At 44.7% G+C, this 114392-nt stretch overlaps 3 protein-coding genes across 4 annotated transcripts; 2 read left to right on the top strand and 1 right to left on the bottom strand.

The window, feature by feature from the left end:
- Positions 1 to 13489: 13489 nt before the first annotated feature.
- hnrnpl (heterogeneous nuclear ribonucleoprotein L) lies at positions 13490 to 44452 on the top strand. The gene is made up of 14 exons (XM_083640996.1): positions 13490 to 13583; positions 14061 to 14182; positions 17478 to 17715; positions 20327 to 20414; positions 20604 to 20698; positions 21059 to 21131; positions 25108 to 25143; positions 26602 to 26670; positions 26770 to 27017; positions 30175 to 30296; positions 30389 to 30590; positions 35013 to 35070; positions 40027 to 40122; positions 44087 to 44452. Exons 1-14 carry the CDS (start codon positions 13500 to 13502, stop codon positions 44143 to 44145), a joined length of 1590 nt encoding a protein of 529 aa, XP_083497122.1. The 5' UTR covers positions 13490 to 13499; the 3' UTR covers positions 44146 to 44452.
- Positions 44453 to 46880: 2428 nt separating this feature from the next.
- Positions 46881 to 55427, top strand: LOC310782427 (interferon regulatory factor 2-binding protein 1-like). 2 transcript variants are annotated; one of them, XM_083643087.1, is made up of 2 exons: positions 46881 to 48889; positions 53245 to 55427. In XM_083643087.1, the coding sequence occupies exon 1, from the start codon at positions 47083 to 47085 to the stop codon at positions 48862 to 48864; it is 1782 nt and encodes a 593-aa protein (XP_083499213.1). In that variant the 5' UTR covers positions 46881 to 47082; the 3' UTR covers positions 48865 to 48889; positions 53245 to 55427. The 2 variants fall into 2 exon arrangements, with proteins under 2 accessions (XP_083499213.1, XP_083499212.1); XM_083643086.1 differs by having other exon boundaries at positions 46881 to 48897.
- On the bottom strand, positions 53404 to 76398 carry micu2 (mitochondrial calcium uptake 2; the record flags this gene model as incomplete). Its single annotated transcript, XM_083645872.1, has 12 exons — positions 53404 to 56393; positions 61149 to 61306; positions 61416 to 61524; positions 62389 to 62560; positions 69996 to 70093; positions 70298 to 70351; positions 71945 to 72027; positions 72486 to 72533; positions 72675 to 72750; positions 72855 to 72886; positions 75626 to 75755; positions 76195 to 76398. 12 exons carry the CDS (start codon positions 76396 to 76398, stop codon positions 56292 to 56294), a joined length of 1266 nt encoding a protein of 421 aa, XP_083501998.1. The 3' UTR covers positions 53404 to 56291.
- Positions 76399 to 114392: the final 37994 nt, after the last annotated feature.

Here is a 114392-nt window from a genome sequence, read left to right as displayed (position 1 = left end):
AACCGCCAATCAAATCTAAAGAAGAAGAAGAAGGCGCCAACATGATTTTGTGAGAGTGCACTAACAGTGTTTGCTTGGCATTGAGAGGCTGCAGGCGACAGAAGGACACAGGACGCAGGCGACACAGATCCGGACCACCCTCTCACCATCACAGAGGATGAAGTGCGCCGGTCGTTCTTGCGTATCAACCCACGCAAGGCGGTTGGCCCGGACGGCATCCCAGGGCGAGTCCTCAAGGCCTGCGCCCACCAGCTGGCAGGCGTATTCACAGACATCTTCAACCAGTCCCTCTCCCTCCGGCAAGTTCCCTCCTGCTTCAAAGCAGCGACAATCATCCCATTCCCAAACAGCAGAAAGTGACCAGCCTCAACGACTGGCGCCCTATAGTCCTCACGCCCATAGCCAGCAAGTGCTTCGAAAAGCTGGTTATATCACAGATCCGCCCCACACTCCCCCCGGACCACGACCTGCTACAATTTGCATACCGCCCCAACAGGAGCACAGCGGATGCAGTAGCACACGTGCTCCACACCGCCCTCTCCCACCTGGAGGGGAAGGACACCTATGTGAGAATGCTGTTCGTGGACTACAGCTCAGCATTCAACACCATAGTACCCTCCAGGCTGGTAAGCAAGCTCAAGGATCTGGGACTAAACACAGCAATGTCTGACTGGATCCTGGACTTCCTGACAGACCGCCGCCAGGTGGTGAGAGTGGGCAACCTCACCTCCTCCCCACTGACCATCAGCCTAGGAGCGCCCCAGGGGTGCGTCTCCAGCCCCTTCTGGTACGACCTCTACACCTACGACTGCGTGGCGACTCAATCTTCGAACACCATCGTGAAGTTTGCAGACGACACAGCAGTCGTGGGGCTGATCTCCAAGAGCGACGACACGGCCTACAGCAAGGAGGTGGGGGCCCTGGAACAATGGTGCCAGGACAACCACCTTTCTCTGAACGTCTCCAAGACCAAGGAGATCATTGTAGACTACAGGAGGGGGGGGGGGTGCACACCCCCCAATCACCATCAACGGCACAGTGGTGGAAAGGGTGGACAGCTTCAAGTACCTGGGAGTCAACATCCACCAGGACCTGACATGGGCCAGCCACACCGCCACTGTTGTCAAAAAGGCCCAACAGCGACTACACGGACTCAGGCACCTGAAGAAATTTGGGCTAAGGCCACAAATCCTTAGGGACTTCTACAGAGGCACCATTGAAAGCCTGCTGACTGGCTGCTTCACCACCTGGTACGGGAACTGTACCACCATGGACCGCAGGGCGCTAAGAAGAGTGAGGCGCGCGGCCCAGCACGTAACAGGATGTGAGCTGCCAGAACTGGAGGAACTGTATAATCAGCGGTGCCTCAGGAGGTCCCTGAAGATCATCAAAGACACAAACCACCCCCACAACAGCCTGTTCTCCCTGTTACCCTCAGGGAGGAGATACAGGGTCCCAAGAGCACGCACAAATCGCTTGAGGGACAGTTTCTTCCCGCAGGCCACGAGACTCCTTAACATACACAAATAGTGTAGTAGCTGTACTGTACCATACTGTAGCTGCTACCATTACGTATGTCTAATGTTTAATTGTATGTTTAATTAGGTATATGCTATTTGCACCTGTACAAACAGAACGTCAACTATGTTTAAGTATGTCTAAAGTATGCACATGCCATGTGCACCTATGTGCAGTGAATATGCCACTGTCTCTGACTTGTCTTATCACTCTACTGCCTTATTGCTTGTTGTGTCTCTTGTTGTTTTCCTGCACCCATATGCCCTGTTATTTTTTGTACTATGTTGTAAATGGAGTCCACAGCACAAGAATTTCACACGTGATACTTGTACTACGGAGTGACAATAAAAAAAAATCTTGAATCTTGAAGTTATGAAACAAGCCATAGTGAAGATACAATTATTAAAGGTAAGGTTATCGTTGTGTCTGATGAAGAGCTTTGCTCGAAACGTCACTTTTTTGGGTGTTTAAATAAATGCGAGCTTTTTATTCATTTTTTACTTGTTCACCTTTGAGCTCGGCACCTGCCCAACCTGGTTTTTGGATGTGCGTGTATTCTCTCTCAGCACTGCTGGGGACCGGACAGAGTGCATTGCTGAATTTCGGGATGAGTTTGGTCACACCCCAAAAAGTGCAGAAAACGCAGAAATGTTTCTATTTTACGTACCAACTCTGCTTCCTGTTAGCAGACAACAACCGCTACTCTGCAACTCTACAACTGCCCACTCACAGGCACGTAATGTGGCTGTATCTGCTGCAGCTCTCGGCATAGGTAGCTGACATGACAGACATGCTTCACAGCGACTCAGCTGTTCACTGATCCTCGGAAATCTCAGCACTGTCTGCAAACAAATTGCTATGTGAATTGAAGTACGTCTCTTAACGGTAGCACTCAAACAATTAAACATTAAGAGTTAACTCAACCACCCCCCACCCCCCCTTCCCCCATTTGGAATGGCGTTGCCACCAAATGGCCACCCGTGCTGCTGGCTATGGTGTGGCCATATCTTCTAACTTATTGCCCATATTTTTGTCATGCAGATACCTTTGCCAGCAAAGTAGCTGCCACTCAGGACCAGTACGCCGATGCATCTATTGGCAATGTGACAGGAAGCAATGCCGTCAATGTGTTCCTGGGCATCGGAGTGGCCTGGTCCGTGGCGGCCATATACCATGAGGTCAAAGGTGAGGTGTTCCGCGTGGACCCCGGCTCGCTGGCCTTCTCCGTCACACTCTACACCATCTTCGCCTTCTTCACCATGGGACTACTGATGGTGCGCCGGAGGAAGTCCGTGGGCGGCGAACTGGGAGGCCCCAAAACCGCCAGAGTACTCACTACCATCGCTCTGGTCGGCCTCTGGTTCCTCTACATCATGTTCTCCAGCCTGGAGGCCTATTGCCATATACGGGGCTTCTGAGAGAGGCGGGCTTTGGTGGAACACTCACACATAACCAGGGCAACAGTCACCTGGACAGCACTCGAAGACATATCTTCACTTGACAACTGTTGCCATGGTTCACGAACAACACCTGACTCATGTAAACAAACCACACAAGTGCAAATCTGTATGACACACATCCGCTTGAGGAAGTTCTCGTCAGTAGAATTGATTGTGACATTACCGATCATTTTTGCTTACAGGGAATGGATGAAGGAGGGCAAATGGCCGCCAGTCACTGGCTTCTGCTTGATACAGGCTTGATGCTTGAGTGTCCATAACCTGAATTTCAAGTTTGCTCTCGTTTCTCGTCATGCTTTACAGGGGCTTGTGAACCTTGGACAGAGAGCTGGTCTTGGCAGACAATGGCTGCCTGTCCTACCTACTGAATAATCGAATCAATGACAGCAGCTTTTACACAGATGAACTACATCAACTGAGCACAGTTTAGTTACAATCTACAGTTTGGGAGATAAGCTGCTGTTGTGTAATATCTCTCACTGGAAAATTGTATATGTCTCTGTTGAGTTATGGTGACAACAGGCTTTAGTAGAATGTAGTGCTCCTACTGGATTTGAACTCACTCTTAGTCTTCATAGTAGTAATGATGATGAAACACATGACCCAAGACTGGGCCCAAGATTGAAGCATGTTAATGACAAACAATTACGGTACACAGGCAATGGATTTCCAATCAGCCGTGGCATGAAAAAAAAAAAAAAGTATCTAATATCTGCCATTTAGAGTGACTGTGTGAAAAGCAATGATTCATTCACCCTCTAAGTCTTATCCATTTATTTATTAATTGTGTAATTTAATGTCTTTGTAATTTAATGTATATGAGCTGACACGGACAAAAATTATATTGTAATTTATTTTAAGTTGTCATAATTACAATGGAATTTTAACTGAGTGAGTCTCCACTTGATCCATTATCCAGACCGCTTGGTATGGTCTTAGCTCTTGATTAGTGCTATGTTCCCTTTTTCTTTTTTTCAAAGACAGCTTCTAGATGCTTGTGAGTGAGTTCTGAGAGAAGCATATAGACTTTTTTTTTAATGAGGAAACAAGTGATCTGTGTTCTGGTAAAGGGCCCTCTCTGCCTATTCATGCTCTAAATACCTGTGTGCCATAATCAATAAAAGACCGATTTTAGCTCTACACACAACCAATGGAATCAAAACACTACTGACACTACTACTGCAGCTGGACTACGGGGGGAAACTCCATGGCATGCAGGTGCAGTCAGCATCATGGAGAATATCTTAGCTACAGTAGTTGATAGATAGTTGTGTGACTTAAAATATTGGTCAAACTTGAGTTTAAGTAGAGTCCGCACTCTGGTGAATGCTGCTCCCAAAGATTTGGGGGCAAATGAAACGTCACACGCTTGTGCTGGTAAACTGAATCAATCTTTGTTGGTGCCTACTGTCTATTTGACAGTGAATGTTTGGGAGAAACGTCACACGCTTGTGCTGGTAAACTGAATACATCTTTGGGAGCAGCATTTACCAGAGTGCGGACTCTACTTCTTCTTATCTTCGCTTGCACTTCGGTCCTGCACCTGGTCTTCACTTTTTATTGTTGGATGTGCGTGCCTTTTTTTTTTTTTTTACCTTTTTTCAAACATGAGTTTAAGACACATTCTAGAACACCTGAACATGAGCTTCCAAACAGCATTCACGTATATTATCTTTCACTAGATATTCGTGTGACTGGTGACCAGATATTCTATTTTTCCCAGGACGCTCCCATATTACAGCAAATTTTCGGGTATCACAATTTACACTGATAACATTATTTGACCTGCATTTTAGACAAGCTGACTTTTCAAACTATTTTTGAACTACAAGTCTCAACTTCTCTGTTCAGCATTCCTGCATAGTCTATATGTACTTCACACAGAAGCATCGCCAATCTCCTAATATTTTTTATATCTCTGTGAACTCGGTTCATAGTACATTTGTAACACCTGAACAACAGTTTCATCAGAGCTAGGTCTGCATGGCAACACTGATTCAATGATGTCACCTTTCATGTGTTCATGTAGCCTAATACTTATATCAGTTATTATGAGATAGAAGTGGAACACTGTGTAATTCAGACTTCTTTTTTTAAAGTCCTGACAATTTCCATTTTTATCTGAAAAACGTGCTGGGTTTAGTTATGAATATGGTGAAGCTGTTTTTCATATGTATGGTTTTTGCCTCTATCCATCATGCATATGTTTTTCCAGCAATACCAAATGCCTGGATACTCTCAGAACTGCTGTGATGAGGATGGGCTTCCTTCCAGAGGAAAGGTATTCTTCCTGAGGAAATCCAACATCTCATAACCAGACTACTTGGTTCATTTTTATAGATCATTAAACCAAAGCATCCTTAGTAGTGGGGCTCAATATATGAGACCAGTCGTTCATTTTGTGATAAAGGCACCACATTTTGCAGATGTGTTTATAGATATACTCTGAACAAAACTGGATATTGGTCCATCACAAATTTGCCCCCTGGTGGCCGTGGCAGGCATTTTTCAAAATGGCGACCAGCAGTTTGTCAACATTTCCTATCCCATTGGACCCACATGCAATACCAGACATAATATAGATCCTAGTAAGCCTGAGAACCAAATAAAAATACTCAATCAAAATTATATGGACTTTTACAAAGTAATTGGTCACTTCATTATATGATGTGTGTACATTATAGGCCTAGTGCGGCTATTGTTCATTTAGTGATAAAAGTGCCAAATCTGGCACAGAAATAGCTTAATATATGTAGAAGACATCTGGATATTGATTTATATAATATACAGTGTAGTCCAACAGTTCCATCTTCAATTGTCCCACCCTGGGTATTTACAAGTCCATTAGTAGATTTAAGTATAGCCTAATCCAAGCATGCACATCCCGGTACAAAGTTATATTGATCATCACTTTATAGATAAGTTGATGTTATTTACAGATGGTTCAAAAGATCCTGAGACTGGAGGGACAAGAGCGGCAGTCTTTATCCCACAGTATAAGGTAGAGATTAAGAAAAGGACAACAGATCATTTGTCAGTTTACACAGTGGAGCTCCTAGCTATTTTAACAGCTTTGCAATGGACGGTAGACAATAGGAAGAATAGTGCAGTAATTGCCTCTGACAGCTGGGCAGCACTTTTCTAGTATTAGTTCTTTGAAGTCATGCAGACAAGATATTGTTTTTATGATTCACCACCTTATAGGCTATATGAACTGTATAAAATGGTTATGACTGTTGGCTTTGTTTGGGTTCCTGCCCATGTAGGGGTAGAGGGAAATGACTCCGTCCGATGTGGACATATTAGCAAAGCAATCACTTAAGTTGGAAACAATAGATATGGATGTTCCAATGAGTCAAGCGGAAGGAAAGTCAATCATTAAAACATATATGCAGAAAGTATGGCAAGAGCACTGGGATTTAAATGAAACAGGTAGGCATCTGTATAATATTCAGAAGAAGGTTGGAGTAGGAAGTAGGCTGGGCAGGAACCAGAAGGAAGAGACAGTCATGACCCGTCTCAGAATAGGACACACTGGATTGAATAATACACTTAATAAAATAGGAAAACACCCAACTGGCATGTGTGCACATTACAACAATCTGGAAACTGTTCAGCATGTGTTGCTGGTGTGTGAGAGCTGTGAGGAGGAGAGGAGGTATACTGAAATCAGCATTACAGAAAGCTAAGCTAAACTTCACTGTAGGGACATTACTAGGAAAAGCAGTAAGAGGAATATACAATCAGTTAATAAAGTACTTGAAAGAAACTGGGTTAGTCGATAGGATTTAGATACCTTTTTTCTAATCTTTTCTTTTTATATTTTCTGTCAATCTAACGTTTCACACTTCAGTCCGGTAGGTGGCGATAATGCACGTCTAAGCTGGTTGCCAACCGCCAATCAAATCTAAAGAAGAAGAAGGCGCCAACATGATTTTGTGAGAGTGCACTAACAGTGTTTGCTTGGCATTGAGAGGCTGCAGGCGACAGAAGGACACAGGACGCAGGCGACACAGATCCGGACCACCCTCTCACCATCACAGAGGATGAAGTGCGCCGGTCGTTCTTGCGTATCAACCCACGCAAGGCGGTTGGCCCGGACGGCATCCCAGGGCGAGTCCTCAAGGCCTGCGCCCACCAGCTGGCAGGCGTATTCACAGACATCTTCAACCAGTCCCTCTCCCTCCGGCAAGTTCCCTCCTGCTTCAAAGCAGCGACAATCATCCCATTCCCAAACAGCAGAAAGTGACCAGCCTCAACGACTGGCGCCCTATAGTCCTCACGCCCATAGCCAGCAAGTGCTTCGAAAAGCTGGTTATATCACAGATCCGCCCCACACTCCCCCCGGACCACGACCCGCTACAATTTGCATACCGCCCCAACAGGAGCACAGCGGATGCAGTAGCACACGTGCTCCACACCGCCCTCTCCCACCTGGAGGGGAAGGACACCTATGTGAGAATGCTGTTCGTGGACTACAGCTCAGCATTCAACACCATAGTACCCTCCAGGCTGGTAAGCAAGCTCAAGGATCTGGGACTAAACACAGCAATGTCTGACTGGATCCTGGACTTCCTGACAGACCGCCGCCAGGTGGTGAGAGTGGGCAACCTCACCTCCTCCCCACTGACCATCAGCATAGGAGCGCCCCAGGGGTGCGTCTCCAGCCCCTTCTGGTACGACCTCTACACCCACGACTGCGTGGCGACTCAATCTTCGAACACCATCGTGAAGTTTGCAGACGACACAGCAGTCGTGGGGCTGATCTCCAAGAGCGACGACACGGCCTACAGCAAGGAGGTGGGGGCCCTGGAACAATGGTGCCAGGACAACCACCTTTCTCTGAACGTCTCCAAGACCAAGGAGATCATTGTAGACTACAGGAGGGGGGGGGGGGGGCGCACACCCCCCAATCACCATCAACGGCACAGTGGTGGAAAGGGTGGACAGCTTCAAGTACCTGGGAGTCAACATCCACCAGGACCTGACATGGGCCAGCCACACCGCCACTGTTGTCAAAAAGGCCCAACAGCGACTACACGGACTCAGGCACCTGAAGAAATTTGGGCTAAGGCCACAAATCCTTAGGGACTTCTACAGAGGCACCATTGAAAGCCTGCTGACTGGCTGCTTCACCACCTGGTACGGGAACTGTACCACCATGGACCGCAGGGCGCTAAGAAGAGTGAGGCGCGCGGCCCAGCACGTAACAGGATGTGAGCTGCCAGAACTGGAGGAACTGTATAATCAGCGGTGCCTCAGGAGGTCCCTGAAGATCATCAAAGACACAAACCACCCCCACAACAGCCTGTTCTCCCTGTTACCCTCAGGGAGGAGATACAGGGTCCCAAGAGCACGCACAAATCGCTTGAGGGACAGTTTCTTCCCGCAGGCCACGAGACTCCTTAACATACACAAATAGTGTAGTAGCTGTACTTGTTGCTTGTTGTGTCTCTTGTTGTTTTCCTGCACCCATATGCCCTGTTATTTTTTGTACTATGTTGTAAATGGAGTCCACAGCACAAGAATTTCACACGTGATACTTGTACTACGGAGTGACAATAAAAAAAAATCTTGAATCTTGAAGTTATGAAACAAGCCATAGTGAAGATACAATTATTAAAGGTAAGGTTATCGTTGTGTCTGATGAAGATGAAGAGCTTTGCTCGAAACGTCACTTTTTTGGGTGTTTAAATAAAAAACACAAACTAGGAGCCCTTGCAGTGTGCAAGCTTTTTATTCATTTTTTACTTGTTCACCTTTGAGCTCGGCACCTGCCCAACCTGGTTTTTGGATGTGCGTGTATTCTCTCTGATAAGGTTATCGAGTCCACCAACAAGCTACCAGTTAGGCTACCAGCTACCAACAAGCACTCACTTTCCTCCCACCTGTTGCTCCAGGGAACTACAAGTGTGGTAACTGCTAACAATGCAACTTCACTAGAAATACCAATAAATTATATCACCCACACACAGGCAAAGCCTTCAATATTAAGGGCATCATTTCATGTAAAACCAGTAATGTGATCTACATGCTCAAATGCCCCTGCGGCCGTACATAGGTAAAACCTCTAGGCCTCTGAAGAACAGAATCTCAGAACATAGAAGCAATATCAGAAACCATGATCCCAAGAGCCCTGTTGCTAACCACTTCAATCATATGCACCATACCGTTGCCTCTCTCAGTTATACTGGGATTGAGCATGTGCAACTCCCACGGAGGGGGGGTGACATTAATAATCTTCTTTTAAGACGCAAACTCTTTTGGATCTACACTCTGGATACTCTGGCACCCAGGGGCCTCAATGAGGAGATGGACATTTGTCCTTTCTTATAACTATTTTTGTGTGTTGCATTTGAATGGTCTCTCTCATTCTCATTTTAACTTCATGTAGCCTACTGGTGGTCCTTGTTTGCTAAGTTTACACCGAGTTTAAGATAGAGGCGCCTCTCTAGCGTTCCCATACTGTATGACGGCCCACTAGCCTGATGGTGGTGTTGGGCTACACTATTGAGTGTTTTTCCTCTATTATTGTATGTAGGCCTACATCACATATATTTCCTTCACATATGCAGATTACTTCATCAGGAACTAGTACCACTTAAAGTAGCCTACTCACCAGCAATATCAGGCTATCTTGGGGTTAATTGTTGAGTTGCAATGGGAATCAAATACTGTAACATAATCATGATGTGTGTGTGTGTGTGTGTGTGTGTGTGTGTGTGGGGGGGGGGGGGGGGGGGGGGGGGGTGGCTTCCATTGTCCAAGCTTTGTCAGAGGGGAGGCCCACAGACTTTGAAAACCCCTGGTAGCCTATAGTGAATCAAAATCAGAATCAGAATAACTTTATTGATCCCCGGGGTGAAATTGACTCACTATACAGTTGTTCGCACTCACATATCGTCGCCTTGCTAAACTAATGGCCTAAGTCACTTTTTTACGAAAATGATATTTTTGCCTAAGTCAGCTCTTCAGGATGCTCCCCACCTCTGGTAAAACGGCCAACATCCTAATTGAAAAGAAAATGCTGTTTTTACCTCAATAATCTAATGGCCTAAATCAATTGTGTGGCTAAATCAATCTAACTGTGACTTAGGCCATTTTATTTTTGCCTAAGTCACAAGACAATGCGACTTAGGCCATTTTACAAGCTTTTAAAATGGCATCTGCATCAAGGAAAAAGAAATACTTCAACATAAAGGAAGCTCTTTGTATGTACAAACTGCTAGTGGGTTGGTTACGGGTGTAGCCTCAGCAAGTGGGACACCGATTAGAATGAAGAGGGCCAGAGGAACATATGCCAAGGGTGTTTATTTAAAGCAGATCCCTTGATGCTGATGTACAGGCAGATGTACAGGCAGATGCAGATGTACAAGCAGATGCAGATATACAAGCAGATGATTTAGGCTTCAAATAATGCATCTGTACATGGCAATCAATAGGGAAGAACGAAAGCAGCCTCCTCCACTGCTGTCTGGAGCACACACTGTCAGTCCAGAATTAGGTGCAGGTGTGCTTAGGGGAGGGTAAATGGCTGGAGGTGAGGGAGTGATGGGTTATGGGAATTGGAGTCCGAGAGTCACTTTTGTAGAGCCGCCCCCATATTCACTAGTGAATATGTATACTAAGAAAAGTGACTAGAGGCAGAGGAATTGAAGGTAAGGAGAGTAAATGAGGCAAACCGTTCGGCTGTCATGGCCGCCCCATAGCAGGGTGAAATGGGGCAAGCTGCATGGCCGGTGGAAAAAGAGCCAAGACGGCCGGAGGCAGGGTTGAAGGGGCCATCTGGTCCGGAGGGCATCCAGGAGGCAGAGCAGACAGGTTGAGCAACCCCGGATGATGTCCCAGACACTGACGCCACAGACAGGACCTTTCCGGAGGCCGACCTGGATGCTGGTGACGCCGGCAGGTATACTCAGGGGGCCGGCCCAGATATTGTCGACTCCGACTGGACTGTTCTGGAGGGTGGCGCCGAGGGATGGGAGCCACTGAAGATTGGCGCCGAGGGATGGGCGCCAAGGGAGCAGATGGAGGTGCGGGGGCCACCAGAGCAGGGGGTGCAGGGGGCACCGGGACTGTAGCTGGGGGGGCCACCAGGACTGACGGTGCGGGGGGCACCGGGACTGGCAGTGCGAGGGGCACTGGGACTGGCAGTGCGGGGGGCACTAGGACTGGAGCCAGGGGGGGCACCGGGACTGGCGGTGCGGGGGGCACCGGAACTGGCAGTGCAGGGGGCACCGGAACTGGCAGTGCGGGGGGCACTGGGACTGGTGGTGCAGGAGGCACCGGGACTGGCAGTGCGGGGGGCACTGGGACTGGTGGTGCGGGGGGCACTGGGACTGGAGCCAGGGGGACCACCGGGACTGGCGGTGCGGGGGGCACTGGAACTGGCAGTGCGGGGGGCACTGGGACTGGCGGTGCGGGAGGCACCTGGACTGGTGATGCGGGGAGCACCGGGACTGGCGATGCGGAGGGCACCAGGACTGGCAGTGTGGGGGGCACCAGGACTGGCGCCAGGGGGCCCACCAGGGCTGGCGGTGCGGGGGGCACCGGGACTGGCGATGCGGGGAGCACCGGGACTGGCGATGCGGAGGGCACCAGGACTGGCAGTGTGGGGGGCACCAGGACTGGCGCCAGGGGGCCCACCAGGGCTGGCGGTGCGGGGGGCACCGGGACTGGCGATGCGGGGAGCACCGGGACTGGCGGTGCGGAGGGCACCAGGACTGGCAGTGCGGGGGCTGGGTGAGGCACAGGGAGCGCCTGGGCTGGGTGAGGCACAGGGAGCGCCTGGACTGGGTGAGGCACAGGGAGCGCCTGGGCTGGGTGAGGCACAGGGAGCGCTTTCCTTGAGTACAAGCATCCCTCTACCGCATCAAGCCTCCTCAAGAGGTGTCTCAAATAGTCCATGGTGTCTCGTGCAGGTTGACCATGCTGCCGCTCAGGTGTAGGCCCAACTACATGGGGATGGTATCGTTGTGGGGGAGGGGGGTGCGATGGTGGATGATATCCCCACAACTGAAGGTATGGAGGTGCCCTTCTTCCCCCTACTGGCTGCTGGTTCCTCTGGTCCATTCCCACTTGCTGAGGCCCATCCGGGCTCAAAGGACCATGTACATGCAGCTGGATAGAACGCTCATCCATAGGGACTTGAGACTTGACTTGGACTTGCCCCTCAAAGACTTGACTTGGACTTTCCCCTCAAAGACTTGACTTGGACTTGCCCCTCAAAGACTTGAGACTTGACTTGGACTTGCAAAAAATTGTGATACTTGTGAGCAGTGAAATTGTTTGAAATGTTAAAGGGTTAGTTAAAACCCAGCAAAGAGCTGGAGGAAGAAGTGAGGAGAGGCACATGCCTCCTCAGTGTTTGATTTAATTGACATTTGTTTGATTTAAGAAGGATTTAAGTTTAAATTACAATTTGTTAAGAGTGACCCAGCAAAGAAGAGCTGGAGGAACAAGTGAGGCACATGCCTCCTCAGTGTTTGATTTAACTGACATTGTTTGATTTAAGAAGGATTTAAGTTTAAGTTTAAATTACAATTTGTTAAGAGTGACCCAGTAAAGATGAGTTTGCTTTATTAAATGAAAGTCAAACTGCCCTCTGTCTCCTGAGTCTCTATCTATGTGCTCCACTAGCGTTTTAAACTGTTTGTGGTCACAGAAGTGGGAATAAAAGATGTGCATTGTTTTGCCTAAGTCAGGTTTAAAATTGCCTAAGATGCAACGGCATGTTCATAAATTGGCCTAAGTCATTTAATCCACTTATGCAACATGATTTAACATACAGCGTTATTTGTATGTTAATAGTCATATATTTTCATAACCTTTTTGTGTGAAATGATTAAGGAATATCATATACTCTCTATTTGGTTCAGTTTTTTGTGTCTCCTGAAAAACTTGAAAATATGACTTAGGCCATTAGTTTAGCAAGGCGACGATATGGAAATTTATAGCCTAAACAAGTGTGGTCCTTGCAGATCAAATATTTGCTTACTATAGGCTAAGTGACAGAAGTTACATTTAAAATACACAGGTTCTACCCCGCAAAAACCTTTCTTAAAAGATATAAACGGGACATTGAGTCTGAATGCTCTTTTTGTAAAAATTCAGGTGAAAATGTCTAACGATCTGTTTTGGAATTCTTACCACATACACAAGTGTAAATTCAATGGTTCTAAAACCATTCTTTCCTGTATTTAAGGATCTCAGTGAATAATAAGAATATAGAGACCATCAAATATTCAAAGAACTCTGAAGCATGCACAACCTTTATTGTGACCTCTCAAACTGGACCAGTTGGTGATTTGGATTGTTGAACTGCTTTACTTACTTACTTATTTATTTATTTGTTTGTTTGTTTGTTTGTTTGTTCATTTATTTATTCATTTATTTGCCTGTTTCCTGAGCCATGCATTGGAGAATGGAGATTTGTCTTTGTGTGTCTATGTTTTGTATAGTCTAGTAGTGTTGTAAAAAAAAATACAAATAAAATTAGTCGGGCACCAGGAAGGGGACAACATGGCTGCCGCTGCGGGCCGCTACTACGGAGAGGGTGGCAGAGCAACCAAAAGACAGAAAACCGAGGACGGAGGGATGACAACGGTGAGAGATTTACTGTCTGCCCTTAGCAGTTAGAAGTTATAGTTAAGAATTCAGATAGTCCTTATTTCCCTTAGATAGGAAATTAGGTTGACATCGCGGGGCTAAGTTAGCCATGTTTGGTAGCTAACCGCTAGCTAGCGCCTAGCTTACCAGTCTGGTGTACGTTAACGTTAGCTAACCAAAGAGATAACGTTAGTTAACAAGTAACAGCTAAGTTAACATGACATAAGCTAAACAGATTAATTCTTGCGTTAACGTTGGCAAGGTGTTTCATAATGTTGCCTAACGTACAAATTGTAATGTTGTTAGCTTAACTTAAGAATTCAGCTAGCAAAACTAGCTCGATTTGTTGCCCTGGCTAACTAATGTTAATGCTAACTAGTTAACGCTAGCTAACGTTATATTATAGCTAACTGCTGCAGTTATGGAGTTTCAATGGTGTAAATAATGTGAGCGTTTTGTCTGTCCCGCGTGCAGGAGGGGTATGATGGGGACCCTCATAAAACGCTCCCCTCCCCAGTGGTGCACATCAGGGGCCTGGTTGACGGCATCATGGAGGCTGACCTGGTGGAGGCCCTGCAGGAGTTTGGGGCTATTAGGTAATAATACCGCACTGGACCACGCAATTTTCCCTAAACACATGGGATTCATGGCCCATCCTTTATCGCAAAAATAACTGGGATGTGGAGGGTAAATTACATCACATCAGTTCCACCCGTGGACCCACTTAACATTTATGGGGAAGTGTGGGGGGCAGTAGTGTAAACACATTGCGTCGCTGTCCGTACTACCCACACTTCCTGAATGGTATTGCATTAAGGACTTTTTGATATAAAATACATAACAGTGGCTTACCTTTTATGCAACAAGTTGGAAACGGCAACATCTTGTTGCAGCCCTAGGTGGCACACTCCCAAGCAAGTGGTATCTAAATTCAGGCATGGTTAAGGGACACTAAGATTTTGTTACTGATGGCTTTTAAGCAGTTATGTGATCCATATTGTGTATCAACCAAGCATGCACATAAGCCAGTCCCGCTTGCTTGGTATTAGGGGTGGGCGATATGGCCCTAAAATAATAATATGGTATTTATGAGATAACAATATTCTTGATGATATGACATAATACTGTTTTTTTTATTGATTTCAAGAATGTACAATTGCAACGAAATAAGTGTTATAGTCAGCATAAACGTAAATTTTTCTTCAAATATTCAAACATGCCTTCAAATATTATTGTGGTTTTTTGTATATCGTCACTGTCGGGCCAGGACCTCGAATGTCACTTTTTTCACTTTTTTATTTTTTGTCATGAATCAATGCCATTGGTCACCCTTCACGTCTCTGTGTGGTTTTTAACAAATGCAACCAATGGAAAAGCATTAAAACGAGCTTGTGAGTAAATCTCGTAACGCCATTCGCCCTCAATCTGTCAGTCAAACCTCGAAATTCCCCCCCTACCTCCGTGTGTACCCCCCCACGCAGGACAATAAACCCAGAAAAGACACACGGCAGACGCGCTGTGTATTTCTCATATCGTTTTGACTAATCCTGGCTTCCTCTGACGTTAATATATCAATCAAATGTTTTCCAGTTATTCCTAGGCTGCAAACTTGTTTTAACATGCAAATCGGAGTGCTTTCTGACAAGAATAAAGTAACGTTAATGTTGCGTTATGTCAGACTATTTCTCACCCCATGCGAAAGCCCCCATTCGGCCATGAGAGCGAGGAGGGCTGCTGCTGCTGCTACGCGCGCCCCGCGGCCTGGAGCTTGGGGGCTCGTGCAGGAGTATGCGACTCTCTCCCGCTTGACTGGCCGTGAGAAAGCGCTTCCAAGTCGGACTGATAATATAAACAACATCATTTGAGCTTATCCAGGTAAGATATTTATAAAGTAATGACACATTCAGCGGGAAACTAACTATAATTAAGACATGTGCCAACTTGGACGACATTTGGTCCAGTAGTTTAAGAGCAAACAGGTTTTTTTTACTTCCTGAAAAGTGTCTGTTTTGGAAATTCGAGGTCCTGGCCCGACAGCGGCGATATGCTTTATTTTTTTTACGTTATACCATTACGCAGCATAACATTAATCAGTGACATCATTATTGACCAAAATCATCTTATGACATCACTGATGATGTCATAGGCACTGATGTCATAGGCAATCGTGATGAGCGCCCGCACCAGCGCCTTTCTGAAGCCACTGCTGACTGAGTTAACGTTATTGTCAAACTCCTTCCCCAAGATTAAAAGAGACTCGCGACACTGATTTGCTCCCAATGTTTTGTTTAATTTTGCATTTTAAAAGACAACGTTTCGAGCCGATGCAGGCTCTTCGTCAGGTCAGGCAGCAAACTCCTTCCCCACACACTGTCCACTGGGACCACCGCTCCCCGGCGCACCCCCAGCGCCCAACTGACAGGAATACGCCTAGCGGACACACGCACAGTTTATTTTTGATGAGAAATGAATGATTGCGAGTCCAGAACACAGTAAAATCATTGTCAAAACTTTATTTAAAAAAGGACACAAAAAAAGACGTGTAAACTGTTATTGATTTTTCTAAATGGATACACGGATAATAAATCATATCCATGTAGTCGTGTACACGGTGACATCCCTAGTCTAGATCTACGCGCACATCGTCATGTGGATCTGGCAGCATGAACTGCACGGGTGTCAAGTCAGTCAGAATGTACAAGTACGTCATCTGCTTTGGTGCTTTCAAAATAAAACGTGTGTTGTAGCTTAACCTTCATATTTATTTTGAGTAATGCGTTACAGCCACAGTTTCACACCATAATGAGTCACAATGAGTATTTTGATACATGGTTTGCTGCTTCGTTCGTTGAAATACCTTTTTCTCCAACGTGCATCAATAAGCTATTTACTTTTGTTTAAGTAACATTATTTTGAAAGTTTTAACCGGAAGTTTCCCAGCTCATCCCGAAAATGGTGGCTGGAGATATGCTCCCCAAGGAGACAGATGCACGCTTCTTCATAGTCCGATAAAACTCATTCAAAACTTTGCACTAGTTTACTGACCACACTGTCGTTTCCCATAACCTTAGGCACTAGAAATGTGGAGAAATAATTACTTTTTGGGAGACAATCGCTTCATGGTGATCACTATTTAGCTGCAGCTGTAACGTTAATCACACTGGTCAGTGGTCAGTTTTCACTTTTTGGCAGAACACCGGACCTTGTAATCCCTGGATTTACGTTAGTGTAACAGTGATCATAAAGTAAAATGGATGATACTGGACAATGGACATGTATTGGAAATGAGCCTTCGCTTGTTTCACAAAACTATTGTCTGCTCGAACGACTAATGGCTAATGCCATCCATCCAACCATCGGAGATACTGTCGGAGGTAGGCTTTAGACGTTAGCTTATAGCGTCACCTAATATCACAGTCAGCCCCTCTCCTCACAAAAAATGCTCCAGGTAGTGCTTTTTCCATGCAAAAATGCAAACGTTGTGTGAACAGCCCCATACACAGCAGATTACCTGCTCCGTCATTACCATAGTAATCACACAGACCCCCCCCCCCCCCCCCCATGCGCGCGAGTACACGATTACTCGTTCATAATAGGAGAGTACTCGAGTATTTAAATTGCTTTAAATGCCCATCCCTACTGCGTATGCGAGCTGCAGGGCGGGCGTAGCGATGGGAATCGAGTGCGCGAGATGCCTAGTTGCATCAAAAAGGCGGAATATTGACATTGTCACAATATCACAAATCAATATGATTTTTAAAAAACTTAAATATGAATATGAATTGTAACAATATATCGTTAATGATATGATATGATATGGCACACCCCTACTTGGTGTATGGATCCTGTAAAATTGCAGTGACAGTGATGTTCCTTTTAATGTATGTACAGCTTTGTGGTCATGATGCCCAAGAAGCGCCAGGCCCTGGTGGAGTATGAGGACATGAGTAGCTCCAGTAATGCTGTCACCTACGCAGCAGAGAACCAGGTTTACATTGCGGGCCACCCTGCCTTCATCAATTACTCAACCAGCCAGAAGATCTCCCGTCCCGGAGACCCAGACGACACCCGCAGTGTCAACAGTGTGCTGCTGCTCACCATCATGAACCCCATCTATCCTATCACCACGGTAACATGACCACAGACACAAGTCTACTGTACAGTGGGAGGTTAGAGTCATACATTATGCAAATGTGCACCGAACTGGGTTAATTGCTGTAGGGCAGTGGTTGTCAACGTGGCATCCGGGGACCAGCAGGGGGTTCTAGGGGGTCCCCAGCAAATTGATGAATTGTTAAACTTCAGCATTATTTCTATCTACAAGATGACAACACAATTAGAGAATGTAGAAGAATAATTTGGTCATAGTTTCACTGTTATCTGTTATTTTCACTGTATCTACAATAAAGTTAGTAATGGAATTCTGGACAAAATCATATCTAACAATACAAATATTCTCAGTTTTGGGTCGGAGAGACAAAATTGTATCAATTGGTCCAATTGGCCCGTATTTGTACTAAGTTAGCGGTCCTTGATATGAAAAAGGTTGAAAATCATTGCTGTAGGATGACAAATTCAGGCTGGATCATATACATTAAAGTCCCATTCAGCAACTTTTCCAAGTTTTGCTATTGGAGAAACTGCGCCCTCTGGGTGCAATAGTATCTGTATCGATATCGCTGTTCAAAGTCAACAAAACACAGCGTCAGAAAGCTTTATTATGTACATGTTGTGACATCGGGTACTCACCACGTGATGAAATAATATTCCATAGTTACGTGAAACGTCATTTTCGTAGCAAATCCGCACCGAGTTACTTCCTTGTTTTCCTGAACACAGCACTTCCGCTGTACACGGCGCATGCGCGAATGCTGCCTCCGGGAAGCATGCACAAAAATGCTTAGTCCCAGGAGAGGCCTTTGGAGGGCGGTGTGTGACCAATAGAGGTGACATTTTCCCTCTTACAAGTCACTGTACTATCTTCAATCAATGACTAAAAAGCTGTTATATTAACACATTCACTGCCAGCAGTTTTTTTTTTACTGTAGGTAGCTTCTGCCAAGTTTTTTTTTTTAGGATTCTGGCTCATCTTTCAAGAGCCGAGGATTATTTTCTGCTAAGATTTTGTGAACACAAAATATCTCAAAAGAACTAATAGAATGTGTGCTTTCTCTGTCTAAAAGAGTTAGTTTGTAGAGTTAGTAGTTATGTAGGCATTAGCAGTTGAATACAGCATGGTTTCAGCATCTGAAAATTTAAGCTGAGATAAATGGCTTTTTGTGAAATTCGATAGAACAGTCACTTTAACCATTTATTTTTGGCGTAAGACGTCAGACATCTAAACAATAGTTTTGAACAGTAATTTCCTCCATAGCAGCAGGAAACCCCCCTCTCCTTCAAACTCCTCCCTCCGTGTGTGTTCTCCTCCTCCCTCCGTGGCTGCAGCGGTACAAGCGAGGCTCTGCCTGTCTGTGCTGCCTGGCTTCTGGCGGCCACTCTTTGGGCGAGTCTGCATGGGGCTCGTTCGTTTCGGTTGTGAGCTCAGCTGGAATGAAGCTGCATGCGATTGTGGGCTTTCTGCCGGTGTTTCAAAGTGTGTTGCACCCATAATCTATTATGCAAATTTGCAATCCCCCACCGCCAGCGCGAAAGCGAAAGCGTTTTCGCCAATCCATTTTACAGTATGAGAATGGTTTCCTCGCGCGTTCCCCTGCAGTTTTGGCTCGGCTTTTTCTAGTCTGGAGAGCACTGTCGCCACTTAGTGGGTCGGTGGAATGGGTTGTACATGTTCGGTGGCTCCCATATTTTTATAGGAGACGTGGGTCCCACCGTCAATTTTTTTTTTTTTTTTTTTTTGACGAGTTGACTCAACGGCAGTCAACCGTTGGATTTCTTTTGACGAGTCAACTCGTCGACGGCAGTGAACGTGTTAAGGTGAAAAAGTTACTGATTGGGGCTTTAATTTCATCCTCTAATAACTAAAGTTGCCATGTTTTGGAATCGTCTGGGTCTGAAATGCCGCTTCCTTGACTTGCCGTGCCAGTCATTTTGTAGTTCAGCTTTGGAAAACTTTCCACACCGTCGAGGGCGGGCAAAAAGAAAAAGAAAAAACGACGAAACCCATAATGCATTTCACCTCCGCCACATCTATTTCAGCGAATCACGATGCATTTAATCGGTCACATGTCTTGAAACAACGATCTACGTCAGCAGCCGGGCTTAAAGGGAAAACAAGACGCTGCTGCAGGTCTTAAAGGGATATACACGCAAATGCTGCATCAGGTATCAATGGGTTAAAGCCTGGTTGTCACAAAATTCCACGGCACACCTGGACTTGCCTCGGGGCACGCTATTTGGGAACCACTGCATTAAAGTACATCAGAATCAGCTTTATTGGCCAAAGTATTGCAAACATACAAGGAAGTTGACTCTGTTCATCATCCCCCCAAGCTTATTATGAACCATAAAAAAGCAGAGACATGGTGGTGATGGCATTAACTTAGGGACACTTGTTTTGACGTGTATTCATTTGCAGAAGCACAGTTGGCTTCATGAGGGGGGTGTGGGGAGGATTAGGCCATTTATTTATATATTTATAGAACACATTTGCAGAAGCACAGTTGGCTTCATGAGGGGGGGTGTGGGGAGGATTAGGCCATTTATTTTTTACAAACTGCTGAAAAATACTGTTTGATTAGAGTTACTTGGTCTGCAAAAGCCTTATCAATTTACTTCAACAGGATGTGCTCTACACCATCTGCAACAACTGTGGGCCTGTACAGAGGATCGTCATCTTCAGGAAGAATGGTGTTCAGGCCATGGTCGAATATCCTTTTCCCAGAGCAAGCATTACCTGTTTGACTTATTTCCTTGTCAGTTTGGACGTGTTGTATATGTTGCTGTACACAAATCTCTTACTGTGAAAGTGTGTTTGGGCCTTCAGAAATCTTGAAGAAGAGCGTTGAATCCTCAGTTCTTTGCCATGTAATCAAACTTCTCCTTGACTCGCTGCCACATTTGACACGGTCCAAAGTGCCCAGAGGGCCAAAGCCTCTCTGAACGGGGCAGACATCTACTCTGGCTGCTGCACCCTGAAGATCGAATATGCAAAGGTGAGTGCATGGCAATAGAGAGGCAAAGTGACCGCCTACTTCCTGCTTCAGCCTGTACCAGAGATTTTCATCCGCCATTTATTTTCCCATAGACATTTCGTTAAATGCTTATAAAAAATAGTTTTACTGGTTCAAACCAAACGGTTCAGCTAACGCTATAATCGGGAGAGACCATAGAACATTTCACTCGGACCAAAACTTAAAATAAATGGCGGAAGAAAATCTCTGGTACAGTGCTGAAGCAGGAAGTGACGTTTCACTTAGGCTCTCTATATGTCACCTTTTTGTGTGTGTTGATGATGAAGACACATGAGTGAGGAGAGCGCTTGTGTCATTTTGGTGATGTGTTCCTCTCCATAGCCAGCACGCCTGAATGTGTTCAAGAACGACCAAGACACATGGGACTACGCAAACCCCACCCTGAGCGGCCAAGGTAACATGCGGCCCCCCCCTCCCCCCCCCTTGTTTTCTTCTTCTCCTCCGCTCATGCCACTGTATGGGATGCTTAGGGTCCCCTGCCTCCTGGGGTATTGCCTTTGATCAAACCATACAGCACGCTGCCCCTCCTGGTCTCCAGGGGCAGTACTCCTGTGACGCTCTCACAGTCTGTGTAAATGCAGCACGCTGCCCCCTCCTGGTCTTCAGAGGCAGTACTCCTGTGACGCTCTCACGGTCTTTGTGCATTTTCTTGCCACACAGCAGGCACAAAGTAAGGGCACGAGGAGCAACCTCAAGGGCAGCCAACCTTAATTACAAGCGCATGCATGTTTCAGTCGGCAGCCTGTGAACGTCACGGTCTGAGTAGCGTTATGCAGTCTCCACCATTCCGCACATCGGTTCACACTCCCTGTAGAGCATGCCACAGTCGCACAACCTCACGTTCCTGCCTATTGGAGTCCAGTCAGCACCTTTCACCATTTTCTTTCAAATGCCTCTGCACAACATATTGGAGATTTTGTCATAGCATCCAGTAGGGATTCCGCTGAGTATCTGACTTGTGAAGCCACTAGGTAAGCTTCTGGCGCGGTGAAGACTAGACACACAAACACACAAAATGTGTCAATGTAAAATGTAGAAGACAGAGCTCGCTTGCTTGTTTAGCATTCAAACCTAAATGTATTGGTGACAATGAAAGCCACACTGGTCAACTTTGGCATTAGCAAGTTGTTAGCGAGTAGGCTCATGTTTTTACTTTTGGTATGAAGATGGGTCCCCCCCCCCCTAGGTTCTGTCTCTTATTGTTTAACATGGTGGATTTCACAGTTTTGCTGCTGGTTTAAGACCTAATTGTTACATTAGACTGAATTTCTTTACTTTAGCCGTGTGGTGGCAACTATGATCCCCCCCCCCCAGACAGTGTAAACATGTGTAATTGTTGTGTAATAGTTTCTCTGGTATACAGCCACAACATGCACAGTTGCACACTATAAGCTTTATCCAGGTGTAGAACATCTCATCTCATTATAAGCTTTATCCAGGTGTAGAACATCTCATCCTCCAAGAGATTTCTTGGTATTCCAAAGTCTTGGCTGCTTTGCGAGCAAGAGGTCCTCCTTGTGCCCTCACTGTGCAGACTCATACAGGCTCACCTCAACTCCTAAGCTGACACATGCTACCAAAGCCACAGCGGCTTCTACAGCTAGAACAGCGCCACCCACAGCCACAACTAACGTAACGCCGCTCTGTGGCACACATCGGACACAGTGGGGCGACAGACACCGGACTCACACAAGCTCAACTCTCAGTTCCTCCATATCCCAAGTCCACCATCAACCCTATCTCCTCCACCTGACATGGGAATCCATTTTACTCTTGTGGTGGACAGTAGCCGGCCGCCACGTTTGAGCACATGATGGCCAATACGAGCAGACACCCCCCCCCCCGCATATCCACCACAGACTGATCTCGTTACATTGATAAGCATCTGCCACCATGCTCTTTACAAGTACAGCACATCTCCAGAGGCCGGAGGATTCACCTTTTTCCTTTTTCTTTTTGACACAACACATTGATGATGAGGGCACCTCCCAGGCCTTGGGACGTGACTACCATAACACAACCAGGGAGCAACAGAGGACACACACTCAGCCTGACCAGGGAACAGATGACACCACATACCGGGGCAGTAAACAAAATCAGAGGCGCCACACTCGCTCATCTCTTGACCCGGGCGTATGGGCTTCCCTTTGCTATCACTCTCCCTTCCTGTGCCGAAACACAACATGACAACACACCGAGGCAGAGTATCCACGGCAACACACAGAGCTGAATCGCCATGACAACAGCACATCATCACCGGCACGCAGATATTCCCAGACGACTTATTGCCAAGCACTAGACGGCCATTTGTACATGAGAAGAAACGAGCACGGGGGGGCGGGGCCAACGAAGACACAAGCATCAAACACCCATCCAGCATACAAGCACAGAGGCAAACAGATTACAAAACCTTTCCCAAAGCTCTCTCTACATTTATGGACTCTGGTGCTCTGTCCCCCCCCCTACTCTACTTCCCCCGCTCTCATTTCTCCTTCTCTCTGTGCTATTCTTGTGTTGTTTCTGCGATGTTTCATTTTCCCATTATCATGCACTGGCCCATAGTGATGCCTTTAACGCCTCCCGTGTGATGCAGGTTTGGCTCAGTGTGTCTGTGGACAGACAGCCGGGTCTCAAACGGTGCAAATATCCTGCTTTGCGCTCAGAGCACGGTAAGCTGGAAATCAGCCTCTCATAAAGCAACACTCAAAACAAACCGGTGGCAGCAAGGCAAAACCAAGCAGCACGGACGTGTGGATGTACTTTCTCTGGTGGTGGGGATGGATGGATGCATTGGAAGGAAGGAAGGCAGGAAGGAAGGATGGAAAGAAAGGAGGAGGAGGAGTGAAGCATGAGTTGAGGCTGGAGTCACAGGGTTGGCAGGTAACGTCCCTGCTGAAGAGCGCCCCCTACCTCCCCACTGTGTCCTGTGCTCCGTGTGTGGTGCTGTAAGTACTTGTACAGACTGTCTTGATGGTTGAGTTTCTGTCCAATTAAAAGACTTGGCTGCTGTTGTCTATAAGTGTCAAGCCATCATGCAAATATGAAACATACTATTATATGATTAAAGTCCCTATTTAAACAAGGTCTGCAATTACTCCGCTGTTTCAAAAACAAATTGTGTTGCGATGACCTCTGGTGTTTTGCGATGGAGTGCAACAGATTGGCTCCTGATTCTCTTGGCAACTTGGACTTCTAGAACAGTGGTTTTCAAAGTTTTTGCGCCAGAGGCTGGAGGCACACCAAAGGGCAAGACCAAATCTCACCTAATATATCTGTGCAAAATAGCCCCTATAACACCTGTTTTCACTCTTATCACTCAACATTTTTATTTACTAAATGCCAAGTAAAATTTGACAAACAACTAAATTAATTCATAAAATATTAACAAAATAATCCAGAAATTAATTAAAAATTACTACATGAAAGCAGCAACACACCCACCTGTTGTATAGTTTTAGGCTGTATTTGCAATAATAATGTATGGTTGTCACAAAATCCCAAAGCAGACCTGGACTTACCTCAAGGCACACCATTTGGGAACCAGTGTTCTAGAAGCTTATACCACGTATTCGGTTGCCAGCCTAGTACTAAGGCACCCCAGGGAATGAGCGGGGTCAATCAATATTTGAGAAATTTGTACTTTTAAATAACATAGTTCTAAAAGGGGTTGGGTCTTTCCAACTTGAAGCAACTTAAGAGTCAATTTTACAGACCTGGATTTTGTTCCACAATTTTTTTCTTTTCCTTTTTACATAAGAAAAAGCGGAGGTTGTCACGCTTTGTTGGTGAAACACGAGGAGATTCATGAGATGACCACATGATTTCTTTGTTTAGCATCTTATTTAAAAGTAAAAATCAACCCAAGATTGACAAGGATTTTGTTTCTGTTCATTTTTGTTGAATCCATATTTGTAACGGCTTCCATGGCATATGGGTTTTGGAAATCACACTTGTACTCTCAGGCTCAAAGGCACAATCACAGATGTTCTGTGTTCATGAGGGCTTATGCCAGCATCTTTTTATAAAGATGTTTTTCCAACTAAAGTCTATTTACAATTTAGGTTGGTTTTTCCCTCCAGACTGTTAACTATAGTCCAAAGAATTTTTGTCTTTTCACCTCTGATGTTATCCTCTTGATCTTATCCTGGTTTGTATTAACTTTGTCTAGATCTTGTAGTTGTCAATAAAACGTGCTTAGACTGTTTTCAGGTGCTATGCATATAATAGTGTTGATGCTTATTCTATTCTTTGCGATCTTCTAAGGTTTTTCTAGATTTTAAAGGAATGTGTTTACCATATACGTAATTGTGGCCAAACTTTTTCAATGTTAATTTGGACTTTGACGTGTGTGTATGTGTGTACCTGCACAGATGCTGATGGTGAAGGCAATTGGAACAATTCACAAGGTGTGTGTGTATTAGGATGACCGATATGGGAGGTTACATTTAGAAAATGTTATGTTTTAAAATCTTAGAAAATCATTGTAAAAAAAAAATCTCCATTATGTTACATGTCTTGGATAACAAAAATAGAACTTGCAGACTTCTTTTTTTTTTTTAAACACTTAACGTCAGACCCCTCTCTTGCATGTTATTCACAACCTTGTCACTTAGCTCTTAGGAACTGTCCGATATTTACGTGGGGTGGGTAAAATATGATATATCATTTTAGAAAAAAAATCAACCGCCCTTCCTGAAAGTTATGATTTTCTCTCTGCCCTCCCCCTGCACCTGTAAAAAAAAAAAAAGATCTGCCCTCCCCCACCCACAAGTTCATCCTTTTATAATTTTATACACAACTTAGTTTGAAATAAAACGTCAATATTAACTTTTTATCACCCGACCGTTGTATCTAGTGAGATAGTGAGAGCCATCAGATTGAAATTGTATTCCTCCTATGCACAACAAGGGCAACATGTTTCATGTGATTTGAGTTATAGAAAATATAGCCTATGCACGGCAGATATTGATTTGGTTCCTTCCTGTTATGATTTAATGAGCAACGTGCGGCGGCGGCCCTACTGTACGTACATGGACAGATATCACCGCTCATATAGTGCCATTTTAATCCATTTAATGTCAATCAGAAGATACAGGTGAAATAGGCTTTACCTGATGATATTGATAGATTGTTGACGTTTATCTTTACTGTGGCTCCTCCATTAGGTGACTGAAAGCATTTAGCCTACACAAAATTATGAATGAATTCCGAAATTCTTCAAAGGCCTATATTATATGCGCAGAAATGAATGTAGGCTATGTGCGCCCGTCACCAGTAATGTTTTCATATATCATCACATCATTTGGTCGTGTGGTCAGTTATAGTTGACTAATGTAGCTATAATGTAAACTTGTCACCGTGGTTACATAACCTTTGAAAACGATCCACAATCTTAGCTGTGCATCTGCACGCTTGCTCGCATCATAGGTGCGCTCCGGTATAACAAATAGCGCTACACCTCTGTGAATACGAGAAAGGAGCTGAGAGGAGTAAGCTGGTGGATGGATGCAGAGTCAGGCAAGTGTCTCTTGGGCTGCAACCCGAAGTTTGACCAAGGGAGAAAACATTTGCGTGGGGAGCGGGTGGATATAAAACATAGGCTATAGCGAAACACAATGCAAACTAATGCAAAACAGAAAAGAAAAAACGTTATGCCCTCCCCCTTCTAACTCAAAACAAAATACCACCTTGCCCACCACTCAAAATAAAATCAAAATGCCCTCCCCCCCCCCCCCCCTTTTTTTTTTACCCCCCACCACCCCACCTAAATATCGAACAGTCCCTTAGTAGCCCGTGTGAGGTACCTATTTGGTGCCTTAAGTGAGGAAGCTGTTTGATTGGCAACTTTCATCTCATGGTTTTAGATCCCAATGCCAATCCCAACAAGCGCCAGAGGCAGCCTGCTCTCTTGGGAGACCACCCACCAGATTATGGTAAATATCTAGGAAAGAATTTGACATTTAGAGGAATGAGTCACGTTCTAGCACTATATACCTACTCAACAATATCTGTTTTTTCCCCTCATAAATAAGGTGGCCCTCAAGGAGGTTATCACAGCTATAACGATGAGAGCTACGGGGCCCCCCCTCCTCACCGCATGGGGCCACCAGGTGGGCGTGGTCGTGGTAGCCAACGCTACGGCCCTGGATATGGTGGTCCTCCCCCAGAATATGGCCCTCACGCTGACTCCCCTGTTCTTATGGTGTATGGCCTTGAGCACCCCAAGATCAATGCTGACAGGGTCTTCAACGTCTTCTGCCTCTATGGCAATGTAGAGCGGGTGAGTTCAGAGGAATGTCCGGTATCGGGCTCTGTATTCAAAAAGCAGTAAGGTGGCTATTACTCATTACTTATTTAAAAACAGTTTATTTACTACTCCCTGTGATCATTCATGTGTTACAGTATTCATTGCATTGCTCTGCAAACATCTTTCATTCAATAAAATCACATGTACATACAGTAAGTATTCGCAGCCTTTGCTATGACACTCAACATTGAGCTCAGCTGCATCCCATTTCCAGTGGTCATCCTTGAGATGTTTCTACAACTTGATTGGTGTCCACCTGTGGTAAATTCAAATGATTGGACATGATTTGGAAAGGCACACACCTGTCTATATAAGGTCCCACATTTGACAGTGCATGTCAGAACAGAACACAAACCAAGCCATTAAGTCAAAGGAATTGTCTGTAGACCTCCGAGACAGGCTTTTATCGAGGCACAGATCTGGGGACGGGTACAGAAAAATGTCTGCAGCATTGAAGGTCCCAATGAGCACAGTGGTCTCCATCATTTGTAAATGGAAGAAGTTTGGAACCACCAGGACTCTTCCTAGAGCTGGCCGCCCGACCAAACTGAGCAATCGGGGGAGAAGGGCCTTGGTCAGGGAGGTGACCAAGAACCCGATGGTCACTCTGACAGAGCTCCAGCGTTCCTCTGTGGAGATGGGAGAACCTTCCAGAAGGACAACTATCTCCACCAATCAGGCCTTTATGGTAGACTGGCCAGACAGAAGCCACTCCTCAGTAAAAGGCACATGACATCCCGCTTGGAGTTTGCCAAAAGGCACCTAAAAGACTCTCAGACCAAGAGAAACAAAATTCTCTGGTCTGATGAAACCAAGATTGAACTCTTTGGCCTGAATGCCAAGCGTCATGTCTGGAGGAAACCAGGCACCGCTCATCACATGGCCAATACATCCCTACAGTGAAGCATGGTGGTGGCAGCATTCTGCTGTGGGGATGTTTTTCAGCGGCAGGAACTGGGAGTCGAGTCAGAATTGAGGGAAAGATGAATGCAGCAATGTACAGAGAGATCCTTGATGAAAAGCTGCTCCAGAACGCTCTGGACCTCAAACTGGGGCGACGGTTCACCTTCCAACAGGACAACGACCCTAAGCACACAGCAAAGATAACAAAGGAGTGGCTTCGGGACTCGTCTGTGAATGTTCTTGAGTGGCCCAGCTAGAGCCCAGACTTAAACCTGATTGTAGATCTCTGGAGAGATCTGAAAATGGCTGTGAACCGACACTCCCCGTCCAACCTGATGGAGCTTGAGAGGATCTGCAAAGAAGAATGGGAGAAACTGCCCAAAAATAGGTGTGCCAAGCTTGTAGCATCATACTCAAGAAGACTTGAGGCTGTAATTGCTGCCAAAGGTGCTTCAACAAAGTATTGAGCAAAGGCTGTGAATACTTATGTACATGTTATATTTTCGTTTTTTATTTTTAATAAATTTGCAAAAATAAAAATACAAACTTTTTCACTTTGTCATTATGGGGTATTGTGTGGAGAATTTTTAGATAAAAAATTAATTTAAAGGTCTCATTCCGCGGAAAAGCTGTTTTTACTTCTAAATGCATATATGCTGTTGTCGTCCCTCCCTGTAATGAGTGCTCAGAACTGTCAGAGTTGGATTTCTCCCTATCCAGCTCTCTCCTGCTGTCTCCTTCAAGCCACGCCCCCTTACACTCCGTTCTCCCAGAGGGGTAGGTGTTACGTCACAACGCGACTTTAGCATACTGCGCGCGATCTCTCTCACACAAACTATCTGCGTCATTTTGTCTATTCTTTGCAATAGCAAGCTGTTTCAGCGCGAGATTCATCATGACCTGTTGGTCTGTCTTAACCATTTCAGCCCAGAATGTTTCAACAATCTGGGGCAGTACAATCAAGGTTTAGCCACAAAATTAACACTTCTAGCTGGAGCGATGCCAACTCTACGTGATCCAGCAACTGCGGAGGTGCATTCGGTAAGTCTAGGCATTTTGAGATGTCCTGTTTAGCGTAGCAACTGTTAAGTTAGCGATAGCTCGTTGCTAACGTTAGTTGTGGACACAACCTTGCGTGCTGGTCCACGGACGCTAATCTGATTGCCCGCTGGGAGCCTGGGGCGGGCTCTCCCCCAGCGGCCAATGGGAACTGTTTGTTCTATTATAGAAACACCATTCCTGGGAAGCGACGAGATAAGGAAGTGAGAACAGCGTCAGAACGAACCGGTTTGCTACATTTTCGACAAATTAATCCAGAATCATGTTTTATGGACCAGAGACACACGTTTTTAAGAGGTTACAGCTGCACGAATTGGGACCTTTAATCCATTTTGGAATAAGGCTGTACCATAACAAAATGTGGGAAAAGTGAAGCGCTGTGAATACTTTCCGGATACACTGTAGATGGCTGGATATAGTTTTTTCATATTTCAACACAAATATATTTGTGGTACATGTACTGACAAACGTAATGACTCATACTTTTTGATCATTGTTGTTTTTTAATGTTATTACTGAAATTTCAATCAGGGTTCCCACGGGTCCTTGAAGGTTTGTGAATTTGACAAATAAAAATCAAGGCATTAAAAGTCTTTGAAAATAGACATGGGTCATTGAAAGGTCTTGAATTTAAGGTTTTTCCTGCACAGAGAAAGTTACCTGTCAAATTTCACTCTGCATTCAGCTCTCAGTAAGTGAAAACTAAATGTTTTCTAACAGGTGGATTTCTGTCATTTGCAAGAATTGCAACTAACGGCACAGTTGAGAAGTGTTCAAGCCTCTCTTTTTAATTGTCTGAGCTGCTGCTAGTTTTCATTATAAAAATTCTCAGTGTTGTAAGAGTAATTAACATTGATCCATGTCTCAAACTATGCCGTGTTGGGTCCTTGAATTTGGGGAATTGGGCCTTGAAAGTCCTTGAATTTGATGTTGAAGAAGGGGTGGGAACCCTGTTAAATATTAATACGTAAACACTGTGTCACTGGGAAAAGTTACTTATTACTGTAACAATTTGCCACCGACACTGTCTGGAGTTTACAGGCAGCCCGTCATCAACAAAGATTTCAGGCCGTTTGTTTCTAGTAAGCTGGATGGTGTTCTGAGTCTGACCCCATGTTTCTTTGTTTCTAGTCAGCTGGATGTTCTGACCCCATGTTTCTTCCTTCAGGTCAAGTTCATGAAGAGTAAGCCCGGGGCTGCCATGGTGGAGATGGGTGACTGTTACTCCGTGGACAGGGCCATCACCCACCTCAACAACAACTTCCTTTTTGAACAGAAACTCAACGTTTGGTAAGAGCTGGTCTCTAAACATACAAACTGACCAGCGTTAACCTGTAAAATGAGTGTGCAAGCCAGATGTACACACCTGTCTTTCCTCGCAGTGTGTCCAAGCAGCAGGCCATCATGCCGGGCCAGTGCTATGAGTTGGAGGATGGCAGCAGCAGCTTCAAGGATTTCCACGGCTCCCGCAACAACCGCTTCACCTCCGCAGAGCAGGCGGCCAAGAACCGCATCCAGCACCCCAGTAATGTCCTGCATTTCTTCAACGGCCAGCCCGACATCTCCGAAGAACTCTTCCACCAGGTAGGAACCATTAAAAAAATGGTGCTCCGGTGTGGTTTTTATGCCTCCGCCCGGTGATAGCCAAGGGCCGGAGGCATTATGGTTTTGGCTCGTACGTCTGTCCGTCTGATTCTCGTTAACGCGATGTCTCAGGAACGCCTTGACGGAATTTCATCAAATTTGCCTCAAATGTCCATTTGGACTCGAGGATGAACTGATGTGATTTTGGTCATCAAAAGTCAAAGTTCAAGGTCACTGTGACCTCACGAACGCCATTCTCTAGTTCGTTAATGCGATATCTCAGCAACGCCTTGATAGAATTTCTTCGAATTTGGCTCAAACATCCACTTGGACTCAAGGATGAACTGATTACATTTTGGTGGTCAAAGGTCAAGGTCACTGTCTGTGACCTCATGAACGCCATCCTCTAGCTCGTTAACTCAATATCTCAGTAACGCCTTGACGGAATTTCTTCACATTTGGCTCAAACATCAGTATGGACAGCCATGGATGTCGACTGCTCACTTGTTGGCAGAGGCATATATTTGCGGTGCGGTCGTTCTAGTTTTCTCTAAAGGTGAGAATTTGAATACATTTATTCTGAAACAGAGTATCCGCGGGGTCTTGAAAAATCTTGAAAGTTGGGAATTCAATTTAGGGAAAATCAAGACCCTTAAAGTATTGAATTTCAATACTTTTTTCAGAAAAGTCTTAAGTAAATTTCAAATTCAAGACCCTTTAAATGTGTTTAAATATGTTATTTTTCGATGTGAATAGCATATATGTCCAAAGATTTTGATAAAAGTTTACGTGAAGTAATTTATTTTGATCCTCACAACAGCGCACATGTTTTGTTTATCAAGTCATTCTCCGCCTCCCCACCGCTCCCCACAGTATCATCTTGAGAGAAAGTGCCCGGGTCGCTTGACAGAGTGCATTTACGCGGCCCCTCCTCCCGGCTACACGAGCAATCAGTGTAGCTGTGAGTGATCATCACTGACTGATTGCCAAGAAGTCATCAACTGTGTACAACCGTGCGTAGGCTATTGTTGCAATTCAACGTGATAATGGCTGCTGAACGAGAAGAACCCGAGAACCCCCAGAACTTCTCCTCCGTCGAAAAATACAAATATAATATTGTGGGAATATTTTGGGTAAAAGCACAGATGGCCAGGGAGAATTAAACATGCGGGAACGCCATCCTTATTTGCCAAATTCAAGGTACGTTAAAACTATACTATCAACGGTTAAAACGTTGTCTTTCATACATTGTATCGGACACAGAATATTTCCACCTGCAGCAGGATTAATGTCAGCTAAACACTTTCATAGGCTAACATGGCTAACGCTAATTAGCACCAGCTATCTTTGCGCTATCTAACGTTAACGATACTTGACTGAGCAAATAATGTCATGTGTAGGCCAGCATGTCGTTATCAAAACGTATTGCGGTGTGTGTGTGGGGGGGGGGGGGGGGGGGGGGCGCTCACCAGCACACGAGCACACGGACAGAGGCTGTGTGTGTGCATCAACATTGAAACTATGATGCCACAGGTCTCTTTCTGAGGAATTGTAGTATTGTATCAGTGACAGTTGATCAGTGTTTCTCACGCCACAATAGAGTTTGACTGCCACATATATTCATTTCAATTCAACCTCTTCATTTTGCTCTCAGAGTGCACCAGATTGATGCATCTTACTTTAAAATGTACACAATTTTCTTTCAAGAGGGTCTAGGGTCTATCCACCATGATCTCTCCAAATCCTCAGGGAAACACTGTTGTGTGCATGTGTGGGTGTGTGAGTGAGTGAGCGAGCATGTTATTGTTATAAATATACTTTTTTTTTTTGTTTAAATAAACCTTGCCTTTGGGTTAGTCACGCAATTTATTCTCTTGAGCTTTATCCCTTCCCAGCCTATCTGAATCATGTTGTATTGATACAGTGCATAGAAGTTATGGCAAACTAAGACCGTTTAGTTTTGCAATCTCAAACTCAAAATATATAGTAATTGTGTTAGTTGAAGGTGTGTCGTTGATGTAATCGGTGAGAGAGAGTTTGGCTATACGCACATCGTCGATGTGCACATCGATCAGTTGATGTAATCGGTTACAGCTCGAAGTGGCGATGGGGTCTTGAAATTTATTGGAAGGGTCTTGAAAAAAGTCTTGAATTTAACTTCAGGATTGCTGCATATACCCTGTGAAAGTAAATTGCGGTATTTCCGTTGCTAGTTTGTTGCTGTCTTGAAAGTCCAAAAACAGGCTCACCGCTGTGTGTAAATGGTAAATGGCCTGCATTTATATAGCGCTTTTATCCAAAGCGCTTTACAATCAGTAGGTACATTCACCCATTCATACACCGATGGCATGCAGGCTACCACGCAGGGTGCTGGCACACCATCAGGAGCAAGTTGGGGTTCAGTATCTTGCCCAAGGACACTTCGACATGCATACTAGAAGAAGCGGGAATTGAACCACCGACCTCTTTTATCCAAAGCGATTAGTGGACGACCCGCTCTACCTCCTGAGCTACAGCCGACCGTGTGTGTCTGCCTGTGTGAGCCCCTCCCACAGACGGGTAGGCAGAGAGAGAAGCAGAGACAGAAGCAACTAGAGCTGCCGAAAATAATCGATTCAGAGATGCATCGCGATGCTTAATAGGACGATTCTGAATCGATTAACAAATATCAAAAATCGATTATTTAAATTTTTTTATTTTTTATTTTTTATTTTTTTATTTTTTTATAATCAAATAAAATAGAATGTAAGTACATGCAGTTGTTTATTTTAATTATGGATCATAATACAATGCAATTCCAAATGCACTTTTATTTTAAAAGTAGCCACACAGTGAGAAAAAAGAAAGTGAGAAAAAATAAATCATGTATTGCGGAAAAAGTGATGTATCGATTTAAGATGCATCGTATAATCTAATCGAATCGTAGACTTGTATAATCGAATCGTGAGATCAGTGAAGATGCACAGCTCTAGAAGCAACGCGTCAAAGTGACATTAAAACCGGTTTTCTTCTTATGTAAATTATCACACACATGTAAACACAATGGGCAATTATCAAGGTAGGAGCGAGAACGGTAAGACGGTGTATTTGCAAAAGGCTGCGCTCAGCTCACGCGTTCACCAAAATATGAGCTTGTTCAATGAATGGCGCTCTTTTAGCCCGTTCATGCACAACACTCTCCCAAACATTGCCTAAAGTGCCATAAGGCTGAATGGCCACACCACTGCAAGGTATTTGTGCTTGTATGAGTCTGGACAGACATGGATGTAGCCTGCTGACTTGTTGGTGGAGGCATACAACCGTGATGCAGTATTTCTAGTTGTTTGTAAGGTGTATGTAAAGTAGGGGTGTCGCGGTACGTGTATTCGTCCCGTGTAAGTCACGGTATGGGCGTCACGGTTCGGTGCCTGAAGCGACACGATGAATACTTGAATCCAGAAGGTGGTGGTAAAGCGCTAAATGCTGTTTGAACGCCATAAACGCCACAGAAGAAGACACACCAAAACAACACAAGGGCCATAGAAATCCGCGTTCACTGAATGGAACGTTTTGTGGAGAGGAAACATTACCGGGGGTCGCTCCAGCGTGTTTACAAGCCGTAGCTTCCATGCTACTTCACAAAACCACAACAATATTGAAGTGTCCAGCTGCCCCCCCTTTACCATCGTCAAAAAAGCGAGTGCAGAGCAGTATCCTAATGACTTTTATGACTCAGGCGATAAGCTGTTTTGCAAAGTCTGTCAACATCAAGCCAATGAGATAAGCTTGCTAATGTAACGTTACGTAGCCGCGACGTGCAACTATAAAGGACTTTCCTTTAGTCCTTTATAGTTGCGCGTCGCGGCTAAACGTTACATAACACTGACAAAGCTGTTGTAAACAAGCAACTTGCATTGCGTGAGATGACAAGCAAGATGCGGTGAGGAAGAGGGGATGACTCCTTGTCATGTTCCAATAATCATCCATTATGATGACCGAACGTAATCATTATGGTAAACAAAACTCTCATCCAATAACGTTAGCCTACTTGGGAAAGTGAAAGGGGGAGGGGTGGGTGTGAGTATTAGGCCACTCCACATGCACTCTGTTTACAAACTTGTGTACAATAAAGACTTAAAGTGGGGGGAAATGCCTTTGCCCTGTCAAACAGCTGGAATACAGACATCTGAGAGGGAGGCGCACCCCACACTTAAAATGAGCGTAAAAAGCAAAACACAGAATTCAGAACAATTCAAAGGGAAAAAAACTTAATTTTGGATTTGTTGCCTTTTTCTCCGTTGTACCGTATTCGTACTGAACCGTGACCCCGAAACCGAGGTACGTACCGAACCGTGACTTTTGTGTACCGTGACACCCCTAATGTAAAGTGTATGTTCTCTGCAATGTTTTGAGACTTTCAGTGACACTGTTCTCTCCCTTCAGGTCTGCGACGAATTGGGAATTAAGACCCCCTCCAGTGTGAAACTTTTCACTGGAAAGAGTAAGTAATATGACACAGACCCGTTTTGTGTAATTGTACTTCCATATCATTTTTGATGACTGATATTATCAATGTTAATAATGGCCAAAAAGTAAGCCATAAAGTAACTTAAGTTGTCATGTTAAGTCATGAAAGTCATGTGTGGCATAAATACCATACAGGTAGGGCTGGGCAATATATCGTTATTATATCGATATTGTGATATGAGATTAGATGTCGTCTTAGATTTTGAATATCGTGATATGGCATAAGTGTTGTCTTCTGGTTAAGGCTGCATTACAGTAAAGTGATGTAACTTTCTGAACTAACTTGTTACTGTACTTAAGTAGGATTAAGTAGGGTATGTTTTTACATTTACTCCCTACATTTTAACACAAATATCTGTACTTTCTACTCCTTACATTTTCAAATCAGGCTAGTTACTTTAGTTTTAATGCATGACAGACAAAAATGATGTAACGCTGTCTGTCTCTCTCGTCTCGCACTCTCCAACACACAATTCAGTCCCTTCATAATGCCTTCCGTTTGAGACGCAGCGTACACACACATCGACTGTGTGTACGCTGCGTCTCAAATCGCTGATGGACATTCTAAACCAGGGGTCTCAAACTCAAATGACCTGGGGGCCGCTGAGTGTCCAGTCTTGTCACAAGGGGGCCACTTCATGTATTTAAAAAAAAAGAGAGAAAAATGCAACCGTTCAAATTCTCAACATTAACAATTTATTCATTTATTTGAGGGACAATCTATTTTTTACATTAACAATTTATTTGTTTATTTGAGGGACTTTGTTTTCTTTTTTTAGGGACAATGCACATTACTAAATTAGGCAGTGTTAATTTTCAACTGTCCCTTGGAACTCCAGCTAGAATTAGAACTGATCATAAATGTCACTTGACAGCTCAGTAATCCGCTCTGCCACTGTGTTGGCTGAAAGGCTGATGTTGCTTAAGTGACTTTTTTTTCTGGACAGATGATATAACATATAACAGAAGTGGAGTATTGGCCAGAATGACATGAACATTTGGAAACTTATTCAGCGGGTATCTTGCATGTTGCGTTCAGGTGCATTGTAAAATAAATAAATAAAATGCAATTCCATCGCGGGCCACACAGGGGGCGCCGGCGGGCCATGAGTTTGAGACCCCTGTTCTAAACAGTGACATCATCAATGATTTATGACATCACACAATGTTCAACAGTTACAGTATATAAAGAGCCATTTGGAGCCATCCTACACAAGGATAACCCAGTAAAAACCCAGTGGCAAAGACAGTCGGTGTGTTACAGTGACAGAGCTGAAGGAATGTTTGCTCGAGCAGTGCATGACGACTTGCAGCTCCACAATGCCGCCTGGAGAAGAGACCTGGACACACTGCTGCAGGAAGAGCGCTTCAGAAGGCAGATCAATGAGTGCTCTGCTGTTTATGCCAGCACCCCTCTGGGGCACACAGCCAGGAAGGGTTTATGCTGCCTGTGTGGCCTACCTGATCACTCATAGGGCTTTCACACCGGCTGGGCTCCGTGCCGGTTCCAGTTCCAGAACCCTAATCTGAACTGACCGGCGAGTTCACACCGAAAAAATAATTGGTTCGGAACCTGAAAAGTTGGTTCTCAGCGGAACCAAAAAATAGTTGGTTTTCCTTGGGAACCGTGACATCATCAGTGGGTGTGTCTCATTCTAGGCTGTGAAAACGAGCAGGAAGGAGAAGAAGGCAGTGACGACACAGAGAAAAATAATTTGCAGTGGTCTCCTGAGGAAACCAAATGTTTAGTGGCGATTTGGGCATCTACCGAATCTCAAGAAAAGCTAGAAAGCAGTACAAGAAAGAGCAAGTCATATGCCGAACTTGCAGAAGAGAGGGCCAAGGCTGGGTTCACTCGAACGCCAGACCAAATAATTAATAAACTTAAAAAAAAAAAAAAAAACTGAAGAAGGACTACCGAATAATGTCCTCCCACTTTGGTTCCGCTTAAACTGGTGTGAACACGGGCTGGTTTGCCAAAAAGCACCAAGGTTCTGAGACTCCAGAACGGGGCCAGAGCCAGAACCAGAACCGTGTCTGTCTGAAAGCGCTATCAGGGAGCCCAGGTAGACTTAGCTGATGTCATGTTGCACACGCCTCTCTACTTGGCCGTGGACAACGGTCATCTGGACTGCGTCCGGATCCTCCTGGAAGCCAGGGCCTACCTCAACGGAAGGGACCCATACACAGACATCCCGGTCATCTCTGCTGCCGAGGCGGGAAGGCTGGAGATACTGCAGGAACTTATCAGGTTCGGTGCTGCTGTTGAAATGGACAGCGATCACCTCATGAAGAAGTCTCTACATCGCTGCCACCACCTGGACTGCTTCTGCCTGCTGCTCCAGGCGGCTGGCATTCGGACCCATGACGTGGCTTCTTGGCTGCTGAAGGAGGTGCTGCGTAACAGGTGCCAGGCGGCCTTCGTCCAGCTGCTCCTGGACCGCGGCCCTGACTCAGCCCTGGTGACCTTGGAGCAGGCACAGCTGGAGAAGAGGGAGGACCCTGAGGCCCTCAGGGTCATTTTGGAAGCCAAGAGATGTCCTCGCAGTCTGGCCCACGTGTGTCGGGTCCGGATCCACCAAGCACTGGGCACACATCGCCTGAACCAAGTCCACTCCCTACCATTAAGCCTTTGTTCACACTAGGCGTTTAACTGAAGCAGAGCTGAAGTGGCGCTTAACAGAAGAAGTGTCACGCTAAACCGGTCACACAAGAAGCACTCTTTTCCTCAGCGCCTCGCTCGGCACGCCTTGCCCCCGTCCACAACTTGCTTTACAACTTTACTTCATGCCTGTCCCGCACCCTAGAATTGAGTACGTGCGAAAATTCTCTTTATTTTAATGACGTGAGGTTGTTAGCTTTGCACAGAAACAGTCGGTAGAAATACTTTTTAATTTTATACTTAACTTGCCTGTATTTTTTTTTTTACTTTTCCTTGAAACAAGTTGAATGAGTACATTTTCCTTTTTTTTTTACTACACAACTGTACTTTTCTCATCTCTGCTTAGGCATTATATCCACATTACTGATGATGATCAAAAATCTCATGATGTAAATATTTTTTGAAAGCATCAATGGGCTACATGCACAACTCCACTACTTCCTGAAATTAGTACAGCTTCTTTATTTCCTGTCATCACTATTGGATGAACTGATTAATGTCAGGTGTGCTGCAGTCAGGCACGTGCACACATAGACTTGAAAGGGGGCTTGAGCCCCTGCCTTTTTTTCAGTCTGTAAAAAGTGCAATTTTTTTTTTTTTTTTAAATTATAATACATTTTTCATTTTCATTCCAACAACACATGGACAAAACAAACAGCTCAGACACATGAAAAAATAAAAAGTGCCCTTTCCTGACCATGAATGCATTTCTATTGGTGCTTTGTATGGAAATTGCCCTTTCCATGCCGTCGCTGAAGGCAGCATTCAAAGAGAAATGCCTTTTCCGAGCTCTCTTGGCCTTGAATGCACCATTTGTAATAGGCCTCTGCATGGAGCAGTGTTTTTCTAAACCGCCCCTGAAGGCACCAACCCAAAAATGAACCCAAAAATGAATGAATAAATAAATACATAAATAAATAAATAAACCACCCAATAAATAAATAACCAAAATATAGGGAACAAATGCAGAATTGTTGCTCTTGAAAATATTTTTTACTTTACACTATTGGAAAGGGATGTTGTGTTGTTGAATCAGCCAAAAATAAAAAAAATTCTAATACACCTTATCTAAATCTTCTGTCTTGCTTTTTAGAATTATGGTTAAATGCATGGTATATTACAAGCCTCACTCAGTATCGTTCAATGTTTCTGCCTGTGTTGCTATCTGTTGTAGTACAACAACCTAAAGGGAGAAAAGGAGCAAATAAATATTGATGCTTAAATGATTTCACAACAGTATTGCAACAGCATGCAACTTTTATATACTAATATTATTCAGTTATGGAGTTATTTTTCCGTGACAAGTCTCATCCTAAAATGAGACTTGGTTAAAATCGGAATATTTAAAATGAGTTATACCCCTAAATTGGCCTTCAAATTGCCTCAAATTTCCACCGCCGCCCTCCGGACGGCGGCTGTACTGCCCTTTTATGAATTTGAGCCCCTGCCCCTCTAATGTTCTCTGCACGTCCCTGTGCAGTCACAACAATGATCAGGCACACCTGATTAATCAGTTCATCCAATAGTGTAGGACAGGAAATAAAGAAGCTGTACTAATTTCAGGAAGTAAAGAAGTTGTGCATGTAGCCAATAGTCATCCCTACAATATTGATATGGAGGTATTTGGTCAAAAAAAATATTGTGATATTTGATTTTGTCCATATCACCCATACCAGCCATACAATCAGTTTCTCCCCACATAATTTGTGAGCAGTTCATGAATGAGAAAATAGTTTAATCCCTGACCAATTCCGCACAGAAGGCATAAGGTGGTGCACAGTAGCCAAGGCCTTTTTCTTTGATCTTCTGCTTGTTGCCAGTTGGCAACATAATGGCACATTTGGCTTCAGGCGGTTCCAGATGCAAGCCAATCAAAATGCAACCCAATACTTCTTTCTAAATACAATGTATATTTCTCAACCAAATATCTTTAAAAGGGGAATCCCATTGATTGTTGGTGTGCATGGAGCTGTTTGAGAGAGGGAAAGCATCGAGTGTATAGCTTTGTGCCTTATCAGTAAACAATGTAGTCCATATGTATGCTCTATACTGTGCTGCATTATGTAGACCAAATCACGGTTGGAAGAAAGGTAATGTTTCTCAATTCACTTGAAAGGAATTGCATTAAATAGAATCAGGTTTGGCGGATGTCGTCATTATGGCTGGACATGGTAAATAGTTAATTGGTTCAGTTCAGGTGTGTTAGCATACAATCTGAAGTATAATCTGGTGTAGTAATCTAATCTCTAGCCTTGTGTGCTGCGATAGGTGAGCGGAGCTCGTCCGGCCTGCTGGAGTGGGAGTCCATCAACGATGCCATGGAAGGCCTGGCCTTGATGAACCATTTCCAGATGAAAAACCCTAGTAAGTCCTCCTCATGCTACGGCCAATAATTGTGTTTTAGTCGTCCAGCATATGATTAAAAAAATCCCCAAAAGACTTTTATTGTTCCTGGATTCTAGTTTTTATACTTGGAAACATTTCATAGTCCAATATCTATGCCTGTGATCATGACTTGTTTGACTAATCTCTTCTCTACTACTACAATTGGAGGGCCTGTGGTGGCGTGGCGCACAATTGCTCAACTTCCATTGTGACATCATTAGTGAGGTCATAAATCCCTCTCTCACCCCATTGTGATATCATCTGTGATGTCATAAATCGCCCGCAGGCGTCGGGCAAGATTGCGCAGTGGCCGAGCTGCGTATAGCACGCGTAGTGGGTGATTTCCATAACTGCACCCATGGCGTATCATCTCCACTCAATATCATCTTTATTAACACGTTCACTGCCAATGACGTATTAATACGTCAAAAATAATCCAATGGTTGACTGCCAATGACGTATTAACACATTGACTGCCAGCCCTTTTTTCAATGCTGTAGGTAGGTTCTGCCAGGTTTTTTTTTGAGGATTCTGGCTCATTTTACAAGAGCCGAGGATTATTTTCTGTTAAGACTTCGTGAACACCAATCATCTAAAAAGAACTAATAGAATGTGTGCTTTCTCTGTCTAAAAGAGTTAGTTTGTAGAGTTAGTAGTTATGTAGATATTAGCCGTTGAGTACAGCATGGTTTCAGAGATTTTCAGAGAGTTTTGAGATAAATGGATTTTTAGAACCACCTCACGTGCCTGTGATTATGGGTGCCCTTGGGCAAGTCTGTATACTGTATTGTGTGTGTGTGTGTGTGTGTGTGTGTGTGTGTGTGTGTGTCTCCAAACTCCTCCCTCCGTCTGTGCTGCTGCTGCTGGCTCCGCGGCCGCTCTCGGGCAGTCTGGATTACTGTAAAACGGGCTCGTTCGTTTCTTGAGGTGTCGGCTGAGAGCTTTGAAGAAGCTTTTGCGATTCTGGTCTTATTTATGCTCAAAGGTACTCGAGTGTGTGTGTGTGTGTGTGTGTGTGAAATCGAAAGCGTTTTCGCCCAGCTATTTCCTTGAGAATGGCTTTCTCCCGCGGACCCGCGGCTGTTTTTGCTCGGCTTTGTCTCTGTCTGGAGAGCACTGTCGCCACTTAGCTGGTCGGTAAAATAGATTATACACATTCTCTTCCTCCAATATTGGTATAGGAGACGTAAAAGGGGTTGATCGATGTCCCACCGTCAAAAAAAAAAAAATGTTTATGTAAGCCGAGATATCTCGTCTTTGGCACTCAACGGTTGGATCCTGTAAGCCGAGATATCTCGTCATTGGCACTCAACGTGTTAATACGTCAAAAAAATGATTATTTTTTTTTTGACCGTGGGATGTGCATCTAACCCTTTTACATCTCTTATATAATTATTGGAGCCACCGAACGTTTACAACCCATTCCACCGACCCACTAAGTGGCAACAGTGCTCTCCTGACTAGAGGAAGGCAAGCAAAAAGCAGCCATTCTCATGAAAATGGATGGGGGAAAACGCTTTCGTTTTTGCGCTGATTGCTGGCGATGCGGGATTGCAAATTTGCATAATAGATTACAGGTGGAACACACTTTGAAACACGCAGCATAAATATGACCAGAATCGCAAAAGCTTCTCTCAACCAAAACTCCAAGAAGCGAGCGAGTCCATCCAGACTTCCTCAAACAGCGGCCGCGTAGACAGGCAGCAGCAGCAGCAAAGCAGTGAGACTGGTGACAAGCTTGTGACGGCCGCTGCAGCCAAGAAGAACGCCCACGGAGGGAGGAGTTGGAAGCAGAGGGGGGTTTCCTGCTGTTATGGAGGAAATTACTGTTCAAAACTATTGTTTAGATGTCTGACGTCTTACTGATGCCAAAAATGAATGGTTAAAGTGACTGTTCTATCGAATTTCACAAAAAGCCGTTTATCTCTGAATAATTTTTCTGACGCTGAAACCATGCTGTATTCAACTGCTAATGCTTACATAACTACTAACTCTACAAACTAACTCTTTTAGACAGAGAAAGCACACATTCTATTAGTTCTTTTGAGATATTGTGTGTTCACAAAATCTTAGCAGAAAAGAATCCTCGGGTCTTGAAAGATGAGCCAGAATCCTCAAAAAACCCCTCTGGCAGAAGCTAACTACAGTAAAAAAAAAACGTCTGGCAGTGAATGTGTTAATATAATTGGGCATAAGTTGGCGCGGCACACAATTGCTTAAATGTGATGTCACTCAAGGCAGATATGCCATGAGGGATGTCACTCACGCAACTGTGATGTCATTAGTGATGTCCCTTGAGCAGTTGCCCAACTGTTATGTCACATGGGCAGTTGTGATTTCATAAGTGATGTCACTCGACCAACTGTGATGTCATAATTGATGTCACTCGAGCAACTGTGATGCCATAAGTGATGTCACTCAAGCAGTTGTGATGCCATAAATTCTTCCAGGCTGAGGTTATAAGTAGTACCAGGCCGGCATAAGTTTAAGAGTTATTATCAGACTTTTAAAGATTCCTCAACTGTGCATGCTCACAACGGGAGAGCAGGAGAGTTGTGATGTCACTCGAGCAATTAAATGCAGTTGTGCAATCGTCCGCCGCATAGGCCAATAGAGCAGGTGATGAGTGTGGGCGATTTCCATAACTGTACCCTTGGCCCATCATCTCCAGAGACCCCACCCTACTAATCAATTTCTAGTTTAAATAAATCCTGCAATCCTATGACATCATTTGATTATATTGGTAGCTGAAAGAAATTTGTATGACTCAATAAGACTGACTTCTACCTTTTGGTTTAAACCCCTTATGACCATATCATTCTGAAGGAATGGAAGTCCCCCTCTTCACCTTCTTTTCAGTTGTGGTTAACTGACATGATCTCTGTTATACAGAGGGGGGGGGGGGGGGGGAGTAGCTCACGGCGCTCCGATCTAACTGATTCACTGCCCTATCAAAATACGAATTCCTTTGTTTTAAGTACCACTTTTTCAGTTATTTTTTTTAGTCACTGCTGTGTTAGTCTCAACGCCAGCCAGACCCATGAGAGTTCTTACGCTGATACACTACGTTACTGCATGCTGCAGATCTCTCTCTGGGTCTGATACACTACTGCCGTTTTCCCACATGCGTACCGGAAAATTACCTGTAAGTCAATATCGGACATTTCCCTTCACACCTCTCCTCTCGCATATGGGAATCTAGCAGCGAATTTGCCTGTATGTTGGGGGGCGGGGCGGCACTGCAGAGCGGGTGGGGAGTGACGTGTCGGCAAAACTCTGAATGGTGAAATAAGTTTGCTTGTTTATCCGTTCACCTGCGTCGCGTTGAAGCACAGATCTCTCTCTGGGTCTGATACACTACATTACTGCATGCTGCAGATCTTTCTCTGGGTCTGATACACTACATTACTGCATGCTGCAGATCTCTCTCTGGGTCTGGGACACTTTACCTCAGCCGGCTGGTTATGGGAGGGAACCGTTCACTTGGCCAGTGATTGGCCAGTGGTGGATTCAGTCATCCCCAATGAGTAAGGACTTTGAGATCAGACGACACAGGAGGCGCAGCCCATTTTTCGAACCACTCTCTCATCGGTGCTACGACCTGTCACTCATTCAATTTCAACCCGCCTTCCAAAACCAGCAGTGGCTGTGAAGTGTCACAGACTCACTTATTTTGAGTCTGGGGAGAGACTACTGCTGTGTAGGATGTTTCATTTTTGAAAGCAGTAACAAATGCTGAACTAATGACTAATCTGAAATGAATGGAGAATATATAGTCTATGGGAGAAATGCACTAATCCCCCCACAACTCCTATTTGTTTTGTTTTGCTTGAATACAGTTCATGAACCCAGATTTGTCTGTTTTCCACATAACCAAAAACAGAGTCATTGCTGGTATCATGTTTTATTTCATTAGATTGATGTCTTTTTCTCTCTTTCTCAGGTGGGCCTTACCCTTACACACTGAAGCTGTGTTTCTCAACCGCACACCATGCCAACTAAACCATGCTCTACCCTCCACGTATTTGTAAAGTTCTGTGTTCTCGCATAGTGTATATTGCAGTTATGTTGTCACTTCCTGTTCGAATATTCAGTCAATATTGACAAAAAGTAGGATTGATGTTCTCTAGAGCCTTTAACTTATAGATTTCGTATGATTTACATTTACATTTGCTTTCAGTTTATTTTTTTTTAATCAAGATTCAATAATTAGATTTCACTCAGAACCCCCCACTTATCTGAAATAATTACATTTCCATGTAAACTCTGTCCTTTTTTTCTTTTTTAAATAAAGGGAATGGTAACCTACCTACAAATTTGTTTTATTTTTGTATGTAACCACAGTGGTGCTGCTCTTCCGATGTAGTTCGTATTATGCAGTTTCTTCACTCTTGACAGGGAAACATGTCTGTAAAAAAGAAAAGGGGTGAGTTATTACAGAGACAGTAAGATTTTTCTGAACTATAGCTACTACCACCATCACATTTCTCACTGTGCTTGGTAAGTTGTTGAGTTGCCATCCAGCTGTTTGATACCTGGACTCGAGAAGTTGCATGCTGCAAAGAAGAAAAATGTGGAGATGGACGTCATCTGGAAGGAGATCAGTCGACAGTCGTCCTCTCACCGTTTCACTTTGCCTTACTAAAAGAAACATTTTTGTTTGGAATGACTCTCACTAAAAGTTCTCAGTTTAGATGCACCCATACCACGATGTAGAAAAGCCCTCTGATTCAGCTATGGCCATGTAAAGCATAATTCTTAGTCACAGTACTGAGACGCTATAGCGCTGTGGTTTGTGTAGGCTACTTGGAAGTGCTATATCTCATCTATAAACCTGATAAATGTCCCCCACGTTGAGCTTTTTATTTGCTTAAATATTCACACTCAGATTTATGTTAATTTTGTGGCAAGAGGTAGAGACACATACCTAGCTTTCCATTCTGTGGGTTTGATTTATAGTCTGTCTATGGTTTGGCAGGTCTTTTTTTTAGATGTATATCCTGTTGTCAATCTGGCTTTAGCCTGCTGCCTGAGTTACTTGTGAAAGCTTTTCACATCAGTAGCAGGAGATCTCTGCATGTGGAGTATTTAGCTTTGAGCTTTGTCAATTGAATACAGGTTAAATAAAGAAAGATTACATTGACATATTTGCGACTGGATCCTACATATTTCAGGGTTCCAGGGTGTCCTTGAAATCATCGAAAGTTTGGGAATTTGAAGAAAAAAATCAAGGCAGTTTTTTTAAATAGACATGGGTCATTGAAAGTGCTTAAAGGAACACCGCCCATTTTCAACCAGCTTTGTATCATTAGAACATCAGTAGTATATCAGAAAACTAAACGGTTTTGAAGTCATTTAATTTGACAGTTGAGTGTTAAAGGTCCCATTCCGTGCAAAAGCTGTTTTTACTTGTAAATGCATATATACTGCTGTCAGCCCTCTCTGTAATGACAAGCTCAGAACTGTCACAGTTGGATTTGTCCCTATCCAGCTTCCCCCTGCAGTCTCCTCCAAGCCACACCCCCAAACGCTTTGCCCAGAGGGGAATTGGGACGTCACGAGCTTCCTCACGCATACTGCGCGGGTCTCTCTCACACAAGCTACCTGCACCATTTTGTCTATAGCCACAAAATTAACACTTCTAGCTGGAGCGACGGCAACTGTACGTGATCCAGCAACTGCGGAGGTGCATTCGGTAAGTCTAGGCATTTTGAGATGCCCTCTTTAGCGTAGCAACGTTAAGTTAACGATAGCGTTAGTTGTGGATACAACCTAGCGTGCTGGTCCACAGACGCTAATCTGATTGGCCGCTGGGAGCCTGGGGCGGGCTCTCCCTCAGCGGCCAATGGGAACTGTTAGTTCTGAATATATTATAGAAACAGGATTCTTGGGACGAGGAAGGGACAACTCCGTCACGACAAACGGGGTTGCTATATTTTCGACAAATTAATCCAGAATCATGTTTTATGGACCAGAGACACACGTTTTTAAGAGGTTACAGCTGCACGAATTGGGTCCTTTAAAGTGTGGACCAGTGACATCACTGGTCCACACTAACTCAAATTAATAACTCATTAACTCAAATCAACTCTCAATAACTGTCAAACTAGATGAATGATGAATAGTTTGACAGTTATTGAGAGTTGATTTGAGTTAATGAGTTATTAATTTGAGTTAGTGTGATGTCACTGGTCCACACTTTAACACTCAATAACTGTCAAATTAAATGACAGACTTCAAAACCGTTTACAGTTTTCTGATATACTACTGATGTTCTAATGATACAAAGCTGGTTGAAAATGGGCGGAGTGTTCCTTTAAATTGAGTTATTATTCAGTATGCTCCGCCTTTATGGCTCCGATTGGATGGATATCCTAACAGACGTGAGGAAGGCTCCACATACCTCGAATAAGCTAAAGTTCCTTGAATTTTCTCTGAATGTGGGACCTTGAAGAATTTGATGTTGAAGTTGTGGGGGGAACCTTGATATTTGTTTTGCACCTTCGGCACTTTTTAAAAATGTATTCTCGAAGCTACATCCCTCATTAAATAACTAACAGCATTCTTATTATGATTATTATTACCACCATAACATTCGTGCAAAAAAATAAAAATGAACTGGCGGGAAAATGATTTTCCTCTGCAACACTACAACTCCCACAATGCCCTGGGTCCCTGGCGCGTAGGTGTTTCCGGTGTCTTATAACATTTTACTTCCTTCCACACAGACCGACACGAACAAACCGAGAAAGAAGACGTCGCTAACTTTTAAACGCTGCAGTCAAGCGTCGCATTTTCCTCTCCTCCTTTGTTTAATCCCGCTCGGAAAATCCCGGGCATGTGGCGAACGGTGTCTGAATATTGAAGGATTGTTGAAAAAACGAAGACCTTAACGCGTAGGCCTCCCGAAGAAAGTTTGGTCGAGGGCCTGTAAACAACATGTCCTCCGCCTCGCAGGCTTCCTCCAGACGGCAATGGTGCTACCTCTGCGATCTGCCCAAGATGCCGTGGGCCATGCTGTGGGAGTTCAGCGAGGCCGTGTGCCGCGGCTGCGTCAACTACGACGGCGCGGACAGGATAGAGCTCCTCATTGAAACTGCCAGACAACTGAAGAGCACCCACGGCGTTTTAGACGGCAGGTCTCCTGGTCCACAGCAAGGCAAGCCCAGCTCGGGTGGACCCATGGAAGTAGGGCGGCAGCATGCAGAACGTCTAGACAGGGGGAGGGGGGAGTATGGGGTCTCATCTCGCCTCCCCAACGGTCTGCACAGAGCTGAAGATGTGGCCATATCAGAGGGCAGCCGACAGAGTCCAAACACTCGCCGGGCCATGGCCGGGGCAGTTCCTGCTCTACATGGGACTATACCCCATGCCTTGTTGGCCCAGGGATTGGTAGGGCCCCCTCATGGCCTTTTAGCCCCATTGTCAGGCTCCAGGACTGGGGCCCCACCTATTGCTGTCTCAGCTGGCCCCATCATGGGCGATGCTGGCAGAAGACAGGCTGTGTCTCTGGGTGTGGGAGGAGCCAGCACCTCTACATTGGTGGGTCTAGATGCTGGAGTGTGGAGGAACAGTGAGGTGATGGCTGAGCTGGCGGAGAGTGCCCGCAGCCGGGCCGAAGGCTGGCCCAACCGCCCCAAGGGGGTCCGGGACGTGCTCATGACCCTGAGCGGCTGTGTGCCGTTCAACGTGCGCTTCAGGAAAGACCACAACCTGATGGGTCGCGTTCTAGCTTTCGACGCGAGCACAACCCCTGAATTTGAGCTGAAGGTGTTTGTGGAGTATCCCAGCGGCTCTGGAATGGTCTTCTCAGGGATCCCGGACCTGGTCAGGCAGATGTTCCGCGACTCGGCCAAAGACGCGGGCAAAGCCGTGAACTCTGGGCTGCGCTACGTGGAATACGAGAAGCGGCAAGGCACAGGGGACTGGCGCGGGCTCACGGAGCTGCTGAACGACAACGTGCGTTTGTTTAAGGAGCCTCCCATCCCAGAGGTGCTACCGCAGCCGTACCCAGACGCAGGGATGCCCATGGCAGCTGCCGGCCGCCCCGTACCTCCAAAGAGCACGGTGCGGCGACGCAAGGCCTCCCCGGGGTCAGAGAACGGGGAGAGCGACGGGAGGCCTGACCACCCGGCTAGGGAGCCGTGGCCCCGAGGTGCTTACCCAGGTATGGAGCCCCTGCCCGGCATGGCTGCTCCCCAGGAGGGGCCCCCTCGTTTGCACAGCCAGCCCTCGCCCATCTCTGCCCTCATGGGAGTCGCCGACAGCCTGAGCTCCAGCCAGATGGCCAGGGACAGCCCCAGCATGTCTGTGGCCCACTCCTCCGCAGCCGGGCGTCCCACCAGCGGCAGCCCCTCCATGGCCTCCTCCTCAGTCTCCCAGGCGGCCATGGGGCAGGGTTCGAGCGCGGTGGGGCCTAACAGTGCCGGGGAGTCCACGAGTGGCGCCCAGGGCACCCTGCTCTGCTGCACCCTCTGCAGAGAGCGTCTGGAGGACACTCACTTCGTCCAGTGTCCCTCTGTCCCACACCACAAGTTCTGCTTCCCCTGCACCCGAGGCTCCATCCGCAGCCAAGGCCCAGGAGGGGAGGTGTACTGCCCCAGCGGAGAGCGCTGTCCCCTGGCCGGGTCCACCGTGCCGTGGGCCTTCATGCAGGGAGAGATCTCCACCATCCTGTCTGGAGACGGGGACGTGACGGTAAAGAAGGAGAACGACCCCTGACCTCTCAGTCCTGCTGTGGTGAATGGTAAGATGGTGAGGAAACATGCATTTTCTCTATATCACACACCCACACCTTTCATTTACAGGTGATGCCAAGGATGCGGGATACAGCTGTTCTGAAAAAGTAGGCAGTCTGTGAAATGAGCTTTCGTGTGTCAGGCAACTTTACTTTGAGGCAATTATCAGCTGTCTCAGATTCAGAAAAACTACATACATCTTTTCCCCCATAACAGATTCAACTAAGTACTAACTTTTACTATATTGCTGCCCAGTTAGGTTTACAAAGCACCAGCAGCATAATCGAGCTCTGGACTCGAGCACCAATATCCTATAGAGATTTAGCGGTCACTTTACTTGGCCTGAAATGATCTTGATGCAAAATACATAGAATCTTTAAATCTTCATTCTCCTGCTATAAAACATTGAAATAACATGAAAGATTTTTCTCCCTACCAATTTTTCTTTTCTTTTTCCATACTGTGCAATTGGAATATATACCTGGGAGAACAATCTGGTTAAGTATTTTCAGTTCCATCATGAAACTCAATAGCAGGAGCATGGCCATTTAAATCTGATTGGATGACTCGATTCTGTGTACTCCATACTGCAGTGCAAACTTCAAATAGTGCAGAATTTTCATAGAGATGCGGTGAAGTGTGTGTGTGTGAGGGGGGGGGGGTGGCAAAGAACCTGACAATAAGATGTCAAGATCACCAGTTTTGGAAGCTAGTTATGGCAATACATCATGGTGGTATAATACATTATAAGCAATACATCATGGTGGTATAATACATTATAAGCAATACATCATGGTGGTATAATACATTATAAGCAATACATCATGGTGGTATAATTAAGCAATATAGCATGAGAGCAAGTGTGTTGTGGTGAATATATCCCGCTGATAAGCTGTTATCCCACTCGGCCGATAACAGCTTATCAGCGGGATATATTCCACAACACCACGCAGCTCGAGTGCTATATTGCTTTTATAAAACGGTTTCCAAGTATAATAATATAATAATAATAATACTATAAGTCCGACTGGCATGGTATTCTGATAGAGTCAGTTGAAACACTACTGTAAGGCGGGACCGCAAGAACGTGCGGGTGATTTGATTGGATCGTTCTGGAGACTGAAGTTGACATTGGCCAATCCTGGTGCTTGCTGAGAAGCTGAGAGCTTTCTGGAAAGCCGACAGGCAGCTTGAGCGCAGCGCTGCATCCTCAGCGCTTGCTGAGAAGCTGAGTGCTTTCTGCAAAGCCCGACACCAACTAACGTTACGGGGTTAAATGCGGGGTTAAATGCAGGGTTAACAGCCTTTTTTTTGCAAAGAAGACATTAGCCCGCGTCTATTCTTGTACAAAACATAATTTTCTGCAAAGTATTAGTAAAGTTATAAGCAAAGATCGATTCACAAGGATCTGACAGCTGTCTCCGCCATTTGTTTTTTCTACATTGTCATTTGAGGTAACCAAAGCCTTTCAGTAAGAGAGTTGCCATGGCAACTCATAACCCATGGCCATGGGTTATTGGAGTGGGTTACGGGATTTATACAATGTCTGTGAACCAATCAGATTGCTTGATTTGAGAGAGCTGTTTTATAATACATTATAACCAAATACATCATGGTGGTATAATACATTATAAGCAATACATCATGGTGGTATAATACATTATAACCAAATACATCATGGTGGTATAATACATTATAAGCAATACATCATGGTGGTATAATACATTATAAGCAATACATCATGGTGGTATAATACATTATAAGCAATACATCATGGTGGTATAATTAAGCAATATAGCATGAGAGCCAGTGTGTTGTGCCAAATATATCCCCCTGATCAGCTGTTATCCCACGAGGCCGCAGGCCGAGTGGGATAACTGCTGAGCAGGGGGATATATTCCACAACACACGCAGCTCGAGTGCTATATTGCTTTTATAAAACGGTTTCCAAGTATGATAATATAATAATAATAATAATACTATAAGTCCGACTCCGACTGGCATGTCATTCTGAGAGTCAGTTGAAACACTACTGTAAGGCGGGACCGCAAGAACATGCGGGTGATTTGATTGGATCGTTCTGGAGACTGAAGTTGACATTGGCCAATCCTGGCGCTTGCTGAGTAGCTGAGAGCTTTCTGGAAACCCCGACAGGCAGCTCGAGCGCAGCGTTGCATCCTCAGCGCTTGCTGAGAAGCTGAATGCTTTCTGCAAAGCCCGACACCAACTAACGTTACGGGGTTAAATGCGGGGTTAACAGCCTTTCTTTTGCAAAGAAGACATTAGCCCGCATCTATTCTTGTACAAAACATCATTTTCTGCAAAGTATTAGTAAAGTTATAAGCGAAGATCGATTCACAAGGATCTGACAGCTGTCTCCACCATTTTTTTTTCTACGTTGTCATTTGAGGTAAGCCTTATTATTACTCTCTTAGTAAGAGAGTTGCCATGGCAACCAATAACCCATGGCCATGGGTTATTGAACTCGGTTACTGGAATTATACAATGGCTGTGAACCAATCAAATTGCTTGATTTGAGAGAGCCGTTTTATAATACATTATAAGCAATACATCATGGTGGTATAATACATTATAAGCAACACAGGCTTGTGCGTACATTGAAAACATGCAAATGCACCTCTTGGTGGCAGCACACCATTAGGGTACAAAGCCAAGGTAGCTCAATGTCATCATGGCTGAAATGCTGCTGAGGTTACAAGCCAACATATTTTATTGTCCTTATATCCTTGAGTGACATAAACAAACATGATCTCTGATGATATTAGCTCATATGGTTGTCAGGTGCTTTGTGTGTGTGTGTGTGTGTGTGTGTGTGTGTGTGGTGGTGGTGGTGGTGGGGGGGGGGGGGCAAAGTGATAACATTGTAATTTAAAGCTCCCACGTAGTGCATACTTTTCTTCTCCAATACGCGTTTACCGTTCACATGAACACAAACAATACTTGGATTGCAGTGAAACAGTACATACATAGCCTTCGCACTATTTAATTGAGCAAAATTGGCTGTTGCTCCCCTGTAATGTGAAAATCCACCCAAAACACATCATTCCTGATTTCCTGTTTTTGGACAGGTTAGTCAGGATTTGTGCACAACATGATCAACCCTCTCATCATCAAACTCAGAAAACAAAGATTGGGCCTGTTGTTGTGGCATCAAGTGAAGTGAGACCTCTAATAGTTGCTCTATTGGCGACGATTTGGAGCTCAGGTATTGGCAAAAAAAATGGGGGAAGGAGAGCGGCTTTGAGTTTCAAAAATGTAATGTACACAGACCAGCAACAATCCATGTAGTGGGGAGGGCGGGGCAAAAGTCAGTTATGGCATAGCTACAATAAGGCATGCGGTTCGGCCGGTAAAAGAGAACGGAAGGCTCCTGATCCACATTACAGTAAAAGAGAAGTTATAAGCCACACATAAAACTATTAACAGTACGGTATACAAAACAATTAAGTAAAATTAAATTGACTTAAAAACCAACTGTTGCTGCCACTAGACTTGGCTGGCATAACGCACACCCTTATTTTCTTTTCATCAGCCTCACATCGTCGTATAAAGTAGGATTTTCATGACATGAGTCAATAATTTAAAACTATCCTAACAATGTACCAAATGCATCATTCTGTTGTAGTTGACTCTTTGATTTAGACCACATCCTGTATGCTCCAGAACCTCAATTAACCAGTGGTGGTGAATTGTCGTTGTCACACAACAAAGTGTTGTATGGTTTTTATTTGTGGACATGTTGGCCCCAGAGAGAGCACAGAGAGTACATAGCACAGGGCTGGGCAATTATTTTTCATGGGGGGCCACATGAGAAACCCAGATTGTTGCCGGGGGCCGAACAAATATTGTCATGCCGTAAGCCATGGATGGGTAACTTTGATGATAGAGAGGGCCACAAAAAATGTCCTCGCTACCAGGTTTTGCTGAGGGCCGAACGGCGCCAGCGCGAACAATTTGGTGCATTTGAAGCCAGGTTTAGAGGAATAACTCATTTTAAATGAATATGTAATATGTAATATGTAATTTTATTCAGTCATCATAAATAACAAAATCACAGTATAAACAAAATCAAATCAACCAGAGACTGAACAATCCCACACAGGTGGCGCCCGCGAGCCGTATTTTGCCCATGTGTGACATAGCACATGATGGAGATGAGCATCTAATTATCAATCGCAATTATGACCTAAATAACCCACTTGACCTTAGAAACATGTTTGATCATCGTTCAGTTGTGGGGAGGGAGTATTTTATAGCTTCAGTCTCAGTAGCCCATACTGTTTTTGTAATGTAAAAAGAAAAGTGCAAGTAATCCTTATATTTCTGTCTTCTTTGTCCACAGTGGATCAAACAACACTTTGAAAGCACTTCCCTCATCTCTCACCCAGAGGTCCAGTGTGCCTGAGCTGCAGTGAGAGCCCAGGATAACCACCAACCTAAAAGGACAGCTACAGAAACACCCGTTTTCAAAAAGACACAAGACTGACTTTTGAAGAGAGAGAGACCCATGTCTGTCTGTTAGGGCTTGGCTCACTTTCCGAAGTGTTGGCTGGTACATTAAGAGCCATTCGTGAGTCATGCAGTCAGAAGTCTCTCTCCTTTGTCCAATGCAACAAGAGGCTTTTCACAAGGCCTTGTTTTAAAAGCCCAGGATGGAAAGCACAGGTGTGTTTTTAAGAATGACAATCTGTTTTTGTTTCATTTGTGTTTCTATAATATAAGTTGCATACTGTGCTCTACAAATGAATGACACCTATATTGATAGTACATGGTGTGACAGAATCATACAATTATTCGAACTAAAAAAAACAAATGAATGTCCAAAATATGGCAAAACCATTAGGTCCTTAAAGCCAGGGTTTGAAAAATGTAATCAACACGTCTCCTTAGGTATGCTCCTTTATTACATAATATTGTATGTCAAAAATGTGAATTTACTTTCAATGGCTATGTAATTTCTATTTTTGATACAATACAAATTTATATGTATTTGTTTATAGTAAGTGATAAGAAGACCAAAGATGGCTTCATACTCTATGTAATTTTATTGTATTGTAGCGGTGTATGCTGTATTCACTGATAACCTTGGCATCGGTCACTAATTTCTTCATCTATCACAGAAGTAAGCTTGTTTTTGTCTAATATTTACTTTTTGAATTCTATATATGGTAAGATAATTAGCACCACAATCTTCAATGGTTAACCCACATACTCATGTGATCTTAATAGGTCAACTCTATAATAAATTACAGAATAGTTATTGTAGTTATGGCTGTCTTTATTTTGCTGTAACAGAATGGAATATTGATTATTTCAACTCCAAAAGCATGTTACACACAAAATAGGTTTGTAAAAAAATTTATTCCAAAAAATCATGAACTCCAAACAACTTGCAGCCATGCTATATAGAGTACCGCAGGGATGATGTTTTTTTGTAGGCTTAACCAGAAATCGCCGCCATTTTGGTTCGTCAGGAGAAAAGTCTATGGGGTTTTAGAATGGGGATTTCACTTCAATGCATCCATTAAAGGAACACTCCGCCCATTTTCAACCAGCTTTGTATCATTAGAACATCAGTAGTATATCAGAAAACTGTAAACGGTTTTGAAGTCGGTCATTTAATTTGACAGTTATTGAGTGTTAAAGTGTGGACCAGTGACATCACTGGTCCACACTTTAACACACTAACTCAAATTAATAACTCATTAACTCAAATCAACTCTCAATAACTGTCAAACTAGATGAATGATGAATAGTTTGACAGTTATTGAGAGTTGATTTGAGTTAATCAGTTATTAATTTGAGTTAGTGTGGACCAGTGATGTCACTGGTCCACACTTTAACACTCAATAACTGTCAAATTAAATGACAGACTTCAAAACCGTTTACAGTTTTCTGATATACTACTGATGTTCTAATGATACAAAGCTGGTTGAAAATGGGCGGAGTGTTCCTTTAAGGTCTGTGGTCAAAAGTGTATGGGAGCACGGATTTGGGATCAGCAGGATAATCTTCACGAATGTTAATTATTTGCCTTTTGAAGCATTTTCTAAAAATCTTAACGTAATTACTTACCTTCCAAAACAAGTCAAGTTAGTCACGTTTGTGAAGATTATCCTGCTGAACCCAAATTTGCGCTCCCATAAACTGTTAACCACATACCTTATTTTATGCATTTAACTGAAATCCCCATTCTAAAACCCCAATCACTTATCCCCTGACGAAGTATACTTAAGGACTCATTCCTGCAGTGTTCTATATACACAGATATTGCAATTCTCCACAAATCTCTGCCCCATACCACAGTTAAACCAGTTTTGTCAACGCACTGCATGTGAGTAACAAAAAGTGTGCATAGTGCAAACTGAAGCAGAAAGTGATGAGCCATTCTTAATATAAAATGCATGACTTGATCAAACACAAAGGCCAGCACACCACACCAAGCAATGTTCAGCTCTAAACAATATATGTAAACACAAAAACCCATACCATTATATTTCAGCACAACATCCTAATCCCACAAATGTGTGGTGCTCTGCAAAAAACCCTTCACATGGTGGGAATTTGACATTTAAATTTTTTGACTTTCCATAAATTAGAAACACCCCTATATATAACTTTTGGAATGACTGCGATAGCGCTCAGATCAAAAGTTATGAGTATTTTAGTCTTATGTGTCTTAAAAGTAAAAAGTGAGATTTTTTTTTTAAACATTCCACAACATATTTCTACAGTGGCATTCCACCAAAACCATAAAAATAAATACTTTACATTTTGTTTTATGAAAATAATTATTCACCATGATGTACTACGGAGACTAAAGTAAACAAATCTCTCAAAATACCAGAAAAACTCAACTCTCAAACTTTCAACATTTCAACTATGTGAAGCAGCGACATGTGAAGGGTTTCTACAGGCCACTACACATGTTGATCTGTAAACAAACGTATAATGTAAATCTTCTGCTTGCATTTGTAGGCCCATATGAAATCAGTTAAATTTTTTCCAAATTCCTTTTTTACATTTTTTTTTATGACGTGACTCAGACTTCAACATGTTTCTCCGACTGAAAACAAAGTTGTGAGGTGACGTAAGGGTCCCACACAAAACCAACACCCTGATCGAAAACGGAATTACTTCTCTATTTTCCAATTATGAAATCATTTAGGTTACTACAATAATTAAGCCTACTTTTGATTTTGATGGTTAGGCCTACTTTGATCAATTTCAGCCAAATTATGGAAAATTCTGTAAAATTCCACGTTTTACAGTGTATTCCATTTTTATTACCAAATTTCGTGATTCCAGATTTTCTGCATTGCGGAAATCATATGACCCCAATTGATAATTGAATACCAAGCTGCCGGCATCCCCAAACCCCACGCTGCCTCACAAGGGGCTGCCGCTGTCCCGCAGGGCCTCTTGAGCTCCCTTCAGGGTCTCCCGCTTCACACACTTCCAGTAGCCGGAGATGCCGTGCTGAGGCTGCACCTGAGGGAGGACAGCACAGCATTTATCATGTCCCACACCTGAGGGAGGACAGCACAGCATTTATCATGTCCCACAGCACTGAGGCTGCACCTGAGGGAGGACAGCACAGCATGTATCATGTCCCACAGCACTGAGGCTGCACCTGAGGGAGGACAGCACAGCATGTATCATGTCCCACAGCACTGAGGCTGCACCTGAGGGAGGACAGCACCACAGGTGGGAAGTCTAATCAGAGAGCAATCCCCCCCCCCACTCTGATTTCCCCCCATTTTCTCCCTAATTGTATTGGCCAATTTCCCCCTGCTGCTCCACCCTCTGCCGGTCTGGGGAGAGCCATAGACTAGCACTTCCTCCGACACATGCACAGTTGCCAGCTGCTTTTTTTCACCTGACAGCAGGGAGCTTCACCAGCAGGACATAGCATGTGGGAGGATCACGCTATTCCCACCAGTTCCTGGACCAGGACACATGCCCTCAATCTGGCTTCCCACCCGCAGACACAGCCAACTGCATGGACGCCCGACCAAGCCGGAGGTAACACGGGGCGTGACCCTCGTGTTGATAGGCAGGGAATCTACCGCTACACTCCCCAGACGTCCTAATCAGAGAGCAATCTTAAAAGTGTACCGCTCAGAAAAGTACCTGTGCTTAGGATTTTGGACTGTCTGTCCAAATGTTGGCACACTGGAATGGAAGTGGTCTGTATAAAAAAATTGTTTTTAAAACCTGATATGGCTGAAATTCACTTAAAAAAATCAACCTCATAGTCATGTCGTTTAACATCCAAAGTGATAAGAATTAAGGAGTGTATTTACTGTACAGATAGCGGCATACACTGCAAATGTCTTAACAAGTAATTTAATTGAGTCTTCAAATCTTATTCCTAAAATACCGTAAGTACGATAATTTCACATTTCCATGGCAAAACAACCTGTTGAAAGAATTCTCTTGAAGTGACATGATGATACTACAGACAGCAGATATATGGATATGGAAGAAGATATGTAAATTGCATTGGAAGCAAGTGATTATTATATATATATTATAAATTATATATTATATTATATATATATATATATATATATATACACACACACACACACACACACACAGTGAATGTCTCTGAAGAGGTTATATCTGACCCCAGTATCTCTGTGAGATAAACTGTGAATATCTGTGAAGTAGATCATCAACTCCCTCTAACGAATGCCCGAGGTCACCTCATGAGGGCGCAACAACAAAGACAACAACGACACTGCACTGAGTTAAAACTCCAAGGGAAACTTGCATGTCTCCCTGCAGATCACTCTGCTTCTCATGCAGTGTTTAAAAGTGTCGCTCTGGATGAGAGCATTATCATCTTCACTCTAAAAGCAAGACTGCAGGTTTTACCAACCAAGCTCAATCTTTCCATCTGGCTTCCTGACAGTCGTGCTCCTCACTGTATACATCATGGTGATGAACAGATAACTGAAACCATGGCTCACATCTTAAATGGTTGCCATGCATACAAAGGGCTTTACATATGTAGGCATGACAGATTAGTGGATCTGATATCAAAAGATATCTTCTATTTTCGGGTCTTCAATGCCGCTTTTTAAACATTCTATTGTGAAGCCGTGCATGTTCAGTCTGTGTAGTGACGATTCAGATGTGTTCTCGAATATTCCAGCTAACACTCATGTTGTTGTTTTCAATGAAAATCGTGGAGAGGTGTTTGTTCTAGAGGTTGGCTGTACCTTTGACCACAGCCTAGAGGAGGCCTTTCTAACCAAGATGATGAAATAACAACAGCTAGAACAGACCATTTCACAGCTGGGCTACAGGTGTAAACTTCTAGTTTTCATATTTGGTAGCCTAGGTCATGTCCATAAGCTGGTTGTGAGAGGCCTTCAGATGGCTGGTCTCCCAAAGAGAAGGGCCGAGCAGTTAGCGAGATATTGTTCAATATCTACTATTATCGGCAGCCGCTCAATATGGAGGCGGCGCTGCTTTTTGTACCCATGAAGTGGATACTGACCACTATCTTGCATTACAGTATAACTGTATATACTGTGTGTTTCTTATGTGTATGCATTATTGTGGTTGCCGTCTGGGCACTCATGTAACTGACTGACTCCCAGCATTTGACTGCACTATTACTGTTTATGTCCTTTGCATACTTGTATTTATGTGGACATAAATAAATATTTCAAATGTGTGTATACACTAGGGGTGTCGCGGTACGTGTAGTCGTCCAGTGAATTCATGGTATGGGCGTCACGGTTCGGTGCGTGAAACGACACGACGAATACATTGAATCCAGAAGGTTTTAGTAAAGCACCTAAATGCTGTTTGAATGCCATAAACGCCACAGAAGAAGACACCAAAACAACACAAGGGCCATAGAAATCCGCGTTCACTGAATGGAACGTTTTGTGGAGAGGAAACATTACCAGGGGTCGCTCCAGCGTGTTTACAAGCCGTAGCTTCCATGCTACTTCACAAAACCACAAAAACATTGAAGCGTCCAGCTGCTCCCCCTTTACCGCCGTCAAAAGAGCGAGTGCAGAGCAGTATCCTAATGACTTTTATGACTCAGGCGATAAGCTGTTTTGCAAATTCTGCCAACATCAAGCCATTGAGGTAAGCTTGCTAATGTAATGTTACATAGCCGCGATGCGCAATCCTTTATAGTTGTGCGTTGCGGCTAAACGTTACATAACACTGACAAAGCTGTTAACTTGTAAACAAGCAAATTACATCGCGTGAGATGACAAGCAAGATGCGGTGAGGAAGAGGGGATCATCCATTATGATGACCGAACGTAATCATTATGGTAAACAAAACTCGCATCCACTAACGTTAGCCTACTTACTTTGGAAAGTGAAACCCACCCCGCTGTCTGACAACTACAGTGGGGGAGGGGTGGGTGGGAGTAAGGCTACTCCACATGCACTCTGTTTACAAACGTGTGTACAATAACGATTTAAAGTGGGGGGAAATGCCTTTGCCCTGTCAAACAGCTGGAATACAGACATCTGAGAGGGAAGTGCACCTCACACTTTGAAAATCGCTGCTCTAGAGTAAAACCTTTTTGTGTGGATTGCCTAGATCTTATTAAATTAAATGTATTAATTCCCACTTATTAGACACTATTTCTGATGGTAAAATGAGCGTAAAAAGCAAAACACAGTCTTAACACATTCACTGCCAGCCGTTTTTTTTTAAACTGTAGGTAGCTTCTGCCAGAGGTTTTTTTTTAGGATTCTGGCTCATCTTTCAAGAGCCGAGGATTCTTTTCTGCTAAGATTTTGTGAACACAAAATATCTCAAAAGAACTAATAGAATGTGTGCTTTCTCTGTCTAAAAGAGTTAGTTTGTAGAGTTAGTAGTTATGTAGATATTAGCCGTTGAGTACAGCATGGTTTCAGCGTCTGAGACTGAAAGCTGAGATAATCGCAGTTTTGTGAAATTCAATCAAACAGGCAGAACAGTCACTTTAACCATTTATTTTTGGCATCAGTGAGACATCAGACATCTAAACAATATAGTTCTGAACCCCCTCTCCTTCAAACTCCTCCCTCCGTGGGCGTGTCTCTGGTGGCTTTCAGCAGCGTTTGTCACAAGCGAGTTTTCTGCTGCTGCTGCTGCTGCTGCTGCTGCTGCTGCTGCTGCTGCTGCCGCTGCTGCCGCTGCTGCCGCTGCGAGTTCGAGCAGCCTCCCTCCCTGGCGGCCCCCTCGTCGGCGAGTCTGGATGGGGCTGCTCGTTTCTTGGGTTTTCGGTTGAGAGCTTTGATGAAGCTTTGTGCGATTCTAGGCTTTATGCTGCGTGTTTCAAAGTGTGTTTTGCACCCAGTCTATTTTTGGAACCCCCCACCGTTGTGCGCCCGTGTGCACCAGCGCGAAAGCGTTTTCGCCTACAGTATGAGAATGAGGCTTGTTCGTTTTCGGTTGTGAGCTCAGCTGGAATGAAGCTGCTTGTGATTCCTTTCTGCTGGTGTTTCAAAGGTGTTTCAAAGTGTGTTGCACCCATAATCTATTATGCAAATTTGCAATCCCCCACCACCAGCTCCCAAGCGCGAAAGCGAAAGCGTTTTCGCCAATCCATTTTCATGAGAATGGCTTCCTCACACTGCTTTTTGCTTGGTCGCCACTTAGTGGGTCGGTGGAATGGGTTGTACACGTTCGGTGGCTCCAATATTTATATAAGAGATGTAAAAGGGTTAGATCAACGTCCCACCGTCAATTTTTTTTTTTTTTTTTTTTGACGTATCAACACGTCATTGGCAGTCAACCGTTGGATTTTTTTTGACGTATCAACACATCAATGGCAGTGAACGTGTTAAGAAAAATTCAAAAATGAAAAGAAAAAAAAAAAGAATTTGGGATTTGTTGCTTTTTCTCTCCGTTGTACCGTATTCGCACCGAACCGTGACCCCAAAACCGAGGTACGTACCGAACCGTGACTTTTGTGTATGTGTGTATATATATACACATATATACACACATATATATGTATACAGTATATATATGTATATATATATATATATATATATGTGTGTATATACATACACATATAAATATATATGTGTATGTATATAAATATATATATATATATATATATATACACACACACACACATGCATACATACATACACACGACTCAATAGTAGATTAAATGTCTTGTTAGGATGGACATGTTTGGCAGCGTAAGATACACTTCTACTACAACAAAAACACAATATCAAGCTCTTCCAACACGGATGGCCTCACCTTCAGACCTCGCCGTACTCTGTCTTCCATCACGCCCAGGAACTCCTTGTGGCTCAGGCAGCTGTCTCCATCCAGGTCGAAGATTTTAAACACAGTGTCCAGCACGTTCTCGGACAGATCGTGGCCTGTGGCGATCCTCACAGCTCGCTTAAACTGGGCTGCATGTAGCAGAAGGAGAGAGTCTGAGCATGTACATTGTGTTGAGCGGACTAGCCAAATGTTTTCATCCTGTCTAGCCAACATGAATGTGGTTAAGAGAAGCCTCACCCATTCCGATGGGACGGTTGGACTCACTGATCATTTTCACAGAAAAGGCAAAATCCTCCAGATTGTTGGTGAAGAGGCAGAAGGCTTTGAACTCGTCAAATGTGATGCTCTACGAGAGAGAATGTGTCACTCTTATGATTTTTGTTTCAGCTGATGCACAATATTGGATCTTTGGCTGATATTTTCCAACTCTTTTGGCCGATAGTGATATATGCGCACATTTTTCCACACCGAATCTCAGAGAACATAAAGGCTCTCCTGTAGTGGAATTAACACATTATTATGCCTATTATTATTGTGATGGCCTACTGGCAGATGCAGACATAAATACAATGCTTTTCAAAAATGTACACATTCACTGGGCAAAATAAGAAAACGACTTGGTAAATGGCCTGCATTTATATAGCGCTTTTATCCAAAGCGCTTTACAATCAGTAGGTAGTCTACATTCACCCATTCATACACCGATGGCGGCAGGCTGCCACGCAGGGTGCCTACACACCATCGGGAGCAAGGAGGGTTAAGTGTCTTGCCCAAGGACACAGCGACAGCAGCTGGGAGGGAGCGGGGATCGAACCGCCAACCCTTGCGTCATTGGCCGACCCGCTCTACCTCCTGAGCTAAAGCCGCCCGACTTCAACTTAGCTCAAGCATCGATCATTTGGGCATAATTAAAGTGTCATTTTTTCTGCCTGTCATATCGGCAGAAATGTTCGTTTCGGACTGATGCAGATATTTTATTTGAAAGCCTTATTGGCTGATGCCAATATCATCGTGCATCCCTAGGTGGAGGACATGTGACACAGTCTGAAATATGGATTCCAACTGACAATGCCACAAGACACACGTCAACTTAGAGAGCCACCAAGGTGCACAACACTGACTTGTAAATATACTGCTTAGATCAAGTCGAATACATCATTAATTGGTTTTGCCCGTCTTCAAGTCCAATAGCACACTCCGTTCTGTGTACCTGACCAGGGGGGATCCTCTTCCTCATGTTTTCCCAGTAGGCCTCATTGTCTTCCTCGTTGGTGTAGTGCAGCAGCCACTCGGCAAAGTCTTCCCTGCGCATGGTGTCCATCCCCTTAGAGAACTGCAGGAACTCCATCTCCTGGACCTCCGCCTGTAGGTCCTCCATGAACCTGCAGCACACAGACGCTTTACTGAAAATCCACGAGTGGATTCGTTAAACGTAACAAGTGGTATCCAACAGTTTGAATGTTCGCATCTCAGTGACACAACCCATCCAGGCAGTGGCGTAACATCATTGCCATGGGCCCCGGTGCAATTATATTGTTATAGAAAATATGGACTCACTCATTATTTTTTCGTCAGGCAGATTGTTAGCCGTCCGTATGGTGTGTCAGGACCCCCGAAGGGTAAACAAAAGGGCCGGCTACGCTACGTGAAGGGATATTCCTCCTCTCTTGCTCCAACTCCATATATGGTCAATGATGTCACCAGAACCTCACAGGAGACTCCGCTGAAGGTTGGAAAGAGCACGCGTTTGTATTTTCCCATATGATGACACCAATCCACTGAATCCAGTCAACTAAACTTAAAGCTATAGCATTTGTTAGCCTAGTAAGCTACATGAGGACTGCATAATACAGCATGGAAGTTTATTTGGAGTTGGACTGCAGCAGAAACCGTAAGTATGTTACGTCTCCCCAAAGCGAGACTCGCTCTTCATGGGCCCTTGACAGCTCTGCACCGCACCGCCGATCCTTACGCCAGTGCATCCAGGCTTTGCTTCACAGAGCACTTTGAAGGCAGCAATATATAAAGTTAAGCTTTTTGCTTGTTTGTTTGTTTTTTCATTTTCAGGAGCAATAGCAACCCTCAAGGTTCCTACACATTTTCCATTTCAAAATTACATACTTTTCCAGACTTCTCTGTCAGACCATATTTGACATCTGAGTATACAAGGACATCACTTTGTGTTGAAAAGTGCTGGGTACATGTCCCCATTGTAAATTACACCTATGGCCACACCACGATTTGATGAGGTTTTTGGTTTTAGCCTGTGAAACCGTGGACTTTGAAGAACTTCTCAAGTGAAGACTGAAAACTGAAAAGCTCTGACAGAAATGACTTGACCTCCTGAGACCCAGTGGCTCAACAGAGTTTGACAGCCTCAGTCAGTAGAGTTTTCAAAGTGGGACACCCAGACGAAAGACTGAAAAGCCCTGAGAAAATCGGTCTTAAGAAGTGCGACCCAGTGGCTCAGAGAGTTGGATTGCTGTCCAGCAGTATTGAGGCTGGGGGTTCAAGTCTCAAATCAGTTTTGAGGTCGTGGGTTCGAGGCGAGCCTCAGTCAGTTTTGAAGAGCGACAGCCAGAGGAAAGCGAGAAAAGCGCACAGAGAAGAGCTGTGAGAGCAAAGGGAAGCTGGTGGTGCGATGGAGTTTTCGACCACATAGAGACGCGGTGGCCAGTTCGATTCCCGCTCCACCACCACTACGTGGAGCTAGGGGGTGGGCTGTGGTCAAAAGTTTATGGGAGTGCAAATTTGGGTTCAGTAGGATAATCTTCACAAATGTTAATCACTTTTATGCCTTTTGAAGCATTTTCTAAAAATTGCGTTTTGAAAAAACACATTTACATTGCAAAAGTCATCAAAGTTAGTCACGTTTGTGAAGATTATCCTGCTGAACCCAAATTGGCGTTCCCATAAACTTTTGTTAACCACAGACCTTATTTTATGCATTTAAGTGAAATCCCCATTCTAAAACCCCATAGACTTTTCCTCTTACGAACTCGGAAGTAGATTTCCGGACTCATTCCTGTAGCGCTCTATTGATATCAGTGTTCAAACTACTGATGATAAAGATGTATCACTGCTGGCATCTTGTGCACTTCCGCATTGGCTTCAGTTTTGACAGACAGAGCTACCCCCTTGTATGTAACACATTTATGTGTGATGAATGGTTTACACTTTAGATTAGGGGATGCAGAAAGCCTTGTAAATTAATTGTAAATGATTTACACATAATTTATAACAGGTGAGAACATTTGTGAAGCCAGAGTCTGATGCAGGGATTGAACTAACAACCTTCTGCACCACATCCATTTGTTTATCTGGGTGAGCTACAGCCCACTTCCTCTGGCATAGAGCTGGGCAATATTATTGAATCATATCTCGGTATTTTTAACCTAGATTTTTAGGATATAAAACACATCTGTATTATCTACAAGTGGGCTAAATGTTCAGTTGTAAGGCAAAGCCACATGTGAGATATAGGGCTGGGCGATACAGACAAAAGCAAATATCACAATTCTTTTTTTACCAAATACCTTGATATCGATACTGCAACAATATTGTAGGGATGACTATTGGTGCTTTCACAAAAATATTTATGAGATTTTTCATAAATAATCATCAGTAATGTGGATATACTTACTAAGTGGGTAAAGGCAAAGACCAAGGAAATTATTTTTGATTTCCGCAAAAGCGGCTCAGTGCCCCCCTCTCTGGTCATTTGCGACCAGCCCGTCGACAGTTTGAAATTTCTGGGCACCACCATATGCCGCTCCCTGAAATGGGAAGTCAACACTAGTAACATTGTGAGCAAAGCCCACCAGAGGCTTCACTTTCTGAGGCAGCTCAGGAAGTTTGGTGTGTCTGGGGAGGCGATGGCTCACTTCTACAGAGCCACTGTGGAGTGTGTCCTCACCTTCTCAGTCACAGTGTGGTACGGCAACACTACCGCCCTTGAGAGGAAACGGTTGGAAAGGGTGGTACGCATAGCGTCCAAAATCACCGGCCACGACCTTCCATCCGTTTCCTCCATCTATGCCACACGCAAGATGCAGAGGGTGATCGCCGACCCCTCCCACCCTGCTAGCTCTCTCTTTAAACTCATGCCCTCAGGTAGGAGGCTTCAGTCTCTGAGGTGCAGGACCTCCCGTCTCAGGAACAGCACTTATCCCGAGGCGGTTCGCCTCCTGAACTCTGACCCTCTTTGCATTCGCACCTTAAATCGCACCTTAAATCCTAAGGCTTGAATTGAACTTGAATTGCACTTTATAGGCAGCTCGAAACTGCTTTTATGAACAAATGCTGCTTGTAATACTGTGCACTTTATTTATCTATTTCAGCCTCTCTCATATTTTATGTAGTTTTTTTCCACTTTTTTTATTCTCTTCTGTGTCTGAATCTGTGATTTGTTATGTCTGTTTTTTAGAGCTGCACTAAAACAAATTCCAATCAACTCTGTTGACATGGCATTAAAGTATTGAATCTTGAAATAATAGAACAGCTAGAACAGTTTGTTCAGAAAATGCCTTCACTTTACTGTAACGCAGCCTTTAAAAGCAGGAAAGAAAACCAGATCACGATAACGATATGATATCAATATATTGCCCCTCCCTTTCCAGGCACAATTCCCTCAAATTCTAGGACTTCACACGGCGTAGCTTTTGACGCGGATCAAGGTTAATTACGGTTATCACACAGAGAATGTTTATAATGAGAACTAGCAGGCTTTACAGAAGCTCACAGACAACCATTAACAAGACAGGCGCTTAAATGTGTGAACACTTCCCGTTCTACGCAACCAGAGAGCGTCAGCGTCTACAAATATATACGTAGCCACCGTGACAGCGTCTACAAATATATACGTAGCCACCGTGACAGCGTATACAAATATATACGTAGCCACCGTGACAGCGTCTACAAATATATACGTAGCCACCGTGACAGCGTCTACAAATATATACGTAGCCACCGTGACAGCGTCTACAAATATATACGTAGCCACCGTGACAGCGTCTACAAATATATACGTAGCCACCGTGACAGCGTATACAAATATATACGTAGCCACCGTGACAGCGTATACAAATATATACGTAGCCACCGTGACGTATACAAATATATACTGTTGGAGAAAATGAGAAAATATAAGTTCCATGGTAATTTCCTAATCAATAAGCTAATAATTGCATACGCATAATTATGCTATGAGTTACCATGACATGACATCTCACACATATAGATTCACCCATGGCAGAGGACTTCTCCTTTTGCTGAGACCTTGGTCAGTGCATCGTGTTCCATAACAACTGATAACTCTCTCAGTCAGACTGCACGACGCACACACATTTCCAAAGTGGACGGAGAATAAGGCCGTTTCACACAGATGCGGTGCGGAATGCGTCGCGAAATGCGATGCGAAATTTCGTACGGATTTTCCGCATTGCAAACTATACACACAGGTCCGGGTGCGAATTATTCGCATTCCCACGTTCATTTTCCGTCTGCGGAAAAACAGTGAGCAGAGACCACAATGGAGTCAAGCAGTAGTAGTAGCAGTGATGATGACCTGCTCCTCATTTTGCTGAGAAAACAAACGAGAAAGAGGAAAATAAGGTTCTGGGTTCACCCAATTTGAGAGAGGCGCACAGAACATGGCGAGTTTCATCAGCTGGTCCAGGAGCTGCGCCTGTATCACAGTCGCTTCAGGCAGTATTTCAGAATGGGAGTTGAGCAATTTGAGGCTCTGTTGGGGATGATAGCCCCTCACATAATGAGGAAACACACAAACTACCGCAAACCTATCGACCCTGAACAACGACTGGCAGTGTGTTTGAGGTGAGCATTTTCATGTAATTTATTTTGTTTACCGTCTTTTGCTTTTAAAAAAATCACGATATATGAGGGATCAGTGTTTGTAAACAAACGAGGAAACTGGGGGGGACGTTCACGCTAGGAAGGCTATAGATAGCCTGTAACGTTACAGTAGGCTATGAACACAAATTAAATCATCACCATGCCAAACAGCAGCGCAGCTCCATACTACAATGTGACGTCAGTTGTAAATAAAGGATTTCATTGGTCAAACGTATCTTGCCGCATCCGAAAATCCGCGGAAGTCAAAGTCCGTCCGGAAAAATAAACCCCCGCACGAATGTTCCGCTTTGGTGTGCAAGGTTCGATTGCAACTCATTAAAACATTTTGTTGCAAATCTCCGTGCCGAATATTCGCGCGAATATCCGCACCAGTGTGAAACGGCTAAGGTTACTTTTTTTATCCCGTTTGAATTGTGCCACGGGGTTCCAATGCTAATTTTGTCAATTTAAAACGTCACTTTGCATGTCAAGAGAGTCGCAGTTTGTCGCCAAACTGTTGCACTAGAAGTTATAAATCAGAAAGACTACCGTAAATTCCGGACTATAAGCCGCACCGGTGTATAAGCCGCACCTGCAAAGTTGACTATTTTTTTCTTATATAAGCCGCACCGGACTATAAGCCGCGGGTGTTTTAATGTTGTTGTTTTTTTTTTTTATTGTGTTTTAATGTTTAATTACCATATGTAAGGGTTCATGCACAGAGGGGATTGTCGGGAAAGAGATGGCTGTTTGAGGAAGCTCCCATTTATTAACATTTCAACAAAACAACATAACACAACACCACCTGTGTTGTTTTTTACAGTGCACACAGTGTCATACAGTGTCATACAGTGTGGTGAAAAGAGGGCAAGAGAGGAAATTAAAACTTATTATAGTTATATAGGATTTATAGTTAGAAAGAGTGCTAAAAAAGAGTTTTTTTTTTTTTTTTTTTGAAAAAATCCATAGATAAGCCGCACCGTTATATAAGCCGCAGGGGCCAAAAAAGGCCAAAAAACGGGAAAAAAGGTGCGGCTTATAGTCCGGAATTTACGGTACATAGACTGTCGCCTAAAGGTCCTTGCACATAGAGTCCGTTTTTTCGTCCGAAATTGACGCACGAAAAAAATAAAAATACGACCTCATTTGTGTCAATCATCATTGACACACCGAGTCCGACAATTACATCCGTCATATAAGTTTTCGGACGAGGTTCGATTTTCTGCGTTTTTCCGCATCCATGAAATCGTTTTGACAGGTGTTTGACCACCCAGAGCTGCAGTAGTGTTGCTATTCACAATGAAAAATGGCATCTGAGAAGTTAATTCAGTTCGTCTCCCAGCACAAAGCATTTTATGACAAAGCAGGAATACAGAGATTCGGAATTAAAAGACAGAATGTGCCGGGTGATTGCAGACCAGCTTGGAATGCGGGACGCGGTGTGTGTGTGTGTGTGTGTGTGTGTGTGTATGGGGAAGGGGGGGGGGGGGGGGGGAGAGAGACAGAGAGCCACACTACACACTGCCAGTTGTGGATCAATAGGATCGCGGTAGTTTTCTTTTCGTTGCGAATCTTCGCAACGAATATTGGATAATTAACGCATCGGACTCAGTGGGCAAGTTATCTGTGCGTGACGTTTTTTTCCCGGATAACGGATTAAAAAGACGCAGCGAACAATTCGGACTCTGTGTGCAAGGACCTTAAGTGACGTCACTTTCTCTACCGGCAAAGCTGAAGACCGGCGATATGCCACAAGCTTCCACGAGCTATGTAGTTTTTATACGAAAGTAACCCCTACGTTTCAGTTTGACGACAAACTGTGACTTTCTTGACATGCAAAGTTATGTTTTAAATTGACAAAATTAGCGTTGGCACCCCGGGGCACAATTCAAATGGGATCAAAAAAGTAACCTTATTCTCCGTCCACCGCCATTCATATTTTCTGCAGCCCTGGTGCGTGATTTCTAACCCCACATAGGATAAGCAATAACCACGCCCTGTGGCGCCGGGATTGGCCAGGAGCATTGAAGCTTGGGACTAAAGCACCTGGGGTTTTTCATCTTTTAAAATAAAGATGTTTAAAAAAAAACTATTGCTTGTTACATTTTCAGTGCTGTACCTTTTCTCTGGGTAAGAATTGAGCTTGAAATTAACGATATGATACATTATATTATATGAGCTATGAACGTGAACACAACACCGTTTATATTATTGCATGTTTTTGTAGATTGTGTAGATTACAATTATTATACTTATTATTATTATTATTACTATGGTAAGGAAGGTAGGTGACCATAATTCAATACTTTCAATGTCCGCTCTCGAAATCGCTGTCCGTTCTCAAGAGCTATTCAGTTGGTTCATGAAATCGCTGGGCTGCGTGCCCTCCAGTGCTGCTCCTGGCCAATCCCGGCGCCACAGGGCGTGGTTATTGCTTATCCTATGTGGGGTTAGAAATCACGCAGCGCTGGTACAGGGAGAAAGCAGGAAGTGACTTATTTTTGGAGCCATTGGAGTCGCCCCTTGCTGGCCATTAGAAAGAATGCAATTTCCGCATTGGCTTCATTTTTTCAGAACAGGAGGTTATTAAAAAAAGAGGATTAGGGCCACATGTGAAAACATTATTTGAGTTCAGAGTTTAAGTCAGCATTCTGAGTTTAAAGTCAGAATGCTGAGAATAAAACCAGAATTATGAGGGGGGGGGCGGGATTCAGAAATCTGAGATTAAAGTCAGAATGTATGTAATCACTGATCTCGCTCGAGCCTGTCATCAGTGACTGATGTCATCTGATTTTTTTTTTATGTCATCGGGGTGGCGTCCTGCATCTGGGGTCCCTAGATTTTTGTGACATCAATGTGGGGTCACAAGCAAAAAAAAAAGGTTGGGAACCCCTGCACTAGATGTACAGTATAATTTGGCATTTCCTTCAAATCCAAACTCTAGAATCAAGGAGAGTTACTTACTTGCGGAAGTCATTATACTGCAACTTGCTTTCTCCATTCTTCCCAAAAAAGAAGGCCTGCAGTGTGGTGTTAACACCATCCCCCTCCTCGGCTGGCCTCTGGAACAATCACATTGACTTTCAACACTGTCTGCCTCTGTCATTTCCAAGTCCCAGCATGCAGGGAATAGGAAACATGATCATGTGTCACCATAAAACCCTGTGAGGGCTATGCATTACCCTAGTGACATTTCAAAAGGACTACCATTTTATAATATGCCTAAGAGGATATAATGTTACAAGCTCATAAATGTGATTACGCACCTCCGTGTTGTCCTTAGGAACCCTGTCTTTTCTTTTTCCAATTATTTTCTTGAGCTTCAGTAGCAAAAAAGAACAAATATTAAACAATTATTTTGTTTCAATTTAACAAGACAAAGCCCCAATTATTTTCAACATTGAATGTATTTCAAATGTTGTCGTTCACATAATATAGTAATGCTGACATCTGAAAAATCACAAGAAATGTCAAAAGAAATGGGAGAATCGCATCACTGATCAATCCAGAGATAATTCTGCTCTGAGCTATAAACGGACACAAAACAGACTAAAACTGGAGCAAAGAGTAGTTCATGCAGTTCCACTTGAACTAGGGGTGTAACGCTTCACAAAATCCATGTTTTGGTTCGGTATGGTTTTGTTTGCTAAAACAAAAAAGTAGAAATGCCGGAGAAATTTCCTTGATTTGAATTTTTTAATGTATCTTTATTTATTTTACTTATTTATTTATCTTATTATTTTCACAGCCTGCTTTAAAATTGCATTTACATTTACGACAATGTTTTTTTTTTAATTACCGTACATCTTTTTCTCTTTCGGCTCGGTTTTAGCTCAACATGATATGCTTGTAGAAGACTTGCACTGTTCAGCAGTGAAAGATTTGTTTGGTTTGTATTCATGCGTATTGAACCTAAAGCCTCGGACCTCAACGGTTCAGTAATACGTGTGTTGTTACACCCCTATAGAGAGCCAAAGTGGAAGGTCACTTCCTGCTTCAGCACTGCACCAGAGATTTTCATCCGCCATTTATTTTCCCATAGACATTCGTAAAATGCTTATACGTTTGTGAGGGTGTGCATCGGCTCTTCTTTCAAGTAAAATGCTTATACAAATATTTTTACTTGGTCAAACCAAACGGTTCAGCTATATTTAGAATCGGGAGAGACCATAGAACATTTCACTCAGTCCAAAACAAAAACAAAATACATATTTTCTTTAAACCCGCATTTTTTTACGTTTTGGTCCAAGTGAAATGTTATGCGATCTCTTTTGTTTCTAAATATAGCTGAACTGTTTGGTTTGAACAAGTAAAACAATTTTTATAAGCATTTTACGAAATGTCTATGGGAAAATAAATGGCGGATGAAAATCTCTGGTACAGTGCTGAAGCAGGAAGTGACGTTCCACTTTGGCTCTCTATATGCCAACATGCAGTCTAGTTCGGACAAACTAGCCTCAACAGAAGCACACAGATGTCCCCTCTTGTTCGTCTGGCTGGAGCCAATACAAAACACTCAAATGGGTTTACATAAATGGGCTGAGGGAGTGACTCAGGCTGCAGAGATGCAAACACACAGCAAATGAAATACATACTTGAGCAGCTAGCAGTCCAACTCTCCCTCACCTTTCATATGGTGCTGGTACCTCACCTTTCATATGGTGCTGGTACCATGATTTCATATGGTGCTGGTACCACGGTTTCATACTTACAACTGTTGTCGCATCAGAACTTCAGGCAGCATTAAAGGTGGCAATATTTTGTCATTTAAGCGTGCGCATAGACACTCGAGCAAAAACCAACACAATTCTTTCTGTGCAATATAGAATACTCCCACGACTACAGTGGTTAAATATTAAAAAGCATTTAATTTAATCATATTACGGTAATAATAGAATGCTCAAAGGTCTTACCTTGAGAAACTCCTTCTTGTCGACATGCTCATTGCCATCAACATCAAGCATTTTGAAAGCTATATGAAATCCTGTGCGCGGCTCTGAAATAGCAATGCGGCCGTTATCTCAGTTCTGTCTGTGCGTACAGAATTTCAAGATGCTAAAGATGTTCGATTAGTGAGATTCAGTAACATTTCTCAACACTGACTGGAAAACAATGTTGAGAAAATGAAAGAACAGAAAAAACTCATGCAATTGCCAGTTCAGCCAAAACAAACAGATGCCGCTATATATCAGTGGTTTTCAAACTGTGAGGTGATATATATATATATAGGGAGGGGGGGCACGACTGTCTACATGTTCTCACTCTGCCACACTTTGAAAAGCCCTGCACTATTATATCTTTGAGATATGCAATGTTTTGACAGACCATAGAAAAAGCACTAGCAAGTCAACTCTATAATATACATAAATAAACATGGGCATGGCACACTTTCAATGAAAAATTATGTAAATTAGATACAACATAGTAGCACATGCAAAGGAATCTATAACTTACTGGTCAGGATAGTCAGCAGGAACAGATACTCTGTGTAGGATATCAAACCTGCAAGGAACAAAACAATATTAGGTAACTCAAATGTATTTTAGGGACAAAATAAACAGTGATTGAACATTAAAATGAACCAGCCTATATCCATCGTGTCTTTACCATCAGCACTCTTCTGTTGACAGACCGATGACTTACCACTGTCTCCAAAGTTTCTGAACATCTCATTGCCAGCCTGTGCTTTTGAGGCAGCGGTTAACATCTTATTAACCTCCTACAAAGAAACACATGAGAAACAGATCACGGCACAATCAGCGCAAATTTACCAGAGAGCTCCACATGTGCTGATTGAGTGATGATGACAATGTAAACACACACCTCTTTGGTTAAAACCTTCTTATGCAGCTTTCCTACGAGGAAAAAAGAAAATGCACAAAATTGTCACAACTTTCTCAGCTACGAACTCAGAAAGAATAAGCAGCATTTTTACACTGAGCGGACAACTCATCCAGGATGTTGCAGCCCTCCTCATTTGCAAATTCACCCACGTCGCCCCCTTTACTTGACTTTGGCTACTGCATGCTCATATCCAATTCTAAACTCTGTATAAGTACAAGGCTACTAAAGCCACTTCTTAACATGCAGTGGAATCCGTATTATAACCTGCACCTAGCCGGTTGGCCTGCATGTTAAACAACAATTAGCCGGCCTATGCGCACTCCCGCGACTCCGTATCTTATCTACCTCGACCACCGGTATAAGACCCGCTTCCACGCAATCGTGGCTCATGTTTAACAGTGGCATAAGGGATCTGCACCTCCATGCCTCGGTCCAGCCAGAGCTCTGAGCTACTAGGTGTTTAGCATGCGACACCAAAGCCACTTAACATGCAGTGGAATCCGTATTATAACCCACTCCTAGCCGGTTGGCCTGCATGTTAAACAACAATTAGCCGGCCTACACGCACTCCCGCGAGTCGGTATCATATTCATCACGGTCCCCGGTGTAGGATCCGCATTAGCACAAAAGCGGGTGCTGTTTAACTCTGGCAGCTCATGATCCAGATCATCTAGCTGGTATGTGAGTGGGGTGGGCGCGTGGTGGCACTTTACAAACCATTAATGTCCCATCATTATTTTCATGAATGGACGTAGCGTTAGTTACGTGGCTGGATTATTTGGAAGAGAGCCAATTTAGGTGAGTAAACAACTAAAAGTTGAATCCCCCATCTGCCAGTTTAAAAATGCAACAAGAGAGATGATAGCCTACTAGAGTTGCGCAATCTTGACCTCAGTCAGATCGGCAATCGCCACCCTTTGACATCGCCAATACATGATGTCATCGCGCAAGTACATGGCTATATATTATATGGATGTTAACGTCCATATTAATTAGCTTCAGCTGCGCTCTTGCTGTAGGCTACTTTGCTAACTTAGCATCGATGCTAGCGGGACTTACCCAGCTATCGTCATTGCCTGCTTTTACTGCTGCTTGCTGGTAATAATCCCATCATTCCCATGTCAGAAAAAGTCTCCAGATTTGTCGCTAACGTTAGGCCTTGGCCACACTGATCCGTGGTGTCTGTCCGTGTGCTTTCATTTCTCTGTTCACTTCCATTCATTTTCAATGACAGCTGTCCGACTGTCCGTGGAGCACTCAGAAGCGTACGTATCCAGAAAATTTGCATACGTTTTGATGGACAGAAAGTTGAAGAGGGATGAACTTTTTCTGGATGGACGTATCGGATGGTCGGATAGTCGGATAGTCACTGTCCGTTTAGCCAATCAGAGTCGAGGTCTCGAGAGGAGGCGTTCCGAGATTTGTTTCAACTTTTCAAAGAAGATGGCGGCCGAGGCAGTGAAGGAGGCTATAATTAATGCTGTGTACACCATCCCGCTGTTGTACAACGTGATAGTCAGTGTCACCGTCTGATTTCACCATCTAATCTGGTCATTCGGTGGCATTTTATTGCCACATAAGTAACGTAGCGCACAGAGCTAACAGCTAGCTGACGCCAGCTTTCTTCTTCTCTCGGTTTATAGGCGGGTCGCTGGCACCTTCAAGGTGCTTACCACCACCTGCTGTACAAGTAGGTTACTTGTACATGCAACGGACATAAATCTATCCGTCTATCTGTTCTGTCCATTTTCTGACGGATCAGTGTGGCCAAGGCCTTAGTCTCTTCTGAGAAGTTTTCTCGAGTTGGATGCAGCCAAGTCTATTGTGTGAGCCAGCCATTTGAGGGAGGCAGTGTTGTGTGACTGTGCGTCCACACTGCAGAGAGGAGCTGACTGACTGACAGCCTATATCGAGACATAGGCCTAGCCTAACTTTTGTGGGGAGAAATAAATTTAAAACTAGTCAGATATGACTTGAATGCCACTTGTAAAATAAATCACCCACAGTGATTGACGAAGGTGCGACCACTATTTTGACTGCGCTCATTTTTGGCACAATGCCAGGAATGGACCATCTGTTAAAACGGCATGTTTTTGAATGGAGTTTGGTTACAAATTTGCTAAAGCTGTTTCCTATCACATTTCTTGTTATTGATACATGCTACCGCACCGCATACATGCAACCCCCCCCCCCCCCCCCCCCCCCCCCGCTGGCAGAAAAAACGGCTCATATCCAGTTGTTTCTAAACAAAGACCCCTCATGTTTAAAAAGGTAAAACTGGAAAATATCCTGTTCTGGCTAGCCAGACATGATCCAGACTTCATGTTTAAAAGCCACTCGAGGGTAGCGCTGACACATAGTTGGGAGGCACCGCTCTCCCCACAGAAAACAGCAGCAAAGCGTGAGCACAGCTGTTTTACCGCGGATCATGATTGGGGGGCTTAGGACACACTGGAGCAAACTGCTAAACGCCTAAAATGGCTATGTGGAATAGTGATGTCATGCTTGGCTGTAAACCGCGTCATCTCAAATAAGTTTGGGAGAAGTGTATGCACCCCCACTCTATCTGTCAATGGCAGTTTGGCTGTCAGATTATATAGATTTCCAGAAAAAGAGGCGGGTCTTTTCTATATAGCCTTGAATATTACTACAGGTTCTGATGTGGCATCTGACAGACTTCTGTCTCTACATACAGGCCCACCACACGCGTCTCTGGGAAGAGAAAGCAGACGGACACCGGTGTTGCTTACGGTCAACACTCTCCAGCATGACAGAGAACAGGAAGTCCCTGGGGGTCATGTAAGGCTCGTCTTCATAGACCATGGAGGCAAACTGGTTGAAGCGAATCCTCCTGGCAGACAGCTGGGGCGCTGCAGGCTCCTGAAACAGCACCGGAGAGGGGAGAGAGGGGAGGGGGCGAGAGTGTGGGCGTTAATTGTTGACAGAAACTCTTGCTACATGTTCACGCCCTTTAGCTGAGGAATAACATACGTACTAACGAATGAGAAGCTGCTACTTTGTACACCAGCAGTTCACACGTTGCTCTTTCCACCGTCAAAGCGTTTTAATACCTTTAAGGCAGTAAGAATAATGTAGAGCCAATTTCACAACAAAAACAAAGATTAATAGCAAAACAAACAAGAGACCTGTCAGAACAAGTGTCAATGTCCGGGTTGATTAGAGAAGTAAGTAACGTTAACTTTAAGACGCTACGCCGAGCAAAAGCAACACTCTATTCAACATGTCAATACTTGTTGTATGTACGCTACGTGCGGACACCGCGTATGTCTGAAGTTATTCGACATTTAACGTGACTTACATTCAGCTCCTCGGCATGGACGGCTGTGGTCAGCTGTCGGCTGCTGCTCGCATGATACTGGTACAAACAAACAGCCCCGGTTCCGACCAGAGAGCCCCAAACAGCCGGGCCGACGCCACGGCGCAGCCCCACACCTCCCAGAGCCCGAGGCCTCCTCAAAAAGATCCTCCACACAGCAGCAACCCTTCCCCATCTGACAGCCATTTTCAGGAAGCGAGATAGCTGCGACTGCAACAAGCTCGAGCAAACAAACAACACGACTTCCGTTCCGGTCTTTTCACAATAAAAGCACAATTAGTACTTCCGGATTCCTTACAATCCTATCTATCTATCTATCTATCTATCTATCTATCTATCTATCTATCTATCTATCTATCTATCTATCTATCTATCATCTATCTATCTATCCTTTCTGTATCTCGAGAACCGTTGGTCAGATCGACTTCAAACTCTGGGGTGCGGTAATAGTCAGGTTCATTATGTTTTGATTTTAACTTTTGTGGGAATTTTTTGGAGATTAGCAAAACTATACATTTTTGGAAATGGTATTGTATAAGGAATCTGATGTGTGTGTGGCGGCCATATTGGAATTTACAAAATGGCCACCATAAAATGTACGTTTTGTAATATCTTGGCTTGTAAATAAGATGGAACTTTGATTTTAACTGCTAAACCTACATTTTCAGTGTCAAGGAATCCAATGGTGGTATAGTTACACAGCTACAACACTTTATAACATTAACCCTTAGATGCGTGAGTGGGTCAAAAATGCTCCGGTGTGGTTGTTTTCTTGCAATAAAGTCTAGATGTTCGGCTCCATATCTTAGTAATGAAAAGTGATCATTTCATATTCCAGCTGTCAAAAAGCATGTTTTTTATGTCACTCATAATTTTTTTTAACTTACCTTTGATACTGTAGCGTAGCGGTGGCTAACTAGCAGGAGAAAGTAGGCAGGAGACAGACATTCACTTTAGCTCAGCCGAGCGTATTTAATACCTGCCGCAGCGTACAGTCTAACCCCGGAGTTGGAGGTGTGCCGGGCGAACGTGACAGCTGGCCGGTAGCTGTCGTTAGCGTCCGACCCGCTTCTATTAGCTCACTTCCAGTTCAGCAGCTAACGTAGTGAACGTGCTCTCCTCTCAGACCGTCCACAACATCCTGGAGTCACACTCTAACTCTTCCCCCTATTTCCAACCCCGTTCCTATCCGGCCAATACCCGTATGGACACACCTCCCTCCAACCAGAACCCCCGAACACAGTAACATCCTTCCCACTCCTCCCCAATTCCCCAAGTCCATCTCCCCGCGTTACATTGCCCCCCCTTTTCAATACTCCTCGCCCCCGAGGAGATCCACCACAAAGTCCTCATAACGCGGGGGAGGCCTCCGTCTTCTCCAGGGCCTGGCCCTCCTTGAAGTTCCCTCCCCGCCAGTGTCCACTTCCCCCATCCCCGTTCCCAGACCTATACTCGGCCTGTTCACTTGCAACGGCTCCGGGGACCGTTGCAGACCTCCGGAAGAGCCTTGGGACTCCCGACGACCCCCACCTGCTGACGCCGGCGACCGGGGTGGTGTTGACCCGGCCCTCAGCAAACTGGCCCGCCCCTCGGTAGGGAGCCAGATGATCGCGATGCAACACCACCACTCGACCCCGCAGAGTCATCCTCACTCTGTAGGTCACTTCCCCCAGCCGCTCCAACACGTAGCAGGGCCCGACCTATTCGCTCTGCAACTTCGGCGACTTCCCCTTTGTCCTCTTCGGCCCGTAGACCCACACTAAGTCTCTGGCCTGGAAGTGTACTCCCTTAGTGTGCTGGTCATAGGCTCTCTTTTGTCGCACTCCAGCCATCTCCGACTGCTGCCAATGCTGGTGGCGACCGGAGTTCCCTACCCAGCATCAACAGGGCGGGGGTACACCCTGTAGTTTCCTGAGTTGCCATGCCATGACATGCCAGGAGGACCAAAGGCAGCTGCAAATCCCAGTCCTTTTGATCTTTAGACACCACCAGGGCAAGCTGCGCCCCCAGAGTGCGGTTAAACCTCTCCACCAGCCCATCACTCTGAGGGTGGAGAGGTGTCGTGCGTGTCTTGTGTATGCACAGCTGTCGGCACATCTCTGCAAACAGCCTCGCCTCAAAATTCCTTCCCTGATCCGAGTGTAGCTCAGTGGGGACCCCGAACCGGCTGAACATCCCCTCGATCAACACCTCACAGACTGTAGCTGCCTCCTGATCAGGAACAGCATAGGCTTCGGGCCATTTTGTGAAATAGTCCATTGCAACTACAACAAACCGGCTACCCCGCGGGGTGCGAGGGAAAGGACCGAGCACATCCACGGCAACTCTGTCCATAGGGGCCCCCACCCGATACTGCTGCAAGGGAGCTTTACTCTGTCCCATGGGACCCTTGCGAGCCACACAGGGGTCACATCTCTGGCAGAACGTCTGCACGTCCCGCCGGCACGTGCTCCAGTAGAATGTCTCTCGGACCCTCTTGAGGGTCTTATTTACGCCAAAGTGCCCCACCCCGGGCGGACCATGACTGAACTGCAGCACCTCTTCCTGTCGACTGTTAGGCACCACCACCTGCCACTTCTCTCTGCCTGAAGTCGGTTCTTTTTTTTTTTTACTTTTTTTTTTTTATATTAGTTCAGATACAATCACATATAACAGACACACACACACAATGTTCCTTGACCACTGGGTTCTTCTGACAATTTGATCTAAATCTAAATCTGCTTGGGGAAGGGAGAAGTTTGGGGGACATTTATCCAGCATTAGAGAAGAGAAAAAACAAACAAAAACTAACAAACAAATAAAAACAACTTCAGTACAGCAGCAAAAAGAAAATGGTAGCAGCTAGTCAGTCGTCCAGATACAGTTTTACAGGTAGCCATGTCCGCACAAAACTGTCTCTTTTCATCTGCAGCCGTGCAGTCATTTCTTCCATAATGTATACCTGTCTCAATCTCTTAGTCCATTGTTCCACTGTAGGGGGTTGTTTTTGCAACCAACATATAGTTATCATTTTCCTTGCAATTAAGACAAGTGTCTTAAAGACATACAGAGTGTTTCCATGAAGTATGTTACTTGGTGTACATCCCAGAATATAATACAGTGGATTCAATGGTAAATCAATATTTAACATAACATTTATCTAATTTTTAATACTCTCCCAGAATTTCTGCAATTTTGGGCAATCCCAGAAAATATGTGTATGGTCTCCAATCATACCACAGCCTCTCCAGCACATTGGTGAGGACCCACCTCAAAACCCAGAGACCACTTGAGGGGTGCTGAAAAACCTAACTTTAACTTTCCAATCAAACTCCTTCAACATAGGACTATTCATGGTCTTATGGGTAGTTGAGAAACTCTCCTCCCACTCTTCATCCTCTATTATCACATTAGCTTCAAGTTCCCATTTTTCCTTAATGTAAAGTGTGTCTCCTGAATCATCTAGTTGTAGCATCCTATACATATCAGATATATATTTTCTTTCACCCAAATCCTTTTCTATCATGCTAATAAAATACTGTTCCACCTGTGTTGGAGGTCTCTTAATTGCTTCCCATTCTTTGTGAGTTGTTAAATAATGTCTGATTTGAAAATATTTAAACAGATCTTGCGAAGGCAGCCCAAAACTTTGTTGTAGTTGTGCAAAAGATTTCAGACAATCTCCTTCCAGTAGTTGATTAATAGTAACCAGGCCAGTGTCTGCCCAGCTCTTAAAGCCACCCTCACGAAAATCTATATTCTTTGCTATGGGCATAGCCCTTGATATTGACCTGGGTCCTCCCCCTTTTTTTCTTATATCTCCCCACACTTTCAATGTATTTTGTATCCAGTTATTTCCAATCTTAGTTCTTTTCCAGTATACTGGACCCAAGAAAGCTATTGATTGGAGAGGAATGGCAGGCATTGAGTTTTGTTCAATCTGTACCCATCCCGTATCCAAATCACCCCTAATCCAATAGACCAAAGTCCGTAGTTGGGCCGCCCAATAGTAGTTTTTAAAATTAGGCATGCTCAGACCACCCTTCTGTTTTGATAAAAGGAGCGTTTTGAGCCTAACTCTAGGTCTTTTCTTTTGCCAGATATACTTCGAAAAAAGTTTCTCTAGCATCTTAAAAGTTGTAGCGGGTACTGGTATGGGTAAAGACTGAAAAAGAAAAAGAAATCTGGGTAGCACATTCATTCGAATTGATTCAATTCTTCCAGAAAGAGAAAGAGGTAGAATTTCCCATCTAGCAATATCAGATTTTATATGTAAAATCAACTTCTCATAATTTGCTTGATATAACTGATTAATCATGGGGGTCAAAATAATTCCTAAGTATCTAAATCCTTCTCTAGCCCAATGGAAGGGAGCTATATTGTTCAAGTGAGGTGGCCAAGTTCCCACAATCATCATGGCTTCAGATTTGATCTCATTTATTTTATAGCCTGATAGCTCACCATAGGTTCTAAGACTTTTCATTAAAGTGGGAATGGAGTCTGAGGGGTTTGTAATGTAAAGTAATATATCATCTGCAAACAACGAAATCTTATGTGAAGTACCTTTTTGGTCATTTATTCCCTGTATCTGGGGATTTGATCTGATCATCTCCGCCAATGGCTCTATGCTAATCGCGAACAATGAAGGAGACATTACATCCCCTTGACGTGTCCCTCTGTGTATCTCAAAAAAATCAGAGCAGTGGCCATTGACCCTAACTCTAGATTTAGGATTTTTATATATTATTTTTATCCAGTCAATAAATGTGTTATTAAATCCCATACAATTCAATGTTAATTCCAGATACAGCCAGTCAACTCTGTCAAATGCTTTCTCGGCATCTAAGCTATGCAGGCCATGCAGGCCATTTAAGCCGAGAAGCATTGATTGTTCTTTTCGAGTTCCTGCCACTGATTGCAGATTTAGAATTCTTCTAATGTTGTTTGCACCCTGGCGTCCAGGAATAAACCCTGTCTGATCTGGTTGAATGAGTTTTGCAATATATTTCTGTATCCTTTTATTAAGTATAGATGTCAGGATTTTTAAATCATTACAGAGAAGACTTATAGGTCTATATGCACTGCATCGTGCGGGGTCTTTACCTTCTTTATGTATTACTGAGACTATAGCCTCAGACCAGCTTGTTGGTGGGTCATTCTCGGATAGAGCATAGTTATAGACCTCACATAGCACCGGAGTTAGCTGTTCCATAGTGTACTTGTAAAATTCACCAGGAAACCCGTCGGTGCCTGGTGATTTGTTATGTTTAAGCAGCCGGATTGTTTCCGATATCTCGATCTCAGTAATAGGGGAGGACAGTTCCTCTGCTTCAGTACTGGACAGTTTAGGAGTTTAAGATTACCTAGCCAGCTTTTAATTTTTTCCTCCTTATCTTCGACTTCTTGTACTTTATAAAGATCTCTATAATAATCGGCAAAGGCATTAGCAATATCTTGGGGTTGTATGGCCTCTACATTTGTGGTTGGATGTTTAATTTTTAAAACTATCCGGCTAGACTGTATTTTACGGAGCTGGAATGCCAACAGCTTACTTGCCCTATTTCCCATCTCATAATAGGTCCGGCCTGTAAATCTGAGGGCCCCCTCTGCTTTATATGTCAACAGCTCATCTAATTTTTGTCTACATTTTTGTAGAGCAATGAGGTCTTCCTCAGCTCTATACTGTTTATGCTTCCTTTCTAATGTTTTAATCTCATTTTCTAAATTTAGCTCTTTTTTGAGTCGCTGTTTCTTTAAGGCTGTTGACATAGAGATGATCTTTCCTCTTATTACTGCCTTTGCCGCATCCCATAAAACTGATGGTGAAACCTCCCCATTATTATTGATATCGAAATAAGTATTCAGTTCTCTACATATCCTCTCCCGTACGAGAGAGTCAGACATCATGGATACATTGAGCCTCCAATATTTAAAGGTCTTATTAGTTCCGAGGTTGAATTGAAGAGTACTTACAGGTGCATGGTCTGAGATGGTCATTGATTCAATATTGCAGGATTTGACCTTGTCTATATCCTGCTTAGAAATACAAAAGAAGTCTATCCGAGAATAACTACCATGGACCCCTGACCTGAAGGTAAAGTCCTTCTGCCTGTGATGATGAAAACGCCACACATCTATAAATCCAAGTTCTTTTATCATTGCATTCAGTGATCTAGATTTTTTTGACATAGGTCCACTGTCGGGGGGGAGTTTGTCTAATTTTGAATTAAGCACACAATTGAAATCTCCAGCTATAATAATAATACCTTTGGCTTTACTAGCCAGAAGTGAGGCTATTTGTTTAAAGAAGTTAGGACAGTCTTCATTTGGTGCATATACATTTAGAAAAGTGAAATCTACTCCTTCAATGAATCCTAGAACCATGACATATCTGCCCTGGTCATCTGAGATTTCTTTAACTTTAGTAAAAAAAACAGACTTATTAACACATTCACTGCCAGCCGTTTTTTTTTTACTGTAGGTAGGTTCTGCCAGAGGGTTTTTTTGAGGATTCTGGCTCATCTTTCAAGACCCGAGGATTCTTTTCTGCTAAGATTTTGTGAACACACAATATCTCAAAAGAACTAATAGAATGTGTGCTTTCTCTGTCTAAAAGAGTTAGTTTGTAGAGTTAGTAGTTATGTAAGCATTAGCAGTTGAATACAGCATGGTTTCAGCGTCTGAAAAATTATTCAGAGATAAACGGCTTTTTGTGAAATTCGATAGAACAGTCACTTTAACCATTCATTTTTGGCATCAGTAAGACGTCAGACATCTAAACAATAGTTTTGAACAGTAATTTCCTCCATAACAGCAGGAAACCCCCCTCTGCTTCCAACTCCTCCCTCCGTGGGCGTTCTTCTTGGCTGCAGCGGCCGTGTCACAAGCTCGTTGCTGCTGCTGCTGCTGCTGCTGCTGCTGCTGTGCCTGTCTGCGCGGCCGCTCTTTGAGGAAGTCTGGATGGACTCGCTCGCTTCTTGGAGTTTTGGTTGAGAGCTTTGATGAAGCTTTTGCGATTCTGGTCATATTTATGCTGCGTGTTTCAAAGTGTGTTCCACCCGTAATCTATTATGCAAATTTGCAATCCCGCACTGCCAGCAATCAGCGCGAAAACGAAAGCGTTTTCGCCAATCCATTTTCATGAGAATGGCTTCGAGGAAGCCATTCTCATGAAAATGCTTGCCTTCCTCTAGTAAGGAGAGCACTGTCGCCACTTAGTGGGTCGGTGGAATGGGTTGTAAACGTTTGGTGGTTCCAATAATTATATAAGAGATGTAAAAGGGTTAGATGCACATCCCACGGTCAAAAAAAAAAAAATCATTTTTTTGACGGAGTAATACGTCATTGGCAGTGAACCGTTGGATTTTTTTTGACGGAGTAATACGTCGTTGGCAGTGAACGTGTTAAATAAAATAGCCACTCCTCTCTTCTTGCCCATATGATATGAGGCACTGTATATCTGATCCACCCAATCCCTCCTCAGTTTGCTATGTTCGGTTGTTGATAAATGAGTTTCTTGGATAAATGCTATAGAGCAATGCATTTTCTTTAATTGGCCAAGCAGTTTTTTCCTCTTAACTGGGTTATAAGACCATTTATATTATAACTAATACAATTTAAACTTGTCATAATATCCTTTATAGTGTATTGGTCTTATTCTATATAACATAGGAAACATACATGTATCAATCTCAGTATATAGGCTTGGAGCAGTTTCAAGGAACACAGAACACCAAACAAAACAAAACACAACACAACAAAACAAAACACAACACAACAAAACAAAACAAAACAAACAAATATGGGTCACTATTCACTTGTAAGGGAAAACATAGGGCTTCCAAATTACCAGCAGGTTGTCTGGCGTAATATGCCATTGCAGCCTGCTCCCGATGTCTTATGGGCAGAGAGGTGTAGCTATCACTCTCAGGGAGCATTGCACTAAGTGCAGATAAAGCTAACCACTAAAAATGCGGGTGCTCACCCTTAGGGAAAGCCTTTGCCTTAAAACACAGGCTATGTGTGATCCGCCTATGGCTAAGTCCCTGACCTAGGAACCCAAATTCAAACTCAAATAGATTCAAAATATTTCCATTTACCAACAACTAAATAGTTAGTCAAAATAAATCATAAATCATAATTCATAATCAGCAGCACTGTTTCTCATGTTCCTTGAGTGCAGCTAACTGAATTACCCATCTTCAGTCATGAGTGCTCTCAGGTCCGCCCCGGATAGTGACGTCATAGTTTGGTTCTTTCGCTGGTCCCGCCTACTTCCTTGTATACGCCATCTGTCTCTTGTCAGCTCTCTCTGTAGTCTGTCTCTTTCATCAATTTCGACAGAAATTCTCAGTTCTTTTAGTGTGGGGATTGCATCCGCCAGGGTCTCAAATACTTTCTCTCCTGAGTCCGTGGTCATCCTAAATTGTGCTGGATACGGACACTTGGCACGTATCCCCTTTTCCTTCAGCTGCTTGATGACCTGACGCACTTGTCCCCGCCTCTTCTGCAGCTCTGGGGAATAGTCATGATCAAAATAAATTCTCTTCTCCTGAAATATGACTTGTTGTCCCCATGCATGCTGCAGGACGCGTTCTTTAACGTTGAAGTCCAGAAAGCGCACAATGATAGAGCGAGGGGGGGCGCTCGGGTCCCTCGGTTTAGCCGTCAGAGAGCGATGTGCTCTTTCAATATTGATATCCAGATCGGACGATACTTTCAAAGTTGTTGTCAGAAGCTCCTTAACAAACGCTTTAGTGTCAATAGACTCACAGCCTTCAGGTATTTGGTAGATCCGTATATTATTGCGTCTGAGTCTGTTTTCCAGGTTCTCGAATTTCACTCTTGTCTCTGCATCTCTTTTTACAAGGTATTGGAGCGCCCTCTCATGTCTCAAACCTCTCTCGTCAACTTTGCTGATTTCTACCTCCATTTCCTTGATTCTTCCTTCTGTTTTCTCGATCCATTCATTTACCTGGGACACGGATTTCTCGAGTTTGTTCACTGATGATTGAGTGGCGATGTGTGCTTGTTGATTCTCTCTCCTTGCTTCTTGGTTTTCTCTCCTTAGATCTTTCAACTCTTTTAGAATGGCAGATTTTTCTTTCTCAGCATCCTCGTCAGATTCGCCAGGACTGGCATTTTCGCCTCGCTTTTGTGGATCTTTCCTTCTACCGCCGCGAGTACCCATCTTTACTTCTTGCACTCACCACTCATCAAGTGCTGTTAAATATTTCAATAGCCTAGTTGTTGGTCATTTTATATCATGGGTTCTGCAGAGCACGAGACTCAAGCTGCTACCTCATGCATCACACAACCGGAAGTGAAGTCGGTTCTTTCCAACGCCTGCATAGCACTCCATCTCTCCGGGCCAAACCCTCCCACTGCGACCACAACCCTCGTACAGATGGTCCCGCGGCGGCTACCTCTGACCAATCGGGCCTCTGGTTCCTCTCCAGCCACCCCAGCACCACGCTCAGCTCCGGATCAGCACTCTGTTCCCCCGCCCAGTGTATGCGGTCGTCCAACCGCAAAGCCATGCAGAGCTCCGTCCTTCCCTCCCCCGCTTCAGAGTCTCTTGCCTCCGCACGGCTGCAGTGAGAACAGCCCGCGTCGCACGGCCGTCTTGAGAGTCCATCGGCGTTCGAGTGGGCAACTCCTCTTCTGTCTTCAATAGCGAAGTTGTACTCTTGCAGCTTCTCAATCCATCGGGCCACTTGCCCCTCCGGCTCCCGGAAAGACATCAACCACTTGAGCGATGCATGGTCGGTCCGGACCGTGAAGTGGATCCCGCACAAGTAGTATTTGAAGTGATCCACGGCATCCACTACTGCCAGCAAATCCTTCCGGGTCACACAATAGTTGCGTTCCGCCTTGTTGAACGCCCTGCTGTAGTAGGAGATCACCCGCTCCCCCTCGGGGGTGACCTGGGCGAGGACCGCTCCAAGGGCATCCCTGCTTGCATCCGTGTCCAACACATACTGCCCCCCCGGATCCGGAGGCATCAATACTGGAGCCCGACACATGGCGGTCTTGAGTGCGTTGAACGCCTGCTGCTGCTCGGGCCCCCACATGAAGCGCACCTTGTCTTTAGACAGATGGTTCAGGGGTGCTGCCACCGTCGAGAACCCCGGAATGAATCGGCGGTAGTATCCCGCCAGCCCTACAAAGGACTTAACCTCCGACTTCCGCCTCGGTGTTGGCCAGTCCCGGACTGCAGCGGTTTTCTTCTCCACCGTACTCACCCCCTCTCCACTCACCTTGTGACCGAGGTAGACGAGCTCTTGGCGCAGCAGCATGCACTTCCCCGGGTTCAACTTCAACCCCGCCTGTTGGATCTTGGAGAAAGCCAGGCGAAGGGCATCCAGGGCAGTGTGGAAGTCTGGGCCATGAATCAGTACATCATCGAGGTAGATCTGCCGGTTCTGTGCAGGTACGTCGGCCAAAACCTTGTCCATGAGTCTTTCAAAGGTAGCCGGCGCGTTGCACAGCCCGAAAGGCATGACTGTGAACTGCCATAACCCTAAGCCCGTGGTGAACGCCGTCTTGGGTCGGGCCGCAGCCGCCAATGGCACCTGCCAGTAGCCACTCCTTAAGTCCAACGAAGAGAACCATGCAGAACCTCGGAGCATCATCGACTCGGGGTGGGGGGTAGGCGTCCTTGACGGTCACCTCATTCACTGCCCGGAAATCCACACAGAACCGCCAGTCATCAGCATCTTTCTTTGGTACCAGCACCACTGGCGAGACCCATGCACTGGTTGAGGGTTCAATCACTCCGGCTGCCCGCATCTCCTCCAAACATCTCCACGCCACCACCTGCCTCTTCAATGGAATGCGTCGCGGCCGCTGTCTGATGGGGTGGGCCTTCTCAGTGTCAATGTCATGCTCGATCAACTGGGTCCGTCCCAGGTCCGTAGGGGAGGTGGCGAAAACAGATCGATACTCCAAGAGAACCTCCCACAGCTGCCTTTGCTCTGGCTCGGAGAGTCCCTTCCTGTTCTGCTCCCATACTGTCCTCACTGTCTCCTCCTGGAGGGTGGGGTCGGGGGATATGACAGCACCGCACACAGTTGCTCTCTCCCCCGGCTGAAACCTCTGATGTCCGTGCTCCCCTTGGGGCAGGGGATTCCCTGAGGGAACTGTAAGGTTGTCCTTGGGGGTCTGAGCAGTCTCTGGGGTTTCACTTCCACACAACACTGGCAGTGGGGGACCGTCCTCAAATGTCACTGTCGCGCGTGGCCAGTCTAGCACACCCCCCTTGGTCTTCATGAAATCAAATCCCAGAATGCACTGTTCCCGAATATTGGCTACCCACATGCAGTAGGGAAAAGTTTGTTCCCCCAACTGTACAACAACTGTGTGATGACCGAGTGTGTGCGCTCTGTCCCCTGTTGCTGTGAGAAAGGTACGGACTGTTGCATTCAGCGGTAGCTCTTCCCCCAAAACATCAGGCCGAATAAATGTCCCTGAAGACCCAGAGTCCACCAAGGCTATCACCGGCCTCCCATTAACCGAGATCTTCACTCTAGCCACTTCAGGTTCTTCGGGTCTTACCGGACTTTCCTCATAAACACAGTTATTCAAAGCTGGTGCGGGTACAGAGTGTGCCGGGCCTGGGGCAGAGTAACCTCCCTCTACTCTGCCCCCGACCCATTTCCCGGCGGTTGCTCACGGTGTGATGCGGAGTTCATGGGTGTACGGCAGTTGACCTGAATGTGTCCCGTCTCCCCACATCCCCAACACCGACGGTCCTGGGCATTCGCAACATCCCGCTGCGCTCGCCCCTCTGTTCTGGAGGCCTGTGGGAACCGGGGGGGTGCAGGGGGCCTAGCTGGGGAAAACTGATAGGGCCTCCCGGCTCGTCCCTCGTTCAGTACCTGCTCCACTTCCAGTGCCCGGTCCAACGCACCCTCCCAGGAAGGGGGGCTGCTGAGGCGAACCTGCTGTCGTAGCCTGTCAGGGGTCAGTCCACTGATAAAAGCCTCCTTCGCCAGGATAAATCGCTGCTCCTCGTTGAACTCTGGAAACGCTCTACGGGCCAGGTGGCGTAGCTCAGCTGCATATACTCCCAGCCTCTCTCCATCCCTGCGCCTCCTCTCATTGAACTGCTGCCGGGCCGTTGACTTAGACGTCGGCTCACCAAACTGCCGCTCTATCGCCATCGCTATATTCCGGGGATCGGCCATCTCCGACTCAGAAAGATCCAGGAACACCCGTCTTGCTTCTCCCTCCAAGGCCGCCGCCAGCTGCACTGCGCTCTCCGCCTCATCCCATCTGTTAGCTTTGGCTATGAGTTGAAACTGGGCCCAATATGTTTCCCATCCGGTACCACCATCGTACCGGCCCACTTTCACTGGACTGTGTCTTTGACAAGGCTTTGCGGCGGTGACCGGAACCACACTGGCCAGAGCCTCCGCAAGGGCACTGGCGAACGCACTGGTCAACATCATCATAGCGTCCGTTTTGGAATCGGGGCATGGCCCGGGGCAGGCGGCCGACGCCAGAGCATGTCGTGCAGCCCCGGTGTCGAAGTACCCCTTGCTGTACTGTCCTGTTGTGAGTGAGTCGGCCCCGATGGTTACCGAGCTGAAACAACCAGACTGGCTGGGTGGGGGAATGGTGCAGCTCAAATTAACAGTCTCTACATGCTTGGCCTGATGTACAACTGGGGAAACAAACTCCAGCTGGTGCTCTCTTTCACTGGGCCGGGTCGCTGGCACACACACCAGGCCACCCAAAGCAGGCTGAACAGGGGTGCTATGAAAGTCAATGCATTGATCCTTTCCACACTCCCTCCACTTGCCTGCAGTCCCTCCGTCCAATGCGTCCCTTCTTCCCGTGCCGTCTTTATCCACTCCCCTCTGGGCTCAGACGGGGGAGGCGTTAGCAGTCCAGATCCACTCATGTCAATTTTTATTTCTTCCGTTCCTCTTCTCATCTTATCTTTATCCAATCCCTTCCTCTCCTCTTCTCTTCTCTTTTTTTTATTTATTTTATTTTATTATTATCCTCTTCAAACCTCTTTGCTTCTTACTTTTATTTTCGTTATTTTCTTCTTTCTGCCTCCCTCTCTGCTAGCCACCAGCTGCGTGGGTTTAAAGAAAAATCCACACTTCTAACACCAATGTAGCATAGCGGTGGCTAACTAGCAGGAGAAAGTAGGCAGGAGACAGACATTCACTTTAGCTCAGCCGAGCGTATTTAATACCTGCCACAGCGTACAGTCTAACCCCGGAGTTGGAGGTGTGCCGGGCGAACGTGACAGCTGGCCGGTAGCTGTCGTTAGCGTCCGACCCGCTTCTATTACCTCACTTCCAGTTCAGCAGCTAACGTAGTGAACGTGCTCTCCTCTCAGACCGTCCACAACATCCTGGAGTCACACTCTAACTCTTCCCCCTATTTCCAACCCCGTTCCTATCCGGCCAATACCCGTACGGACACACCTCCCTCCAACCAGAACCCCCGAACACAGTAACGTCCTTCCCACTCCTCCCCAATTCCCCAAGTCCATCTCCCCGCGTTACAATACTTTTTAAGAAACTGTAGTTTTGGTATTACTGGCTGGCTGGCTGGTCGATTGGCCAGTGGTGATGGAAAAGTCATATTAGTAAACAAACACAATCTATCAAGTGAGCATGCAGACACCCCCGACTGATGATGTCATACACACTGCTGATGTGATGCATGATGCCCCACAATCATTGTGTGATGTGACTGATGATGTCATTATGGGGCCAGGGAAAGGGAAGTTTGGGGTCCCCTGCTGGAACTGCTACCTCCGTGACCCGATCCCGGATAAGCGGTTGAAGATGGATGGATAGATGGATGATGGATGGATGCATGGATGCATGGATGCATGGATGCAATGTTTTATGTGCTGACTGCTTCTGAATTGGGCTACTTTTGAACTGTTGCCGTGGGGTGAATTCCGTTGCGATGGTTTTGGGATAGTTTTCACACAGACCTGGCAACTCTGGCCAACACGCTGGTTGGATGATAGCAAGCTTAAAAATGGCCATTCCATGCCAGAATGATAACTCAGACCACTTTTATGAATTTTGAAGCATTTTCTCAAAATCACGTTTCAAAAAAAGAAAAGCATTACGCTTTGAAAATCATAAAAGTGGTCATCATTTGTTAAGATTATCTTGCTGAACACAGTCGTTTCATAAACTTTTGTTAACCACATACCTTATTTCATGCATTTAACCAAAATCCCATTACAAAAATCCCATTGACTTTTAGACGTAAGAGCTGGAAGTGCTAACATCCAGCCCGGACTCATTCCTGTATATATATTACATAACAATAAAAAGTAGTATAGGAGTAGGCTAGTAGCTATGCTTTGGCTGTAAACAAAGAAAGTTAAAACCAATTTAACCAATTTAATTACTTTGCATCCTGGCTGCAAAGTAATACATAATAAAAAAATAAAGAATTCTGCCGAAGACAAATAATCTTCATTATACAGGTTGAAAGGACAGAATGTGCCCACGGTCAAGTATTTTGATACAAATTACAAATACTTGTTCAAAAATGTATCATAATAATACCCATACAGAATAATGGTCTGAAAAATGTATTTGAAATACAAATACATATTTTGTATTTTGAAAATACATGAAAATACATTTTATAAAAGCTGATAAAGAGCTGCAACAAATTAGTCAATTCATCGATTAATTGTCAAATATTACATTAATTGCCTATTTTGATGATCAATTAATCATTTTAAGCCATTTTTTTAAGGAAACATTTCCTAATTATCTGATTCCAGCTTCTCAAATGTGAAATTTTCTGGTTTCTTTAGATGGTAAAATCGTCTCTTTAGTCCTCTGTGACAGTATTCTCTTTTGTGTACCCTCTAACACACTACAGTTCTTCCATTTCAGTTTTAGCTGTTTTTCAGCACAGCTAATTCTCCCTCACTTCAGCTCACCTTCTGGGAGGGCTTTTGACTTAGGCTATAGGTAGCATTTATACATGTTAACCTCAAGTTTAGGAAGTTTGACCATGTTTAGCCATAGATATCTGACATCATAACAGTATATACTGTAATGCTGTGGTATTGGACCCATGAGCAGAGACGACAAAGTCAATAATCAGTTTTAAATCTTTTACTGATTTTCAAGAATTCACAAAGTAAACAAGGAACTGAGAATCTACTTAAACAGGGTCGGATGACCGACAATAAACTTAAGTCAGAAGCAAGCAAGTTCAGTCCAGAGGCTTGGAGCCCGGTTTCCCAGAAGGTAGAGTCAGTCCAAACGCTTGAGACAGGTTTCCCAGAAAGCAGGGTTTAGTCCAGAACGGTTCACAGGAGCACTCGGACAGGAACAGGCGGTGACACAGCAGCAGTGAAACAACGATCAGCAACGGGGTCTGAAAGCAGAGAGGGTTATATAGGCGGCCAACCAGGTGCAGACAATCACAGAATTAGTAAGAGCTGATGTCACTGTTTTCTAATAGGCCGCTTTCTCCCGCTGCGCCGCTCAACGCGGGAAGACTGTCCAGCACCATGGACAGCAACGGCTTGGCCTCCGCGCGCCCTGGCCGTTTCAGCACTTCGTCTCGTTCCTCTGCTGCAGCCTGGCGTGCCGTCACTGACACTCGTTCCCGGGGTTGTGTCATATACTGTATAAGATGAAGACTCTGGAGATGATGCACCATGGCTGCAGTTATGGAAATCACCCGCTCCACAGGCTCGTGACCCACAATGCCGCCACACCGCTGCCACACACACCGCCACTCACTTAGCCAATTTTAATTAAGAAGATAATATTAGTTGTGTCTCTGTAATATGGGGTAATATGGGGTCACGGGTTGATACACTGGTTTGAATATGCAGTAAACAGTTTAATTTGCAGAGGCCAGTACATGCCATATCTAATCATATTTATATTAGTAATTTATCTCTGGGGGAATTTCCACCAATACGAGGCTTCATTACTAGTTTAGACAAAGCAGTGATGTGAAGTCTGACTCAGTGCCTGAACGATGACGATTCCCAAGCCGTGATGCCCAAAAGTGATGATGATTATGATGATGTATAGAGACTGTCTAATGAAAAAGGTTGCTTAATCATGATCATACTGTGGTCTAAATGTGCATGTCATGATGTTAAAGATAGTTACAGAGACATCCAAAGTTCACATTTGCTAAGTTTTAAACTCTGTTAAAAAATATGTTAACACCTCAATAAAAAATAACTGAGTTAGTATCTGACCGACTACCTGTGGTGTGCAGTTTTTTTACCCATATGGTGGACTATGTATTTCAATGGGATGATATAAAAAACATGTTTTTTTGAGGAACATGGAATATGAAATGATAACTTTTCGATTACAAAGATATTGCAAGAAAACAACCACACCGGGTAATTTTTGACCAACTCATGCATCTAAGGCAGGGGTGGGCAACTATTTTTCATGGGGGGCCACATGAGAAACCCAGATTGTTGCCGGGGGCCGAACAAATATTGTCATGCCATAACCCATGGATGGGCAACTTTGATGATAGAGAGGGCCACAAAAAAATGTCCTCGCTACCAGTTTTTGCTGAGGGCTGAACAGCGCCAGCGCGAAAAATTTTGGGCATTTGAAGCAAGGTTTAGAGGAATAACTCATTTTAAATTAACAGTTGTGATGTCATTATTCAGTCTTAACCACCAATATTTGATCCTTTTCTCACTCACTCCTATGTCACCACCTGCTCTCCCTGCAGGGCTTGAAATTAACTTTTTTCACCACCTGCCAATATGGCTGCTAGATTTTAAAGTTACCAGCCAATTAGAATTTCCACTAGCCGAAATGTTTTTCTTGAAATAAACCAGAATATGAGTGGGTTAATTTAAGCATAAGTATCAGTAAGTGGCCCGGGATTCTCAAAGCCTGTGTTGAGGGTCACACAAGAACAAAAATGCACTCTTGAAGCTAAATAAATCCAAAACCAACAAGTTCATTATTTAAATTTCTACTTCAATGTAGAACAGTCATTTCTTACACATGAGATTACTTTTAGCCTTTTAGTCATAAATATTATTGAAAGATATTCCATATTCCAGACTGAAATGCTATAACAGAAGAGTATTGGCCAGAATGACATGAACATTTGGACACTTATTCAGCGGGTATCTTGCATGTTGCGTTCAGGTGCACTGTAAAAAAAAAAAAAAAAAAAAAAAAAAATTGCAATTCCATCGTGGGCCACACAGGGGGCGCCCATGTATATGATCTAAGGGTTAATCTTGTAACGTGTTGTAACTATACCACCATTGGATTCCTTGACCCTGAAAATGTAGGTTTAGCAGTTAAAATCAATGTTCCAGCTCATTTAAAAGCTGAGATATTACAAAACTTAAATTTTATGGTGGCCATTTTGTAAATTCCAATATGGCCACCACATAGACATCTGGGCAAATGGAAACATTGATTTTCTGATTCCTTATACAATACTCTTTCCAAAAATGTATAGTTTAGCAAATCTCCAAAAGATTCCCACAAAATTACATAGTGAACCAGGCTATAAGGGGGACCTGACGGAGTGCAGTGCCCCGTTTTAATGCAATTGGGCATAGCGCCACCTACTGCCAACAAAAAATGTGGTTCATCTCAAGAACCGTTCGTCGGATCGACTTCAAATTTGGGGAGTGCGCTGATGGGAACTCGACACAGTGCAGTGCCGAATTTCGTGCAATTCGGCACTGCACTGTGTCGAGTTCCCATCAGCGCACTCCCCAAATGCCGAAACTCCCCAAGTCCTGTATTTCTTGCAATTCGGCACAACGCCACCTACTGTCAACACAAAAAGTCGTTTATCTTGAGAACCATTCGTTCGATCGACTTCGAACTCAGGGAGTGCGCTTAGGGGGACTCAATGGAGTGCAGGGAGCTGAATTCCATGCAATTCGGTATAGCGCCACCTACTGGCAACACAAAAAGCGGTTTATCTCGATAGCCATTCATCTGATCGACTTCAAACTTGGGAAGTGGGTTGCTGGGAACCCGACATAGAGGAGTGTCGAATTTTGTGCAATTTGGGGCAGTGCCACCTACTGGCAACACAATAAGCCATTTATCTTGAGAACCGTTCATCTGATTGACTTCAAAGTTGGGGAGTGTGCTGCTGGGAACTCGACGTAGTGCAGTGCCGAATTTCTTGCAATTTGACATAGCGCCACCTACTGGCAACACAAAAAGGGGTTTATCTTGAGAACCATTCGTCCGATCGACTTCAAACTCGGGGAGTCCGCTGCTCGGACCCCGATGGAGTGTGGTGCCGCATTTCATGCAATTTGGATTTATGCATAGTCATAGTGCCACCTACTGGCAACACAAAAGCGGTTTATCTCGAGAACCATTCGTCCGATCGACTTCAAACTTGGTGGGTGCGTTGCTGGGAACCCGAGAAATTGCAGTGGTAAACTTTGTGCAATTCAGCCAATAAGATCACAGCTTTCACGTAACGTATTTCCAGGACTGTCCATCCGATCGAATTCTGTATGTCTGTCCTTTGCGTATCTCAATAACCGTTTGTCGGATCGACTTCAAACTTGGGGAGTGCATTTAGGGGGACCTGCCTGAGTGCAGTGTGGGGGGGGAGCGCTCCGGGTTGGTGAACGGGGGGGAACGGGCACTGCACTAGTCCTATACAAGAATGCAAAGTGTCTGTTTGAGCAGAATTGTTTACGGCAATACAGCTATGCCATTTTACATGCAATCGGGCTAATACTGCACTCACGACTGGAAGATGCCAAGGTGCCAGAAGGCCGAAGAGCATATCAAAATCAAAAGAAAGGTTCTGCACACTTGGATCCATGCAAAAACTTTTCCTTATGTACAAAGCTTTCGGTCTACATGACGTTCATCAGGGCAAAGTTACAACACAATGGACAGAGTCCAGTCATGATAAGCATTGCAATCAGTACAATCAGCAAAACAGTTCACAGCTGTGCTGTGTTCCTCTTGCTCAGGTGGCAACTTGGGAAATGTAGTCTAGCAGAGGCTCAGTGTAGTTCTAGATGCACATATATGGGTCTACACAGGTCTACTACATCATGATTATGAAAGCACAGTGTAAAATAAAATAAAATAAAATAAAAGATTACTTAACAAATACATTTATATTTACATTTACATTAATGGAGAAAGACTGCACAAACATCAGGGAGGCCGTCATAAAGTGCAGTTCCTAAGGGCCTATGGGTTCCTATGGGTATCTCACAACTCCATTATAACATGACACATATCAAAATCACGTGCGATCGGGCTGAATCTTTCAGTAAGTGTAAAGAGCACCCCTGCGGGTGGCCTAGGAGCAGGATTTTTGAATTCGTTAATTAGGGTCGATTAATTGCCGAATGCCAACCCACAGCCACAATTGCTCAACTGTGCATGCTCACAACCAGTGATGTCACTCTCAACTGTGATGTCATAAGTGATCTCACTCGAGCAGTTCTGATGTCATTAGTGATAGGCAGTTGTGATCTAGGCTAATCAGTGATGTATGTCACTCGAGCAACTGTGATGTCATTAGTGATGTCATAAATCCTTCAAGGCGAGGTTATAAGTAGGACCGGTGTCGGTGCGATTTCGGCTCGCCTACCAGATCGGCTCCGGCATGCATTGTGATTGGCTGGCCTACGTTGGGCACGTGGGATTAACGTGGGTAAAATGTCCAACAGCTTAGCTAACAAGCTAAGCTCCTGAGTGATGTTATCAGACATGATAGACATGAAAAATATGAATCATAGAAATATTCAATGATCATGATTCAAGTGTTATAGGACCCTCATAAACCTGAGTCTTACTTTTTGAAAATAAATGTTGCCAGAGTTGAACTTAATTGTAGTAGCGGACCCCGAGCCGAGCACATCTGATAGGGCGAGCCAATCGGGTACCCACACCGGCATACTGTGTGTGTGTTGAGCAGAATTGTGTTCGGCCACAGTTATGCCATTTTACGTGCGATCGGGCTGGATCTTTCAGGAAGTGTAAAGAGCACCCCTGCAGGTGAACTGACAGAGCCGGATTTTTAAAATAGGTAATTAGGGCAGATTAATTGCCCTAATTATTGCCCTAAATTATCTAATGATGTGATGCCACTCGAGCAATGACATCATCTGGTGACATCACTCACTGATGACATCTGTGCTGGAGTGACATCACTGGTGACATCACCAATTCTATAAACTATTGGACCCGTTCGGGGGGGAAACCAAACACATGCTATAGACCCTTTTACAGTTTGTAAACAGCATGACGTAATTCGTTGGCGGAGCCGAATTCGTTGCAGAAAGTTACAACTTTACAACTAAATATGGAAGATCCCGACCCCTCCGCCACATATTTTAAAGCTTTGCCAGCAACAGACAGGTTACCTTACACAAATAAGCTAATTCTTTCAATGGGGTGAGGTTTCCTGACCCGTACTCACTGTCAGGATGGGTCTAGGAGCCAATGCATCGCCAAAGTTGCAGTGCCGGACATCGTCATTGTGGAAAATCCCCTCATTTCACATTCCTCCCACTGCCTCCTCACTGCTTCCCTTCACTGCTCTCTGGATGGGCGGAGCCCGAGAGCTAATAAGGCCAGTCACTTCACCTGTGGCAAATCCTTTTGCTGCAAACCATCGGAGCACAAGCTGGCTGGCCTCCACTGGATTCCACACCTTCACCTTTTTGCTGTGTATATGATTAGTAAGTTTTCCTTTTATTTGACTTTGCTTTGGTAATTTATGATCATTGGTTGCACTGTTTAAGTTCCTTTAATAGTTATTTCTGTATTTGGATATTATATAATTAGTAATTGTTTGGATTTAATTGTTACTTATGTTGAATCACTATGGATTTATAATATGTTCTTTCTTTATCACCAGCAAACCAGCATCAACAACATATGGTGTCTAAATAAATATTACTGGTGTTGGAATCCAAGCCTCTGCTGTCTTCTGTCCTGGCCGACAGGCCATTGTGTTGGGCCCTACCTGGAACCAGGCCTTAGACCTGAGCTGCACCCACCCTCACCACCATTCCATACAATTGATATTTTTCATGGTCCTTCTTCGGCGGATATGGCCAATGCAATGGACAACAGCAAACAATCAAACATGAGGCCAGCCCGTTCTCACCAGCCACCTGTATATCTGGGAGACTACCAGACTTCATTCCCCCCCCCGGCCTCCCAATCCTGCCATTCATCAAACTGCAGAGCCACATGTCATCAATCAGCCCTCAGAGCCTCCTGCTGAAGTGACTCGGACGCCTACATCTGCAAATGTGGAAAGTTCTGTTACCACTGAACACCATCCACTTCCACCAAATACCACCACAAAAGGAGACATGGAGCAAATTAAGGACATGATCATGGGCCTGGGACAGAATGTTATGGGCCTGGGACAGAATGTTATGGGCCTGGGACAGGACGTCAGGGGCCTAGGACAGAGGATGGATAGGATGGAGAGAGAAACACCATCAACATCTAACTCTTCACGGACATCCCCTTCCTTGAACCCGGGATCCTGCAGGTATTACAACCCCCCTTTTTTAGGCCAAGAACTGTATAACATACTCAGGACTCGTAGTGACTTCAATCTTAGTTCACCACCTCCACCTAGTCGCTTTTGCTCCCTTTCAGCCCCTGGGTCTTTGAAGTCAGCAAGGCCCAAGTCAAGTCAAGCTACACAGACCAGTGGGCATCCTCCTGTGCAGCATGTATGCATTGAAGAACAAGCAAGTGAACATTCTAGTATGCAGCAATTATGTTCCGGAGCATTAATAGAAACATCTCATATTGAGCCGTCGTTGGATTTGCCAAATCAGCAGCTTATGGGTCAGCACTCTGTGCACAGAGATATTGTCTCTATACCAGCGCCTTCTTTCCAAGCTCCTTCTTACCAGGCAGTGCCTCCGCCCAAGATGAACATTGTTACATCATTAGCAGTTGACTTGGTTAACCCTTCCTATGCACTGGCTCATGTGTATTCTCAAGCTGCTGGGAGTCCTATTGCCTCTCCTAACATGCAGCCTCTTGCTCCTGTGAATGCTCCACCGCCAGTGGCGTTGGAAGTACTTTTAGGTAGGGGGTGCTGTCACCGATTCAACATTGGGGGGGACGGCTGACGGCGCCCGCAGGGCGGCAAAAAATTTGGCCACTTTGTCGCCAGATTAGAGGAATATTAATATTAAGATTAGACTGTTGTGTCATTATTCAGTCACCTTTTCTCACTCACCTCCATGTCACCACTTGCTCCCACTGCTGTGTTGGAATCCTCATTCTCTCTCCCACCCTTTTTGGACTTTTAGCCATATTTAGAGGAATATTAAATTTTAAATTAACATTAGGATTATACTGTTGTGATGTCATTATTCAGTGTCTTCTCCTCTTCTCTGCAGCATTACTCAATTTACCCTCAGGACTCAGGGACAGTGATAGCCTACCTGCTATTCCTCCGATATATCCAGGGCCGGATTAATAGTACCATGGGCCCCCGGTGCTATTCATTTTCTAAGCTATTCATTTAGCCTTTTAAGGTAGTCATAAAGATTATATCTTCCAGACTGAAATGTTATAACAGAAGTGGAGTATTGGCCAGAATTACATGAACATTTGGACACTTATTCAGCGGGTATTTTGCATGTTGCGTTCAGGTGCACTGTAAAAAAAAAAAAAAAAAATTTTTTTTTTTTTTACATCTCTTGCCACCAGGGGGTGCTGCAGCGCCCACCGCACCGTGCTTCCAACGCCGTTGTCCACCGCCTCAAGTTGCTGCAACTAGACCTCCTTACATGCAGCCTCTTGCTCGTGTGAATGCTCCACTGCCTCAAGTTGCTGCAACTAGACCTCCTTATATGCAGCCTCTTGCTCCTGTGAATGCTCCACCGCCTCAAGTTGCTGCAACTAGACCTCCTTACATGCAGCCTCTTGCTCCTGTGAATGCTCCACTGCCTCAAGTTGCTGCAACTAGACCTCCTTACATGCAGCCTCTTGCTCCTGTGAATGCTCCACTGCCTCAAGTTGTTGCAACTAGACCTCCTTACATGCAGCCTCTTGCTCCTGTGAATGCTCCACCTCCATTTGCTGCAACTGGACCTCCTTACCTGCAGCATCCTGCTCATTTGAACGTCCCACCTCCTCCATTTGTTGCAACTGGACCTCATTACCTGCAGCCTCTGGCTCCTTTGAACGCTCCATCACCTCCTCCATTTGCTGCAACTGGACCTCCTTACCTGCAGCCTCTGGCTCCTTTGAACGGAACATCGCCTCCTCCAGTTGCTGCCGATCAGCCTCCTTACCTGCACCCTGATGCTGCTCCTCCTTTGAAGGTCCAGAGTGCGAACATTACTCATGGGTTACATTCAATTCAGTACCCGGTATCAGCACCACCCTCACTGAGGTCAAACAGAGTTTCCCATGTGGCAGCCCCTTCTTTTCCATATTTCACTCTGGATGATCCCAGACAGTTTGCCCTGCTTAAAATGGCTCTTAACAATCTTCTGCCCCATGATGAAAGTGAGCAATTTAAGTATCATGTGTTATTGGACCACTTGAAGTTGGACACAGCCTGTCGCCTTGCTTTAGCCTATGCGCACCATTCACTTCCTTACACCAAAGCTATGGCAGCATTGCAACAGAGGTATGGTCAGCCACAACAGCTGGTACTGAGGGAAATAACTGCCATCCTGACTCTTCCCTCTGTTCGTCCTGGTGACTCCAGAAACTTCAGTGACTTCGCCATCCGGGTCCGAGCCCTTGTCGGTATGTTAGTCTTTGGAAAATGGGGAGGGAGATGCAGAGTTGGCTTGTGCTTCTCATGTCCAGCAGCTTTTGGGAAAGCTTCCTTCTGATCATGTTGCCAATTATGCCAGGTTCACCCGTGCAACCAAACCAGGCGTTCCTTATAACTTGGTTTACTTCTCTAACTGGTTAGAAGACGAATCAGAATGCCAAGCTATGGCTACCCAAACACGTGCGAATCAAAGGGGACCTATGGAGGAACGGAAACCTGCAAAATTTAGCTATCCAAAGTCCAGCAACCCAGTGGTGACCATGTTTCATGGAACTAGCCATCCCCAAAAACAGACACGGCCACCTGTAAGGGAGTCCACTGCACGTCGTGGTACAGCGTGTCCTTTCTGTGGTGTCCCTGACCACCACTTGAGTATCTGTCCCGACTTTCGTCAGTTATCAACGGATGCCGCCAGAACATGGATCAGAGAGAAAGGGCGTTGCTGGAGATGTGCCCGGGAGCACAGAGCCTCAAATTGTGATCTAAAAAAGCTCTGTCCGAAATGTAATGGGAAACACCTTGGAGTTCTTCATGAAGTGAATCAGCCACAAAGGGAGTCAAGCACTTATTGCCTCATTCGCTCAAGCTGCAGTTCAAGAGTCTTGTTGAAAGTAGTCAAAGTCCTGCTGAGCTACAGAGGAAGACATCTTGAAACATATGCAATATTGGATGATGGTTCGGAGCGAACTATGCTACTAGCCTCTGCAGCCAGAGCTCTTGGTCTTGATGGGGCGGCTGAGTCTCTGATGTTGAAAACTGTCCGCCAAGGGACTGAGACTCTAGTGGGGACTACAGTTACATTCAACATTTCCTCAGCATCAAATACAGACAAGAAGTTCATGATAAAGGATGCCTTCACTGCCGAAATGTTGAGTCTGGCACCGCAGTCATACCCAGTTCAGTTACTCCAAAGATTCAAACATCTACATGGCTTACCGCTTGAGTCTTTCCAGAAAGCTCAACCCTTACTCCTTATTGGGTCTGATCATCCTCATCTTGTCTGTCCAGTGGACAGAGTTCGCTTGGGTCCAGGGGGTGGCCCAGCAGCTGTTCATACTCGCCTTGGGTGGGCTTTGCAGGGACCAACTGAGGATCAGTTTGCCACTTCAGTTTATTCGTCAGAAACCAGTTCAGAGGTTCAGTCCTTCTTTGTCTCCTGCCCAGCCCCTGATGCAGACCTCTATTGTGCTGTTGAACGTCTGTGGAAAGTTGACGTAATCCCTTATCAGAGTGACAAAGTCACCACACGTTCTAAACAAGACAATGAAGCACTAGCCTGTCTTGATAGCCAAACAATGAAAGTGGAGGCCAATGGAGTCGGCCGTTATGCAACCCCACTAATTCGTAAGAAGAATGCCCCAAAACTGCATGCTCCAAAAGAATCAGTCCTACCTGCCCTCAGACGTACTGAACGGAAGCTGTCAAAGAATACAGCACAAGCGGACATTTATGAACATGAGAACAACAAGTTACTCGAGGCTGGATATGTGAAGAGACTTAACCCTCAAGAAGTGGCTAAAACTAATGAGTCATGGTATATCCCTCACCATCTTGTGGAGCACAATGGCAAGCAGCGTCTGGTGTTTAACTGCTCATATCAGTACCAAGGGAAAATCTTAAATGACTGTCTTCTTCCTGGTCCAGTCTTAGGCCCTTCTTTGGTGGGTGTTCTGCTGCGTTTTCGCCAGTATCCTGTTGCCATTTCTGGTGATATAAAAGCAATGTTTCACCAGATCAGGTTGCTGGCTGAGGACAGACCACTCCTTCGTTTCTTATGGCGAAATATGAAACGGGAGGAGCCCGTGGAGAGCTATGAGTGGCAAGTTCTGCCGTTTGGCACCACCTGCAGCCCTTGTTGTGCCACTTATGCCCTTCAACGACATGTGAAAGACAATCAAGTGGGTCAGGAGGACGTCTTAACATCAGTCCTACAATCCTTCTATGTAGACAACTGTCTGCAGAGCTTCCCCACTAAGGAACAGGCCAAAAGTCTCCTGGACAGGCTGCAAGCTTTGCTTCTCTCTGGCGGCTTTGAGATCCGACAGTGGATCAGTAACCTCCCCTCAGTGGTTCAGCATTTACCCAAAGAGGCTAGATCAGAGAGCACAGAACTGTGGCTTAATCATGATCTCACTGACCCATGGGAAGGTGCATTGGGTTTGATTTGGTACTGTTCCCCCGATACCTTAGGGTACAAACATAGACCTGTCGAGTACCAGGCCCTCACACTTCGCAATGTGTATCGGATACTGGCCAGTCAATACGACCCCCTTGGGTTCATCATCCCATTTACCACCCGTGCCAAAGTCCTCCTTCAGAAATTGTGGTCCAAAGAGCGGGAATGGGATGACCCGTGCCTTCCTGATGCCTTTGTGAAGGCTTGGACAGCATGGGAAAAGGAACTTCCCAACCTGGCCAAGATCAGAATGCCAAGATGTTACGGACCTACTGAGGACCAAGATCCTTCAATGATCAGAGAATTGCATGTATTCTGTGACGCCTCGGAAGCAGCTTATGGCTCAGTTGCATACTTGAGAGTGGTGGATTCGAGTAGGCAGGTTCATGTCTCTTTCATCATGGCTCGTTCCAGGGTGGCACCAAGACGGCAGATCACTATTCCCCGCCTGGAGTTGTGTGCTGCTCTTACTGGAGCCCAACTAGCAAAGATGTTACAAACGGAGCTGACTCTCCCTCTCCACCGCTTGATACTCTGGACAGACTCCACAACTGTCCTAACCTGGCTGCAATCAGAGTCTTGTCAGTACAAGATATTTGTCGCCCATCGGATCACAGAGATCCTTGAGTACACTGCTCCCTCAGACTGGAGGTATGTTGATTCAGCAAGCAACCCAGCCGATGACATTACCAGAGGGAAAACCCTTGTTGAATTGGCTACACCACACCGATGGAACCAGGGCCCTCCTTTCTTGTACTTATTTCCTGACCAATGGCCCTAAAATCCATCCTCGCCTTCGAAGGATGCAGCTCTGGAGTTGAGAAAAGCTGCGTTCTGTGGCACTACTCATGTTAGGCCCACCAATGTTCCTTCAAACATTCTCCACTTCAAGTGCTGGAACGATTTGGTGCTTGGCACCTCTCAGCACCTGTTGACTTTGGATGCAAGTGTACAACCCCCTGAGAGATCTCACATAGAGACTCTCCTCCTTCAGCATGCACAGCTCGAGAGTTTCCCAGAAGACAAATGGCTTCCTCACCGACCCTACGCCGCTGAAGTTCCTCAACTGGAAACTCAAGCCACCAGAACCAGAGACTCCTCACTACCGCAGTAGCTGGATAGACCCCCGGCTCCTGAGCTGCTTCCGCACCGACCCTACGCCGCTGAGGTTCCTCAACTGGAAACTCAAGCCACCAGAACCAGAGGCTCCTCACTACCGCAGTAGCTGGGTAGACCCCCGGCTCCTGAGCGGCTCCCGCGCTGACCTCACGCCGCTGAGTTTCCTCAACTGGAAACTCAAGCCCCCAGAGGCCACTGCAGCTCACTACAGCAGTTGCTGGGTAGACCCCCAGCTCCCACACACATCCTGGCCAACGAGGACAGTCACCAAATCTTGGCTCTTGTGATGTACGGGACTGGACAACGGCGCGTGGACCCGTGCCTACACCCGGCTGGTGGCCAGGCGGACCACAGCCCCCCTCACTCCCAGAATAATCAACCAAGCCCTGCCTATACCAGGTGGGACTGGAGGGCCATTCCGGCCATTTCTGGAAGAATACAGATTCCCCACAGGAATCTGGGAGCGGCTGTAGAAACGGTCCATAATGGCCCACCGTCAGGCCTGTTCTTGGGGCAGTCGATGCCTACCAGCCGGCGCGCCAATGACGTAATGATGATGACATCATCAACGATGACAATGATGTCATAGCATAGAGTTCACCTGTGAGGTCATCGGCGATGTCAGACATAACACCGATGATGTCATAGCTCCCTCGAACGTTGTGACATCACCAATGACGTGATGTCATACACCAAAACGCGGGCATATAAACAAGGTGTTCTGTGACGCTATGCTTGATTCCTGAGATTCCTTCTACTTCCATACATCTTCAGGTATTCTTACTTCCCTAATAATGTCAACCATTAGCACAGCCAAATCCGGACCCGAGCTGAGTCATGGCTATCTTACAACCAGCCAGGCCCTGATGACCGACTGCCTTACACCCAGCCAGGACACCAGTGGAATCTCAACCGCGTCCCAGGACCGACATCTCGGTCCCTATCTCCATCCCCGTGATTCTGACCGATCACAGCCCGTGAGCCCTCATCTAAGATCCAGCACACTTCACGAGGCAAGCCCAAAGGCTTCGCCCCCAGCAAGCACACAAGCTTCGCTACAAGTTGATTGCGATTCTGACCGATCACTCTTGGTCACTGGCTGCCTTACACCCAGCCAGGCCAGGCCCAGGCCACTTCACGCATCACCCGAGGCAAGCCCACAAGCTTCGCTACAATATGCTTTACTAAAGGCCAGCAAACCTGTCCCCAATCAGAGTCGGCTGAATAACCTAGCCCCAGAGTTCGACCATACCACAAACCTGATCAGAGTGGGTGGCCGGCTGCGCAAAAGTGAGGATCTGGAGTATAACAACATGCACCCTACAGTCTTGGATCCGCAGAACTACATCACACAACTGCTTATTAAGGAATATGATGAAAAACTACGCCACCCTGGTCCGGAGAGAGTCTTTGCCAGCCTCAGGAGGAACTATTGGATTTTGCGTGGGAGACAAGCGGTGAGGAAACACCAACATGCCTGTATAGACTGCAAGAGATGGCGAGCGACACCATTGATCCCCCGGATGGCTGACCTACCTCAATCTCGCCTTCGCTTATTCAAACCTCCCTTCTGGTCCACAGGGATGGACTGCTTCGGGCCTTTCCTCATTAAAATTGGTCGCCGACAAGAAAAGAGATGGGGAATACTCTTCAAGTGTCTCACCACCCGATGTGTCCATATCGATCTTCTGTCCAGTCTGGACACTGACAGTTTCCTCATGGCTTTCCGCCACTTTGTGGCTCGCCGTGGAACCCCCTTTGAGGTCATTTCAGACCATGGGACTAACTTTGTTGGAGGGGAGAGGGAGTTGCAAAAGGCTTTTGATCAATTGAGCCCTGCCATTCAGGAAATCCCCCACATGCTCCTCACTTCGGGGGCACCTGGGAACGGGAGGTGAGATCCATCAAATATGCACTACATGTGACCTTGGGCGATCAGACTGTCACAGAAGAGGTGTTGAGAACTGTACTAATAGAAGTGGAAGAAATCTTAAACTCAAAACCCCTTGGATATGTTTCATCGGACGTGTCGGACTCTGACCCAGTAACTCCCAATCTCCTCCTCATGGGGCGGCTGGAGGCAGCCCTTCCGCAGGTGGTATATGCCCGTCCTGACCTTCTGGGCACAAGGAGATGGCGTCACAGTCAAGTGCTCGCGGATCAATTCTGGGCGAGCTTTGTGAAACATTATCTACCGGCACTTCAATCACGACAAAAATGGACAGCGGAGAATCCTAATCTCGCCTTGAACACCATGGTCATGGTTGTGGACTCTAATCTGCCCCGGGCATCATGGCCCATAAGAAGAGTTCAGAAACTTCTCCCCAGCTCCGACGGCAGAGTGAGAGTGGCCGAGATACTGATGAGAGGAAAAACCTATGTGCGACCTGTCAGTCGGTTGGTTCCTCTTACACAGATCAAATATGACGATCCGGACCCTCTTCATCCCATCTAAGGATTTTCCTATAACTCAAATATAGTTCCCTAATTTGAGGGGCGGCTGTGGAAAATCCCCTCATTTCACATTCCTCCCACTGCCTCCTCACTGCTTCCCTTCACTGCTCTCTGGATGGGCGGAGCCCGAGAGCTAATAAGGCCAGTCACTTCACCTGTGGCAAATCCCTTTGCTGCAAACCATCGGAGCACAAGCTGGCTGGCCTCCACTGGATTCCACACCTTCACCTTTTTGCTGTGTATATGATTAGTAAGTTTTCCTTTTATTTGACTTTGCTTTGGTAATTTATGATCATTGGTTGCACTGTTTAAGTTCCTTTAATAGTTATTTCTGTATTTGGATATTATATAATTAGTAATCGTTTGGATTCAATTGTTACTTATGTTGAATCACTATGGATTTATAATATGTTCTTCTTTCTTTATCACCAGCAAACCAGCATCAACAACATATGGTGTCTAAATAAATATTACTGGTGTTGGAATCCAAGCCTCTGCTGTCTTCTGTCCTGGCCGACAGGCCATTGTGTTGGGCCCTACCTGGAACCAGGCCTTAGACCTGAGCTGCACCCACCCTCACCACCATTCCATACAATTGATATTTTTCAGTCATATTCCTAGTGGGAATGTCCAGCGTCTATACGCATATGGCACAAGACGTCTTTTTCCTGTATTCCGGGGATCTCCCTCGTTTCGGCTTGAGTTCCGCGGAGTTGTGCATACCGCGATGCGTGCGCAACACTTTACTAATACAGAATAAAACAACTTTAATAAAGAGAGAAAATATTAAAATAGATGAGAGAGAGGCGGAGAGAGAGAAATATTTTAGGTCAAAAGCAACAGTGAAAAGGTCTTTTTTTGAAAGATGACATAATGAATATAAAAGACAATGAGTTTTGGCCTGTCAGATGTGACTGGAGAGGGCATTCCAGAGGGAGGGGGCGGCTGCAGCAAGGCCCTGTCAGAGGCCCCCCTGTCACAGCTTTAGCAAAGAGATACCTGTGATTCTTGTCAAAGTTGATATAAATTGTATGATCATATTCGGCCAGACAGTGAGATGGAGATTGAATGGGCAGGCCCCCCTGGCACCCCCATAGACCTTATTCACAGCGCGGCCATCTTGGATTACGTCATCGCACAGGGTGGCAACGCATCTGAGCCTGCGTTACAACCCATGTAAACAATGGAGCGGTAGTCCCAAAACCTGAGTTCTGTTCCACCAATTTCTTTTGATCAAATTGATAAATGGGCAGATGACAACGTCAACATCCCCAAAAGGATTCAAAAGAAGGGCTACAGTAACTGGATTGAAGGGTACATCCACGATATTCAAGGTAAATTAGGGTGCAACGTTACTGTGTACAAAGACTTGCTATCTGTGCAGTGCTTGCTCCGCCGTCATATTAACTTCACTTATCGTGATTTTTGCATGTTAATCCAACCTTAAACCTTTTCTGCCCATTTATCAATTTGATCAAAAGAAATTGGTGGAACAGAACTCAGGTTTTGGGACTACCGCTCCATTGTTTACATGGGTTGTAACGCAGGCTCAGATGCGTTGCCACCCTGTGCGATGACGTAATCCAAGATGGCCGCGCTGTGAATAAGGTCTATTAACTCCGCCCATGCAACAAATGTCAACACCGCAACCCATCTCTGCTGCCCTCCCACTGCCCCCCCTGCTCTACTGCTTTATACTCTTTTGCCATCTTGCTGGCACTCGCCACCTTACTGTCGTGAATCACAAGTTGCAAAATGACCGAAATAGATGTGACATTTTGGACAGAAACCTTTTTGACATTTTGGACGGAAACTTTGATGACATTTTGGACAGAAACTTAGATGACATTTTGGACAGAAACCTTTGACATTTTGGACAGAAACTTTTATGACATTTTGGACAGAAACTTAGATGACATTTTGGACAGAAATGTTTTTGATATTGTGGACAGAAACATAATTTTTGTTTACATTTTGGACAGAAACTTCTTCAGCTTGATGCCAACACTTCTGTGGTCATCTGCCCTTTTCTTGATCACTGACATAAAATTGATTTGGCAAAAAAAAAAAAGCTTTGGTGTCAAGCTACTTTTGTTTTGGCATGTAGCCTGTAGCTTAGCTTGCTACATTTCACTGGGGATAGCTTCAAAGTAGTGAAGCTATATTTTAATGTAGAGTAGCTGGTAGCTTAGCTTACTACATTTTCAAAGTAGCTTGCCAAACACTGTTTATAATAATTATGTGATTACCATTAACGATACAAGTCTCCATTTTAATGTGGCTATGACGTCAACTCGGACAAAGCGGAGCGCTCTGGATGATACCTGAATTTACGATCTGTAATTCTGACCTGGACGACCGTTCAATTCACTTTTTACAGATCGGAACACATTTTTTCCAGCGGTCTGAGTTGTCATGAATGGGCCTTTAATTTATTCTATAAATGCATTTATTTTAATTCTGTGGTTCAATATGGGCATGACATATTCAAATGTATGCAATCCAAATACAATTCTCTGCTGGCAGCCTATAGGCTAGCACTAATAATCTCTTTCCATAACCAGGAATTTATATTTTTTTAATAAATAACTATACTTTTTCATTTAATAGTAAATCTGGCGCCTGGCTGTGCGCATAATGTGACAGCTAAACAAAAGGTTTGTTTACACTTGCCTGATGGCTGTAACAGAGGTGGGGACTTGCTGGAATTAAAGTCGCACACACAGTGACTGGACTTGAGACTCGTCCTCAAAATACTTGAGACTCGACTCAGACTTGAGATTTGGGACTCTTGAACAATCTTTTTTCTTTTCTGTGTTAAGAAAATTAAGAAAATACTGATAATAACTGGTCAACTACTTAAATGCTGATACTGCCTGCTAATGCCCATGCTACAATTTGCGCGAACGGATCCTGTAAAACTGCATAAGGAGTGAGGATAATGCACTAATTAATTCCTTAGTTTTAGCTATGCTGTGTTCAAAGCAGATGGCATGCAGCAGATGATAGAACGCACATCAGACTTGAGAATAGAATTGGACTTGTGAGCAAAGACTTGAGACTTTGGAGTTGAGCTCACAGACTTGAGACTTGCAAAAGATGACTTGTCTGAGCTGTAATCACGGCTGTAAAACACTGGTGGGTTATAATAATAATGATGGAAAAATAAATCCATTTACAAGTCAGTCTCTTCATCTAAATTTAAGCCAAATTTCGGGCCTATATCTAAATAATAAATGATTGATTGTACCTTCAGAATGATTTGTATATGCATCTGATTTAAAATTCTATGTTTACACACCTCTATCTTTACATATTTATCGATCATCGTTTTATTAACAACTTCACTCTGTGGCAATCCCCATCCACACCTCTCTCTCTAAAGCAGTAGGCTAGATGTGTTGAGTGGAGGGGTGGTGGATGCACATTGCTATCACTTTAATACTGAAATACAGAACAATTATTTGTTCAAACCAGCTGGGAAATGTAACATATACAGATGATCCACCAAGCAGCTTTTATTTCAATAAAACACAGTATCAACTTGTGCACTGGGTTGCATGTTATGCCTTGGTCTTCTTTGAATTGTCATATCAAGTTCATGTCATGACTGTAATTGTAGCCATTCAGTGTATGTAAGAATGTCCATCTTGCAATAATTGGCTCATGCTTTAAACCTACAACAGAGAGGAGGGGGGGGGGGGGGGAGACGATGGCAAAATTAAGGGATGAACAGCTTTTATGAGACAATACCATAGTTCATATTTCCACAGACAGATATTGGCAGATGTTACTCAGTCAATTCAATAAACAAATCAGAATTAAAATGTACATTCTTAAAACATACATCGAGTTGTGCAGACTTTGTGCAATACCGTATACATGTATGTTTTATTTTTATTTTTATAGAGTAGACCCTGCATCACCACTAAAGTTTTACACTGTGCATGGGGCGATACTTTAGTGCAAAACAAAAAAGTTGCATGTTGTTTTTTCCACATCAATGATTCACATTTCCACTCACATTTTTTTTATTGAAAAATGCATGTAGCTCTGATGCGTTTCAGCATTTCATTGACTGCTGTAAGAAAGCCATAAATACAGCGTAAAAATGTTCATATTGTACCAATTACTGTATGTACAGAGGCAAATATCTCAAGCATACTGATCTGAAGCGTTTTAGATAACCCCTTAACATCAACACAGTTTGGAAAAGACCAGCCCTTCAGTTGATCTCCACCAATGTTCCTGCAGTTAGTTCGTCTCTATCTCCTGGGAGGAAAGGGAGGGGGGGGGGGGGGGGGGGGGTGCTTAACACTTTAAGATGTGGAGGACAAAAACAGTTTCTCTTCATCTTACTAAAAAGAAATACATTTTTCAACATTTTGATTACTACTTCAGTCGAGTGTGTTTACATACCAATGCCATATACAGTACCTATATGTTACTACACCTGACGTTTTGGTTCCATAAGGTAAGAAGCACCAAGGCTTTAGCATAGACTCTATGCTAAAGCCTTGGTAATTGCTACCCTAAGGAACACATTTTCTATGGCATAGAGTAGGCTATATGGAGCTGATCATGTGAGAGTCAATAATCACTTTCTATGCCATAGAGTATATGGAGCTGATCATGTGGGAGTCAATAATCAATGCTGCTGGCTGCGACCTGATGAGAATGTTGGCGCATGACCGCGTGTCTTTTCAAAGTAAGGTCTTCACCTTCCAATGCATGTGTATTGAGAGAGCTGTGGTGAACTGGTAACGGTTGAATGTATAGTCGAGTGGAGAATTGTCCCATTTTCCCTCTTGACATTCAGTCCAGTTTCAAACTGAATTCAATATGGAGGAACAGATCCTTTTCATAAAGGATATCAGCGTGAGTCACACCAGTATGGAGGATAACGCAGGTCCACATCAAGTCTACGTCAAGGTTGCATCAGCAAGTTTTGGAGGTTTATTTCATGTCATAGCAGCAAGTTGTAATGTAAGGTAACAAAGACAATACACACTGTAAGACCATCAACGAAAAGGAAACAGACACAGTTTGCACAATAGCTTTTCTTCAGTCAGGATCTATGCTGCCTATTTCATGTAGAATGGTGCTTCAAACATATTGGAAAAATCCCCCTGTGTGTTTCACAAAAGTGACGGGAGGAAAACACTTCAAATGCACATGGCGATGCGGGCTAAATATCTGCCATAAGCAATGAAGTATCAGAACCCTCACAGCCGCATGAAAATACTATAGCTCCTACTTCAGTCGTAAAAATGTATTGCAATCACAGGCTCACTGTCTGTGGAGTGTCAAGTAAAATAAAGTTATTATGTTCAAATAACCCGTTGTTTTCTCTATTAAACCACTCTTTCAGCAACATCGCATGACATGGCACTTATGTTAACCGCTGAAAACAATTTGTGAAGGGACAAATCAACATAACATTCACATCGTAACGTAGCTTATCGAGTCGCGTTGGGATTTGGAGGCTGCAGTATATGCAGGCAGATATACTGACAGTGTACACTCCCGAAAGTCGGTGCCAAATGGACTCTGAAATATCGTGTTTTTGGTCTGTCGATAAGGAAAACGGTTAAGAATTCTCTTATTTTACATAGTTTTGGTGCCATTTGGCAGGATGGAAAATGGAAAAACGAAGTTACAAAAAAGAAATGAACCACTGCCTATGTTTTCATTGAATATTGGTTGTGTCTACTGTCTTTAAAGTATGCACAATGTGGCCAAATGTTATGTATAACACTTGGCCACATTGTACCTGCCTTAAGGAAGCTTTCATTGTACTTCTATATGTAGAGATAATTACCATACATGACAGAAACAAACTATAAGAGGATTAATGCCTATTGACCTCTGTGGCCACGGCGTAGTTTAGAAGTGCGTTGCCTTGACAAACTGCATCACCAATGCTTAGGTTATCCACAGCTGCATGTACTTAATTGCTTGATTTTCACTAGTCAGTAGTAAATCAATTTAGCACACCTCTCACTGACACACTGACTCCTATTTTAACAGGTTCTTATTGGGGCTGCAGAGGCTGAATTTGATAGCTATATGATTAAATGGTACGCATATAAAAATACAACAAGCATACCTACAGTAGGACCTGCTGCGCTCCCTTCCTCGGTAAAAGCTGTTTAATACAACTAGATATTGGTGTACTTATATACACTATGATATTTAATAGTGACTCCTAATTTGCATATCTTTTTTCATTTAAATGGAATAAACATTTATATTATATTTCAGTGATGATTCTTTTTATTTCACTTATGTGGATTAACACAAATGTTTTAATTTGACCCATTTCAGAGTATTGTTTTATTTGAGCACAGAATTTATTGGTATACATACAAAGATAGGTATATACAATTTATGACTTGAATCATGACAGTTTTACATTTAACTTGCCTCTGACTGAGAGATTCCAATCGGTTTGAAATACATCGGGGGACGGAGCGGTTCGCGCTCGGGGCGAACTGTCTCAGGGTCGGACAAATTTGGGGCGCCACAAATTGAGTGGAGAAACATTGTAACCGCTGAAACATTACAATCTGTCGAAAAAAAATATTGCAGTAATAGAATACAAAGAGCGGAGAGGTCACACGGCTTCTTCGTTCACGTCACAGATCGAGGAGTATTCACTTCTCTGGGTTATCCTTCTCATGCTCACTGTGGATAGAAGACAAGCCTTTTTTTCACTTACCTCTGAGAAGTGGACCATGACAGCAAATTATATTTTTTCCCCTACTCACACCAAATTATTGCAACTCCAGAACTCCAGTACTGCTCAACTGAGTTCAACAGCATAAAAATAAAGGCATAAGTGTAACAGGTGCACTAACAGACTATTTCATGCAATGTTCTGATTTGAAGACATGTCATGTGTACAAAGGCATTGTGTTGCATAGGCTTTGTGTTGAGCATCGCCACTTTGAACACACCTGGAGTCAATGGGGTTTTCAGAGGTTGATGGGAAGCCTTCTTCCTGACATTGATCAGTGGACAAATGATAATAATAACAATAATAACAATAATAGAAAATTAAAAAGTCATTGGTGAAATGTGTATTGATTTAACACCTTTGAGTTCAGGTGGGTAATACCAGCATTCCATTACATCGACATGAGTCAAAGATAGTCATGTGATGGGATTAAATGTCATTATGATTAGTATACAGATGTGTCGAGTTTAAGGTGCAGAACTGCCTGGGTTAAGCTAAAGTGGACGTGACCAATCATAGAGTTAACATTTGCAACTATCTCTTGTTTCCTTCTCCCTTTTTCTTTCTCTAACAAAGAGAATAAATAAAAAAGTATATTGCTTCAAAAAAAATATCTTTTTTTCTTCTTTTTTTGTTGTGTTAAATATTGTGAAACATTTTCATTCACCATTTCTCGGGTTGTCTAGAATAGACAGAGCATTACATTATCAGTCAAAGATACATACGGAAAGATGCTGTGAATCCAAGAGATTAATGATCAATGATGGGACGTGACAGTGACTAATTCCTGGGACCACTTGGTGGAGTCTTGTCTGTCTTGTCTTGTCTGTCTCGGGCCAACCTCCTATCTACCATCAGGGGGCACAATGCAAGCACTGATGTATTGCCTGGGTGCAGGGGAGGGGCTGAGAGATCAGTCTGTCACAGTTACAATAGTCAGTCCGAGGGCCGCGGCCCCGGGTATGTTGCGGCTACGCGGGAGAGAAAGACCGAGGATCTGCAAACCTAGCTGCACATGCTCTCCATCCGTCTCTCCCAGGCAAAGTTCACTGGGCAAAGTTCACACAGGTAGAGGGCTCCTCATTTGCTCTTTCCAGACGTGCTGGAGCCCCCCGCCCCGCCCTCCGCCTTGTCAGCAATCTCCGACGTGTCGAGCTTCTCCGAGCCGTCCCCCTTCTCTGATCCCTCCTTCTCAAACCTCTCCTCCCCCGCGGCGAGCTCGGATCTCTCTGACCTGGCATCTGCGTCCCCCTCCGACTTCTCCTTCCTCTCCGAGCGGTCGGGGTCCGTGGACGAGGTGCCAGGCTTGTCCCCATAGTTGGCCATCTCTGCATGCTCAGCTAGACAGGTGGTGATGTTAGCGGTCCAAGCCTTCAGGTCCTCCTACAGAGACAGTGGAAAAGACAGGCAATCTTATAAGGGCTCACCTTTCATGTAATATACATTCCTCAGACGATCACAATTCGGGGTTGCAACAGAGGAGAGAAGCCCCTCCCCCTAGTTGAGACACTGTGGCTTTGCTCTATTTGCTTAAAGTAATTTCAGGTGTCTGGTATGGACACTAGGGGGATCTGTTCAGGTGTTTGGTATGGACACTAGGGCGATCTGTTCAGGTGTTTGGTATGGACACTAGGGCGATCTGTTCAGGTGTCTGGTATGGACACTAGGGGGATCTGTTCAGGTGTCTGGTATGGATACTAGGGGGATCTGTTCAGGTGTTTGGTATGGACACTAGGGGGATCTGTTCAGGTGTTTGGTATGGATACTAGGGGGATCTGTTCAGGTGTCTGGTATGGACACTAGGGGGATCTGTTCAGGTGTCTGGTATGGATACTAGGGGGATCTGTTCAGGTGTCTGGTATGGACACTAGGGGGATCTGTTCAGGTGTCTGGTATGGACACTAGGGGGATCTGTTCAGGTGTCTG

The sequence above is a fragment of the Poromitra crassiceps genome, assembly GCF_964638095.1.
Source record: "Poromitra crassiceps genome assembly, chromosome: 1".
NCBI lineage: Eukaryota > Metazoa > Chordata > Actinopteri > Beryciformes > Melamphaidae > Poromitra > Poromitra crassiceps.
The sequence above is the reverse complement of the archived record's forward strand: the minus strand, read 5'-3'. Positions and strand labels throughout refer to the sequence as shown.

Coding starts and splice junctions, on each gene's coding strand:
- LOC310782427 (XM_083643087.1), top strand. CDS start 47,083: ATGTCCTCCGCCTCGCAGGCTTCCTCCAGACGGCAATGGTGCTACCTC.
- hnrnpl (XM_083640996.1), top strand. CDS start 13,500: ATGGCTGCCGCTGCGGGCCGCTACTACGGAGAGGGTGGCAGAGCAACC. Junction 20,415..20,603: donor TGTTCAGGCCATGGTCGAAT/ATCCTTTTCCCA, acceptor TCGCTGCCACAT/TTGACACGGTCCAAAGTGCC. Junction 26,671..26,769: donor AGACCACCCACCAGATTATG/GTAAATATCTAG, acceptor CTCATAAATAAG/GTGGCCCTCAAGGAGGTTAT.